At 44.5% G+C, this 121,896-nt stretch overlaps 4 protein-coding genes and 1 long non-coding RNA gene across 6 annotated transcripts; 4 read left to right on the top strand and 1 right to left on the bottom strand.

The window, feature by feature from the left end:
• The first annotated feature begins 10,423 nt into the window (after nucleotides 1–10,423).
• On the top strand, nucleotides 10,424–35,910 carry LMAN1 (lectin, mannose binding 1). Of its 2 annotated transcripts, none has more exons than XM_054724021.1 (14): nucleotides 10,424–10,661; nucleotides 14,007–14,161; nucleotides 14,245–14,352; nucleotides 15,509–15,570; nucleotides 17,059–17,158; nucleotides 19,779–19,902; nucleotides 21,474–21,532; nucleotides 21,965–22,097; nucleotides 23,456–23,649; nucleotides 23,781–23,851; nucleotides 30,505–30,658; nucleotides 32,676–32,797; nucleotides 33,084–33,146; nucleotides 35,847–35,910. In XM_054724021.1, exons 1-13 carry the CDS (start codon nucleotides 10,424–10,426, stop codon nucleotides 33,118–33,120), a joined length of 1,557 nt encoding a protein of 518 aa, XP_054579996.1. In that variant the 3' UTR covers nucleotides 33,121–33,146; nucleotides 35,847–35,910. The 2 variants fall into 2 exon arrangements, with proteins under 2 accessions (XP_054579996.1, XP_054579995.1); XM_054724020.1 differs by lacking the exon at nucleotides 35,847–35,910 and adding an exon at nucleotides 33,931–33,994.
• Nucleotides 35,911–39,654: 3,744 nt separating this feature from the next.
• On the top strand, nucleotides 39,655–62,980 carry CPLX4 (complexin 4). Its single transcript, XM_008149592.3, has 3 exons — nucleotides 39,655–39,821; nucleotides 46,427–46,514; nucleotides 62,753–62,980. Exons 1-3 carry the CDS (start codon nucleotides 39,655–39,657, stop codon nucleotides 62,978–62,980), a joined length of 483 nt encoding a protein of 160 aa, XP_008147814.2.
• Nucleotides 62,981–72,977: 9,997 nt separating this feature from the next.
• RAX (retina and anterior neural fold homeobox) lies at nucleotides 72,978–77,290 on the top strand. Its single transcript, XM_054724350.1, has 3 exons — nucleotides 72,978–73,254; nucleotides 73,563–73,813; nucleotides 76,465–77,290. The coding sequence occupies exons 1-3, from the start codon at nucleotides 72,978–72,980 to the stop codon at nucleotides 76,957–76,959; spliced, it is 1,023 nt and encodes a 340-aa protein (XP_054580325.1). The 3' UTR covers nucleotides 76,960–77,290.
• Nucleotides 77,291–80,545: 3,255 nt separating this feature from the next.
• Nucleotides 80,546–90,050, top strand: LOC129150960 (uncharacterized). Its single transcript, XR_008557753.1, has 4 exons — nucleotides 80,546–80,697; nucleotides 86,086–86,171; nucleotides 89,042–89,192; nucleotides 89,680–90,050. It is a non-coding gene; the product is annotated as an uncharacterized LOC129150960 (long non-coding RNA).
• A 3,456-nt stretch (nucleotides 90,051–93,506) lies between these two features.
• Nucleotides 93,507–104,539, bottom strand: GRP (gastrin releasing peptide). Its single transcript, XM_008149594.3, is given in 4 exon segments — nucleotides 93,507–93,794; nucleotides 99,193–99,283; nucleotides 99,285–99,442; nucleotides 104,307–104,539. Coding segments are annotated over 4 exon segments (432 nt in total). The 5' UTR covers nucleotides 104,446–104,539; the 3' UTR covers nucleotides 93,507–93,750.
• Between the last annotated feature and the right edge of the window lie 17,357 nt (nucleotides 104,540–121,896).

Below are 121,896 nucleotides of genomic sequence, written 5' to 3'. Positions count from 1 at the left end.
AGGCTGTCCCTCTGGAGAAAGAAAGCTGTGGAATAATTAGGTCATAGGAAGCACTGAAACCAGAGGATTCAGCTGGAGACCAGGTTAAAATCATAAATAAGATAGGCATAGCTTGAGTTCAAGATAAGCTAATTTTAGATCCATAGGCTTGGTCTAGCAGAACAGTGACAATTATATCCTTCTCTAAATGTTTTGCCTCCCCTGACTTTTGAAGCACTTATTTTCTATTGCTGAATCATTCAATAGCCATATAATTGTTATTTCCATTTCTCTGGCTCAAAAGAGTCTGGGAGGCAGTTACCATTCCCAGTTCATTAACCGACTGGCCTTAGCATTAACAGCCCCTACATCGGGGGTTGCCTTGGAGACAAAGCTTCCTGTGGGTAATCCAAGATTATCTAGCTCTTTATCCTCCATGTGACCCTTAATTACTTGCTAAATTAGAATGGTTTTCTGAAAATCACAAGCGGAGGTTAATATGTTCTTCCAGAACTGGTCAAGCTAAGATGACACTGAATTTGCAGGGAATTCAAGTTCCATGATCCCTGAAGGCGTCTCTTTGAGTAAGAAGATGAACTCTCCCCCTGGGAGGCACGCCCCCCCCCCGCCCCCCCTCCATAAAGCCCCTGTCACTCACTGTTCCTCCGCCTGCTTTTCTAGTTGGGGTTTAATCTTCTCAGGACAATTCTCTATGTCAATATTGTGCAGATTCATCCTGGTTAGGATCCTGCCTCCATTTGTCCTTGATAACTAACTACTTTAAATTGAAGGGCATATTTTTAAATCATAATTGCAGGGGTTTGCTCTTGGCATTTACACAATTACAAGGCTTCGTGTACCAATGTTGGACCAGCAAGGGAACTGAAAAAAACTATTTTTAAAAACCAGAAAGTAAACACTTTGTGGGGGAAAGTTTGAGCACCAGAGTGTCCGGCCTAGCATTTTATGGCCTCGGAGGGAGATGAGTAGAAAGGAGGGATTCTTAGAATGTACCTAATGAGATGCCTCTTTCGATGGTCTTTGCAAATAAGTAAAAGGTGAGTAAATGCAGGTATCAATTGAGAATTACCATAAGAGCTTACATTCAGCATGACCAGATTTTAATCCATCTAGACTATAATGAAATTATTGAATGTAGTTAAGGGGGGGAAATGTCTTAAAATTTTAAATGTTGTAATTCTCAACATTAAAGTATCAAACTAGAAACAGTACAGAGCCTGGAATCTCATAGGCATGCACCCAAAAAGTGTTTAGGAAACTGAACTGAATTGAATGTAGTAGAAATAAACTTCACTGGTGACTCAACACTCCAATTATTTACGGTACCCAGATTTCTGAAGGAGTCATTGGCAAATTGCTAAAATCTTTTTCAATCAGAATGCTTGACTGGTTGCACAGAAAACTTTGTGTATTCATGATTATATTCCTTGGCTGCATGCAACCTTTAAAACTATTTAAGCATCTATTGTGTATAAGGCATTGTGCAGCCCTCATTTTGTTCAACTGTAGTAGTCAGAGTAAGAATTAGCAGAAAAGTCATATGAAAATCATTTTATTACATTGGCTCACAGCTTAATCTTGGTATGTGTGAGACATCAGGAAATTGACTTTGACTATGGTACACTTAGATTAGCTGTCAGAATGAACTTATTTTAAAGAGAAGTTTGGTAAACCTTGGAGTGGTTACCAATGGAAACAGATCTTTGGCAGAGTTTTAAATGTACTTTTGTTCAGCTTTTCCGAAAGTGTGTTCCACAAACAGAAGTCCTGCAATATATTAATATGTTGTATAAAAGGGATTCTGTGATCAAATAACCTTGGGAAATGTGTGGGCTTCCACACTAGAGAACTTCCATGAGCTTTTAACACTTGAAAGGGTGCAAGTGAAAAGTCAAGTCTCAAACTTATTTGCTTATAGCAGTGGTCGGCAAACTGCGGCTCACTGGATAGGGGCTTAATCACAAGGAACAACAACAGCCTGTAATTATTGGAATTGAGAGTCTAGGTCAGTGGTTGGCAAACTCATTAGTCAACAGAGCGGCAAACCTCGGCTCTCGAGCCGCATGTGGCTCGCCAGCCACAGTTTGCCGAACACTGGCTTATAGAATTCTTCTCATAGTACCGCATAGCAGCTCTTGGGACCTATGAGTTTTAAGGAGCACAGTTTGAGAAACACCTTTGGATTTATCTTACCCTGCTTTGGCTAATAGGTGCAAATGCAACTAATAAAAAAATTTGACAAATCAAACATTCCATTATCACATCTTCACCTATAAAAAGGTACCCTAATTAAAAACCATCCTGAGATGAATTTAAGCAAATCGCTTTGTAGCCCTGCCCTAGCAGTTACACACTAGCCTTGCAAAGACAGTAATGACTCCATGAACCCAGGATAGAGATGATCCAGAGAGACAAGTGTCAGTTCTCCATAGAGACTTGCTTCAACTCCATGTTCATCCTCCTTAGAAACCTTACCTCTTGTTTTCCTGTTGATTAAAAAAAATGATTATTTTAACTGGGGAGTAATCTTGAATTGAAAACTCATGTTATCATGTCCTCCTAACTTAGATAGATCACTCTTGCATTTTTGCATCCTTAATAAATAATCTATAAAACATAAAACATTACCATGTTCTTGCTTACATATGTGTAGGAGACACTGTTGGTTGCCTTTTGATCTTTCAATTCAATCTTCTTTCTAAACTGCTTTGGTCAGATATTCCCCCTCCTCACACACAGCCCATGTGACTTAGGGAAGCAGCCTCTATCCCCAACTTCTGGGACAAGTCATGATTTGTCTGACTGAGCCAGTGATTCTCAAAAAAGTGCAGTCCCTGGACAAGCAGCATTAACATTACTTGGAATATATCAACAATACAAATTCTTGAGCACTATCCTTAACCTACTAAACTAGAAATGCTGGGGATGGGCTCTGCAGGTGATTTTTTTATCACGCTATTTTGAGAACCACTGTTCTTAAACAAACCTGGTAATTCTTTGCTCCTTACCAGTAATTGATTCAGTGCCTGGCCTTTCCCAGGCTGCTCTTAGTGTTCCAAAGATGCACATGTAACCTAAGTTGACCTAATCAGAATGAAGGGCAGAAATTGTATTCCAAGGTTGGAAGAGAGATTTTCTCTTCTCTCTCTCCCTCTCTCTCATGGAACATGAGGAAGAAACTGCCATCTTAAAACCCTGAGAGTAGCCTGAAGACCAAGTCAATGCAAGGTGGAGCCAGGGACATCTCAAAGATGCAGAGCAGAGCCTGTTTGTACCCTCCTGCACCCAGTCCTACCTCTAACTTACAGTTCTGTGAGATAACAGGTTTCCTTACTGTCTCAGCCACTTTGCATTAAGTTTGTTGTTGTTTTTATCTTGCAGCCTAAAACATCCCACTTATTAAAATATGTATAATAATTTTCTAATTTTTAAGATTAAATCTGAACTCCCCAAGGAGGTTGTATTCCTCCTGCCTTGCCTCTAGTATAGTGGAGCATTCAATTATGTTTGATGAGTGAATGCGAATGGACACATGCATGTATGAAAAATGATCATACACTGAAGGAGCAAGCAGATATCATGTTCATTACTCTTAACAAATACGACAGGTTCAAAGTCATTATGAGGTTCCAATAATAATTAATCCACAAATGCAAACATGAATTGTTGTGCAACTTTAGTTTTAACACTATTTTTGTTTAAACTAAGTGAAATCCTTTCCCGCTAGCTTATGCAAAAATTTGGGTCAATTACAAGGTTACTGAAGTGTCTCACAGACGATAGATTTTACCTCTGACTTGTGTGCCAGTCCTGGCTGGTGTGGCTCATTGGTTGAACCATCGTCCCGTGCACCAAAGGTTCACAGGTTCAATTCTGGTCAGGGCACGTACCTAGGTTTTGGATTCGATTTCTGGTTGGAGTGTATACAGGAGACAAACATATTTTCAGGTGAGGATTTTTTTAAAAAAGAATGTGGCTATTGGTGAGGGAAGTTTTTGAGAGTACCCATTTCTCTCTATATTAGCCAATATTTCACATTAAAATAATTTTAAATTTTTATTAGTCTAATGACTAAGAAATGGTATCTCATTATTTTTATTCAAATTTCTCTGATTTAATTCACTTTACTTGAAATAAACATCTAACATTTATTTCTTGGCAATTCAGATTTCCTTTTGGAGAAATGGTCTGTTCTAATCTTTGTCTGTTTTGTTTTGTTAATTATGTTGTATAATTTTTTCCTCTTGATTTCCAGTTCTTTTTTTGTATTCTAGATTCTAATCCCCTGCCAGATTTATGTACTGAAGTTATACTCTTCCTGTATGTAATATTGTTTCCATTTTGTTTAGTGTGTCTTTTGTTGAATAGAAGTTTTTGTGAATTTACAGTAGGTAAATTTATCAATCTTTCCTCCTTATAAGTTGAGCTTTTTGTGTATATTTGAAAGAAATATTTCCTACACATAAATATATTCACTTATATTTTCTTCTAAAAGATTTATAATTTTGCTTTTTAAGATATTGATCTTCAATTCACCTAAAATTTCATTTTATGTAAGGTGGAAGGTAAGAATTCATTTTATTTTTTTATTTCAAATGAATTGCTAATTTTCCCAGCACCATTTATTGAATAGTCCAGCATATTTTTAATACTTTGTAATAAAAACGTCAATGTTTCTATACATGCGTGTGTCTATGGGCTTTATTCTGATCCATTGGTCTCTATAGCCCTGTGCCATTAAAAAAATGATCATAATTAGATAGTAGAGTTAATAGAACAATCTGTCTAACAGAAAAAAATCCTGCCTTCTCGGTCGTGTTTTTCAAAATAGTCTTGACTGGTTTTGGTCTATAGCTCTTCCACATGAATTGTAGGATCAGCTAGTCAAATTTCATTTTCCTCACTTATTAGAATTGCTTTTAATTATAAACTGATAGTCCTGGCCAGTTTTTCTCAGTGGTTAGAGCATCAGCCCATGGACCAAAGGGTCATGGGTTTGATTCCTGGTCAAGGGCATGTACTGTATTTCGGTTGTGGGCTCAATCCCTAGCTGGGCACATGCAGAAGGCAACCAATCTATTTTCTCTCTCTCTCTCTCTCTCTCTCTCTCTCTCTCTCTCTCTCTCTCCCCTCTCTCCCCTCCAACCTCTCTAAAAAAAAAATCAATATATATATCCTCGGGTGGGGATAAAAATAATAGAGAGAGAATTAAGATTTTTATCATTTGTCTTCTCAAACATGAACCTAGTATATATTTGTTTATTTAGGTCTTCCATTCTCTCTAAATAATGTTTTTCTTGAAGGTTTCACACTTTTTTGTTGTTGTTAATCCTCACCTGAGGATATTTTTCCATTGATTGGCTATTGCATTAGTTAAGACCATCAATACAATAATAAATAATCTATATCCTATATAATAAAAGAGAAACATGAAAATTGACCATACCTCCACTACAATCACCAGCCAATCAGGAGTGAGTATGCAAATTAATCTGACAAAGATGGAAGGTTAATTTGCATACACAGGTGCCAGGCAGAGAGCAGAGCAGGAGAGCCGGCAGAGAGAGGAGCGGCTTGGAGAACTTGGCTCCCCAAGCTGCCAGACAGAGAGCAGAGAGGGAGAGATGGAGGTTTGGAGGACTTGGCAGAGCGGGAGGCCATGAGATGGAGACAGTAGTAAGGGAAAACCCAGAGTGCGGGGAGCACCAGGAATTCTGGGAGTAGTAGTTCTGTTGGCAGCCCCAGGACTGGAAGCGGAATCCCAGAGAGCAGGGAGCACCAGGAATGCTGGGAATCATAGTTCTGGTGGCAGACGGATCTTCTAGAACAGTGGGCAGCAAACTGCAGCTCACGAGCCACATGCGGCTCTTTGGCCCCTTGAGTTTTTAGCAAAGGCCAGCTTAGGTGTACCCTAATTAAGTTAATAACAATGTACCTACCTATATAGTTTAAGTTTAAAAAAATTGGCTCTCAAAAGAAATTTCAATCATTGTACTGTTGATATTTGGCTCTGTTGACTAATGAGTTTGCCGATCACTGTCCTAGACACTAGAGCAAAGTGAGCCTGGAGCAAGTTACTGTTGCAGTGGGGGATGGAGGGAAAGCAAAGGTGAGAGACATAAATAAAGTCAGAGTGTCTAGGAAAAATTAAAGGGAAAATATCCTAAAACTTCCAGGAAATCTCCACCAATGAAGAAAAAAAAATGCCTCTATTATTCTGTGAGCAACAAACCAAACTGGGTTGGGGTCTCAGACAATTCACTCATATGATTGCAAAGATAGACAGAAACTCCTGGATTGGAGAGGGCTCCCCTGAGGGGTCCCAGATTGGAGAGGGTGCAGGTCGGGCTGAGGGATCCACCCTCCCCCTGCCCCCCCCCCCCCCGCCCCGTGCATGAGTCTTCGTGCACTGGGCCCTTAGTATATGTATATAAAAGGCTAATATGCAAAATGTCCCCTCGGGAGTTCGACTGGGAGACCGGGAGTTCAATCGCACACTATGATGTGTGCTGACCACCAGGGGGCAGCGTGGAACATGGCAGGCGAACAGCGGCAGGGGCAGGGTGCTGAGGGAGCAAGGGAAGGAGGAGGCAGGGAGGCGGGGAACCTAATAGGCCCTGATCGCCAGCCAGGCCTAGGGACCCTACCCGTGCACGACTTTCATGCACTGGGCCTCTAGTATTAAATAATAAAGGTAATAATAAGAATCTTTTTATTATTTGTAACTGTCATAAAAATAGTTTTTAAAAGTTTACCATTAAGAATAGTATTTACAATTTAAAAAAAGAATAGTATTTGCTGTAGGTTTTTGAAAAATCAGTTTTATCAGGTTAAGGAATTATTTTTTTTCCTAAGTTACTAAAACTTCTTTGTCATTAATGAGGATTATTTGATGGAATTCTTTTCTGCATCTATTGAGATATTATCATCACTTAATGTAGTATATTACATTAGTAAATTTCCTAATATTGAAGCATCCTTGAATTCTTGAATGATATAGATGATTTAATAAATTATTTATTCTCATACTTTAAAATGTATAGCAAAACTTCACTCAGCATAACAAATAGGACGAAAAACACTTTGATTTAGTGGAGAGGTTAAAGCAGTATTGTTTTTCATGAAATATTAATTTATACATTGGTCCGCACTGTCAGAAATTTTAATGGAGTTTTATTTATTTCAGTTACATATTGTAACAATGATAACAAGTGGAATTACAATGTTGTTTTAATGAGCAAGCCAACTAATCTGTAATTATCGGCATGTATTATTTCTCCTGAATAATTAATAAGCTAAAATTGTTTGCTTTTTGAATTAGATTTAATGTGCTGCTATGAATTTGCTTAGCAACCTTAAATTATGGCAAATTTCAGCCAACTCTGATTTGAGTGGAATATCCCATGTTTCAAGTTATTGAGTTTGAAATGATGCTCAGCTTTACCATTTGCTTGCTGTTTTGTGGGGGGAGAGGAAGAAACCCCTAATTCTGACCTAAATTGTTTGAAGTATTTGTTTGTTTGTCTGGTGGGAGATTTGCATTGCTGGAGGTTCACTATTGACAACGCTCTTTCCAATGTCATCTTGCCATGGGTGTCACAACTTGGAACACTGTGAAACAGATAGAAAAATCCTTTACTTTCGGAGCTAGTCAGTAGCTGACAAAAAGTTTTTATTATTATCTCACATGTCATTGAAATTTATTTGAGCTTCGTACTGAATATGCTCCAACACCCCAAATGGTGCAAAAGACTTTGTCTCTAGAGAATGGATTTTGAAAAGCCCCTTGAAATCTCTGGTTCAATTTTTCATTAATGTAGTGGAGGTGTGCGATTGTTCCTTGTGTACATGCCTTCTTTTTTTAGATCTAGCTTTGAGTCCTGGTTTAAATGTTTTGCTTAGCTTCCTTCTAATGGATCCGTTGTCATTCTACATTGGGAAATCGATATCTACAAATATTTATTCTGAGGTCAAAATGGTGCAGATACCATAGTTCAAATAAGAACATTTTTCTTCCCTCTTCAAACATTTCTTTCTCTTCTCTTTTGCTTTCTATTCTCCTGCCTACTTTTACTGCCCTCTCCTTTTCCACTTAACTGTTCCTTGAATTTGTCAAATGAATGAAAGACAATGTTCTATACCAATGGAGGTGTAAAGGGGCATGCTATTGCTGACCTTTTCAGATACAAAGAAAAGTTAAACAGCTTTTATTTATAATAAGCAACATATCCTCTTTCAAGTGTGAGCCCTAATTTTACATGTACTAAGTAATATATATATATATATATATATATATAGTAAAGGTTAAAACGGGGTCAATTAGGCTATGTAAACTTAGCAGGACCAAGAATAGTATCTTCACATACACTGACTGTATGACAAATACTATTTGATAGCTTAACCCACACATAACATGTTAATACATAGGAAACAGATATCAATACATACTGTGCAAATATAGCATCATTCTCCCTTCTCTTTTCTAACCTAAATTTCATCCAAAGCAATTCTTACCTGCATGTTTTATTCATTGACTAAAGGGTAAACATGAAAAATTAAATTGGAAATGTAATTGTAATTGACAAATTCTTTAACACTAAATACCATAATATATGCAATACAATTAAAACATACCAAATTAATTGTATTCGCTCTGATCTGTCCAGATCTGTGTGATGACCTTCAGGCTATTTATAAAATATCTGCCACTTATCAAAAAGAAGTTAGGCAGTTTGTGTTAATATAAAGTAAACTAATACTTCAGTGTTCACTGTCCAAATATGACTGCACTGGCTGTGTGTGGTTTTTTTTTTAAAATATATTTTATTGATTTTTTACAGAGAGGAAGGGAGAGGGATAGAGAGCTAGAAACATCGATGAGAGAGAAACATCCACCAGCTGCCTCTTGCACACCCCCTACCGGGGATGTGCCTGCAACCAATGTACATGCCCTTGACCGGAATCGAACCTGGGACCTTTCAGTCCGCAGACCGATGCTCTATCCACTGAGCCAAACCGGTTTCGGCTGGCTGTGTTTTCTTAAGAAGAAAATATGAGATGGACTGTGTGTTGGGATGTATGCAACCACAATGTGACTGACTTAATGGGAGCTGAGTTAGTCTTGTCTTTGCTATCAGTGGAAGAGTGAATAAATGTCACTAGAATAGCTCCTGTTTATTGGGAGCTTACTGGGTACCCGGCACTGAATTCCTTCTGAAATGGAATGGCATGGGTACTGTTATTAATTTCCCTTATCTAGATGTGAAAACCAAGTATTAGAGAGGTTAAACACCTCATGCAAGATCACACACTGGGAAAACCAGGATTCACCCCCAGCCAGTTGAATCCAAAGCCTTTGTGCTTCACCACTGATTTGCAATTGCTCTAAACTTGAAGAAGAGCTTTTAAGATGTTCAACATGTTATTTTAGGGAAGATAGACATGTGGTTTTGGGGGAAAGGACTGTTTCTAATAAATGAAACAGCTAGAGCAATGCCTGATATTAAATGAAAACCTTGGATTAACTTCCTCTGAAATGATTGAATGCATGTTTGTCACCCAGAACAGTGCCTGATATGTAGTAGCACTCAATACATGTGAGTTCTGGTATCAGGAGTGAAGGTAACAAATTCTGGCTTAAATGAACCAGGGTCTTATCTTAGAAAATAGAAGTCTGGAGATAGGTAGACCTGGCCTGCCAGAGGGGCTCAAGGAAATCCTTAAAGTAGGGGCTCCTCTGGCTTCCTGAGCCATCATTCTTGGCTCTTGGAATTAAATTTTGAGAGAGCTGAAGACTGAGTGACATATCCAGAGGAACCCCCGATTCAACATCCACAAAAAGATCCTAGGGCTCCACAGCCCTGAGGATCGCTGGTTCCCAGTTTGAAATGCCCTAACACTGGTTGGTGGAGCTCAGTGGGCTGGGATTATGCCTTCCTTGCTCCTGTAAAGACTTGTTTCTGCAAAGAACACCTAATGAAAACCAGATACTGAACAACTGGTATTACATCCAAAGGAATGCCTTTCTTCTAACACTGTAAAGGTTTATGATAGCCATGGAGGACTGATGTGGTGAGTCCCCAGGTGTTAGGGCTTCCAAACTCCACCTCTAACGTGTTAAGAGTGAGCTCCTGCAACAGTGGGCTCCCTGTGTCACGTGGGCAGCGTGTGGCTAATCTTTCCCGACCCAGGATTGGAGGAGGAGCGTGCGCACCGATCCGCCTCCAGGCCCCGCCCCATTTGGTGTGGTCCCGCCCACAGATGCTCCGGGTCCAGCGGCCGCCCGGACAGCGGAGGCCGGGGGCGGAGCTCACCCTTGCCCTCAGGGTACCTCGGGCTCCGCCAATCAGCAAGCGCCCTGTTGGCCGACCGCGGCTCCCGCGCCCCGCCCCCTGCCGCGAGCCTCTGCTTTCCAGAATCCAAGATGGCGGGATCCAGGCAAAGGGGTCCTCCGGCCAGAGTTCGGCCACTTTTCTGCGCCCTGCTACTGTCGCTTAGTCACTTCGTCCGGGGTGACGGCGTGGGAGGCCACCCCGGGTCCGCCGGTGCCGCGGGCACCCCAGCCACGCTGCCACATCGCCGTTTCGAATACAAATACAGCTTCAAGGGGCCGCACCTGGTGCAGAGCGACGGGACCGTGCCTTTCTGGGCCCACGCGGGGAGTAAGCCGGGGCCGAGGGCGGGGGGCCGGGTCCCATCCTCGCCTGGCGCCTCCTTCGCTTCGCCTCCTTTCAGCTGCCCACCTCGTGCGCGGGGGAAAGGACCCTCTAGGTAGCCCCTCCTGCAGGTCGGCTCTGGGGCCCTAGGTCCCTCCACCTGCCCCCCAGTTTCCCTCCAGGCTGCCCCACCCCCCCTTTCCGCCGGTCTTCTTCTTGATCTCGTCGGTTCTTTCCGTTTGTTCTGAGAGTCTTTTGTTACTTACACTCCTAAGCAGTCACTTAAACTCGCTTCTGGGCATCACGTTTCACCCAGACGCCTCCTCGTCCCCAGGGGAAACGTCCGGCATCCCACCCCTGGCTGTGCCACCCTGAGACCTGATCACCTGCCCCTCTGCCTCCTTTCCCGCTTCTCCTCGGCCCTCCCCCGCTTTTTTTGCTTTTCTTAAAACCTGGTGTTAGCAATGGTTAATGCCCCAGATTGTACCCGATGCCCCCTGACGGTTCCAGAGATGGTACATTTTCGTTTCTATGGTCATTTTTTACGTTTTTATGTGAGGATATTCTGGCACCCTGTTGGAACGAGACCTTAACGTTGCCACTCTCAGTGACTTGGTGTGGTCTTTGATCTTTCCTTTAATGCTCTGTATTAAATCATTATGTAACTGAATAGTCACACATGTCCCTTTATTTAGTAGACCAGGGGATATCTTTTTTATATTGTTTCAGAACTTGATTCTATCATTATTATATCTACCGCTTTTTAAAAAAAAAAAAAAGTTTTTTTGAAAAATCAAAATAATCTGCGCTCCGTGTTGTTTTATTCACTCTGTGTTTGGCACTGTTAGTGGATAAGAACTTGCTTTGCTAGACATTTACATATGTGCAAGAAACGAAATCTGTACTTTAGTGCTGATGTGTCATTGCTGACTAAGGAGTCAGCCACAGCACTTGACATGCTGCCTCTGACCATTTGAATTCTGTCTTTATATGTAGTTAAGAAGTCATTTATATAAGGTTTGTATACATCATTTTAGGCTGTCCAATATTTGGAACAAAATGTTCCATTTCTAGAAAGTGATTATTGACCAGGAAGCACACTTCTCGGAAGGCCCATTTCACTGAAATTAATGTATAATTAAAAGGTATAAATTTCAATTTAACATAATGACCAAGTTATTAAGTACTATTTGAAGTAGAGTGCAATTATTTTGTTACTCAGAAGACATTAATTATGTGCCCATTCATCAAGGATATGTTCCTGGGCATTTGTTATCAAGGTAACGTTCTTAATACACAAAGATGATGCTGATGTACCAGACACAAGTTTTGGAGTTTTTTGTTTTTCTTTATGGAATGATGATGAATTTGTCAATAGTGGTGATGAATTTGTTCACCCTTTTCACTTCTGCATCCTTCCATTGCCTGCTTGCTCTTCCCTCATGCTTAGGCCACATAACCAGCTAATTAGCAGTGTTAATTAACTACCCACATTAGTTGTCTTGGCTTTCTTTACAGAGCCTATAACCAACTAAGTTTACTGCAGAAATGTCAGATAATGTACCTGGGTGAATTAAAGTTGTATGACTGGACTGAATTTGAAATAAAGGGATTAGTAGCCCTATCCGGTTTGGCTCAGTGGATAGAGCGTCGGCCTGTGGACTGAAAGGTCCCAGGTTTGATTCTGGTGAAGGGCATGTGCCTTGGTTGCGGGCACATCCCCAGTAGGGGTGTGTGCAGGAGGCAGCTGATCGATGTTTCTCTCTCATCGATGTTTCTAGCTCTCTGTCCCTCTCCCTTCCTCTCTGTAAAAAATCAATAAAATACATATTAAAAAAAAAAGGGGGATTAGTAGATTAGCCATGACACCTCTGTCTATTGACGCTGGGAATCACTGCTATAGGTATCCTTTGCTTTTATTATCACTGTGATTTTTATAGTTTCACTGTTTTCTTTACTCCATTGATTATATTTTACCTTTTCATTTTGCTCTGAGATTTATTATTTAAAACAATTTTGAAATAAAAGAGAAACATTTTAAATTTAGTTTAAACATGGCCCTTTACTCATCCCCAAATTAGGACCAAATTTTTGGTGTTTCTTCGCCTTAACGCTAATGACCTTTTGTACTGTCAGTACACATCTGTGGGTCCATAAGGGCAAAAAATGATAACAATTTATAACCCCTTATAAAGAGCTCTCAGAGCTCTTTCACCTTCATTCTAATTTAATCCTTAGTAGGCATGGCAGGTGTTCTCTCTTTTATAGACGAAAAAAACTGATGTTCAGAAAGGTTAAGTTTCTTGAAAAAGGTTGCATAGCTAGTGTCAGACTAGAACTCTTTCTAGGATGCCTGCCTCCATCCCTTAAATGTTTGAAAGTGATGGTGACAAACAGTGGCTGGTGTTACTAAAATATCTCAACTTGTCAGTGTTTTCTACACTGACAAAGAGACAGTACAGTTATTTCCCAGCATGGATGTCAGAACTGGTTAATAACTGAGAGTGTGTGCTAGAATTGTTCAAATTTAGGCCTGATCGTTGCTTTAATAATTATTTAGTCCAGTAATAGGAAGAGCTACATTTATTGAGATATACCTCTGAGGTTGTTGGGAAAACTTGCCTATGATAAACAGCTAGTAAGTGGTAGAGCTAGGACTTGAAACTAGCTTGGAAATGGGAACCACCATTTTGGGGACCTCTTCTCTCTGAGAATTGCTGATGCTGAAGCACTATTTACTGACTTGAAATTCAGTTGACCCTCACCCTAGGAGAATGTATATATACACAAAATTTTGCATATAGCTTTTGGGGGTTTTATGGAAGTGGTTGAGCCCAGCCCCTTCATTTTACAGGTGAACATATGGTGAGCCCAAGAGGGTAAGAGAATTATTTGCTCAAAGTCATTCAGCTGAAATAAGACTAGGAATAAGTCTCTTGATTCCTAGTGATATGTTCTTTTCACACTGTTTAAGCTTTCTAACATTTGTAAACTGATAAAACACATCACAGTTTTTAAAGTATTTGAAAATAAGAATCAAATATTTGGTTTGACTTTAGCCAAAATTTCCTCCCTCCTGCCCCTTGCATTTTTAGTATATGGTTACAGCTTTAATTGTTTTTTTCCAGAGATAGTTCACTACTCAAAAGATAAGAGGAGCTGTGCTGTGTTAGAAAGCCCTAAAATTTTAAAGTTGAAACTGTCAACATGACATTTTTTCCTAACAAAATTATTGTACAGCTTACTAAGTTAAAATTAGATCTCTATAAGTATATGTAACAGTTTGGTGATGACTCATTGAGTTTTATCTAATTATAACTTAAAGTTTTTCTTCCCTGATTTTTGTTCTAGATGCCATTCCAAGTTCAGATCAAATTCGAATAGCACCATCCTTAAAAAGCCAAAGAGGGTCAGTGTGGACAAAGACAAAAGCAGCCTTTGAGAACTGGGAAATTGAGGTGACATTTCGAGTTACTGGAAGAGGTCGAATTGGAGCTGATGGCCTGGTATGATAATTTCTCTAACTTAGAAAATGTATATAAATGCATATACCACCAGCCTTTAAATGTTCCCTATTGCGTATTTACAGGCAATTTGGTATACAGAAAATCAAGGCTTGGAGGGTCCTGTATTTGGATCAGCTGATATGTGGAATGGTGTTGGAATATTCTTCGATTCTTTTGACAATGATGGAAAGGTATATTTGTTGTCAGGACTGTAACCTACTTTAATATATCTGCTAATAGTTAAGCTGTGAGAAATACAATTTACTTAATACTTTTGTAGCTTAATAGTAGAGAAATCCCCAAAGTATGATGATTAGACTTTATGTAGCTGGGAATTTATACATTTAAAGCTATGCATTTCTGATTTGTCATACTTCAACTTGAGATCATAACGGAGCCCTAACTGATAATTTTGCGATGCCCCCCTCTCTAGCACCCTGTATGTCACAGTGATTTTTATAGATAAGCATGAGTCATTTAGATGTAGGCAATGAAACCATTAGTGTTTACAGTCAACTAAACATTATTTTAAATGTTTTTCATTGATTTCAGAGAGAGGAAGGGAGAGGGAAACTGATAGAAACATCAATGACTAGAGAGAATCATCAATTGGCTGCCTCCTTTACAACCCCTAATGGAGATCGAACCCAAAACCCGGGCATGTGCTCTGACCGGGAATTGAACCATGACCTCCTGGTTCATGGGTCAGTGCTCAACCATTGAGCCACACCATCTGTGCTATAGCTTGTTTTTATGAAAATACCCATGTTCATTACTACTACTAGCTCACAAGTTTATATCTCTTCCTGTATTTTTTTTCTCTTCCTGTATTAATCACTCTTTTTGATCAACCAATTTCTCTCATCTCTCCTAAAACAGTTAAGAACAAAATATACTTACGAATTGGGAACATTAACTTGTGTTTGAGCAGCCTTAAAATTGATTATCTTCATTTCAGCTGGTTGTTTCTCTACTGGAGTCATTATTAACAATTTAAAAGAGAACTTTAATAAAGCCTTGAATGATGAAGCCATGTTAGTCCTCCTGTTTTAGCTTCCACAAGTTCCACACTTGTCCCATACCCACGGTGTGTCCTCAAATACATGTTGAGTTGATTATTCAAAGAGAAAACACGTCATCAGTCTTTATTGGGGTGTTAAGTGACACTTTTTGAATGATTGTAAGAGTTTACTAAATTTTTTTCTAAATTACGTAGAAATCTCTTCTGTTATTTAAAAATTTCAGTTCTAGCATATTAGAGATGTAAGAAGCCTTATAGCACATCCAAAATGATCTGGAATTCTTTGGCTAAGGACTTTAAAACAAACATATTCTCTTTATTTTTAGAAAAATAATCCTGCTATAGTAATTGTAGGCAACAATGGACAAATCCATTATGACCATCAAAAGTAAGTATGTGTTTTTTACATTATTCCTGATTTCAGCTTCTTTTTGTAAACCTTATAAAATATATTATTTCAGATATGAACATTTTCCAGATGAAATAAGATTGTTCTTTTTCTTGAGATTTATTATATAACTTGGTGGAAAGGTCTTATTTTAATTTGGTTCTTCGTTGTTGTTGTTGTTATTAATCCTCACTCCAGGATATTTTTTCCATTTTTAGAGAGAGTGGAAGGAAGGGAGGGAGGGGGGAGAGAGAGAGAGAGAGAAGCAGACATCGATTTGTTGTTCCACTTTTTCATGCATTCATTGTTTGATTCTTGTATGTGTTCTCACCAGGGTTCAAACCCCCAACCGTAATGTATCAGGATGATGATGTAGGCCAATGGTGGGGAACCTTTTTGCTGGCAAGGGCCTTTTGGATATTTGTAACATCATTCGAGGGCCATACAAAATTATCAACTTAAAATTAGCCTGCTATATTTGATCAAACAATTAATTTACCCCTAATGCCTTGGCAGGGCCAGACCAAATGATTTTGTGGGCCGGATGTCCCCCTCCCTTTCTGTAAGCCAACTGAAGCTACTTGGCCAGGGCTATATAATACTTTTAAAAGTTAATGAAATGTTCTTGGCTCTCAGTGATGCCATTTATCATGTTTGTTTGTTTTTATTAAAAGGGATCTTTGATCTTTCAAAATTAAGGTTTGGAACCTTGACTAAAATAACGACTAAGAAATTTATGCCACCTTCTTCCACCTTAGAATTGCTATATTTTAAGATTCTTGGGGGGGGGGGGGCCTACAAAGCTTCTAAGTATTTAGTGTATTTGTAATGTGTGGGAATTAGGTACCTACATTTTTTAATTCTACATGTTTGTTATGGGAGGAATTACCTTCTAGCTAGTCAATGAAATTGTAAGAAAAATTATTCGTCTACATTCCAGTTTACTGTTACCTACCTTAGTGATTTTTTTACTCTGGTAGATACCTGTGGAGCTGTTTATAATTTTTTAATATATATTTTTATTGATTTCAGAGAGGAAGGGAGAGGGAGAGAGAGAGATAGAAACATCAATGATGAGAGAGAATCATTGACTGCCTCCTGTACACCTCCTAATGGAGATAGATCAAACTCAGAACGCAGGCATGTGTCCTGACTGGAATCGATTCCTGATCTCCAGAGTCATAGGTTGACGCTCAACCATTGAGCCACACTGGTAGGGCCTGTGGAGGTATTTAAATAAAGGTGCCAGACCTTCTTGTGATTCTGATTCTGCACTAGGGTGAGGACTTCGTCCCAACCTAACATTGAAGAGTAGTATCTCTTTGCCCTCACTATCAGTACATGCTAACAGTGGCTCCTCATGTTATCCAGAGACTTTGTCTTAACTTAATACTATTTTAATCTTTCTAGATATGAATTATTTTAAATGAGTTTTTAAATATTGAAAAGCTTAAGTTTCTTTTTGTTTTCCTTTCCCTCGTACTTTAGTGATGGTGCTAATCAAGCTTTAGCAACTTGCCAGAGGGATTTTCGTAATAAACCTTATCCTGTCCGGGCAAAGATTATATATTACCAGAAAACATTGACAGTAAGTACCATGTGTTTAGTAATAATCAAATGAAAGTATTCTTGTATGACTTTTAATTTTGAATCTTTGATATAAATTAAATGCATTTAAATTTGGGTATTGTTCATGTACTCATCAATGTTAATATGAGAAAACAGAAGTGGCTTCAAAGCTTGATGAAAGTTGTCATGTGTTGTAAAACCCGGCCTCTAGGTTTGCATTTAGTCAGTAAATATTTAAGCATCCTATTATGTGCCACACATTATATGCATATCCACGCCTTCAGGATACAAATATAAGTAAGGCAAAGATCATTTTCTCCAAAGAGCTTGTAGTCTAATGCAGGAGACACTTGTGTGCATTACTATGCTGTGTGGTGATTGCTACAACACAGATACCCCTTAAAGCAGTGGTCGCCAACAGGTGGTCCGTGGACCACTGGTGTTCCGTGAGGTCCGAAAGGTTGGTGACCGCTGCCTTAATGGATCAAGAGTGTAGCTTAAACAAGTTCTTCAGGTCTCGTGTTGTTTATATCATAAGAAACAGTTTAAAGCAGCATGCCTCGTTGACATGCTTGGTTTAAAGAGTTTTAAGAAGGAAAATGAAATGATCAGATTTGCAATTTAGGAAGAAGACTTAGGCAGTAGTGTTCTTATTATGGTATTTGTGAAAGGAGCAAAAAATACAGTCATTTAGACTCATTGACTTAATGTGTCATGCCCTGTACTTGATACTTTACATGCAGTTTCTCATTCTTTCTAACAGCCTTATGGGGTGGGCACCGCCAGTTACATGGGGAAGTTGAATATGGGAGGTTTTAAGAAGTTTAGATGGTGTCATACCAAATAAGTAGCAGAACTGATTTGAACCCAGCAGCCTCTTAACTATAAGACTGTGCTTGTGGTCTGAGTTAAGAAGAATGCTTAGGAGGTAGAAACAGACTATAGCACTTAGTACTAGTTTGCTTGGGGTGGAAGGGTGAATGCAGTTGTGGAGTCAGAGGTAGTTCCTGAATTTGTACAACTTAGTGGTACCATTAACTAGCCAAGAGTGGCCACTTATTTCTGTTTGAGGGGGAGTAGGAAGGCCTAGTTTAGCTAAGTTCTGTCAGTGGTGGTAAAGATTAGGTCCTCCAGGGAAATTTTACAATATTCTGTCCAAAATTTTTGGCAAGATACCTGTCAGTATGAAAGGTCAAGTTCCATATAATGCTGCCCTAGCTGGTTTGGCTCAGTGGATAGAGCGTCGGCCTGCGGACTGAAGGGTCCTGGGTTCGATTCCAGTCAAGGGCACTGCCCGGGTTGCAGGTTTGGTCTCCAGTAGGGGGCGTGCAGGAGGCAACCGATCAATGATTCTCTCTCATCATTGATGTTTTTCTCTCTCTCCCTCTCCCTTCCTCTCTGAAATCAATAAAAATATATATGTATTAGAGGCCTGATGCACGAAATTCGTGCACTGGGGGGGGGGGGGGGGGGGTTTGTCCCTCAGCCCAGCCTGCACCCTCTCCAATCTGGGACCCCTCGGGAGATGTCCCCTGTGGGATCGGGCCTAAACCGGCAGTCGGACATCCCTCTCACAATCCAGGACTGCTGGCTCCTAACCACTTGCCTACCTGATTGCCCCTAACCACTTCTGCCTGCCAACCTGATTGCCCCCAAACTGCTCCCCTGCCGGCCTGATTGACACCTAACTACTCCCTGCAGGTCTGGTCGCCCCCCCCCCCCCCAACTTCCCTCCCTGGCCAGCCATCTTGTGACAACGTGCAGGTGGCCATCTTGTTTGTGACACGAGGGCGTGAGGGTCAATTTGCATATTACCTCTTTATTATATAGGATATATTTTTAAAAGTTCTATATAATGCTTCCACTCTTAACCTCAGTGACTCTTATTTGGGTGAGGCTGGTGATGGAGTTTCTGGAGCCCAAGGGTTTTGAGAAGGCTGACTACTCCTTGATTTGGGTCATGAGAAGAGTACTCATGTGTCAGGTTGATTCCTGTGCTTAGAATCCCAGGATTCCTTTAAGACATCTCATGTCATTACTTCAAAAATAGTGTCTTTTTAGTGTTTTCATTTTCCATCGTTTTTGTCAGTATGACTTCTGTCACTTCTGTTTTTCTGCTAACCAAATGACAGTCCAATTACCTTCCTAATTTAATGAGGAGCTCACTATTTGCTAATAAGGTAATCTATCTAATTTTCAGCTAGCTATGGTAAAAGTTGTAAATGCAACCTATTCTTTTGAGCTCTGTCACTGGGGTTTCAGAACAAGTCTGATCCCTCTTTTGTGTGAACCATTCAAAGAAATCATGGTTCCCTTCAAATTCTTGAAAAAAGGTGAACCATATTCTATTTTAGAAAGATTTTCATGGGAAATTATCACATTTTTCTCCGTAAGCCTTTGGCACATAGTAGGGCAAAAGCCATTTTCTTAAGTGAAATAATTACCAAAAATAAGTGAGGTTTTTTTTTTAATAGACAAGGGATTACCCTTTATAATAGTGAGAGGAAGCTGATAACTTTTTGACTATTGGTTATTAGACCAAATATAAAGATCAACTATATATTAGACATAAATTGACTACTTGAAATCCCTTTTACAATGTCTGTTGTAAAAGCTGTAGCTACTGTATGTCTCTCTAGGTAATGATCAATAATGGCTTCACACCAGATAAAAATGATTATGAATTTTGTGCCAAAGTGGAAAATATGATTATCCCTGCACAAGGACATTTTGGAATATCGGCTGCAACTGGAGGTCTTGCAGGTAAATCTTGCCATCTTTAACATTAAAAGTTTGTGAATTGAGTTTTGTTGGGAATAGTATATTTTGGAGATGTGTAGACTTGTTTACTTTTAACCTTTAAGACTAGGTGTAAGCTTCCCATAGGCAACAGGGCCAGTCTTTTGGTTTCTTGGGACTGCTTATTCTCTACTTAGAGTCTGCAGGAATACAGTTGGCTGGGGCTACATACACTGATGTAAGTTAGAGCTTCGGTGCGGGTGCCGTTTCAGAGTGAAGGAGACATTTAAAGTTGAAGCTATAAAGGTTAATTGCCAAATGTTTTAGGATCCCAAAAGGTGTCACTACACATTTACATGAATTTGGTATCCTGAGGAAATATTATTGAGGACTAAATGTTAAACAAGATATATTTACCTTTTTTTCCATGTTTGATCATAAATAGACATTAATACCATCTGGTTTATATGGTACGTTATACAATATTTTTATTATTTTCAAATATATGAATTGTTCCTTACAGCAACACAAGGAGGGAGAGAAAGATGATAGATTTTTACCTGATTTTAAATGAGTTTACCAAATCTTAAATTAAAGGACTTTCTAAAGATCACATGGCCAGTAACGGTCAGATCTAGGCAGGACTTGGTTTGTATTTCTGACTCCTCTGAGTCCAGGGCTCTATTTCATTGCATGACTGCTCCTAAAGTTACCTAACCTACACTGTACTATTACCGTTTTCTCTTTAATCTGGCTGCATATCTAGATCTCCATCATAGTGGCAGAAAGCTTCAAGATTGCTGCACAGTTGGAATTAATTGCTCTTACTTTGTGGATGTGACAAGCCAGGATTGGCATTTCAGTTCAATCTTAGGAGGTTTGATCTGTTAGGTCCCTGTTTTCAGCTTAAACAGCTTGAAATTAATTTTATTTTTTATATAAAATAAAATAGTTAATATCTTCTGTGTGTGGGAAACAAATACGCATGCTGTATAGAGGAATCATATTATCTAAATTGGGATGCTTTGAGAGTAAAAGGAGATGCTCTTAGTAATGCCAGGACAACGTGGATAAATCAGGATACTCCCTGTAAACCAGGACACCAGTGTCAGGGTTATAAATAGAAAGTAAAGCCCAAAGTGGTAAGTGCTATAAGACAGGTAGGTAGAGACAGGTACAGGAAATATATGTAGGACAGGATTTTGTCTTACTTGACCGGGACATATAGTCCATGAAGGTTTATGGGAAAATATGGTAGGATGTTGGCGCCAGGGTTAGGAGTTTGGGCTTGATTTGACCCTTCATTTGTTTGTTTATTCCCTTATTAGACATCTATTAAACATCTGTTTTATTTTAAACACTGCTAAATGTTCTGGTTTAGGATTGAAGAGAGTGAATTTCGCTTATTTCTAATATAAATTTTTCTGGTGAATTTTTGTCTAAGCTCATAGAACACCATTGCATTTACCAAATTAGAGCTAATTTTTATTTCCCTTACTGATTATTATTTTTTAAAAGCAATAACTATCTACAGATTTACAACCATAAAAATAACCTGTTATGGAACTTTTTCCAATTTTTTTTTTAATTTATAGATGACCATGATGTCCTTTCTTTTCTGACTTTCCAGTTGACTGAGCCTGGGAAAGAGCCAGTAAGTATAAACAGGTTTTCAAAAATTTATTTTCAGGTTAGATCTAGATAGGCAGTCAGATTAAAGAGAAAATTGTAACCTGAAAACTTGGGGAGACTGACTTAGGTTTGGCTCTTGTTTCTGCCAATTACTGCCATCTGACCTTCTGCGAGTTACTTCACATTTCTTCGCTGGTAAACTGAGGTGTTTGTATTGGCTATCTCGGGACCTCTGTAAGCACTAAATAAAGCAATGTACTTCTGGCAAGCTCTCGATGAATGGGATTGGCTGTTAGTATTTTTTGTTGGAATTATTAGTAGCAACAATAAATTAACATTTTCATGTTAACCTTTCAACTAGTGGTGGAGTAGTTAAAATGAGAAAAGGACATATATTGAGGTTTATTGTTTTCTTAAATTTTTTTTAATGATTTGTTCTTAAATTCCAAAAAAGCCTACACCAGATAAAGAAATTTCAGAAAAAGAAAAAGAAAAATATCAGGAGGAATTTGAGCACTTTCAACAAGAACTGGATAAAAAAAAAGAGGAATTTCAGAAAGGCCACCCTGACCTTCAAGGGCAACCTGGTGAGTTGTAGTGAAGCTGTCCTCAGGACTGCAGCATTGGTGGTGGCCTGTGTGTGCCCAAACACTTTCATTCCTCTCATCCTCTCTTATCTGGCACCTGCCAAGTCATTTCCGGAAATAATCTCTAAGCAAATTTTCAGTTTTTAAAGGTCTTGGAGATTGATGTTTTCACCAGTCACAGTGATGTAGTGCAGTGGGCAGCAAGGACTCCAGTGGTGCCATAGATAAGCAGTGACCCAGTGCAGTGTAAGCCCCATGAGGGCAGGGACGTTGTTGTTTTTACTGCTGTGTCCCCTAAACCTAAAAAGCAACCATGCTGACCTAGTAGTTGAAACTCAATAAATATTTGTTGAAGGAAATTGGCTAAAGTTGATTTCTTGCCTCTTAGTGGCACACAATTACCTTATTTATACAGAGATAATACTTGAAAACTAAACTATTGGGAGAGTAGTGTGAAATGATTGTCTAGCTCTCTTCCCCTTACTATGCAACCGAATTCTGGACTTTAAAGGTTGAAAATTTTAAAATACTTGTCTAAGCACTGTAATTAAGAACCTAAGTGTGCTACATATCAAAAATAAAACATGTCAAGGCCAAATAGAATGACTTTATTTTATTTGCTAACTTTTGCTCTCTGAATTGTTCCCCATCAGCACAATTGAACTGTTTGTAGTGTGTGATTCCTAAGTGACCAACAGTATGATTCACACTTAAGTTAAAAATAAGATATAAATTTTACTCTTTTCTCGGATTTGTTTTAAGTATCACATGTTTAGTGAGCATATCTTGAAGCTTATTGTAACATGTGGATGAAACTATTTTCAGTATGGTCAGGTATAAAAGGAAAACCAGGTCTTTTTCCCTCCATTTTTTAATCTTTTACGCACAAATTTTAAGAGTATAGTTTGATGAATTTTGACAAGATGTGAATACCCATTTCACCATCACCAGATCAGTACACAGAATATCACCCAGAAAGTTCCCTCGTGTCTTTTTCAAGTCAAATCCTCTCCATAGAGGCAACCACTATTCTGATTTTATTAACATAAATTAGTTCTGCCCATTCTTATAAATAGAATCTCACAGTACATTTGAAAGAGAAAATGATTTTTAGGTGACAAAAGTCAGACTGAATTTACAATAAATGTTCAACCACCAGACATGACAAAAAAAAATAATAATTTAATCATGATTGAAATTATCTGCATATTCACTATTGGGGACATTATACCATTATACCACTATGTTGGTGATGTTCTAATTTTAATATATATTGATACCTTGGTCACTTACCGTATTTTGAAAACTACATGTGCATAAGTGATTCTAATAATTTTAATTTGTAATTTCCATTTCAGCAGATGAAATATTTGAGAGTGTAGGAGATCGTGAGCTGAGACAAGTCTTTGAAGGACAGAATCGTATTCATCTTGAAATCAAGCAGCTAAACCGACAGTTAGATATGATTCTTGATGAACAGAGAAAATATGTCTCTTCCTTGACAGAAGAGATCTCTAAAAGAGGAGCAGGAATCCCAGGGCATCATGGACAGGTGAGCTTTGAAATATGCAGATATGCCCTAGTTAGTTGGCCTGATGGGAGAAGAGGTAGAAAAGAAAGGCTGTATGTTCCTATAGAATGTGGATTATTGAGCTGGTTGCTCATATTTTGTTTTTCCTCCAGATCTCTCAGCAAGAACTGGATACCATTGTGAACACTCAGCATGAGGTTCTGAGACACGTAAATGAAATGAAGTAAGTATCCAATAGTAATGTCTTAGTGTTAGGTGCTATTTTTATCCTAAATTTGTGACTTCTCTAAATATCCAGGCACATTATTAAGGTTCCTGCATGAGGGTAAGAATCACATTCAAGATTCATTTTATAAATACTAAAGTTAATGTAAAATACAGGAACTTTTGACACTTAGAAACTACAAACATCTAAATTTTTTAATTGTTCTAAGCTAGATAAGAAAAAAATGCTGTAGCATCTTTTAAAAAAATAAGTTTGTCCTAGTTATTTGACAAAAGGCAGACCTCGTCATACATAAAAAGAATATGGGTAGTATATAACAACCCTTTGAAAACTACTAGGGCAGTAAGCATGCATACCATTGTAGGACTGAAGTACAAGCATACCTGATGCAAGAACTTACACTGGAATGAAAGCATTTTGAAGGAAATATGCTATGTGTGACTATCTCTTTTTCATTCCTTCTTGTATCCTAAGAGACTGGACAAAGAGTTGGAGCAGAGAAGAGATACTGTGTCCTTATTACAATGAATGATAAGTTTCTACAAAGGATCCACTTATACAAATAATTAACAGCTTGCAATACCAGGAGCAGAGAAACAGCCAAAATGTCATGTTTCATAAGCTAATACTTTAGAGCACTGCCCCAACCAGTACAACCCTTGACAAACAGGAATGTCAAGATGAGTTCTTTAGGATTAGAAAATTAAACAGGATTAGGTTGAATAGAAGGTGAAACTCAAATACCTAGACATTAAAAGCAACCCAACTTTAACAGCAAATTTTTATTTCTTTCAGTTGTACTGTTTAGCATTTAAAAAAATCTTCAAGTTGTTAACTCATGATTAAAATATATATGATTCTAAATGAATAGTTAAATACTTTTAGAAATAGACTGGTTCATGTAAAAATTGTTTAAATCTTTATTTTTAGCTAATTTTAGACTTCAGAAGTTTCAAAAATAGTACACTTTCCATATATCCCCTACCCATCTTCCCCTAATGTTAACATCTTACATAAACATAGTATAATTATCAGAACCAATAAACTAACATTGGTACAGTACTATTAACTAATGAGCTTAATCAGATTTCACTAGTTTTCCACTAATGCCTTTTTTCTGTTCCAGGATCTCACAAGGCATTTAGTTATTTCTGTTTAGACTTCTGCAGTCTGAAATAACTCATTTTTGTCTTTCATGATCATACAAATTCCAAGAGCATTGATCAGTTATTTGGTTTATTGTTCCTCAATTTGGGTTTATTGTTATCTACTCATGATTGGGTGGAGGTTCTGCTTTTTTTTTTTTCAAGAATACAACATGTTCATGATATCCAAATGTCTTATTACTACTAATGTTGGCTGTGATCACTTGCCAACAAGTGATGGTTTCTTCACAGTTTCTCTTCATTAAAGTTACAGTCTTTCCCTTGGTGGTTAATAAATATTGTAGGAAAGATACTTTGAGACTATAAATATCCTGTTTCACTTTAAACTTTTGCTCATTGATTTTAGCATCATTGATGTCTTGCCTGAAACAAGAATGTGGTATTTACCAAATGCTGATTTTTCTATTTCCATCATTTCTTCTACATTTATTTATTGGAATTCTGTATGGACTAGCTATTCCTCCTCCCACATTTATTTATTTAATCAATTATTTATATCAGTATGGACTCATGAATATTTATTCTAAGGGTTATAATCCAATACTATCATTATTTATTTTGTTATTCAAATTGTCCCAGCTCTGGTCATTAGAAGCCTCTCCATGTTGGCTTTTGTATTCTTTCAACAAGCCCCCATCATTTTTTATGCATCTCTTTACTTTCTGATACCACACTCTGTTTCAGGCAAATCTTGTATTTTCTCTGCTCCAGCTCTAGAATCAACCAGTTCTCCATTGAGACCTGGTTCCTTTTATTGGAGAAAGGTATTTTTAGGAACCAAGATCTGGGCACTAGGTGTGCTCATTACTACTGGGATGCCATTGATTCTAGGCTCTCTCAGGGAATAGAGGAACATATACTAATCCACACAGGTACACATTTCTCTATTTTTATATCCATCAATCTACACTAATAAAAGAGAAACATGCAAATTGACTGTCCCTCTGCTATGCCCACCAGCCAATCAGAGTGAGTATGCAATTAACCCAACAAAGATGGCAGCGGCCAAAGAGCTGGAGTGAGCAGGAGGCTTGGGTTACCCCCGGTGATGGAGGAAGCCAAACGCCCTGGCCGGCCCTGGCCTCCGCTCAAGGCTACAAAGTTTCAATTATAGAAGATAAATTAAATCACAGATACCTGCTTCCAGCTGGCCCTGGCCTCCGCTCAAGGAGGCGCTGAAAAAAAGGAGGGACTGGGAGCTTGGGTCACCAGGGGGTGTGGCCAGCCTGAAAACAGCCTTCAGCCCCTCACCCAGGCTGGCCACACCCCCATGGGGTGAGGGTCCCTGCTGGGGGGCTTGGCCAGCCTGCAAACAACCATCAGCCCCTCACCCGGGCTGGCCAGGCACCCCAGTGGGGACCCCCACCCTGAAGGAGCTGTGGCCAGCCTGAAAACAGCCCTCAGCCCCTCACCCAGGCTGGCCACAACCCCACGGCCTGATCCCTGTAAACCGGCAGTAGGACATCCTTCAAGGGTCCCAGATTGGAGAGGGTGCAGGCTGGGCTGAGGGACACCCCCCACACACACACGAATTTTGTGCACCGGGCCACTAGTTTATATTAAAAAAACCATGGGATTATGTGAATACTTAGGAGTCTAGTTGGATTGGACTGGACTAGAATGAATAGTACAAGGTTGGTTTTAGCTTTTCTCCTTTTCCTGTTTGAACATTCTCCAACAGGTTCTTAGTATCTATGTTATATTTACTTAATTGATTTAATTTTAGTGTGCACATAAGTGGTTTCAAATTAACACATATCCGTGTGAGAAACACATTTACTGATGGATATATATAAAGTTTCTTTTGCCTCTAGCTTTACAGTATCTAGTTTAATTCTCCTCTTCCCCACTCTCTTCGTATGTTTATGATATTTGTTTATAATACAGATAGGCTTTTTGTTAGTGGTTGTATTCCTCCTACATCTGGTTGATTTTAATTGTTTATATTTTGGGTATATGAATGGTAAATGAATACTATGGTTCTAAGAGCCAAAAAGATATTCATTGACGTATCATTCCCTCTTCATCACTACTACCTCTTTCCCATTTTTCCCTTCTTTTCAGCCCTTTCACACCCACCCTTGTTGGTGACCCATCCAATTAATTTCTTGTTTGCTCTTCCTGTACTTCTTCTGCACATGTGTGTTTTCTTCTTTCTTATATGGATGGTAGCACACTCTAGATATTCTTTTCATGCTTTGCTTACCTTACTGAACATAATGCTAAGAACATCTTAAGATTCAGTTAGCGCTTAGTAAATCCTAGCCATCTGTTTGTATTGTCCATGAAAGCACTTACTTAGGGTAATTAGCAGTCCTTGTAAACTCCCACTTACTGAGACCAAATGTCATGTATACAATAAGTTAGTGTGAAAACTGAACTCAAATTTCTGAATTTGTCCTGTAGAGCTTTTTCTTCAGAATTAAGTTTCAAAAAAAAATTTAAAGAGACAGAAAATATCTGCCTTTTATGGTCAGTGTGTTTGTGTCTTTATGGATTTTCATTTTCTTAGGGAATCATAGAATTATAGTTTTAGCAGAAACATGGAGTTCAACCCCCTTCGGTATACAAAAAGAGAAAACAAAAAGGCCCTGAATGGTAAAAGATCACAATATGAAAATAGAGTCAGAATTAACTCTCATTATCTCTTCATTTTTAAATGTTATTTCTAATATATAAAGCCTTATAAAAATTTTCAACTCTATTATCCACTTTCAACAGTTATTAATAACCTGATGTTGTCAGCCTGAGCCATTCATGATAAAATGCCTAATCAACTAGTCTAAGTTTTAGTAGCTGTTGATGGCCCTCACCTGAATCCATCATTTCATCAGAGCTTGAGGAAGGGTGACACTCCCATTCTAAAATTCCCTCTCCATTTAAAAAGAAGAATATCCACCATCACTTTTTATCCTGAGCTAGTTCCGGAAAGGCAGAATAAATACTTGATTCTTTCTCCTTACCATTTTTTCAGGATAATAAGTCAGTTCACTGGCAATCTCCAAGGTTAAGTGATGAGGTAGTGAGGGGTGGGTGTTTTTTTTTTCAACTCATGGATTTTAACATGTTTTGCTGTTTTGAGCCACTAGTCTTTATAACTAACTAGAGGCCCGGTGCACAAAATTCCTGCACTGGGCGCGGGGGTGGGGAGTCCCTCAGCCTGGCCTGCACCCTCTTGCAGTCCGGGAGCCCTCGGGGGATGTCCAACTGCCGGCTTAGGCCCGCTGTGCTTGCCAGCCATGAGCCCAGCTTCTGGCTGAGCAGCGCTCCCCCTGTGGGAGCGCACTGATCACCAGGGAGCAGCTCCTGCGTTGAGTGGGATTAGGCCGAAACCGGCTCTCCAACATCCCCTGAGGGGTCCCAGATTGCGAGAAGGTGCAGGTCAGGCTGAGGGACCCCACCAGGGCACGATCGTGGCCAGGGAGGGATGCAGGAGGTTGGCCAGCCAGGGAGGGACTGTGGGAGGACTCCAGGGGTGTGTCCAGCCCATCTCGCTCAGTCCCGATCGCTCAGTCCCAATTGGCCAGACCCCAGCAGCAAGCTAACCTACCAGTCGACTCTCTGCCCCCTGGTAGTCAGTGCATGTCATAGTGAGCAGTTGAGTAGCCTTAGCATATCATTTACATATTACGCTTTGATTGGTTGTACGGACCACAGGACGACCGGACACTTAGCATATTAGGCTTTTATTGTATACGATGTTCAAATTGTCCCATCTTTGGCCACTAGTGCCCCCTTCAAGTTAGCTTCAGTGTCCTTTTAACACAGCCCCAGTGGTCTTTGGTAGCTTCCTTCCTTTCCTGTGTAAGTCTTTCCAGGTTTCCCTTGTACATTTCCGGAAAGAGAAATGGCAAAAGGCATTTTTCTTTGGAGCCCTGGGCAATGTTGATTATAGGCAGTCAAGTGCTTATTGCTACTGGATCGTCATTGCTTCTAGGCCTTTCCAGTGGACAGAGTTACAAATGTTTTTTGAGCTTTGCCATTTGTATGTGGTAGCTTGTGTCCTTTGTTAATTGGTTATATATTTTAAATGTTGAATTGAAAGTATTAAGTGCTCTTTTGGTGAGTAGACAGCATTTAGCATTTCGTGTTTACCTCATTTATTATGTACCTATTGCATTCTAGCTACCGTGCTAGACTTTTCACAACATGTTCACATATTCTTTTGGATTGCTCTTAATTATCCTCTTCTGTACCTTCAGCCTATCCCTGTGATATAATACTTAAGCTGCTTAGCAATCTTTCTTCATTCTTGATCATCACATCTCCTTCAAGAGACTCACCACTCTCCTCAAGCCCTATGACCCAGCCCACCACTGAAGCTCTCAGTGGTCGTCTTGATCTTGCATCTGAATAGTGGAATCACACTTTACATGGAGATTATATTCTGAAGTCAGTGTGTGTAAGGTGAAATGTTGTATAAAGTCAAAATTACCCTTCAAAAAGATGACACATTGAAGACTACCACACCATTGCTCAATATGCTAATCAACCAATTTTTCCTTCAGATTTGAAACAGATGCCTCTTTAGTTGAGTTCTAGTTGAGGCAGTAGATTTGATATTGGGGCTATCTTATAGAATTGCAAGGGAAATAGACAGAATTACATTTGACTTAGGGGTCCCAAGGGGTCCCTAGGTTCTATGATTTGCTAGAACTACACAGAACTCAGAAAAGCTGCTATACTCACAGTTCTGTTTTATAACAACAAAAGGATAGAATAAAATCAAAGGAAAAAGTTAAGTAGGGTAGAGTTGGAGAAACCAGGTACAAACTTTCAGTTGTTCCTGTCCCCAGTGGAGTCCCATGCACAGTGCTTGTTCCTCTCAGGAGTGACCTGTGACATGTTCAGTGAGGAAGCTCGCCCTAGCCTTGGGGTCCGGAATTTGTAGTAGATGCCAGTCACCTAGTCATGAAGCACCCATGTGACTGACCTTAACTACTCAGTCTGCAGTCCCCCAGACATCAAACTCATATAGCACCTAAGGCTCCAGGCAAATCACATCCTTAGCATCAACTATGTGGTGGGGTCCAAGGCCCCAGGTAGACAAAAACACTCTTACCATGCAGAATATTCCAGGGGCTTAGGGGTTACCTCCCAGGGGCTGGTCAAGGGCCAGTTCTGAAAACCTTTGGAGTGTGCAGGGTTAATTTTTTACTGCCCAGCATTAAACATCTAGAAAGATTTGAATTCATTATGTTATATAATATCCATTTATGATAGTGGTTTTAACACAAATTGTTTAGTGTTATATGATTTGATAACCTTTTGTAAAAGATAAAGGCATAATGTTAAGTTACAGTTTTATAAATTATTTTTCAATGTTGGAGATCATTCTGTTTTCTAAAATATTTATATTCTCTATCTGTGTTTTTATTATCTGAAATATTGAGCTTGGAAGTGTATCTAATCATTTGAAAATCTGTGATGGAAAAAAGTCATCTTTCCAGTGATTCCATTGTCTAAAGGGATTTTCTATTCCAGGAATTCCATGAGTGACACCGTCAGGCTAGTCAGCAGCATCCAGCATCCTGGGTCTGCAGGGGGCGTGTATGAGGCCACCCAGCACTTCAATGACATCAAAGAGCACCTTCACGTAGTAAAGCGGGACATAGAGTCCCTAGTGCTGCGGAACGCGGTGAGCTCTCTTCTTTCTAGCTTCATAATGACCAGCCTTCTTTAGGAAAGGAAGGACATACATTCTATTCTATTCTGCTGAAACTATTTTAACTTTTTAGTTAATATTCTTTTATAATACAGGTGGGCAAAAGTAGGTTTACCATTGTGAGTGCTCGAAACAGTTTATTCTTGTATTATCTTTTTTTTGTGTTTATTATTGTTATTAACGTACTCCCCCCCAATATTAGATAGAATTGTTCCATTTGTCTGTGATTTCTATATCATGCTTCCAGAGTGTATTGAATAGAATTTTTTAAAATTGATTGTTATTCCAATTAGTGAACTATCATAATCTCAGACTTTTTTTTAGATTATTTTCTCTAAGTTTTCTTTTAATAATAGTTCTTGTTTTCAGTAATGATATCTCTCAACAACTTTGAAAAGATAAAAGTCTCTCTTGACAAACTCTTAGTCTGTCTAGACCAGGCGTCCTCAAACTACGGCTCGCGGGCCACATGCGGGTGTTTTTGCCGTTTTGTTTTTTTACTTCAAAATAAGATATGTGCAGTATGCATAGGAATTTGTTCATAGTTTTTTTTAAACTGTAGTCTGGCCCTCCAACGGTCTGAGGGACAGTGAACTGGCCCCCTGTTCAAAAAGTTTGAGGACCCCTGGTCTAGACTATGCCAGGTAACCCGGATTTCTCTTTCGGATGTTAAGGAAGTACAGATCTAAAGCTGATAGCAGCTTTCTCTAAGCAAGATTCTTCTTTTTTTCAGCTACTTTTTCTGTCTTATTTCATTTTTAAAAACTTCTTTGTTTTTGTTTATTAGATATTTTTTATAGTGTAAGCCCCCTACATTTTTGGAGATTGGCAATAAATATTAAAAATAACTAACATTTTTTTAAAATGTGAGATGCATAAGAGACAATATTAGAAGACAGATCCCTAGTACTTTTTTTTCTTAATTATTGGCTTTAAAAGCCCTTATAAAATTCACAAATGCTGGTAGCATTTGCCTCTTCCCCTTCAGTTTTCCAAATGTGGCTTAGTAGTTTCTTATTGATTGCTACCTCTCATCCTAAGCATTATTATCTACTTCCTTAATTTTGTTGGAGATTATTTTCCCCCACTGGAGCCTTTGTTGGAAGGACCACGTTGACGCTGTGGGTATTATATATACGTACTGAAGAACTTTGTCCCATACGTGTAAGCATATTGAAAACAAATAATCTTAGAAGCCATTCTGTCTACATACCTTGAGGGAATATTTGTCTCTGATATTTAATTATCTCCTTATAATAGAAGGAATACTCATGGAAATAGGAAAAGAAACATTCTTTTTTATTTTATTGATTTTACAGGGGGTGGGGAGGGGAGAGAAACATGGGTCTATCGTTCCACTGATTTATGCACTCATCGGTTGCTTTTTGTATGTGCTCCTGACTGGGGATCGACCCTGCAACCTTGGCATATTGGGTCAATGCTCTAAACACCTGACCTACCGGGCCAGGGTGGGAAAAAACATTTTTCAAAATACTAACTAGTAATGTCAAATGCTTGAGAACTGCAATAAAACCATTAGATTTGTCAGCAATTCATTGGGAGCGTAGCCAGGTGATTGTCTGAACCAGAGCACTTTTGAGAGTGGTACTGAATGCTCTCAAGTGTTCTAGTTCAGACAATTACATGGTTTACCCTGTTGAAGGTGATGCTATTAAGAATTCCTCCATTACAGCATGCGTCATCTGGGAGTGCCTGGTCTCTGACCTTCAGGGACACTAAAATTACTATCACATGATGAAGCTGGGAGCCAGGTGGCAGTGAGTTAGTGACTGGACCGTGAAAGGTGGAGGCCATCCAGTGCCAACTACTCTTTCAAAAAGTTTGGTGGTGAAAGTTAAGGGGATGGAACATATTTATAGGATGAATACTTGAATTTACACAGTAGACCATGAGTTTTATAAAGATTTCACATTTCTTTTTCTAAAATACTAACTTGACTAATTATAATAGAGAGTTCTTTGCCTTATAGCCATCAAATGAAAGACCAAAATGCCCAGAACTACCACCATTTCCATCATGTTTATCTACGGTTCACTTCGTTATATTCGTAGTGATACAAACGGTGCTATTCATTGGTTATATCATGTATAGGTAAGTCTCTAAAATTTGACCCAACATTTTTGTGTTTAATTTGAAATACTCAATGAAGTTTTCCATGTTCATAATAGAACTTTCAATACCTATACATTAGGTTTATACAAAGCAAATATTTCTAGTCTATTTCAGTTCATATGGGAATGCATGTACAGAATGTATACTTAATGTATTTTATACTTCAAAAGCTACTGTATATTTTAATTTTAAGCAGTCCTATTTCTTTCCAAAGTAAAGTGTATAGAAATTCTTTGTGTTTTTTTTTTCTTTCTCTTTTCCTTAGGACTCAGCAAGAAGCAGCTGCCAAAAAATTCTTTTGACCACCATTTTCATATGTGTACATCATGTATGTATGTACAAAATGTTGTCTTTTTGAGGGACTGTATTTAAATTGCTTCATAGGCTAAATTATTAAATTTTGTATAAAATAACTTTAAACACTGATTTGCAGTAAGAATGGACCGCAAAGACAACCACATGTAAATTTGTGCATAGTACATAAAATCTATTTAAATTTCTCTGAATTTCTGGCCAGTAGAATATAGCCACTGAACAGAATATTGATAAATAAGGGAAGAAATAACAGAAAATGGGACAACCCCCAGATATGAAAGATACCCCCAAGTCTCGGATGTTGGAGGTTTCTTTATTTAATATAAACACACTTCTCTCCTGCCCCCCCCCCCCACCCCAAATATGAGGTCTAAGAGCTCCTCATCATGATTATTTTGTAACAGTCTTTTTTAAAGGTCAGAATTTCCTACTCTAAGACCCAGTCCCCGCAATCCTGTAATCTAATACTACTCCCTCTGAAATCAAAGAATATGTTGTCTGAGAGAATTAAGATCTAGATAATATTCTCCATAATGTTTATTGAAGTATTTTTCCCTCTGATATCAATTATATATTTCACCTTTAAAGGAAATTTTTGGGGAAATTAAGAGCTGCTCTTTGCCTAAAAAAAAAAAAAAAAAATTAGGTGAATGCATTCCTCTGATAATAGTTTTTATGGGTATTTTGCCTGGTAATGTGTTCATTTCATGATCACTCATATGCTTGAATGTCTTTATTCTAACAGTGTCAGTTCAGTACCATGAAAATGTTTGCATTTCTTCTCCCCTTCTATGCAGCTTGTAAATTCAGCTCAGGTTGCACATTCAAGAGGATATTTTAGTTCACAAAACCCACGTGACGTCCTAGTTTACATTAGTCCATACAGCCTGGTGTTGCCGACTCTGCATGCTTGTGTAAATCCAAAGAGGCTGGGCAGGAGCAGTGTTAAGATTTTTGAAGGCAAAATTTGAGAAATAGAGTTAATACTTCTGATTCCCTTCGTTTAGTGCCAGAACTGAGGATATTGTGAAGCACTTGTTGGTAAGCTTGACCTTGAAATGTCAGAATGGAAGGTGTTGGTGTAGACTTTGTACAGAATCCTGGGTATTATTGAAACAGTCTGTCAATGACATTTTAAATGCACTTTAAAAAAAAAGACTAAAACAAAATAAAATGCACTTCATTTTGTTTTCACAGCTGATGTAGACTTATTTTTGCTGGCTTCAAAATACTTTTATCTCTTTTAGCTAAAGTTTTTATCTTTCATTTGTCCAAAATAACATTGTTTTGTAAAGTAGTGCTATTTAATTCTTCCAAGCCGTCATAAGTTTATTCTGAAATGTCATTTACAGATTGAACTGACTGCTTAAAATCTATACAAAGATTCTGAAGAACTCTACATGCTATCAATACCTAACTTGGGCTACATACGCAAACAGTCCTAACATTGCTTTTTATATTAGCATTTCTCCTAGAACACTGAACGAGAATATTCTAATGATTACTGACTCACTTCAGTCACTTCAACGTAGAAAATGCTTCCCTAGTGCTTTTCCTCGTAGTGTTAACATTTTGAATTCATGTTTGAAAGACATCATCATCATCACAGAATTTACTCTTATTTCATTAAAAAAAAATTAATACCTTCAGAAAAGTGTTTAAGTTTGTAGACTATGTACTGGGAAATCCTCTTGAGATAAAAGGCTTCCAAATATTCAGTATTACAAATCCAAGGTCACACATGCCTGGACTTAGTGAGGAATACCAATCTGTGCAGTGTACATTGTCAGCCTGAAATTCCAGAGGAGTCATTCTGACCATCCTAATAGAAACAAAGACAGCTATTATGAAAGATCTACTTAGTAGTAATTTAATTTGCTAAAAATTACTTGGCAAAGCAGTTTGCACAGGTGTTGATCATATTAATTGAAATTTGTTTTATTTTCCTCAAAACAATTGACTTGAGCAAATTTCTGAAGAAAAATGTATTTGCTCTGTGGAGAAATCAGTCACTGCCAGGATTCTTTCATTTTTGTACTGTTTTTGTATAATTGAATTTGTTAACTTGTCTCACACCAGCAAGTATTTTACAGGTGCCTTGGATTAAAACAATTGATTTTTAAATTTTACTGTAAGTCATGCTTATGATGCCACTTTTTAAAAAAATGCAATTACATAATGGTTGACACCCTTACTTAATGTGCCTATTTGTGTTCTAATTGTTTAGATGTTTTATGCAGCTGGAAACTTTCCTATGAAACCACAAACAATAAACCATTTTTTTGTTACGTATTAAAGGGATATCAGTGTTTCTCACAGTGTGGTCCATGGACCTTCGGGTCCTGGAGTGCTTGTTAAGTATGCAGATCCCAGGGCTCCATTCCAAACCCAAACTCAGGGGTTGGCTTCAGAATCTGTTTTCAACAGGCACCTCGGGGTGATTCTGAGCACACTAATGTTTGAGAACCACTAAGAAGGGGAGTGGAGGAAAATGAGCATTGTTTTGTTGGCTTAAAGCTAAGCTGAGCACATAATATAACTTTTGTTGTCAGTTATTAGCAATGTGCACTGAGTCTTTTATACTCACAATTTACTTAATGCTCTTTTTACTGAAACTCTTGGGTTAGTAGCAGCTACAAACTAAACCCAGATTGTTGCCTGTAGCTCTTCATACTTTAGTTGATGACTTTTAAACTTACAAAATCATTTTCAGATCATGGTCAAGCCATGAAAACTGCCATCTTCATGTCTGCCTGCTAAAGCTTTTTGCGTTCCTGATTGCGATTTTTGTGACATTTTATCTCAGACAATTGTACTTTTTGATAACTTGGGGAAAACAGAAACTACTTGAATAAGGGATTGCCAGGTCCGCTGCATCGCAAAGACATGGTGTCTGTAAAGAACGTGACAGTTGTGAATATTCAGATGTGATATCTTTTCCTGCCGAGTGCTTTTCACAGGGAGATCATGAACAAGTGATTATATTGGGGATTATTTTATTTATATGATCTAATGTGAAATCACCACTTGCAACTTTTTAGATCTGTATGTTGCCTGTTTAATATATTTCTTTTAAAGTTTAAAAGAATTTTCTACCCACTGTTAATTTTAATTGGATAACATTTTGTCAAGTGTTGTTGTTTTTTTCTGATTATTATTGATGCTAGCTGGAATTCAAGAAATGACATTGACCTTATTCAAATAAAGAAATATTTTAGTAAATTACTTTTTCCTTCATTGTTCTCCAGTAATCGGTAGCTGTTTATTTTCCAAATAGGCCCTGATTTGTGATAGTATTTCATTTATGATGCACTGTGTGCTCAGCCCTGGGTGGCGTACCACCTGTGGAATCATCACATGGGAGCATAAGAAGAGAGGTAGAGATGGTAATGGATAAATGTTAACCCTGCTGACAATGAAAAATATAAGTTAATTAAAACAATGTATTTGATGTTTTCACTTTTAATAATCAAATACTGGTAAAAGTATAATTAATCTGGAACTCCTAGTCATTCATTACTAATGGCAGTAAAAAAATCTTAATCTTTTTAGCAAGCACCATTTAACCAAGTAATTCCAATTCTTAGAGTCATGCAGTATAAGAAGGAAAGAGTAGAGCTTTGGGTCAGACAAATTTGGGCTTGAATTTTGGCTCCACCACTCAGTAAAGAGGACCTTCAGTTTCCATAATACTCTCACCCATGATTGGTGTCATGTAAAAGAGAACCTTTATAAAGTGGTTTCAGAAAATGGTCCACTAAGGAAATGGTCCCCTCTTATGATAATACTGGATAAAATAAAAGATTTAAATAAATTAGATGGGTTTAAAAGAAATCAAAGGAAACTTAAGCCTGATTAGTGAGCTTGCAGGGGGCTGTATGGTGGAAACTAGATGCTCTGAAGGCCCTAGCTAGACACTTTTTGGGGTATTGGGACATGGCCTTGCAGGCCATAGTGAACATCTGGGGGTTATTCAAGGAGCTCGAGAAGCCTTTGGAGGGGTAACACCTAGTGGTCCCATTTATTTTCTTTTTTGGAGGGATGAATGATTCTAAATAGTCATTGTTTTGGGAAATAAAAAATTTTAAATAGGTTGCAAAAGGGAAAGCAGATCTTGAAGTATATAAAACAAGCATTTTAGGCAAAAATGCAGATGACATAGTTCTGTACAATCTGAAGGATAGTCATCTATTTTCTGGAAGGGCTCATGTCTACAGTTAAAATAGGCATAGGTTGCAACTAGCCCACATCTCTTGAATATGGAACTCCCATTTGACCAGTGATCCCACTTCTAGGAATATAACCTAAGAAAATACACTCATCAGAAAGAATATATACACCCCTATGTTTATAGCAGCGCAATTTACAATAACAGATTTGGAAACAGCCTAAGTGCCCATCAGCAGATAAGTGGATAAAAAAGCTATGGTACATCTACACATGAAATACTATGTGGCAATAAAAAAGAAAACTTACCATTTGCAACAGCATGGATGGACCTGGAGAGTATTATGCTGAGTGAAATAAGCCAGTCAGAGAAAGATTAGTACCACATGATCTCACTCATACGTGGAATCTCATGAACCAAATAAGTTGATGATCAAAAATAGACCCAGATACAAAAAACATAAATAAGACTGTTGAACCTCAGAGGGAAAGCAGAGAAGGGTGCATGGGTGGGAAGAGATCAACCAATGAGCTTGTATGCATAACCCACGGATACAGACAAGGCTGGGGGGGTAGGGTTGGGAGGAACAGGAGCAGGCTGGAAGAGGTTAATGGGGGGGAGGGGGTGGACCTATGTGATACTTTCAACAATTAAGATTTTTAAAAAAATAGCCCACATCTCCTCCTCACCCCTGCTTTGGAATGCTTTAATTAGAAAGATACTAATGTAGATTAAAGTCTTAGCCATACTCAATTCCTCCCTTGACCTGAGGAAAACCAAGACCATTGAGAATCTGCTGCATGACTAGACATTGTCAAAGGTTTTCTCCAAGTACTGTACACCACTGAGCTTAAAGAGAGCACCCAGGAAGTGGACTGAATGTAAGAGAAGGCGACCTATCACACATGGATGGCGTGACCTATATGTCCCTAGCCTCTGGATGGGAGCACTGAAAGTGTCCAGAGCATCACTTCCATGCAGGAGTGCACCATTTCAGTGCAGAAGGCTGAGAGAACCTTCTAGATGTAAAATAAGGACCCGCTGGCAGTCCCTTTAGACTTGCCACAGTTAAGTATTTATTTATGTACTAGAGGCCCAGTGCACGAATTCGTGCACGGGAAGGGTCCGGCCGGCCCGGCCCCAATTGGCACGGATCGGGGCTGGGCCTGTCAGGAGGAGGAGATGGCGAGAGGTTGGCCGGCTGCAGAGAGGGGCTGTGGCAATTGGTGGGTGGGCCCCGCCCCCAATTGGGGTTGGGGGGCTGATTGGGTGCGGGGCCTGTGATGGGGAGGGGCTGTGGGTGGTGGGCTGGCCAGCCCCACCCCCAAATGGGGTGCGGGGTGCCGATCCGGGGCCAGCGGCCTGGGGGAGGGGCCATGGATGGTTGACAGGCCGGCCCTGCCCCTGATCGGGGTTGGGGGGGCCGATCTGGGGTGGGGCTGGGCAGAGGTAAGGACTTCAGGAGGTTGGCCGGCCAGCCCACCCCCTATTGGGGTGAGAGGGGGCAACCAGGGATGGGGCTGGCCGGGGGGAGGAAGGGGGGCATTTGGCCAGTCGGCCCTGCCCTTGATTGGGGTGGGAGAGTCCGATCAGGGGCAGGCCGGCCAGGGGGAGGGGCCGTGGGAGGTTGGCCAGCCGGCCCCACCCCCTGATCGGGCTGGTTCACTAGCCACAGTGAGCGTCATAGCAACCGGTTGTTAGAGTTGTTAATGGCGTTCTGGTCGCTGGCTTTTTATATATATAGATGGGACACAGTAACCACTGAAGCAGGACAGAATCCAAGCAAACCAAAGGCAAATCCTTGCATAGCACAAAGTCCAATAATATAAAATGATGGATCAAAGGATTATTTTTGCTTAATGAAGCATTTTGGGTTTTGAGTCTCATTGGACTCACTTTTCAATAGGACATTATGCTCTGGGCTAGAATTTGGAAATTATACTACAGCCATATAATGTCAGACTAATTTAATTGAAGAACTCTGGATGTAAGCCCTGCTGTGCTTATAATATAAAATTTAGAAATGAGTGAGGAGGGAGGGTAGAAAATGGGAAGGATTTTTTCCCTCTGAAATTAGCTTAGTGTATTAATTCAGAAAGTAGTCGGTTCCATCTGGTTGTAGGCCTCCATAATCTGAACCATCTGCCTCTGCATCCAAGGTAGCTCGCCTCTAATCCAGCTTACAGCCGCAAACCACTCTTCTCCATCAGGACGCCCTTGAGGAGATGAGGCCCTGCAAAGCCCTTTGCTCTTAAAGGCGTGGCTGTCATTGACGATATTTGGAGAGTTTGTCTTTTTTCTCTTCTTCAGATTTAGTCTGAGTTTTTGGTTTTCTCTTTCTGGAGCAGAAACAATGGCTTTCTTTATGAAAACTATGATAAGTAACCAGGTAAAGAATTTAGGATTTGGTGGCAGGTCTGAAGAAAATAAAGAAGAAGGAGGGACCTCGGATGCTGCTGCAGCTCAAGGGATGACCAGAGAGGAATATGAGGAATATCAGAAGCAAATGATCGAGGATAAGTGAGTACCTGCGACTTCATTTCCCTTTAAAAACAAAACGGAGTTCCTGCAGGCCTTACCTTCACCAGCTCCCCAGTATCTTTCTCTTTGCTCTGTAGATGCCTTTCCTTGTGCTGTCTGCCTCCAACCTTGTGACAAGTGTTCTGCTAAAGTGAACAGTTTTGTAGCATCCTACCTGTCTGAATAGAAAGGAAGAAGACAAAGTGAATCTATATGACGTTTTTAAGCAGCTTAACACTTTCTGATCCAGGCACGTTTTAATCAACCTCAATTTAAATATTCTCATGAAAAAATGTGAGCCTATCTTTATCGGTTTTCTGAAATTCACCCTCCTAGCACGTAGAAAGCTTTCAAAATTTAAGACTTCAGACTTGGCACCTGGAAGAGGGCCTTAAAGAACATCTAGTACAGCCACCTTGATCTCACATGTGCAAATAAAAGCCTAGAAAGCACAACGTGACTTGCTTCTCAGACTATGAATAACTGTGTGGGCTGTATATTATGAAAATTTTAAAGACACAGAAAAAAGAACAGTATAATGAATACCCTTATATGCCTATTATATATAGTTTTTAAATCCTCACCCAAGGATACTTTCATTGATATTTTTAGAGAGGGAAAGGGAGAGAAAGTGGACAACATTGATGTGAGAGAAAAGCGTCAATCTGTTGTCTCCTGCAGGCAAACCGATTGGCATGTGCCCTGACAAGAATCGAACCTGTGACCTTTCGGTATATGGGACGATGCTCCTACCAACTGAGCCACACTGGCCAGAGCATATGATATTGTGACATATTTGCTTATAGATAGATTAGTTGGATGGATGGATGGATAGATAGATAGAACAACTTTTAAAGAAAATTACAGGAATCATCATACTTCACCCCTATTTCAGTCATATACCTCCAAAAATTAAGGACATTCTGATGGCTATATAAAATGTAATCAAAATAAAATATTCATAATATTTGAGTTGGGTATTATGGAATGTGAATATCACCAACAATTTTTCACTACTAAAGACTGACCTTTAAATAAGTGCAATTTATATGTAATTTTTTTAAGTTCAAGGTTGAATCAATTTAAGAGTCTTTTAGTAATCAAGTAAGAATTGAAACATTGATCTTGAGGTTAAATGTTCAGTATATGTTACCAAAGAAAAATATTTTTGCCACTATGGCTATTTTGCTAACGATCAGTTACATAAGAGTTGCCTAAGTCCTATTGCTAAGATGATTATAAGTGAAAAGGTTAATGACCTGGAGGAAAGTAAGTACAAAGGCCTACATTGAATGGAAACCTTGTATTGTATTATTCTGAAAGAAATCATGGCTTAGAAACTATCTAGACTGGTATTATGCTTAGCTCTGCAGTAAATGAAAGTCAGCTTTAAAAAGTAAATACAACCACAAAAGTGATGTTGATGCTAAGATAATACTTAGGCAAAATAAATAAAGCAGCATTTCTTGAATATTGTCTAGTTTTGCCTATGGCATATAAAAAAAAACAAGTATAACAAAGAAATAGAAATAGAACAATAGCACCAAATTCTCAGCTCAAGTGGGCTTATAAAAGGAAAATTGTCAGGTATTGATTCATAGATTGATTTCAGAGAGAAAGGGAGAAGAAGAGAGAGATAAAAAAATCAATGATGAGAAAGAATCACTGATTGGCTGCCTCCTTCACATCCCCCACTGGGAATGAGCCTGCAACCTGGGCATGTGCCCTGACCGAGAATTGAACTGTGTGAACTCCTGGTTCATAGGTCAATGCTCAACCACCAAGCCACACCGGTTGGGCAAAATGGTCAGGTATTTAGACTATACACCTGATCTTGTAAAATATTTAATATGTCTCAGTAATAAATCTGCTCACAGATATGGCATCTGTTTGATTAACTAATGTCCTGGTTTTCCTTAATTTTATATCTGGACAGATCAAAGACCAAAACACCCAAATGATATTCTTATTTATTGGATTGGGTTATTTGCCAACTACTCTTGTATGTGTGTGTGTGTGTGTGTGTGTGTGTGTGTGTGTGTGTGAATATTATAAATTTATGTAGTCATCTAATGTAAGAAATATTAACGAGACAATAGGACCAGCCTGCTTCTCCATGGCAAGAGGCATGACTTCAAGTCCATTGCTTGAGTTTTCAAGAGCTTCATCGCCAAAAATACAACATAAAGAAGTGAGCATCAAAATGGCTCATCACAAGTTTCATGTAGAGAGAGCTATAGACATTATAATACATGCAATCATTAAAATTAATACTAGTAAATAGAAACCTTCTAAACCTGTCCTCGTCATTTTAGAAAAGTTGTGGGGTTGACTCCACTAATTGTAAACTGAAACCTACTTAACAATACACTCTACTGCACTTTCGTTTTTATTTTACTTCTATCTTCAGATTTTTTTTCACTACTGATAAGATTAATACTGAAAGAGGTCTACACCTAAACAGAAAACAATTGGAAAAGTCTAAATAAAACAGTAATCTGCTTATCCCTCCATGTCTCTAGTTACATTAAAATGTCCCTTTATTTTAGCTATGGTATAACAATTACTACAGTAACATTTGTAACTTGAACTTTGATATGCATCACAGACCAAAATATAAAAGCTAAAATTATAAAGCACTTAGAAAAAAGCATAGAATATCTTTGCAACTTGGAAGTAGGCAAGGATTTTTTAAACAATACTCTGAAAGCAATTACTATACAAATTTTAAGTGATAAATTAGATGTCAAAATTAAAAATTTCTATGCATCAAAAGACACCATTAAGGAAATAAATAGGCAAGCCGCAAATATAGAAAATATTTGCAAAACATGTCTGATGAAGTACTGGGATCTAGAATATAAAAATAATTTCTAGCCTGGCCAGCGTGGCTCAGTGGTTGAGCATCAATCTATGAACCAGGAGGTCACAGTTCAAGTTCTGGTCAGGGCACATGCCTGCGTTGTGGGCTCAGTCCCCAATGTGGGGCATACAGGAGGCAGCCCATCAATGATTCTTTCTCATCATTGATATTTCTATCTCTCCCTTTCCCTTCCTCTATGAAATCAATAAAAATATACTTTTTAAAATGTACTTTTTAAAAAGAGAACGAATACTTCACAAAGATATATAAATGGCCAATGAGTACATGAAAAAAAACACAAAACCCAATATCATTAGTCGTCATGAAAATGAAAATGAAAATGAAAATCACAGTAAGGTACCATTACACACATACAAAATGGCTAAAATTAAAAAGACAATATGGGAGTGGGGTGGGGGGGTGGCAATGGTAAGATATATACACATATAATACCTTAATAAAAAAAATTGGAAAAAAAAAAAAGACACAGTACCAAAATTTGGCCTAAATGTGATAGAATTCTTCTGGTTGATGAGATGTATGAGAGTATAACCACTGGGGTAAAGGTCTGACAGTTTCTAATAAAACTACACTTAGTCAACCAAATTACCCTATCACTTAGTAATTCCATGCCTAGATATTACCTAGGAGAAATGAATATACATGCTCACAAAAAGATTTGTACAAAAATGTTCATAGCAGCTTCATTCACAGTAGCCCCAAACCGAAAATAGCCCAGGTGTCCATCAACAGCAGGATGAATAAACAAACGTGATATATTCATACTAGAGGCCCGGTGCACGAAATTCGTGCACGGAGGGGGGTTCTCCCTCAGCCCAGCCTGTACCCTCTCCAATATGAGACCCCTTGAGGGATGTCCGACTGCCCGTTTAGGCCCGATCCCAGTGGGATCGGGCCTAAACGGGCAGTCGGACATCCCTCTCACAATCCAGGACTGCTGGCTCCCAACTGCTTGCCTGCCTGCCTTCCTGATTGGCCCTAACCGCTTCTGCCTGCCAGCCTGATCACCCCCTAACCACTCCGCTGCCAGCCTGATTGATGCCTAACAGCTCCCCTGCCAGCCTGTTTGCCCCCAACTTCCCTCCTCTGCCGGCCTGGTCACTCCTAACTGCCCTCTCCTGGAGGGTTGATCACCTCCAACTGCCCTTTCTTGCAGGCCTGGTCCCTCTCAACTGCCCTCCCTTGCAGGCCGGGTGCCTCCCAACTGCCCTCTCCTGCTGGCCATCTTGTGGTGGCCATCTTGTGTCCACATGGGGGCAGGATCTTTGACCACATGGGGGCAGCTATATTGTGTGTTGCAGTGATGATCAATCTGCAGATTACTCTTTTATTAGATAGGATAGAGGCCTGGTACAGGGGTGGGGGCCAGCTGGTTTGCCCTGAAGGGCGTCCCAGATCAGGTGGGGTTTCCCTTGGGGTGTGGGGCGGCCTGAGCGAGGGGCCTGTGGTGGTTTGCAGGCAGGCCACGCCCCCTGGTAACCCAAGCAGAGGCCCTGGTATCTGGAATTTATTTTCCTTCTACAATTGAAACTTTGTAGCCTGGAGCGGAGCCAAGCCAAGCCTGGGGCTCCCTCCGAGGCCGCAGCCATTGTGTTGGGGTTATAATTGAAACTTTGTTGCCTTAAGCAGGTGAGCCCGGCCAGGGTGTGTGGAAAGCTTTGCTTCCCCTGTTGCCGGGGGCAACCCTGGCCTGCTCTCTCAAGCTCCATTCTGCCGCCATTTGTTTGAATTTGTTTACCTTCTATAATTGAAACTTTGTAGCTTGAGTGGAGGCTTAGGCCTGGAAATGGCAGGCGGAAAGCTTGGCCTCCTCTGTTACCTAGGAAACCTTGCTCTCTGTGGCTGTAGCCATCTTGGTTTGGGTTAATTTGCATACTCGCTCTGATTGGATGGTGGGCGTGGCTTGTGGGCGTGGCTTGTGGGTGTGTCGGAGGTATGGTCAATTTGCATATTTGTCTATTATTAGATTAGATGGTAGAATACACCTAGTAATAAAAAGGAACAAACTGATAAATGAAAAACTTGGGTAAATCTCAAAAGTTTTCTATGCTGAATGAAAGAAGCCTTACACAAAAGAATGCATAGTGTATGGTCACATTTATGTGAGGTTCTAGAGCAGGCAAAACCAATCTATGATGGCAAGGACACAGTGGGAGTAGGTGTTGCTTGGGAATGGGGATGAAGGAATGTGCTCAGGTGACGATATGTTTTTTTATATCTTTAAAGGAGTTTGTATTATACACAGAAATAGAATCAATAGAACAAAGATAGGTAGATAGATAGATGGTAAATAGATAGTAAAACTATAAACAAAGACATAACTATAATTAATGGTCATGCATGTTGCAGTGGGGGAGAGACTACTGATTTCTACAATTTTGAAATGCATCAAAAAATAAGATGGATAAATGAATGGTTAGAGGGGGATAGATATATGATAAAACATGTCTTAGTAAGATGCTCATTGTAGAATCTAGATGGTGAGTACATGGGTCTCACTGTAAAATTCCATCAACTTTTCTGTATGTTTGAAATTTCTTATGATAAAATATTGGGAGGAACAAAAAAAACCTGCTTCTGCCCATGCCACAGGATAAGTCACTTGGATAAGTCACTTACTCTGTTTCCCACTCCAAAACTAGAAGATTGAACCCAGTATTCCCTCCTGCCTATTCCAGGCCAGACATTTTGTAGGGGGCAGTCGGTTCAGGGGGTGCCCACTGAGCAGTTTACTAGTAATCTGAGTGCTTCAGACCCAGCCCTTCCAGCAGTCAGCCTTCCACGTCATGGTTAAGATAATTTCAAAACTTGTGGTTGAGAATAGAAATCAGTTTAGCCACCTGAAAATGAAACAGTTTATTTTAATGCAAATAGTGCTTCATGCAAAGATGCTTCCCCAAACCCAAGAGCAGAAATCCCATCAGGCCCCACCTGGACCTAAACCAAGACGCAGAGAGCTGTTGGGAAGCCACTAGCACTCTTTTCCATCCCTCGCCATTGCTTCTATCTCACAAGGCAGCTTTGCTCTTCCTCCTCAGCTGGGAGCTCTCTCCTCAATCTGTTGCCCAGACCAGGTGACCCATGAAAAACGGCCGATGGCCTGCCTCCTTGTTCACCTGTCACAGCTCCAGCCACCCGCGCCAGCCACTTCCTCAGTCCCACCCAAATTCCCAGAGAAGAGGTTTCCTTTACCCAGTTTAGTCCAATCCAATCCAGCTAGAGGGCAGGGCCGTGTGTGTAAATGTAGCCCCAGTAATACACTTCTGTGGGCAGGGAGGGGGGTGGTATTGTGAACTTTGCAGATATTCCCAAAGGTGTCTGCCTCTGTCGGGATCATAAGCAAGGGAGTTTATTTCAAACCAGCACAGTCACAAGTCCAGTTAGGTGGTCCCCAGAGCAGTACGCAATCAGTCTCACTTTGAAGGGCTGCCTCCTTTCCGACAGGGAAGGGAACACCCCTGGGGGTTGGGGGGTGACAAGGAAGGGAAATGGCTTTATATTACATCCCTAATACCATGTGCCTCCAAAGCACCCCCAGTTCTGGATGTTTTAGCTGCTTGGAAAGTCACTCAGGAGTTTGTTAGAAATGCAGCTCCCACACCCCATCCCCACGTCTGAGGGCAGTGGGACTGGAAGGTGTAGCCCTTTGTCTGGCTCCTCTGAGCAGGCCTCTGAACTCCTTAGCTCTACACCCTCTGATCCTTTCTTCTTTTCCTTTTAGGATGGAAAGAGATGCTTCATTTACACAAAAAAAGGCAGAGAGGGCGTGCCTCAGAGTTCACCTCAGAGAAAAGTACAGACTTCCAAAGGTGAGGCACTCTTAACATAATAAACATCCAGCCATTTCTTCTTCTTCTTTTTTTTTTTTTGCATAAAAAGACATTTTTATTTTTATTATTATTATTTTTTTAAAATATATTTTATTGATTTTTCACAGAGGGGAAGAGAGAGGGATAGAGAGTTAGAAACATCGATGAGAGAGAAACATCGATCAGCTGCCTCTTGCACACCCCCTACTGGGGATGTGCCCGCAACCAAGGTACATGCCCTTGACCGGAATCGAACCTGGGACCCTTGAGTCCGCGGGCTGACGCTCTATCCACTGAGCAAAACCGGTTTTGGCTATTTTGTTTTTTTTTAATTAAATTTAATTAATGTATTTTTTTTGCAATCTATAATGCTAACTTTATTATTTTTTTCTTTATTGATTAAAGTATTGCATATGTGTCCTTACCCCCCATTGCCCCTCCAATCCCTCCACTCATGCCCTCACCCCTCTGGTGTCTGTGTCCATTGGTTAGGCTTATATCCATGCATACAAGTCCTTTGGTTGACCTCTCCCCCTTACCCCCACCCTCCTCTACCTTCCCTCCAACCATTTCTTACATAATTAAAAATGGAGAATGTTTGATGATCAGCAAAGGATCATGGTCATGAATATATGTATACAATAGTCCTCCCTTATCTACAGGGGAGATGTTCCAAGACCCCCAGTGGGTGCCTGAAACCACGGATAGTGCAAACTCTGTACTCTATATACTAAGTTTTTCTTATACACACATGCCCATGATAAAGTTTAATTTATAAATTAGGCATAGTAAAAGATTAACAACAATAACTAATAATAAAATAGGACAATTATAACAATATTAATAAAGGTCATGTGAGTGTGGCATTTTTAAGTAAAATAAGGGTGACTTGAACACAAGCACTGTAATACCACGGCAGTCCACCTGATAACCGAGCCTGCTACCTAGTGACTAAGGACAGGGAGTATAAAGTGCGGAGACACTGGACAAAGGGACAATTCATGTACAAGGCGGGGCTGGGCAGGAGAGTGTGAGGATTCATAACACTACTCAGAAGAACATACAATTTAAAATGTCTGAATTGTTTATTTCTGGAATTTTCCATTTAATGTTTTAAGCTGAGGTTGACTGTGGTTAACTGAAACCACAGAAAGTGAAACCATGGATAAGGGGGGAACTACTGTATATATACATTATATAAATCTATACATACATATATATGAATACATAAATACAAATTATATATATGTGTGTACATCCTATATAATAAAGAGCTAATATGCTAATTAGACCAAACAGCAGAACATCCATCCAGACGACCTTCCGGATGAAGCTGGGGCTGTGAGGGCCGAGCCCCTTGCATGAATTTCGTGCATCGGGCCTCTAATATATATATATATATATATATATATATATATATATATATATATATATATATACATATAGATAGATAGATAGATAGATAGATAGATAGATACACACACACACACTAGAGGCCTGGTGCACGGGAAGGGGGGGGTGTCCCTCAGGCCAGCCTTCACCCTCTCCAATCTGGGACCCCTCGAGGGATGTCCGACTACTTGGTGGGATCGGGCCTAAACAGGCAGTCGGACATCCCTCTCACAATCCAGGACTGCTGGCTCCCAACTGCTTGCCTGCCTGCCTTCCTGATTGCCCCTAACCGCTTCTGCCTGCCAGCTTGATCACCCCCTAACCATTCCCCTGCCAGCCTGATTGATGCCTAACTGCTCCCCTTTAGGCCTGGTCACCCCTAACTGCCCTCCCCTGCAGGCCTGGTCCCCCCCAACTGCTCTCCCCTGCAGGCCTGGGTCCCACTCAACTGCCCTTCCCTGCAGGCCCGGTCACCCCCAACTTCCCTCCTCTGCTGGCCTGGTCACCCCTAACTGCCCTCCCCTGCAGGCTTGATTGCCCCCAACTGCCCTCCCTTGCAGGCCTGGTCCCTCCCAACTGCCCTACCCTGCTGGCCATCTTGTGGTGGCCATCTTGTGTCCACATGGGGGCAGGATCTTTGACCACATGGGGGCAGTTATCTTGTGTGTTGGAGTGATGGTCAATCTGCATATTACTCTTTTATTATACTCTTTTATTAGATAGGATAGAGACCTGGTGCATGGGTGGAGGCTGGCTGGTTTGCCCTGAAGGGTGTCCCGGATAAGGATGGGGGTTCCATTGGGGTGTGGGGAGGCCTGGGTGAAGGGCCTGTGGTGGTTTGCAGGCTGGCCACGCCCCCTGGCGAACCAAGCAGAGGCTCTGGTATCTGGGATTTATGTATCTTCTACAATTGAAACTTTGTAGCCTGGAGCGGAGCCAAGCCTCCTGCTCGCTCCATGGCCAGCAGCCATTTCTTTGGGGTTTGTGTATCTTCTATAATTGAAACTTTGTAGCCTGGAGAGGAGGCCTAGGCCAGCCAGGGCTGCAGAAGCTTGGCTTCCTCCATTGCCAGGGGCAACCCTTGCCTCCTGCTCTTTCCTGCTCAGTGGCTGCCGCCATTTCTATTTGGATTTGTTTACCTTCTATAATTGAAACTTAGTAGCCTTGAGTGGAGGCTTAGGCCAGCAACAGCAGGCGGAAAGCTTGGCTTCCTTTGTTATCGGGGAAACCCAAGCCCCCTTCCTGCTCTCTGTGGCTGTAGCCATCTTGGTTGGTTTTATTTGCATATTTGCTCCTGATTGGCTGGTGGGTGTGGCTTGTGGGTGTAGCAGAGTTAGGGTCAATTTGCATATTGCTTTTCATTAGGTAGGATATCCTATATAATAAAGAGGGAATATGCTAATTTATCTATTATGGTGTCCGAGTCACAACCAGTCAAAGGTGCCCGCACACAGGAGCTGGGGAGCGGGGACGGGGATGGGGACTTGCACCACCAGGATGTGAGGCTGCTGCTGGGGGCAGCCCCCCAGCAGAAGTACGCGCAGGCCTATGGTGCCGCCTGGCCCGAGGGGGGCGTCAGGATGGGGGCGGGGCCTCAGTGGAGAGCTCTCAACACTCCTGCGCTGGGGTCTGAAGGCGCGGAGAGGAAGGGAGAGCACATAGGCAGTTAGGGGGATCAGGCCAGGAGGGGAGAGCAGATAGGTAGTTAGGGGATCAGACAAGGAGGGGAGAGCAGTTAGGGCCATCAGGCCAGCAGGGGAGCAGTTAGGGGCATCAGGCAGGCAGGCAGGTGAGCGCTTAGGAATCCGTGGTTCTGGATTGTGAGAGGGATCCCAGATTGGAGAGGGTGCAGGCCAGGCTGAGGAACCCCTCCACCCCCACCCCCATGCACGAATTTCGTGCACCAGGCCACTAGTGTATATGTCTTAAGCGTAACCAAGGCATGGTATAGTGAAAAGAGCACTAAAGTAGGAGTTCATAAAGACTGGATCCCAGTCATCCTGCTTCTATAAACTTCCATTTCCACTCAACAAAATGAACCCCTACCAATAACATTTTAATGTAAATTTATCTAAAGACTCTAGAACGGCTATATATAAACTCATAATGGGGCTAATGATCACAGCTGCCATTCATTGAGCTCTAAGTGCAGGCACTGTGCCAAGTGCTCTGCATGTGGCAATTCATTTCCTCCTCTCACAGTTCTCTGAGTAGGCTCAGTCCTACATTAGGGGAAACAGAGGCCCAGAGAAAGTGCCCTCCTCCCAAAGGCCACACAGTGGAAGGGCAAAGCCCGGGGTCTAACTTCTTTAATACTCTGCCTCTCTGTCAAAGGAATGATCGGTTGCTTCTTTTGGGGAATGATGTGGCAGGGCTGGTCATCACCTGGCTCCATCCTACCTGTCTTGGCTGAGAGGACCAAGCTATTCACAGTGCATCTACTGCACATCTGTTTCTACTTCGCTGGTGGAGGGGAGGGAAGAGGATGTGTTGGCATGTGCACAGGGCTCAGACGCACTCTCCCAGGCCTGCATGGGTGACAGAGGGCCCAGCACTTAGCTCCTCTGGCTCAGACATTCCCCCTCCTGGGGATCGTCCAGCTCCTCTCAATGATTCTAGGTCCGTGCTCAACTTCACATTCTGGAGGTGCACGCTCCCTACGAGAACATCTTCCACCTGGAGAAACCATAGAGGAAGATCCTCCAAAGTACAGGTCCTCCCCCCACAACTTCCCCCACCCCCAGGATGAGAGCCACTAAACCAATTCCCCCAATGGGTCTCCTGCAGATCCCCGAAAGCTGACTTCAGAAGCGACAAGCAAGGAAACGAAGGGAGACAGGCCACACTGTCCATGCAAGATCACTGCTGAAGTCACCAAAGGGTTAAATAGACCCTCCCTGTGGGAGAGATTGATTCCTAGGACCCAGAACAGGAAAACTCCCAATGACATTGAACTCACTTGCCTTTGAAACCAATGAAGTTTGAAAAGAATGCCTTACTTTTTGTGCCCTGTATTCTGTGTAGCAAGTACTTTTTCCCATCGTGCTTGCATTGTGGACGAGTGGAGCGCTTCTAAACACTGTGCCTTCCACTCCCAGTGTCTGGTGAGTTTCCTGGTGCTCCCTGGGGTGTCTCTGCTGTTTGGCATTGTGGTTCCCCCACCCCCCCCCGGCCCCGCCCCAAGGCAGGATGCCTGACTCAGATTTACTCTGCTGAACAGAAGCTCCTGCCTCCTGCCTTGGATACATTTGATTAAGCACCACAAATCTTGTTTGGAACAAAGCAGAAATTAAACACACACACACACACACACACACACACACACACACAGAGAGAGAGAGAGAGAGAGAGAGAGAGAGAGAGAGAGAGAGAGAGAGACAGCAGGCCATGTCTCTTCCACAAAGGTGGGGCTTTTTAAGGATTTATTTTTGTCAGCTGCTCTGCTGTCCTTCTGTGGGATGTAATGAGAAATGGGTTTCAATTCTGGCTCTGCCACTCTGACACGGTGCAACTTCAGGGGGCTTCTAAAACTATCTGAGCCTATAAAATGGGTCAATGATACCTGCTTTATAAGGCTTTTGTCTGTGATAAAATAGGAATGGGCAAAAGTAGGTTTACATTTGTTTGTATAGAAAATAACACAACAATTAATAGATAATAATACAAGAATAAACTCTGTTTTTCACATACCCACAACTGTAAACCTCCTTTTGCCCAGCCCTATATATGTAAAGAGCCTAGTACAGTGCCTGACTAATGGAAAGAGCTCAATATATGATAGCTCTTATTATTACACAGAAGTTATTTCTTGATCATAACAATAGGGGACTTGGAGACCATGGGCGAGCGCACTGACATTATAAACAATACAGCAACTCGAGGGCTCTGAACCTCAAGAATCGGAGCTTTTGATTGTTTTCTTCCTGGGTGGTGAGCCAGTGGTCTTGTCCATTTCCCGATCCTCAGGGTGAGCCCCTTCAGGCTTAGCAGCAGGGTTTTGATGCTCTTCAGAGAAAAATAATTCCCACATCTCTGAGCCAAGCTAGCATCTGGGACAAGAGCCTCTCCAACAGAAACTATGGAGAGAGGAAAGAATTACAGCCATGAAATCTGCACTTTCATATCCTCCCTGGAGAGGGCCAGGCCCTGGGGAGTGATAGTGACTATAACTGCCTAGGGTACTGCTCCCCATAGCCAGCTGGGTTGGGAATGGACGAACTATGACAAAGTTGATAAATGGTTAACAGTGGAGTCCAGGATCTTTCATTGCATGATTCACCGGTGCTCATATAGCCCCTTTTCTGTACTGTTTCAAATTCATCATGCTTATGAGACCTCACTGATATTTTCATTAACCCTGAAAGAGGCCTTTGAGTTCATGTAAGAAACTAACACCACTTTTGGCACAAGGAAACTGCAGCCCCTGGGGTGGGGGTGGGAGTGGGGGAGGTTAAATAGCTTTGTAAAAACCCACAGCTATTGAGTGACAGCCAGGATTGGAACTCAGGCCTCTCAACCATGAAAAAGAGTGACTTAAGAAAGGATTTGAACACCGTCCCTTTCACCCCATGGTCTCGTCCCTTTCTCTTCTTAATATTCCCGGTGTCCCAAAAGCTTAGTGCAGTTTTCAGTTCCATGTGGCTTAAAACTGCATGAAGACTTTGGGAACAGACAACCTGCACTGGTCATTATTTCAGTGAAGTGTCACAGAATGCCATCCCCAGCAGCCGGGCACATCCCTTTTCCTTCTGTGTTGTCTGACGGCTTGACCACAGACCTGTGAGTCAACGACTAAATTCCAAATACAATCCAAATAGAGAGATGAGACTTAATCCTTCGCTGCAGAGTTTGCTGTCAGGTGGGGGCCTCCTAGGCCACCTGAGTTATGGCTGTGTTTTGTCAAAATGGGTTCTACACACAGTGCTTCAAGAATTTGCCTATGGTGTAGAAAATAGTAATAATACAACTGCTGCTTTTGGGGGGCAGGGGGATATGATCCATCATGTTCCACTTTGTCCAGTTATCCCAGATGTGGCAAACGCCCCAACCTCAACACACCACCGTGCATTGGCCTCCAGCCCCCACTTGGGTACTTCCTCTGCCTCGTGGCTGACACAGGTTACAGTCCCCCCCCCACCCACCCACCCACCCACCCCATTGAGGCTCTGGGTGCAGCAGGGCCTTCAATAGCCTCTCGGCTAGAAAGGGGCGCTGGGGGAGAGCCGCATTTTCCAGTCTCCAGTCCCCCAACCCCCAACCCCCACCAGACATCACACCTCGGGCTGCTGCTTCTTTTCTGTGCAGAATGGCCACTCCTGTCCCAGCCAGACCCTGGCTCCGCTAGGAGCCCAAGTAGTGGCAGCTGCGCTGGACAGGAACCCGGGCCCCTGGCGCCCCCTGGTGTCCCCAGTCGCAGCGGGCACAGGCAGCCCCAGGGAAATGCACCCTCGCTGTGACTGTTTTTAGTTCTTCCGAAGCAGGAACCGTGGGCTGTAGCAGGGACAGTGGTGCTGTTGGGGAACAGAAATAAATGTCTGAGGGTCGCTTTTTTTGGAAGTCCATTCTTTTGATTGCACATTTTATTCTGAAGTGGCTGTGCTAGCAAGCCTGGAAGAGCGTGGCGGGCCCTCTTAGGAGCAGCTGTCACAAAGAGGTGGCAGCACGCGTGAGGGACCTGGGTGGGGACAGGTGGGAGGGGGGCATCTGAGCAGCGGGCTCCCATGCACAGCATGCCAGGATGGAGGTTTTAGCTGTCTCCACAGCAACCAGGGTAGCCAGGGGTCTTGAAAGACTGACAGTACTAGTGGAATTGGCATATGCAGCCTTGAGAGGGGATGACTTAGGGGAAAAGATGAGTGGGGATAGCCATTTCCGAGGGCCTGAATGCCATGCTTTGATCTCATGCTGTGTCAAGTCCCTGCATGTGGAGGGGCTCTTGCTGCCACTACTACGGAACTGGGTGTAATGTTAGGTCTTCCTTTGATTCTGCAGAAGAACCCTCGAGTGCCATCTGAAAACCATGGGGACTTACAGGTTTTCATTTCCTAGGTGCACCCCTGAGGGCCAGGCTAGGCAGTGCCCAGGGGCATCATGGTGATTAGGAAAACTCCATACCATGGCAACATGTCCAGTGAATTGGAGGGAAAGGAATGAGGGGCTGACCGGCCAATGTTACCCTCCTAGCGCAGCAGGGGGTGGACAGAAGCCTGGGCCGGTGAGAACTGCGAGGGTGTAGACGGGACAACAGATGCCCAAGTCACAACATACATCTCCTTCATGGGGGCACCTTGATTCCTGTACTTAATTGATTACTTATCTCATTACTGCAATTAAAAACGGTCATCATGGCATATATACAATGGAATATTATTTGGCCATGAAAAAGAAGGAAATCCTGCCATTTGTGACAACGTGGATGGGCCTTGAGGGCATTATGCTAAGTGAAATAAGTCAGAGAAAGACAAATACTGTACGATCTCACGCATATGTGCAGTCTTAAAAATAACAAACTCATAGAGGGAGAGAACAGGTTGCCAGAAGCAAGGGTTGGGGTGGGCAAAATGGGTAAAGGGGGTCAAGAGGACAAACTTTCACTTAGAAGGGAAATAGGCCCTGGGGCTGTAATGTACAGTATGATGACTATTTTTATAAATGGTGATCAAAAGTCATCCGTAAGGCAAATGGTATTGTTATTAACAGTCAGCAATAACCTTTGAGCTAGGCGGGGACATCTGGGGAGCATGCCGGAAGCCCCTTCCTCTTCCTCTGTCTCTTCCTAGAGCAGGTGTGGGTTCCTGAGCCACCATGGTACTTGGGCTCCTTCACCCCAGTGCTGGGTGTTATTTCTCTTTTTATTGAACTTATTTTTTATCTACAGAAAAGCACATGACATAGATGTACGCTCAATGCATAATCATAAAACTCCTATAAATTGAGTTTCATCTGATCTTCCCCAAGTCCACAAATATTACTATGACCAACCGGGCCTTGAGTCTCCTTATGCTCCTGGTATTTTTCATGCCCTTTCCCTCCAACCTCTCTAACCTGTGTTTCTACACCCAGGATGGTAGAGTTGAGAACTGAACACAACTGTCTAACAACAAGAAAAAAGGTTCTGGGCAGAAGGAACAGGTCACCCAGGCCTTAATGGGCTCCTAATAACAACCTTCGCCTCCCTCGAGGTTTGCAGAATTCTTAGCCCTGGGCCATCTTATAAAGTCCATGTTGGGCAAGCCACACACTAATAATATCAACAGTCCTCCGGAAGCTGGACACACTCAACATGTCCCCCCGCTAACAAGGGACAACTGAGGTGCCTCATTCACAATTCCTCAGGGTCACGTCCGTCCATGGTTGTGTAGCCAGCAGGAGGCGGTTATGGGCCCCTTTACGCAGGCCCAGTAGAGCGCAGACCTGAGGAATATGTCTTCCCGGGAGCTGTCGGGTATAATGAGGATAACAATGTCGCATTGGGGAATTAGCACTATGTTTTCTAAGTTATTTGGCGGGTGTTTTCTGTGGAAAAGAATGTTGTCACCAGGTTGCTGCGTAGGGAAGGGAAGCTTGGGCTGCGAGAAAGAGACAAACTATACAAGGCCTCCTCTCTGAGGTTATTGCTTACTGTCAGTGACAGTCCCATGTGTCATACCCATGTCTTCTGATGACCACATTTGACGCAGTAATGACGCAAGGAGTCAGATGAGTGCAGTGATCAAATGGCAGCATATGCAGCACATCTAAGAAAACGTATCGGCCATGATCGTGCTCATGTCCACGTCCGCTCTGCTGATTTCCTCTGGTGTTCCAATCACTAGTAATTAGAGGGCCTCAGATGCTATGGCAAGCCGTGATGCTCACGTTGGAGTTGGATCTCAGTCCATTAATCCTGTATGTTCAGGTTTTCCTCTCTATTGGCCTCTCCTTTATAAAGGAGTTGGGTCTCTCCCAACGAAAACACAAAGTAAACGTGCTTTCTAGGTGTCCTCTAAAGGACTGCTGGCCACGTTCTGCCCAAACTCCTCCTTCAGACACTCGGTCATATGGTTCCATTGTCTTTTTGTTTCTCTTTGTTTTATTAGGCACTGGTCACTGCTTCCTCCCTGAAGCCCTCTCTCAGCTTCTGGACACCACCCTCTGGTTCTCACTCTCCTCAAACTATTTCTCCTCTGCCTTCTTCATCGCTAACCCTCCCCTGTCCGCCCCAAATTTTGAGGGTGCTCCCTCCATCTGCTCTTTTCCCTCTCCAGTCAAACATTTTCCCCAGATGGCTACACTTTGCTGTTGCTTCCAGCCACCACTTGTGTGTGTGTTGCTGTGCAGACTTCCAGCCCACACCTTCTCCCTAAATGTCACCTCTCTTTGGGGCTCCTCAAACCTCATCTCCAGAACAGAGTCTTTCATTATCCCTTAAACCGGGCTTCCTGTTGGCTTCACCCTGGCCAGCCCCTCATCCCCTGCACTTTTCTACTCCACCCCCCCAAAACTGGAAGTCTTAACTCTCCCCCCTTCTCCAGCAAATAACCATGTCACGCTAATTTCACCTCCTAAACAATTCTCAACTCCATCCCAAGTTCAGGCTTCATCATTCCTCACCTCTTTTATTTCAATAGCTCTTTAGTAGCTTTTTGACTTTGAGTCTTGCTCCTCTTAAAACGTCAGAGTGAGGTTTCCAAAAGGCAAATCTGATCCTGTTGAGAGAGAGAGAGAGAGAGAGAGAGAGAGAGAGACTTACCACAACTTTTTAGAATGAAGTCAAACCCCTTGGCCCCATGATGTGGCTCCTGTCTTTCCAGCCTCGTGCCACTCCCTGCCTGGACTGTACTTTTTCCCACTTTGTTCTCTATACCCTATTCCTTATGGTCCCCTTCCCTCCTGTAAGATTTTGATCTAGTGCCATTTCTTCCAGAACCTTCCATGACCTCTCTCTCCCCACTCTCCTCCTTGCTCCTGTAATACCTGAGTACATGTCTCTTATGCCTTTTCCACCCTGAATATTCTTACTAACTACACTGTGCTGCTTAACAAAAAGGGGCTCAGTGTTTCATCTTTATCTCAATGCCTTGTATGGATCCTGGCATGTGAAAGTTACACACACACACACACACACACACACACACACACACACACACACCTTTGCAAAAGGTTTGCTATGATTAATTGATGTTATTGGGAAAAAGAGGTGGCAGGGGGGGCGGGGGAGGGGGAGAAGGGAACCATACCCAAAGAACAAAATATCAAAACAGCAGAAATAATCTATCTGCCATGAGAGTTATATTAAAATAAATTTTCATGAAAAGAACAAGTCTGAATTTGTGATCATAATATTATAATACAAAATTATAATTCTGTATAAAATGCAAAGGCTCCTTGACATTATAATTAAGATGTCATATTTCTTCAACTAGAGGAAGTAGTACATTTTAAATAAAGCTACAAGATTATGTCTAAAAACAAAGGTGCCCCTTTTCCTAGCCAATTCAAAATGTGTATGTAAGTCAAGCCAAATTAATAAGAGAAAACAGTTCCACAATGAACCCTAATCCTATTAACGGAATTGTCAATCTAGGTTAGTCATTGAAAAATAATGTCATGCCCCCTGCTGAGCTCCATGATTTAGTTACACCTGGTGTTTGTCTGCTGTATTAAGGGCATCGTTCAGTTTGAATAAAGATGAAGATAGAAGACAGTCTATCAATAGAATTGTCTTTCAAAGTATCACACTGAAAGCTCCATTAGAGTTGAATTTCAAATTTGCCTCTTAAAGAAAGATATGGTTCTGTGAACCTTTCTTTGCCCTCCTCCTTTGAATTGGGGGCTGCTCAGCAGGACACCGGAACCTCCTGCGTCTGAGCAGTTGTTTGGGGGGGGGGGGGAGGGCTGATGAAGAGGCCATCAGAGGCCCAGCCAAGGCCCTCTGTTCCTTCTCCTTCCATCCTACCCCAGTTCAGTTTGCTCCTTCTACTCACACCCTTGAAAGAGCTGTGGACTGAACGTCCTAAGGGGACATGAGGAAGGGAAGAAAGAATCCTGGGACCCTGGTGCTGCACAGTGGGAATGTAATACATGTTTCTTAGCCATACCAGCTTTCTCAACTAACCCTCCCACCCACCCTTATAGATAAGAACACCAGCTGAGAGAGGGAAAGTGACTTCCCACGGTTACACAGTCTGTAAATGTCAGGGCAAGATGAGATCCCCTGGTCAGAACAAGGATGAATGTTTCAGGAGTCTGGTCCCCAAAATCCTCATGCCTACTCCCCTCTGGCCTGGCCCAGATCCCGCTTACTTTGCTCGCTTTTACTTTCTATGGAGGTGTTTGTTGACTGGCTGTATTCTTTGCTCTATATTCCCACTCACCTAAGCTCTGGCAGAACAGGAACCAGCGGTTGCTGTCACCGGGGCTAGAGGCAGTGAGGGGTGTTGATGAAGACAAGTGACTGTTGAAGTCCATGATCCTCACAGATATGTAAACATCAAATGTTTGATCAACTCACCAAAATGAAAGAATGAAAGAAATCCATTAATCTAGCTGTCTGGTATCATGTAGACCAAAATAGATAAATCCAAAACAAATCAAAGCTACCTAGCATCCATCACACTGGTAGTTGCTTACACACCAAGCTGGTTGACTAGACTCTAACAACGCTTCTAATGAATGCTCAGTGTTTTGACTATATAACCATCTATGACAGTTTGTCATTATATTTCAAGTCTGCTACAAGATGAAGGGCAGTTGATCAAGAGCCAGGGCATAGGAAGTCTGGATCCAGGGTCATGCTTATCCTTCAATGAGAAGTCATCAATCAGTCACAGAGAAGAACAAAGGCAGGATATGGGGCTATATAAGTAATGGGGCATTCAGTACTTGGTGATTAAGATTATAAATCTGGTTAAAAACCAAGAGATTAAAACTGAGTCAGCATAAAAAGAATGAGCTCTTAACTGCATTAAACAATATCCCAAATTGATAAGATTTCTAGAAATGAGAAGACCTCTGAAAGAGAACCTCTAAGAATACAGTGTAGCTTATCAGTCCCCTAATTGTATGCTAGTTCACTTCATTCACTCATTCCTTACTTTATTCATTCATTCATTCATTCATTCATGCCTTGGTTCTCAGCACCAAGCCTCCCCTCCCTGGAGCTGATTCCTATTGGCTGTAATTGCACTTATATTTGTGGGATGTAATGAGGCATTACTGCCTTTCCTATATGTGTGAGCAGTGTCAAAATATCCAACCTGAGATCTGTCAGTGGGCAGCAGAAAGTCTGGACAAGACATTCATTGTTTGTATTGCAGACACGGTCCCATTGGCAGGGCGGTTCATTAGACAGGAGAAGGCAAGGCTGCCCAGGGCCCTCTGTATAAACCCCACTTATACTCCTTAATTGCCTGCTCTGTCCCGGATCCTTCTCTTAAGGGCCTATACCCCTCCCCGATCTGTTTCGCTGTCCATGCCTTCTTTATCCCAGGCACCTTTTTAGCAGATACCTTGATAGCAAGTTGCCCTTCTTCCTCTAAAACATTAATAACCACAGACACTGTTTGTCCCAGTCTTAGACATTTACAAATCTGTTTCACAACATGTCTCATTCAGTCTGCTCAAGAATCCTCTGAGGGGGCCCTCACCAGAAATGTTTGTTGACTTGCCCAAAGTCATGCAGTAGGCAAATGACAGAACGGGGGCACGAACCAGGTCTCCTGACTCCAAACCCCATGATCTCCCCACTGGCCTAGGCCATCTCTGCAGGAAAGCAGTGTGCATCTGCTTCAGCTTTTTACAAATGGGACTCTGGCCCTTGGCCTGTTAGGTCTGAGCTGGCTCACTTGGTGAGGACCCAGGGCTTAATGAGGCCAGGAGTCCAGGCTTGGCTCCAGAGCATGTCATTTTGTCCTCTAGCCACTCACTGGCCCTGTCCTACCCTTAGTCATGAGGTGTCCACAATCCAGGAAATTGATTCCAGTACTAGAAATATCACCAGAAGCAACTGTGCTGCTGATAGGCGGTCAGTAGCACTGTCCTTCTAGAAGGATGGTGGTTGTAGAACTCTGACCACACCCAACACTGCCTTTATTTACTTATTTTTATTTGGAGAGAGAGTTGGAGAGAGAGAGAGAGAGAGAGAGAGAGAGAGAGAGAGAGAGAGATTGGTGTGAGAGAGAAACATCAATCAGTTGCCTCCAGCATTCCCCTGATTGGCGATTGAGCCTACAACCTAGGTATATGCCCTGATTGGTGTCGAACCACCACCTTTTGATGCACAGGATGACGCTCCAACCAACTGAGCCACACCAACCATGGCACCCAATATTGCCTTTAGACTGAACAACTTGGGCCACCTGCCTTGGGCTCCATGCTGTAGAGGGCTCCCTGCTGTCTTTTCTCAGGCCACACCCCTTCACATGGGGTGAGAATTCTGCAAGGCCAAAGGGATGGGCCTATCCAGAACCCATACCCCTCTTTTAGACCATACTCTATTTGCCCAGGACCAAATTCCCTGCCTAAATGCATTCTGGAGCCTGCCCAGGCCTTGGCACCTGGTCTGTCATCCTGAGAGTACCCTGAGCTGCTGGCCTGAGTATTGCTAGGGCTGAAGAGTAGGGCAGGTGTCTGGAAAGCATACACACAGGGAGAGATGGAGCCACAACCTGGAAAAAGGAAGGCCAGGTTGTGAGCTGGGACCTCCTTCAGTGCTCATCCTCTGTGTCCCATAAACATGAGGATGGGTCTGACAGGGTAGGGAAGCTGGGCGTCTAGGCAGCTTTCTCCCAGAATTAAGGGCCTAGTGACAAACGGAAAATGAATAGGCCCAGGTTTCTAGGAAAGCTGAGCCTATTGAGCAAAAATGGGCTATTCCTAGGCCAGAGGTAAGGTGCCAAGACAGCAAGGCCTTCTCATGGAGCTGACCATGAGTGCAGGAGTCACAGTGACATAGCACAAACCCCCACCCCCTCTGAGGGCCTGGTGACATCCGCAGAGAGCTTATTACCAACTAGAGGGATGGGGTATCAGAATTCCCAAGAATGCCTTTTCGAATCATTACATGTTATTTTGGGGTGCATAAGAGAAGACAGATGTCCCTCATTGACATGAGCTGAGACTCTACAGGCTGCAATCCCATGTCTCCTCTCCTCCCAGCAAAACTGCCCAGAGGGTGATTAGCAGGAAGACAATCGCTAGGGTAGGTAAATAAAAAATAAATTGACAGAGAGGATTGGCTGAGAGCCCCTGGGGATTAACTAACTAATTAATCCCCACAACAGTTTGACTAGGAACTAATTAATCCATTAAGCACTTTGAGGGCCGAGGCTTGGCTAAGTGCAGGAGAGGTTTCCCAGACCTCAGGAGGTGACGCTGGGAGTGGGCCTTCTCAGAGGCCTTGAGGAGGACCTGTGTGAGGACCATGCCTCTGGGGCACTGTCATCAGAAGGCTGCCTGTCCAGCTGTTTCTAGAGTCAGGCTCCCCGTTAGTCTGCCCAGAGAAACAAATACAGGAAGCTGCTCTGTGGAAAGGCTGTGGCCTCCAGCTTCTCAAAGGATCTGCTGAAGAAATATGAAGCCTTGGACAGTTAGAATGGGAAGGGCCCTCTGAGACCCACTTTGGAGATGGAGACTCAAGTTTACACATGGCCCTGGCTCACCATTTGGACCTGGAGACAACCAATATTTGTTTATGGTTATCACTACTAAATACCCAGGCAAGGGGGGTGGGATGCTCTCTGTAGATGCTGATTGAACTCCACCTTGGACTCAGCAGGTGTCAAAATCGTTCTAAAACCAAATCTATGTGGTCTGATTAAGACTAAGATGATTGTTTTATATTTATGTGATTTGTCATGTGCTTTGGTGACAAACTCAAGACTGGTCATAACATATCGAGGTGGGCCCTCAATTCTACTTAGATATTTCCTATCATTTGCTTTTTTGACATTCTCTTAAATCTTATCTGCCCCTGAGGCCCAGTTTAGCACCTGTTACAACCTGATCTCAGAAAATTATCTCATTGCAGCCATCTGGGGATGTCAACAGCCCTTACCTTTCCCAGAGAAACTTTTTCTCTAGATTCTTCTTTCTCATTACAAAACAAAGATATCAGGTGGCATGCTCTTAGAATTCTGGGACAGTCATGCCTAGAACCACAAGATGAAATTGTAAGGCAAACTGTGACTAGTCAGGAATGCTGAGTGGGAGCCAGACATGCTTCCAGGTGCCAAGGATGGAAGGCTGAAGTTGACAAGATTCTGCACCCATGAGGGGCCCCCGTCTAGTAGAAGGGACGGAAGGGGCAATAGTTAAGTAGAATTTGCTAGTCAAGAGTGATGACTAAAAAGGGGGAGCACTGTCAGGCCACTGTGAACCCAAACCCCACCCTCCAGAATCATATCAGCCAGGGCCACTGAGTCACAATCTGGGGCTGCTAGCTGCAGAAGCCCGAAGCCCAGTTGGTGCCTGATTCTCAAGCTTTGCATAATCAGCGCAACAGAGAGGACTTCTTAAAACACAGATTGCTGGGCCCCACTGGGAGTATCTGATTCACTAGGTCTGGGGTGGAGCCCAGAAATTTGTCTTTCTAACATGTTCTTACATGATGGTGAGGCTGCTGGGTCCAGGAAACCACTGTGCTAGAGGTTCTGATCCACCCAAGTGCACTGAAAGAGGGGTGTCACAACCAAGATCCCCAGCCTCCATGACAGCTACCAGGCCCAGGCTCTGCTGAGAGACAGCCAGGCATGCCATTCCCTTCATTCCTCAACAGACCTTTGTTTTCCTGCTACTTTTAATGTTTATTTGTTTGCTTGCTTGTTTTAGAGTGGTCTCTCTATCTCTGCATTTGTTTTTCCACGCAGAGTGAAATGGATGAGAACCAAATCCAGATGGCTGGAGATGATGTGGATTTGCCCGAAGATCTCCGAAAAATGGTAGATGAAGATCACGAGGAGGAAGAAGATAAGGATTCTATTCTGGGGCAGTTACAGAATCTTCAGAATATAGACTTGGACACCATAAAAGAAAGAGCCCAGGCCACGATCACAGAAATCAAGCAGACGGCAGAGCAGAAGTGTTCTATGATGTGAGGGGCGGGCGGGGCTGGAGGAGGGGACCAGGTCAAGGCAGAGGTGACCACTCTCCTATGGAACGACTTGAGCAGCACATATTCAATGCAGTGAGCAGGGTTAGAAAAACCATGAGGGCAAAACTCTCTACAAACACGTAGACAACAACTTAATGTTCTAATTGTTCCTGATAGAATGTTTAGTTAGCACCTAGCAGCAGAAAATGATACTTTCCTTTTAGCTATAAATGTGGCTAACATGGAATTTCAGCTGGGAATGACACAGAACACATATCTGCTTAAAGATCTTCAGGACAGCCAGAAAGAAATAAAAGCAAATGGAATTTTCTCTTTGATTTCCTTCCTTAGAGGTCAAAGTTTCACCTAGTCCAATCATTAGCATGACTCCAGAGCCCTTCAGAGAAAGATGTGGAAGGTCAAGGTGCCACCAGGAGCCCAGGCTTCAGACTCACCAGCAGACAAAGACCACACCACCCCTACTCCCAGGCTCCTTAACATTGTTGATGTTTTTCATCAAGTGTGGCACTTGGACAGTTGGAAGCCAAGGGCCAGTAGTGGGGATGTAGTAAAAGATGAGGTATGAAGGCAGAGTACAGACTTCATCAGCCCTTAGCCTTGTAGAGTATCATAGGAACCTCATGAGTGGATCATACAATATTCATGCTTCCTGACTGGCTTATTTCACTTAGCACAATGTCTTCAAGGTTCATATCTGCTGTAGCATGTATCATAAGTTCTTTTCTTTTTAAGGCTGAATAATATTTCATTGGATATACTAGTATATGCCATATTTGGTTTATCCATTCATCCCATCCATGGACACTTGGGTTGCTTTCACCTTTTGATGATTGTGAATAAAACTACTATGAACATGAGTGTACAAATATCTATTCTAGTCCATGCTTTCAATTTTTTTAGTGAAATTTTGTGGGATTCCACAAGAAGTAGAATTGCTGAATCGTCCTTAGATTTTTGTCTTCATTAGAAATAGCGGCTTGGATACAAATAATATTAAATGTAAAACTGTAATTGAAAAATAGAAATTTAAATAAAAATAAAATTAGAAATATTCAAACTTCTAAAGTAGCACTAAGTCAAAAGATATCACAATGGTAATTCGAAAATGTTCTTACCTCAATGGTGAGGGGAATACCGGGAGCTTCTCTGAGTTGTTGGCAGAGTTTTATTTATTCACTTGTGTAAAGGTCTAGCTCCATAATTTGTGAGGCCTAGTGCAAAATGAAAAGGTCATGGCTGTCTCTGCAGTCAGTGTAATCTCCTTTCAAAGGGATGCTGAGTGGGAGCCAGATGTGCTTCCAGATGCCAAGGAAAAGGTTGTTGAAGAACAATTATGAATTTTAATATTTACAGTATAGCATTAAACTAAGGACAGGATCCTTCTAAAGGTGTTGCAACACCCATGAAGCTGACCTTGCCTCTCTATTCACTTTGTAATAACTCACTGAGGTGTAATTTATGTTTTAATCACTTTTCTCTATGTGTGCTATACTGCACAACAAATATATTATATATTATATATATATATATATATATATATATATATATATATACACACACACACAAACACAATCCTCACCTGAGGGTATATTTTATTAATTTTAGAGAAGAAGGGAGAGAGAGAAACATCAATGTGAGAGAGAAACATGGATTGGTTGCCTCCCGTACGAACCCTGACCAGGGATCAAACTTGCAACCTGGGTATGTGCCCTCATTAGGAATCAAACCTGAGACCCTTCTGTGCATGGGATGACACTCCAACCAATTGAGTAACACTAGCCAGGACATAAATTTTACATACACACACACACACACACACACACACACACACTGAGTGGCCAGATTATTATGATCTCTGAACACATAATAATCTGGCCACTCAGTGTATATCCTATATAATAAAAGGCTAATATGCAAATTGTCCCCTCAACCAGGAGTTCGATCAGCAGGCAGGCCGGCCAACCGCCCATGTGCCCTTCCCCTGGCCAGGCTGGCCAGACCCGACCCATGCACGAATTCATGCACCAGGCCTCTAATATATATATACTGAGTGGCCAGGTTATTATGCCTTCAAAGATTATAATAATCTGGCCACTCAGTGTGTGTGTGTGTGTGTGTGTGTGTGTGTGTGTGTGTGTGTGTGTGTGTTTTTAAAGAAAGAGCAATTTGGGGAACTACAAAATTATGCTTGGAGTTGCTGCTAAGGTTCCAGTGCAGATGCAAGAAAAAAGGGTCCTTGCATTTTCTGTCTGTCCGATTGCATCAGCCAAGATTGAATGGGGGAATACAGTGGAGAAAAAGTTATGCTTGGAGAATGTTATAAAATTAGGTATTGTACAAATTAAATTCACATTCAGAAATCTTGTAAAATGTTTGCCTTTAAAAAATAAAAATAAAAACACGTTTACTGTGGAAAAAAATCCAAACCTTACCAAAACTAGAAATATAAGTACAACAAATCCACATGTACCCAAGTTTAGCTTCTTTGCCCTAAAGTGCTGCTATCCTTGGGACACTATACTATGTTGTTAGAACTTCGTCTGTAAACTGACAGCATCATTCTTAGATGATGTCTAATTCCTGGAGCTGTAGAATGATAGCATAAATGTACCAAGCGATGCTTGCTCATTCTCTTATGTCATTTCAGAAAACCTTTAAACATTTCCACGTTGTGCTTCTTTAAAGCTCATTCCTTTAACTTAGGATGCTAACTCGGTAGTAAGTGTGGTAAGCTCCTGACGTTTGAATGAAGACCCTTCATGGGAGCATCCTGAGAGCCTTATTGAAAGTATCTGGAGGGTAAATGGGGCTAATTAGTTGGGTCAGGACATATAAGATCAGCATTTTTAGGGATTAAGGGGTCAAAGGAGAAAGTATGTTAAAAATTGACAAACGAATGTCTATAAAACTGCTGTCAACTGTAAAAGTAAACTAAAGCTATTAGCCTGCAGTAGAATTGCAGGAGCCACTTTGGGAGTAGAACAGCATTCCCTACAATGCTGCTTCCCGCTCAGAGAGAAGAGGCGGGGCCTGAGTGCGCTGCCCTCCTCATTCCAGGAAAATGCACATCAAAGGCGGTGGAGGAGACCCCAGCCAGCGCTGATGCTAACAAGACTGGAGCAGACGCAACTGGCTTTTGAAAACGATCAAATGATTTCTGTGGCCTATTTGGGAAGGAAAGCAAAACAGTTTGACATTTTCCAAACACCTGGGAAAGAATTAATCTTGATGACTGACTATAGGAATGTGGAAAAAAAAGTCCCCTCGTGTTAATTAACGGCAGTGTGAAATCAGACAAGTTACTTAACCTGTATCCTCATCTGTAAAATAGAGGTCCTTGCAGTTATTCGTTCAATCAACCACCACTATGTGCAACATATATTCCGGATTCCAATAGAAAAGTTCCAATCTCATGCAGCTTAAATTCTAGTGAAGGTAGATGGGTAACAAACAAGTAAATCAATAATAATAAATTAGTTTTGGAGAGTGGAAGGTGCTATGAGAAAAATAAAATTACAAGAAGGATCATGTATACATTTGGGGGCAGGCATTTCAAGGAGTGAGAACAGTCTGTGCAAAGGTCCGGAGGCAGGGAGGGGCCTGGAGGATTTCAAGACGAGAAAAAAGGCCCGGGTGGCTGTAGCTCCTGAGCAAGTTGGGGCAGATAGGAGAGTGGCCAGAAGTGCTCAATGAGGCTATTTGAGAAATGGGGAAGGGGTAAGTGTTATAGAGCAGTGCACAGAGTTTGGATCTTATCCTAAGTGTAAAAAATAGTAAGCCTATGAAGGGTTTTATGCAGGGAGTGGCATGATCTGATTTATATTTTTGCAAGATTATCTGGCTGCTGAGTGGAGTGGAGAGTAGGGAGCTAAGAGTAGCAGGAAGGAGACCAGTTAGAAGGCTAATTCAGTAATCTGTCCAAGCAAGATAGGACGATGGCCTGCAATGTGGCGGAGGTGCAGAGGAGTGTCCGGATATGAGAAATATTCCAGAAATAGAACCAAGGGGGTGTATTGAATTTGGGTGATACGGGAAATAAAGCATTGTAATAACAAGGACCACCATAAGGTGCTGTGAAAATAGGAGAATGGGCTCCCTAATTTTTTTTTCCAAAAAAAAAAAAAAATAGGAGAGAAGAATCCTGAAGATGGCCAAACTCACAGTGGGGGTGGGGTGAAGGCTGTTACAAAGTGGGCATCCCTGGATTTGTCCTCTTGCACTCTTAAGAGGATTGACTGGCTTCAAGACCATCATCCCCTTGAGATAAATGTCTCTGGTGCTTCCCCTAGACACTCTGAATTCAATTAGTTTAATTAGAAAACAAGTAAAGAGGAATTATCGTAATATGGCTTTGCTCCCAGCAACTCAAAAAAAGCCCATTTCTTTGGCAAGAACCCAAGTCTCCCTCTTTTATTTACATCATCTGAGATCACAATGTAAATATTCCTTTGAAGGGGGGGGGGGCTCAAAAAGGTAGACATCTCTTACCTAATAGATCATGTTAGTTTTAATAGTAATACTTTCTGATTTTTTTTCATCCTTTAATGGAATGCTAGTAAATATTTAAAACCCATTAATTGGGGGATGAGGGAATATGCCCTGATTTGTAGTGTTTGCCAATATCTGTGGTGGGAATCTTCCCACTGTGGCAGATTTCAAGCTAATAACATGACGTCACTGAACCCAGAGCTGGAAGGAGGTGGTAACTATAGTCTCTCATGGCCAGTGGCTAGGAATATCACTGTTTGCCAAAATGCCATGCAAATCTATTGCCAAGGGATTCTTTTTCTTCCATAAAGTCTGCTTGGACTGGCAGCAGCTGCAAAAGCAAGCTCAGGACTGTGGTAATCCGGGTGGTCAATGATTGGGAGTCATGTAAAGAGTAACTTCATAACAAACATATTCCTCCAGGTTCATACGCAGACTTACTCCGAGTCCCAGCATGGGACACCCAAGTGTAGGATCCAGATAGCTGAGCATGGCATGGTAACGCCTCGGTGGCCTAATAGAGAGTTGGGGAGCCCAAGTCCTGTCACAGATGTTCTGTTTCATCTTGGGCAAATCCCTTCGCTTCTATGTCCCCCCATTTCCACATCTATAAAGGAAAGGTGAGGGCTAGAGGTGAGAGCGCCCACAAACTTCCCCCTTCTGAATCTTAGAAAGATGTCTCTGAAATAACAGAAAACTAAATCGAGATCCGTTTTATGATGTTGTTCCCCAAAATATCGTCATTGGGAAACAATGAGAATGCCAAAGAAGCAGAGACGTCTTGCTAATTACCGGCTGGTCTGCAGAGAGCGGTGGCCCCTCTTCTTACACAAAAGGAAGTCTTTCAAACAGGGCATTGCTGCCTGGAAACACAGCAGCTCCCAACTGCCCTGGTTTCCTCTTGTGATCAGATGAAATGTCTGTTCCCACACACACATCCAAGAGGGCTCTCGGTTCAGCCAGAAATGCCTACGTGGGCCCATCTCTTCACTGCTTCATGTATGTTAGCCACAGTTATATGATGGGATTATTCACTGCAGTATCCTTATATCAGCACTTGCTTCAATTTAGTCTGAAAATACTAGAGAACATTCAGATTGTCATATTGACTCATAAACTGGTGTGTAGGAGAAGTTTGTCATTTGTGCCAATGTAATGAATGTCATCAAGGATATGCATTATTAGTTGTCTATTTGTAAAAATGGTGTTTCTGATAACCACCTCAAGAATATTTTCTTTCTTTTAAGTTTTATGTTATGTGTATCATTGTGAACTCAGATTTAAGCATATTTATTTATTTTTATTGATTTGAGAGAGGAAGGGAGTGAGAGAAACATCAATGTGAGAAAGAAACATTGACCAGTTCCCTCCCGTACATACCCTGACCAGGGATTGGCTCCACAACCTAGGTATGTGCCTGGACCAGAATCGAACCCGAGACCTTGCAGTGAACAGGACAATGGTCCAACCAACTGAGTCACATCAGCCAGGGTTGTTATATATTGTTTTGTGTTTTTTAATACATATATATTTTTAATTGATTTCAGAGAGGAAGGGAAAGGGAGAGAGAGATAGAAGCATCAATGATGAGAGAGAATCATTGATCGGCTGCCTCCTGCACACCCCTACTGGGAATCGAGCCTGCAACCTGGGCATGTGCCCTTGACCAAAATCGAACCAGGGACCCTTCAGTCCACAGGGCCAGCGCTCTATCCACTGAGCCAAATCAGCTAGGGCTATATTGTTTTTAACTCTAGAATATAGCATTTGTTGAACTTCAGTGTGTGTGTGTGTGTGTGTGTGTGTGTGTGTGTGTGTGAGAGAGAGAGAGAGATGATGATGATGATATGAGTTATGCTTTGCTTTGGCTGAAACTGCAGTTTAGTTGCCTTCCTGAATGAACATGGACTAGTGGGAGGTGATGGTCCCACAAGGTGGTATGAGACAGGTGGAGTTATTCCAGGATGAAACCATATCTACTAAGGGGATGACCACACAAGACAATCTATTTGTTTTATATACTTTATGAAGCAATAGCCCTTAAAGCGACATTTTTTTTTTGCTCAAACCTGAAACATCACTTCAAGGGAAAATTCCTAGAGGCTGTGGTCAAATGGCATGAACTCACTTTGTGACCGTGCCCCCTACCCGCCCAGTGCTAAGGGAACTCTATAGACACTCATTTCTCTCAAGAGTGTTGTGGTGAAGCCATCTGCCTAGAATACTTCCAGAAACAGGCCCTCCTGCATGTACCCAAGAGAAAAGAGCCTCTTTATGCTGCCACTCCACAGAACTGCTGCTTGCATTTAGATTTTGTTTTGTTAGGACTCACCAGTCTCTATGCCCTTGCTCCCCAAAATCTTTCTCCCAACTTCTACTGTCTGTATTGTGCTTCCCGCGTTACACAGAGCCTCCCTCTCTTAAGACACCCCATACCCCAATCACTCCACTCTCCTCACTTTTGGAAATGTTTCTCTGAGCTATGCCTGGTTTAAAGGGGCTTTAGCTGTGTCTCACTCCGGCCCCTGTGGGGTGGGTGGGAGGGGGAGTTTTCTTTGATCCACCTAATGAATTAATGAATTAAACAGAGGTGGAGTTCAGAAGCCAGGCTCCTTACTTTTGCTGAAGCTGGGCTGCTTAGGAGCTGGCGTAACTGCCAGAAAATTGCTAGAAGAATTAGGGACACGGCCGAGTCCATTCATCGTCCCTAATCGAGTTCTTGGGAAATACACATGTAGATTAGCCCCTAACAATGACCCCCGGCTGATTGCTTGGAGTACCCTCCACCATGCCCACAATGGTATTGACTAGCTCTTTATGTCGCTCACAAAGGAAGCCCCAACCTCCCCTTGTCCCGCTTTGCCCTGTTTCCCCCCTAGTCCCTCACTAGTGGCTGTTGTAGTCTTTTCTGCTCCCCACCCCCCAGCCTCTGAAATAAACAGTAAATAAAAGCCAACCTCACCTGGGCCTATTAGGGAGAGCTGGGCAGTTCCAGAGGGAATTAACTTTGGAAAACAAGGCGCTAAGCCCCTTAGCGTGTGGGCAGGAGCTTAAGGAAACGCTGCCAATCTTTGTTTAACGGTGATTATAGAGATCAGTTTAATATTGGACAAGTTTACATAAAAAGCATTCTCAGTCAGAGGGGAAACCGAAAACACCAATTAATTATCCCTAAGGCCGCCTCTGGTCACCGAGGCCTCAGCATCCCAGCACCTGCTCCATGTAACGGTACATGGGACCTGGTGAGGTGCCAGCAGGCTGATTTGGGGCAGTGCCTTTGACAGCCTGGCAGCCTGAGGAGAGCCTGGGGCGGGCTCCTTCACCTGGTTGTGGTGGGATCCTCTTCAGTCCGCCTGGACTCCAGCGCCTCTGTCTAGGGATTCTGACTTCACTTATTCCTACCTCAGCTTCTTAGATGTAGGATTCAGTCTCTGGGAAGATGCCTCAGGCTAAGCTGTGCTTTGATTCTTTCCAAACATCACCCTCTTCCTTAATAATTACGAAAGAGCCACAGCTGGAAAACACTGGACAAGGCGTCAGTAGGTCTGAGTTCTAGTCCTGACCCTTCCACTTAAAAGCTGTATCCTATCACTTTGAGACTCTGTTTCCTCTTCTGTAAAATGGGCACAAATATATATACGGTCCAGCTCACCTCACAGGGCTGTGGGGATCCGATGACAGGAAGAATGTGAAAGGATTCTAAAAAGTATAGTGATCTGCAAGCACTACAAAACACATATTGATTTTCATTAATTTAGCGTTTTCTTAAAATTAAAAATAATTGAACTTGAATCAGTTTCTGGCTGCTTCAAACTCACATGCTTGCTCTTTAACTTACCTTTTTATGTTTGTATTAAAAACAAATAAAGCGATGGGTGAAATTAACTTCCCTCCATTTACCCATTTAAGGATCCTTAGCTTAGTCACAGGTCAATTTCAATGTGGAGGATCCAAAGATAGGCGTTTTTCTCTTGTTTCTTCTGTTGTCCTGTCTCCCAGGCTGGGCCTTACGCTCCTCAAGGCCAGGGGCCCTGGCCCTCCCTTTCCTTTGTGGGGCTGACAGGGCTTGCGTCCGAGCTGGACCCTCAGAAAGAATGCAGGAAACGCTTTTCTGAACGCAAAGGGAGGGGACGCCCCTGGGTGGAGATCAAGGCACCTGCAAAGATTTGTAAGACTCTCCAGGTCCTTTCCTAAAAGTCGTCGGCTTTTCAGGAAGCATTTAAGTTCCGCAAAGGCTGGTGTCCGCCTGGGGTCTGGCCTCAGCCAGCGGTCACAGCACTGGGAATGTGGACCACAAAAAAAAAAGCACCCCTCTTCCCCCTTCCCCCAGAAATCATCTTTCCACTTGGCCTCCGAGCCGCTCCGGGCCACAGAAGCCTCGAGGGGGTCTCCCAAAAGGAAAGAAATGCAAGCGGTTATGCCTGTAACTCCCAGAGAAGCTGGAGGCCTCCCCCACCCCTCAAGGTCCCTCCGCAGTCAGCCTGAGGTCGGGTCCTCTCCTCCGCCTGGGGAATTGGTGGGTGGGGAGGGTTCCCGCAGGGCACAGTCTGAGAGAGTGAGGATCTCCCGCCGGACTGAGCCCGGCAGCGCGTCCGACTCGGGGCCTTCCAGTCTCCTGCTGGGCCAAGGGCACTGGAGGTCCCGGGCCTGCGGGCGCAGAGGGCACCCCCGCCTCGGGGCCGGTGCCGGAGTGAGGGAGCCCGCGCGCCAGTCGGAGAGGAGCAGTTAACACCGATATACAAAGTGAACCCCAAGTCGGGCTTCGGACTACGGAGCCCCAAGAGGATTGCCGTGGGGGTACAAAGGGGGACAGAGAGGGGAAATTAAAACGGAAAAGAAGGGCGGACTGACTTCCATCGCCGTGCAGTCAGGAAGCCTTTCCGAGGGTCGCCCCGGGCGCTCAGCCCCGCGCAGGCAGGAGCCTAGGGAGTGAGGGAGGTGAAGGGGGAGGTGAGTCCCAGGAGGAGGGAAGCCCAAGACCAAGAGGTGAGACCAAGGGCGTCGGGCCCACTGAGGCAAGGCGGAGGGGTGTGGGGGCGCCGACCCCAGACCCGGGTCCCCAGGCCTGTCGAACCCCACCGCTTGCCCCGGGGTGTGTTTGGAGTGTCCGAGGGAAGAGAAAGATGCGAGGTGCTGCCCCCGCCTGGGGGATCCGCCCGCTCCGGGGCGGGGGTGGGGGTGACTGGGTCGGGAGCCAGAGGGGAGGAGCCGGGGTGAGTGGGCTCGCAGCCTTTAGGCCCCGAAGCCCCAGCTCCCGGGAGTCGCACCTTCGACTCCGGCAGTGACCCAGGCGGCCGCGGGCCGAGCGCTCGCCGCCCCCTCCAGCAAGCGCAGCTCCGCCGGCGTCGCCCGCCGAGCTTGACCTTGGGTCGGTAGCCATCGGGTTGGACGGCCGCACAAGGGAAGCATCGTCTTGGAGCCTCTTCTCTGTCTCCAAAGCAGACGGCGCTGCCGAGAGCGCGGGCCGCGCCCTCCTGCCTCCCGCTCTCCCCATGCACCTGCCCGGCTGCGCCCCAGCCATGGCCGACGGCAGCTTCTCGCTCGCCGGCCACCTGCTCCGCAGCCCGGGCGGGAGCACCTCGCGGCTGCACAGCATCGAAGCCATCCTGGGGTTTACCAAGGACGACGGGATCCTCGGCTCCTTCGCAGCGGAGCCGGGCGCCGGGGGCACCAAGGAGCGAGATAGGAGGCCGGGCGCGAGGGCTGCCTGCCCTAAGGCGCCCGCGGGAGGCGCCCCGCCCTGCCCGCCGCCCGCTCCTGAGTACGAAGGTGAGTGCGCGCCCGGGCTGCTGCGAGGCCCCGGGGAGCCCCGACTTAGAAACGCTGCAGGACAGAGAGCCCTGCCTTACTTTTTATCAAGGCACCTGGGTGCGGGTTTGATAGCAGGGGCTTCCGATTTGAGTTCAGAGAAAGCTTAGGGGCGCCTCGCAGCTCTCACCCGGACCTCCCCCCCCCACCCTGCACCCGCCCGGTCGTCTCGGAGCCCGCAACTGGCGGCCAGTGCCCAAGGGTAGGCGGGGTGGGTCCAGGGAGACTCCCGGGAGTGTCTCTGACCTTCCGGGGCCCCGCCGTCCCAGGCCCCCGCCCCTACTGCCCCAAGGAGCCCGGGGAGGCGCGGCCGAGCCCGGGGCTGCCCGTCGGACTCGCGGGCGACGCGAAGCTGTCGGAGGAGGAGCCGCCGAAGAAGAAGCACCGGAGGAACCGCACCACCTTCACCACATACCAGCTGCACGAGCTGGAGCGAGCGTTCGAGAAGTCCCACTACCCCGACGTGTACAGCCGCGAGGAGCTGGCGGGCAAGGTCAACCTCCCCGAGGTCCGGGTCCAGGTAAAGCGCCCAGGTCGTCCCCGGGAGGGCCCGAGCCCAAGCTGCAGCCAATGCTCCCTTGAGTCCCCGGAGCGCACGCATTTATGATGCCACTTTTCCCATCGGCCTTCCTCGGCTGGGCTGGCCAGAGCCCCAAACGAGCGTCACAGATCTTCTTCAGTGCGCCCCGCGCCGTCCTTGGGGGCATTCGGTGCCAGTTCACAGTTCCCCATCCCCTTTGCCGTCTCCGTCTTCGGAGCTAAAAGAGGGGAATTGGGAACCGCGGGCCAGGACAGCGCTTTAGTCGCAGCCAGGATGGGGTGTGTGTGGAGGGGTGAGTACTGAGTAGAGAGGGAATGTAGGCAGCAGCTGAGGGTCCCCAGATTGGGACCCCGAATGCCACCCTAGTCGCCCTCTGCGATTACCCTGTTTAAAACCAAAAACCCCGTCTTCCTGCGAGGGGCCTGGCGCCTCGCAGTTGCAACTTTCCGTGGATTTGTTTAAGGACCTGACTTTTGCTTCTCTGGTGCACATCCAACCAAGCTTCCCTCTGCTGCGGAGGCCTTTTCCTTTTGCTGTAAAGGGGTTTTTGCTTTAATTAAAGCTGAATTATCTTTAATCCCTGATCATTAAAATATTTGAAAGCCTTAAATATTTGCTAGTCATCTGTGAAAAATCTGGGAGGATTTCCAAATTGGGAGAGTTTACAGAGGCCTGAAAGGAGTCACTGGGAACAAGTTTCACTGCATGTGAAAGGCCGGGGAGCTAAATGGGGTGTGGGTGTGTGTGCGTGTGCGCACGGGTGGGCTGAATTCGATTTCCAGGAAGTGAGATACTCAGATGGCTGGGGCTTTCTGCCTTGTCTTAAAAGTAAAAGGGGACGAGCTCTTGTCATTGTCTCTTCTGCTCAATTTGAGGGTTTAAAGTAACGAGTAGATGTCACGGTTTTAAAACATAGTTTCCTAATGTGGCTCAGGATTAACTGGCAAGGACAGTTCAGTTTCTCCTAAACGGGGGCAGGGAGGCTGCAATGGTTTCATGGGAGGGGTGGGCAAATTAGCACCTGCTGTGCAGGGAGGCCGGCTGGCCGTAGGAAGAGGAAAAGCGTCAAGTGAAAGATGAAAAAGAGGAGAGCCAAGCCTTCCAGTGCCCCTTCGGGGATAGAGGCGCGGCCGCTCGGGGGCTGCCTTCCTACCGGAGGCCGCCTCTGTCCCACTTTCCTTCCTCCCTCTTTACTCGTCCTCTGGCTTGTCCTCTGGAGAACAGTGTCTGTGACTTCTCTGTGACCACAGGGCCAGCACAGCGTCCAGAGTTTGGTGGGTGCTTAGTGCAGGGCTACGATGTCATCAGATGGGGGTGGGGTGCTAGGCAGGGTCTCCAGCTGTGCTGAGGCAGCAGTATGACAGCTGACTCCCCAGGCCTTTAGCCCTCCGACTGGGGATGCAGGATCCATCTGAAGACCATAGCTGGTATTTTGGGGGATGGAGTGGGAGACATCCTGAGAAACAGGGGACCAGAGGATGGGAACCCTCACCCAAATCCCAGCCTTACACACACTTGCCCTGCTCTGCTCAGGTTCTGGTGGCTCTTTTCTCAGTTCCCCTGGAGGTGCCCCTCCCCACTCTTATGGACTTACAACTGCTTTCTGTCTATAAAGTCACATCTACCCCCCCCCATTTTCCTTCATAAATATATCACTGAAGCCACCAGTTTGTCCAAAGTTCTTTCTGGATACTCCACTAAGCTAGACCAATTCTCCCCAAGAATTGTTTGTTTCTGAGGATGCTAACTGTAGTGAAACCCTAACTGCACCCTTTCTTGTGATTTTATCAAATCAAGCATGGATGTTTCATTGTTAAGAGACCAGACTTCGCTCTGGCATGCACTTTCCATATGTAAAGAAAAAAAAAAGACTTGAACTCATCGAACCCATCTTAGGGTAATGTCAGAACTAACTCCACAAAGTAAAAGTAGATATAATAAACTATTATAATCATCAAAAGCCATTTATAAGAAATATCAGAAATTCTAAATGAATATCAATTAAATAAAAATAAAAATCTTACCAAAGCAGCAACTCAAATATACTTAGGATAAAGCTAACTCACACTTTTCTAATAGTTATCACCACCAGTTATTCGTGGAAATAATAACTGTATTTTAGCATCCAGTGGTGCCAGTTACAGTGCTTAGAGTATTTGGTTTATATACATGTTTATAACAGCGACAAAGGGTAGGTAAAGCACAGAAAGTCTGATGGGGGGCGGGGTGGGCTACTGAGAGCTGAGCCACACAGGGCGGAAGCAGAGTCTAACACGCAGTGTCAGGAGGGGCTGCCAACGAGCAGGTCACAGAAATGGGTGAGATCTGGATTCCAACGCCCCACGGTCTGATTCCAGGGTTAACTGCACTTTTTTGGAAACAGATACAACCATAGCTATCGGTGAGATAAACAGGGACAAGTGTGGCACAAGGAGACCCAGAGAAAAGAGAGGAGGAGGAAAGAGCCAAAAAGGACCAAGGAAGAGGACAGATAATGCGAGTAGGGAGTGAGGGGGCGGGGGGGGGGGAGGAGTAGGTGCGAGATGGTCGCGCCCCAGTTTTACTTGGGGGGTGGGGAGGAGTGAGCTGGCTGGGCTGCAGCTCCACGGCCGCTGTGCCGCCTTCCGCAGGTGTGGTTCCAGAACCGACGGGCCAAGTGGCGACGGCAGGAGAAGCTGGAGGTGTCGTCCATGAAGCTGCAGGACTCGCCCCTCCTCTCCTTCAGCCGCTCCCCGCCCTCGGCGGCTCTGGCGCCGCTCGGGGCGGGCTCTGGCGGCGGCGGCGGCGGGCCGGCGGGGGGCGCCCTGCCGCTGGAGTCGTGGCTCGGGCCGCCGTTGCCGGGCGGGGGCGCCACGGCGCTGCAGAGCCTGCCGGGCTTCGGGCCGCCGGCGCAGAGCCTTCCCGCCAGCTACACGCCGCCGCCGCCGCCCTTCCTGAACTCGCCGCCGCTGGGCCCCGGCCTGCAGCCTCTGGCGCCGCCGCCGCCCGCCTACCCCTGCGGGCCCGGCTTCGGGGACAAGTTCCCGCTGGACGAGGCGGACCCGCGCAACAGCAGCATCGCGGCGCTGCGCCTGAAGGCCAAGGAGCACATCCAGGCCATCGGGAAGCCGTGGCAGGCACTCTAGGGGCGCGGGGACCAAATCGGGCGCCAGACAGCCCTTCTGGAGCCGACCACGAACCGCAAGCGTGCACCCCTTCTCCCTGGGTCCCCCGACGGCCGCTCCTTCCCCGTGCAGCCTGAAGCTGCAGCCAGGCTTGGGTCTTGGGTGCGCGTCTGTTCCTGACTCAGCCCGGAGGACTGACCCTCAGGCCGACCGAGGCCCCTTAGCCACCCCAAACCCCCAGAGCCCCCCAGCCTCGCTGCTGGAGGGGGAGAAGCGAGCGGCCCGGCCATGTCCGAGGGACCCAAAGCGCCTGACCTCGGCGGTTCCCTGGCGGCGTGGCAACCCCAGATAACGACAACTGGGAGGAAGGGGGGGGAGGGGCCGGAGGGCGGGGAAATAGGGTTTGAAGACTTGTTTGTATAAATAGTTTCAAAGTATTTGAGAAAGTATTGAAAATTAAAGATTTACTTGTTTTGGTTTGACTCTAGTTAAACGCCCCCGGGACTGCGGTGGTGGGAGGAGGGTGTGGGTGTGAATGGGAGAGGGACTGTGGAGTGGGCCGGGGATGGGGGCGGGGGGCACGGAAAGTAGAAGAGTGCGAGGAATCGGGGCCCCTGTGGTACCCTCCGGGAGCAGTGTGCTTCCGCAGACGCTGTGTCCCCACCCTGGACAGTGTCCCCACCCTGGACAGTGTCCCCATTCCCAACGCGGCCGTGTCCGGGCCCAGAGCTGCTCCTTCCCTGGCGCGGCAGGGCGCGTGCGAATGCGCGGCGTTGGGGTGTTTGGAGCCTAAGGCTCAGCTGCCTATGCGCTCCCCCAACAGTCCGGCTGAGGCTGCCACTTTGAAGGAAGGACCCCCCAATGGGAAGCGTCTGCACCACCTTCCCAGGGGGAGAACTGAACCTGAACACTCTCGAAGCCCCTGGCGGCCCGGCCTCCCTCTTCCCAGTGCGCCGCGGCCAAGGCCCCTCTCAGAGCATTGTCCAGGTCACCAGGTCGGCGCCAGCCCTGGTACCCAGGGTCCATGTCCTCCATCCTCCGAATTCCCGGAGCGACTTTCCCTTTCCTGAGCCCTGCGCCTCTCTCTCGCCCCTTCCCCCAACTCGCCCCGCACCCTCTCCCCCCCTCCACCCCCCCCCCCCCCCCCGCACCCAGCGGTTCCGGTTAATCCACGCTGGGAATGTGTCCTGGAGCGCTCTGTGCCCAACGGGGAAGGCGCGTCCTCGCGGGGCATTGTGGACAGTATCTGCAGTTCTCTGGCACCGGCTCTGCGGTGGAGAAGGAACCCGGAGGTCCCCGGGGCTTCAGAAGCTCCCCGGGTTCTCACGGGTAAAGGAGGGCCCGGGACTCCCAGGCTGAGAGGCTGTCGTATCCGAAATTGACCCTGGAAGCTGGGCGGCGGGTCCCCTAACTAGGCTTACACCCCGAAAGATGCCGCCAGAGCTTAGCATCAACCGCCTACCGTCTGTCGGAGGTTAGCACGTTAGTAACCACCCAGTCCCCCGCCCCTTCCTAGTCAGAATGAAGCCCACCTCTGGGAGGTGGGAAAGATGGAATGAGATCACCTGTAAGTCTTTTGTATAAATTGTCAATGACCCGGCATGAAGCCCTCCGCGTTGTGGGCCGTTTCTCTGATCCCCGCAGCATCCCTGCGCTGCGCTGGGCTTCCTAAAACCTCCTTGGGAGGATGACTGTTCCGAGCTTGGGGTAGAGGGTGTCATTGCGGAACTCAGGCCTTGCCACGCCCGGGTTCGAGAGGCTGTGGCATACACAGGGCTATGTATCCTAGCCCTTCCTCTGGTGTCTTGCACATAGTAGGTTGGTCAGTAAGCATTTATTTAATCGGTTGTTTCCCCCCCAAGATATAAGAAGGAATACCTGTGCTTTCGCTCAAAAGATGTTCCTTGGGGGAATGGATGAAGTGGCCCAAGTGATCTCAGCTCTTGGCAAGAAACAATAGGTAAACTCGATGAATGCATAAGTAAATTTCTTTCAGGTTGGCCTGTCCTCTTTCATTCTTTAACACCTAGGAATAATTTATTCAGAGAACGCCCAAATTCACTGCCCTCTCCCTCTGCCTGCCCTCATTATTCTTATAGTCTGGGCCCATCCTCACATCAGCATTTTCTTCACTTTTCTTCGATTATTTCCACAATTGTTCATTTTGTTTCCTCTCTGCCATTTTTCTTTCTATTCTTTTTAAAAATATATATATATTTTCTTGATTTCAGAGAGGAAAGGAGAGGGAGAGAGAGCTGGAAACATCAGTGATGAGAGAGAATAATTGATTGGCTGCTTCTTGCACAACCCCTACTGGGGATCCAGCCCGTAACCTGGGCGTGTGCCCTGACCAGAAATGAAACCATGACCTCCTGGTTCATAGGTGTGGCTCGACCACTGAGCCACACTGGCTGGGCTCTATTTTTTTTAATCCACATTTTTTCCACCACCTCCTTCTCTTCCTTTACTATTTAGTCCAGTTTGAGAGTGGATATTCTGCTAAACCATCTCTTTAGGTATCAACAATTTGAGCCATTTCAACTGGATTTCAGGGACAAGTCCTTAGGAAATGATAATAAAATTGCTCAAGGTTAATGATCACTGGAAAACTATGTGCCAACAGGCTTCTAAGCGGTTTACATCTATCTGTTGACTCATCGAAGACTCACAACCACCCTACCAGGAAGATATACTTAGCCCTATTTTATAAAGGAGGAAACTGAGGCACAGAGAGGTTGCCCCAGTTAGCAGCCTTGTAATCTCTGGAGCTGTAACAACCACAAACTGGGTCCGTTCCCCGTCATAGTGCCCGCCCAGGAAACATTTGCTGAATAAGTGCTCCTTATTCAGTTCCCAAAAACAGCTCGTTAGACCACCTGGAAACTGAGATCCTGAGAGGTGGGAGCGAGCTGTGAGTGCTTTCCTGGGAATCCTGGGGAGAGCTGGACCACACCCCAGTCTCAGCGCCCCCACCCCAGGGCAACTCCAAAGTCGGAGACTCTTGCTGCCGGCTGCCCCCGAACTGGTGCAGGTGAGACTGGAAGCCAGACCTTAACTCAGACTGGAGGTGAGAATGGCTCCTGGCAAGGAGCTTTAGAGCCCCGGACAACCTGAAGCGCTTGGGGCCGCTGCTCACGCTCAGGGCTACAGAAATCGCTTTGCGGAGGCGCTGGCTTCCAAAACTAGACTGAGCTGGCTCTGATTTGGGGCGGGCACCCGGGACTCCCGGGAAAGGCCTCCCCAGTAAGCCCGCATCACTTGGGAAATGGTTGTTGAGTCTTCGCAATGAGCCTGAGGGTCCACTGAAGGGGAACCAGAACCAGTTGCGAGTGGCCTTGCAGGGTTCGGAGAGGAAAGACACAGCGACCAGATGGAGGCGGGCCTTGATCCAGGCCCACTGGGGTCCCGTCCATCATAGAGGGAGGCTTGGCGACCCTTTCCCAGAAGATGACGTCTGCTCTGGCCGCGGGAGGCAAGCAGGTGAGTCAGAAGAAGGGCTGTTTTGGGCTCCTGGGAATCCTGTTGGGCGGCGCCCAGGGCGGGGCGCTAAGAACAAGGGGGCGCGCGGGGAAGGACGCATCGAATTGGACCGCTGGCGACTGACCGGCGGAGTCAGGCGCAGCCCTGGTCCCGCACCCCGACCGTCCGCCGCGCTCGCCCGGGACCCTCCGCTGACCCTGTGGTCCCCAGCCTGTGCGGAGCCGGCCACCCGGCTCCCGGCCTCCAGCAGTCTCCCCCGCGGGGGTGGGGGAGCTTCAGGTTCGCGATTTTCCCCCGGAGGAGTCTCTTCCTGGACACCAGGGTGTCTTGTCCGTGGTGCGCACCACGGCTCCCCGCCTCTGGGGCGATTTTTTCTCTACCGCCAGGTCGCGGGGGACTGAGGGCTCCTCTCTCCCGCTCGCTTGTCTCCAGAGCCGAGGGGTCCAAGACGGCCCAGGCCCCTGGAGCTCTCTTTACTGGGTGTCCTGGGGCCCCGCGCTGCAGCTCCAGGCCCGTCCAAGCCGTGCATCCATTAGGGGTTTCCCGCTCCCGGAACCCCGTTCTGCCCCCTGCGGGTCCGCGCTCCCACCTCCGCCGCCCTGAGGATGGTCAGACCTATTGTAGGTGACGGGAGGACTCGGGGAGTCCTTGGGAGGGGCAGGCTGCCCCAGAGGTCAGCAAGTGAACTGGGCAGCCCCGCTGTGTGCAAGTGGAAGAGTTACCAAACCGGGGAAGACAACCCTGCCCGCCCCCGCCCCGCCCTAGTGAACCTAGGCTCCCGCGAGTGGAGGGAGGGAATCCCGATCCTGGCCTCTCGCCGCCGGATTCATCGGTTCATTGACAGTCTTCGCGGAGACCTTGGAGAACCCGCGTGAGGGAAGCGGGGACAGTAGGGACTCCGCTTCCGAGGAGCCGGGTCCCTCCTGCGGGCAGAGGAGGGTAGGGACGTCAAGGTGTGGACCCAGCCGCCCTAGGACTTTAGCATTTGAGGTGCTGTCAATGCCGCCACCCTACACACACACACACACACACACACACACACACACACACACACACGCACACACGCACAACTCCAGCCCCAGTCCCAGGACCAAGAAGCTGGCAGGAAAAGACTTTTAGGGAAGATAATAAGAATGAGAATTTGGCATTTCCTCTGCTCCGGAAGCCAGAGTCCGCCCCGCCCCGCCCCGCCCCGCCTGGGAGCTCAGCCTGCGTCCTAAACCGCCTGGGAAAGGGGAGGCTCTGCCGCGCCAAAGTGGGGGGGGGGGGGAGGCGCAGGACCCTTCAAAGAGCCCCATGGCGCACTCAGTGCCAATGTCGTCTTCTTAATTGGGAACTGGCTCTAATGATCTGACCTCAGTTTGTTAACTGCACAATAGTGGGCAGAGTTAATGACTCATTCGTGATTAATTTCTTAACTGCCTTAACCGCTCACTGTAAAAGCCCTTTCCTAAAACTGGATCAAATCATCTAGATCCTTGGCCAAGTCTCACAGCCTATATAATTTTATTAACCAATGTAACCCCAATAAATTCAATTAGAAATTCCTTTAGAATCCCATAAATCTCGTGACATGTAACTACTGGGCGGGACACCATCATGACAGGCAGCTAAGCTACCTGACTGGGTTATATTGCTACGGGCAGCTACTACCAGGACAAGCAGCTACTATTGCCAGAAGCAGCTATTATCAGGACAGGCAGCCACTGTTTCCAGAGGTAGCCACTATTGTGAGAGGCACCTGCTGTCACGAGTTGAATACATTATGGCGAGAGACAGCCGGTCTCTCCAGAGGCAGCTACAGAGGCCAGGCTTCGTCAGGAGAGGCATGATAGGTAATAATAATAAGGGACGAAATATAATATGGTCTCGAATGGGGAAAAGGCAGCTTGTGATGACACAATAAGATATAATTCTTGCTTCCTTCCGAAGAATGGGGTGTAGCCATTGTTTCCTGCTGCCCTCACACACTGCTGGTGGAAATGGGACCTGGTGCAGTTGCTTTGGAAAGCAAAGCTGGCCCTAGTTGGTTTGGCTCAGTGGATAGACAGTCAACCTGCGGACTGAAGGGTCCCAGGTTTGATTCTGGTCAAGGGCACATGCTCGGGTTGCAGGCTCGATCCCCAGTAGGGGGCATGCAGGAGGCAGCCAATCAATGATTCCCTCTCATCATTGATGTTTCTATCTCTCTCTCCCTTCTTATCTGAAATCAATAAAAGTATATTTTTTAAAAAGAAAGCAAATCTGGCAATTCTTCAAACTATTAAATATACTAGTATGTAGTTACTATATCACCTATCAATTCTGGCCAAGAGAAATGAAAACAGGTCCACACAGAAATTTGAACGTGAATGCTTATACCATCATTTTTCATAATAGCCAAAAGGTGAAACAATCCAAATGTCCATCAACAGTTGAAGTAATAAACAAAATGTGGTATGGACATGTGGTGGATTATTATTTGACCATAAAAAGAGACAAAGTACTGCTACATGCTACGACATGGGTGAATCTTGAAAACATTATACCATATAAATGGAAATTTATATGAAAACCCAGGTAGGAAACCCATAAAGACGGAAAGTAGATTCATGGTTGCTTTGTTCTGGAGGAGGGGCAGGGGATGGGGGACATAGAGGGTGATAGGTAAAGGATATGGGATTTCTTCTGGAGGTAATGGAAATTTCCCTAAATTGCCTATGATGATGGATGGTTACACTTATCTTTGACCCAACTAAATAAGTGTACTCTTCATGAGTGAATAGTATGATATGTGAAATCACATCTCAATAAAGCTGTTAAAAAACAAGTCTTCCCACAAACTCTTGCTGCTTCCACCCATTTCAAGTACTCCCATTGGAATAATTTTTCTAAATACCATTTTCAACGTGTTGCTCTCTTGCCAGATGAAACTTTTCCAAGTCAATAAAGATGTCATCAATTCAACTAACATACATTGCATGCCCACTATCTTAGGCAGTGATAAATACATCCACACACTTTTTCTGCCATTTCAAATTTTAACTCCTCTTTCTGCCTTCAAGGCTTATCTGCATGACTTTCCCATTGGCCTTCTCAGAAATAGAGACCCTCTGCTCTACACAAATGACCTTGACTGTGGCTTGCTCTCCCCAGTTCCTCCGCTATATTATTGCTCAAGGTGGACAACACCTTTTTTTATCCAAAATAACAGACCAGCCTAACGCACCAGCTCTCCTGGAAAAGAGGCAATGGCTTAAATTCACACTGTGAGCTTGTTCCTGCTATTTCACCTAGATGAATACTACATGCCCTCTGTCTAGGTCACTTTTTTCTTCTTTCCTTGAAGTTTTCTATCCCTAGTTCAAAGCACATCTCCTTCCAGAAGCTCTCGTGGTTTTACATACCTAGTCTTTTCTTACTTTTCCCCGATCGCTCTGTGATTCCTTCCTTAATCCCTCCCCCATCTCTTGCCCTTTTATAGAGCAAACAAACCCTCAGTAAATGTGACTGCCTGGCAGTCGACCAAAAGTCTGCTCAAGACTCAAGGGTTAGCCTGCTAAACTTTGAACTCAAACTCAAACAGCAGCTCTCCTGTCTTTCCTGTATTTTGTTTCATTTAGGGTAAGGAGCACTCCTGTCAGATTACTATCATAGAGCCATGTTTGGGTTCCTTGTCAGGAGATCACAGGATCCTCAGTTCTGTCACGGACTTGACATGTGGCCTCAGGCAAGGCGGTCTCACTCAGGCAGAAGTTCTTTGCCTGTAAGACCTAAGGGCTGGACCAGAGGACTTGTAATAAGCATCCTCTCAGCGCACAATGCTGATGCTCATTCAGTAACTTAGCTGAGGGTGCCACCTGATGGCTACCTTGAGAACTTCACCTGCTGGTTGTGCACTGGAAGTTTTCTAATAAAATGCCTCCTCCCGGAATCGCCAGAAATGAATGAGAAAGGCCTTTCCTCAGCCTAGGAACGCCCTCCTCTCTGAGTCCTCCCAAGTCCAGGGGCTTGATGATGCCCATTGAGTGGAAAGCTTCCCCTTTTCCTTTCAACTCCCCCCTCTGACTCCCCCACCTCACACACACACCAGGTCAACCCAGCCAGGGGGATTCTTACATCATTAAACACCTTCAGAGAAACCAGGGGGCCCAGAAAGCTTCTGCTTTTATGTTCTCATGCCCTTCCATCATTAAAGTTAGGCAAGAATTGCTTCTAAATTATGTACATGAATCAAACGTGATTTACTAACCTCTTAAACCTTTCATGAAAAAATACTTGCATTTTAATAGAATGAGCCCTAAAGGATGGCAATTCTTAATTCAAAGTCAATTAATTAAAATAATTATATTAAGGATAGAATTTTATATTCCTGGGCAGTAAAAATATTTTATACATGGTATCCTCTTCCTGGTATCCTTCCAAACACAGCAACTACGTAATAAGTTTAGGCCTATCATTAGACATTATATACTATTAGTGCCCTGGTGCACGGATTCTTGCACATTGAAAGAAAATTAACTAAAGGTGGCTGGCAGGGCAGGACTGGGTGAGATGGGCTGGACATGCCCTGGAGCCAACCTCCTGAGGTCCCTCCCCTGCCAGCTGCACCTGGGGCACTGTCATGGCTCGAAGGTCATCTGCAGAGTGAGCAGGGTCCCTCCAGCAGGTGGGGTCCCTCAGCCTGGCCTGCAGTAATTGGGCCAAAACCAGCTCTTGGACATCCCCTGAGGGGTTTGTATTGTGACAGGGCAGTTCTCAGGTGATGCACCCAGGAATCGGGCTCTCTCCTCTCTGGTACAGAGTGCATCACACCAGAACCACTGCTGCCAAGTCACTGCAGCTTGGCAGCTCCTGTGTTGAGCGTCTGCCCCTGGTGGTCAGTGCGCATCATAGTCACTTTGACATCCTCGGATAGTCAAAGGGTCACTTAGCCTTTTATATATATAGATAAGATTTCCACTCAGGTTAGTTTCTAATACCTGGTATTTAATACCAAGGTATAAATGACTTAAATATCCTAGCATACCAGCCAACTAGAAATATTTACATTTTAAAGGTGTATTTCTGGAGATATAATGACCAACCCAAAGAATAAATCTTGAAGAGTAGAATTTAAGTGTGTAAAAAATTGGGTAGGTAGATGCTTTGAGGTTTAGTGACCTTTATGGCCACCCTCCAATTAGCACAAGTGACCAACATGCTGGTGATACTTAAGGCTCATGGGCAGGAAAGGATATTAGGAACTGCTCTAAGTTCCTAGACATTCACTGTCCAGGAAGGGAATTATCTTTTTGGTTCTGGGGTATTTGTAGGAGACAATGTGATGTAGTAAAGTAGAACTTGCTTTTGAATTAAAAGAATGGGTCTTATTCCTGTTTTTTTTCCCATTTAAAGACCAGATGCCCCTGATCTAGTTCTTAAATTATATAAATGAAGTTACTAATCTGTATAGTGTGCATAATATCTATCTTAAGGGTTGCTTTGAAATTCTAAGGAAGATGATCTATTTGGAATTCCCAGGTGTGTCTTCTGCTCATGCTAAAGTGGTATCTGCTCCTTGTGTTATAGGGAAAATCAAAGGCACATCTTTCCATCCTCTTTTTTAAAGAGACCCATGGCATATGTTCAAGGCTAAACATGGTTTTCTGAGACTGCACCTTCTCATTTCCTATCTTCTCTTCCCAGATATTATGCAAAAGAAACAAAACCCTCAAACACCACTGTCAGTGAAACTAGAAGATAGTTGTGACTTGAAGATGAACAGAAAATGTGTAAGTGTGACCCAAAATTGCTGAGATTGTCATGGAAGCTGTGTGGAACAACAGGAGTGAGGGGACTACTCCAGGAGACTTAAGAAAAAAAAAATTGACTCCAGATGGACTTTCTTTCAGGAATAGAGGCTGTAGACAAGTCACTCTGAACAAAGAAGAATTCAGGGAATAGTATTCCTTCTTACTAAACTATTAGAGGATGAATGTCAGCCAATCAAGAGATGATTAAGGATAGTTCAGCAAGAGAACTGTGGGTGAATGCCATCTACAGAACAGAGTGGAAGCAACTGTGGGACTTTGTGTGACAACAAAAAGTAAACGTTATCTGTATCAACAATATAGAAATGATGCAACCAACCGAGAGAGAGAAAGAGAGAGAGAGAGGGAGAGGGAGAGAGAGAGAGAATGAAGGAAAAGGATAATAACTAGAGTCAATTTGCTGATTGCCATCTATGTAATAGCTCGAAGTCAAATAACTTCACTAACAAGTAAAAGAAGTGTAAGTGTACTTAATAGTACAAAGCTAAATACAAAAAAAAAAAAGGTAAGTGTACTGACTGATATTGGGGGAAACAATATTATCATTGTTCAGAGTAGGAAATGAATAGAGACTGCCTGTAGAAATAGATGTCCAAAGATACTATGTAAAGGTATACTTTTTCAAGGTAATCACTGAAACAAAACCACAAACTTTTCTAAATATCTGAAAACTATATACACATATGGGAGGGGGAGACAAATTAAAAAAAAAAATGAGGCCTAGCTGGTTTTGCTCAGTGGATAGAGCGTTAGCCTACGGACTAAACAGTCCCAGGTTCGATTCCGGCCAAGGGCACATGCCCGGGATGCGGGCTCGATCCCCAGTGGGGAACGTGCAGGAGGCAGCCAATCAATGATTCTCTCTCATCATTGATGTTTCCATCTCTCTCTCTCTCTCCTCTCCCTTCCTCTCTGAAATCAATAAAAATATATTAAAAATGAATAAATAAATAAAATAATTAATTAATTAAAAACAAAAACAAAATGCGCATCTATAATGCTAAAAAGAGAAATTCACAAAAAATATATTTTAAAAAATCTTGGTTGAGTTCTACTAGAGACTAAATCCGTAAGTCACCTCAGCAACCATGTCACTGCCATGGACTTTCTTTCCTTGATTATGTTCTGGGAACCTCGGGCCTGCCCAGCAGTGCCAGAAATGAGGCAGACTTGGAATTACTCTAGTGATGCACCCCAGCCATAACGGGAGTCTTACTGTCACCTGACCTGCTAGGATGCCTGTAACACATTTCCTTTACATTTAAAGTAGTAAATTGCTCCTTGTTTAAGTGGCAAGTGATTGGGATTGCATATTTTGGTTTTGGTGAACCCCAAGTAAAGAGAGTCAGCCCACATGGTCCAGAGAAGAGGGAATAAATCAAACATGAAGCCCAGCCTCTCAGCAAAGAGGCAAGCGGTAGGAGGGGTGGCAGGAGGCCCCTCGCCCTCCACTGCCTCATCGGGGTCGAGATTGGACACAGACATTTATTGGTGCCTTCAAATATGACAAAGAGATATCTATCATCTATCTATGTATCTATGTATCTATGTATCTGTCTATCTATCTATCTATCTATCTATCTATCTATCTATCTATCTATCTATCTCTATCTCTATCATCTCTCTGTCTCTAACATTTCACCTATCAGAATTATATAGGATCTCTTGAAGTCTTCATGCAAATTCTATCTCTCAATGTCATTATCCAGAGAACAGTGAAAATTTCTATTTGTGATGTTAAAGACTCCAGGCAATGATTGGTTGGTTCTATGAGAACTGTGCCCTCCGTCATCTCAGAAACACATAATCAGGTGGAGCAGAGCGGAGAGAGGTCAAACTGGGGCTTGACCACACAGGCCCCAGGAGCTCATCAATATTCTGTGTAGGGCCTGCTGCTTGACTTGTTTCAGGAGACAGTGGGCACTTCAGCAAACAAGTATCTTGGGAACAGATGGTCTGATCCCACACTCTGCACTAGATTCTATTCCGGTTCTGTTCACATAGTAAGAACTGCTCACCAGCAGCATGTCAGAGTGAATGGCATTGCCTAGCAATTTCGCCTCTTTTTTAACAGTCTTCCTTCCTTCATCCAGTGACCAGCAGGGAAGGGGTGAATCTTCAAAGTCGGCCAGGGAAGCAAATATTATGTGGCAAACACCCTTCTAAAACACTGCACACACACACCTAGAGAATCACAAGTGTGAGCAGGAATTTCAATATATTGTCGAACAAATCATGGAGTAGTTCCCTTACCCCTGGCATATGTAACAGTTAAACGAGGATCACCAACTCAACGCCTAGAGTGGGCAGGCAGGTCATGTAAACAAATAAAGCAGGCAGGGGCATAACTAGGGTGTGGTGGGGACTGTGGCAAAGTGGAGAATGTGGGCCGAATCTACAGGGGCACTGTCGGGCACTGGTTGTCTTCAGGGAAAGTAGACCCAAGAGCAGGTCTTCTAACTTTGCAAAAACTTGCCACCTGGATTTGTGTGTGAAATCTCTTGGTTTTTTACATGTCTGTGACTGGCTAGTTCTAATTTTTAAAAAACTTTCCAGGCAAGCAGCACCTCTACAGGTAGCATCTGACCAGCAGGCTGCCAATTCCTGACTACGAAGTAAATGGTTTTTCACGTTACTCATTCTTCTTGTTTTCCACATCCTCGGAAGTTAAGTGGGAAGAAAGGACTCTACTCAGGCTTTATTTTAAATTCAAGTTCATGTCGGTTGTCCATGTGGCTGTCTGTAGCTGAGGCATCTTGGGAAGTTGTCGGGCAGAGGAGAGCACAATTTGAAGCTCTCTATTTCCTTTTCATTTCTGTTTATTTCGGCAGTAGAGCCAGAGGAACAATTACGTTGTTACAGTAACAGCCACTTGTCTTGCAAGACTAAGAAAGGAGTAACGGATGAAAGAGGCCCAGACCAGAGAGAGGAGCAGCCTGCCAACCGAAATCACAGCATCAGTGCTTCGAGCAAGAGAAACAGGTAACTGCTTGCTCTTAAGGACTCGTGGTCTTAAAACTATCAACACGACTTTACATGAGCATCTGGGAATGGATAAAACCCCACTTGTTCACACTTAATAGCAGTGACTAATTTTTGAAATTGCTATACTGGGTGAGGTCACAAGAAATGACTTTCATGCTGGCTGCAGTCGCGGTTGGACGTCCATCCCAAATCAATTTCACACTCCTGCCTTACTCCGAGAGCCTTGATTTAGTGTAGGTTTCTGTCCTTCCTCCCACGGGACTCATTGGCAAATCCTAATTGGTGAGGTCAGCGGTCTAGTTCCCTTTCGTTAGTGATAGGTTTAGGGCAGGCCTGTGACTCGGCTGCTCATTGAGGTGTGAGGGATTTAGAGGTTTCTGGGAAAGGACTCAGAGCTATTAATAAGGCGAAGCCTAAAAAGTGATGACCTCCTTGCTTCGTTGCATGTTGTCTCATCTGGATGCGACACCTGGAACTTCGGCAGACCTCTTGTGGCCATGAGAGAAATCAGCCTCAGGACAAACCTGAACCATGGTGGCAGAGTGGCAAGATGGAAAAACCATCGTGCCTGAAGAAATACTGGAGTCACCGAATTAAGTTGAACTAAACAACCCTGAATCCCACCTCCCTCAGGATTTCTTTCTTTCTTTTTTTTTTTATTAAGGTATTAGATGTGTACATATCTTACCATTGCCCCACCCCACCCCACTCCCATATATGCCCTCACCCCCCAGAGTTTTGCGTCCATTGGTTATGCTTATATGCATGCATGCAAGTCCTTTGATTGATCTCTTATCTTCCCCACCTCTCCCTAACCTTCCTGCTGTAATTTGACAGACTGTTTGATGCTTTACTGCCTCTGTATCTATCTTTTTGTTCAAGTTTATAATGTTCTTTATTATCCATAAATGAGTGAGATCATGTGGTATTTTTCTTTCATTGACTGGCTTATTTCACTTAACATAATGTTCAGGATTTCTTGTATATGAGAGAGTAGGTATTTTAAATCTTTTACACCATTTTTACTAACAGCTAAAGGTATAGAGAGAACTAAAATTCAACAAAGGAAAACAACCCACTTCAAAAATGGGCAAATGACTTCAAAAAACATTTTTCCTGCGCTGACTGGTTTGGCTCAGTGGATAGAGCGTTGGCCTGCAGACTGAAGGGTCCCAGGTTCGATTCCCGTCAAGGTCATGTACCTTGGTTGCGGGCACATACCGATTAGGGAGTGTGCAGGAGGCAGCTAATCGATGTTTCTCTCTCATCGATGTTTCTAACTCTCTATCCCTCTCCCTTCCTCTCTGTAAAAATCAATAAAATATATATTAAAAAAACAACAACAATTTTCCTAAAAGATATACAAATGGCCAATAAGCTACACACATGAAAACATGGAGCCCCCTGAGGAGACGCTAGGAGTATTTCCAGTGCACGCGATGGCCTCCATCCTGCTCTGGGAATGGCAATCGTCCATCGTTGTGGGTTGCCCTGGAAGCGCTATTTCATTGTCTATAAAGCAGCCGGTGGCTGAGAAGATGAATAATGTAAACCCCATGTTTTACTTCCATGACTCCCTGCACATTAGAGCTGGGTAAAAATGCTCTGGAATGTTCAAATAGCCCCAATAGGACCTGAAAGGCGGGCATTGTGGGGCTGGCAATTATACCACGCTGCTTGAAGTGCCTGCTTGGCGTGTCACTGAACCTCTGATGGTAAGCAAAGACTGCCAGATTACCCTGCAGCACTTAACAAAAAAAGACTGTGCTTTTATTTATTTTTATTTTTTAAAAAATATATTTTATTGATTTTTGACAGAGAGGAATTGAGAGGGATAGAGAGTTAGAAACACCGATCAGCTGCCTCCTGCACACCTCCCACTGGGGATGTGCCCGCAACCAAGGTACATGCCCCTGACCGGAATCAAACCTGGGACCCTTCAGTCCACAGGCGGACGCTCTATCCACTGAGCCAAACCGGTTTCAGCAAGACTGTGCTTTTAAAAGAACAGATTTGAAGGTGATATTGCTTCCTTTCCTTTTGGATTCTCCCCCGCTCCCCCTCCTTACTATCCTGCTTTGCTGCAAGGATTTCTAAGTATTGTTACCACTTAAAAGCAATTTTCTGCTCTTGCTGTGTGCATACACCTGGCCCTGCTTTCCCGGAATCCCCAGCTGTGTATTAACTGTTCTCTGGAATAGCAATGGGCAGAAACCAACGAGGAAATTTTTTTGAGGGGTAAAAGGGAAAGAAGACACCTTATTTGTGGCTGACCAATCTTTTGAACACTATCTCTTCTTTTTGCTAGGGTCCCATAATTTTAGTCCCATCCTACCAAAGTAGAATATTAAAAACTACATTTCCCAGCTTTCCTCACAGCTAGACACAGGCATGTGACCCAGGTTCCACCAATCAGATATAGACATTGAAGGCTGATTTGGAAGTAAGCCAAGGCTTTTGGGATATAATGCTGTGGCAGAGATTATGACAGAGGCCTTGAAAGACAGTGCCAACTCAGGTAGTTGTGCGGAATGCGTTAGAGCAGTGGTCGGCAAACTGTGGCTCGCGAGCCACATGCGGCTCTTTGGCCCCTTGAGTGTGGCTCTTCCACAAAATATCTGTGCGATTGAAACGTACAGTGTGGTTGAAACTTTGTGGCCCATGCGCAGAAGTCGGTTTTCGGCTCTCAAAAGAAATTTCAATCGTTGTACTGTTGATATTTGGCTCTGTTGACTTATGAGTTTGCCGACCACTGCGTTAGGGGGAGAAATGTATGCAATTGCCACCTCATTAACCCAATCAGAGGTCTGGCTTTGAGCACTGAACCTGCAAGGTGAGCCTTGAGAACGTTTCCCTGGTCTCCCCTGACTACTATCCTCTCATAAAGTTGTCATTTTTCTACTTAACCCAAGATGGTCAATTCTGTTATCTGCAGCTAAAAATGGCCTGATCCGGCAGGCACACACAGATATGTGACAAGACTTCACTTGCAAACAAGGGTTCCAGAAAGCTCTTCAACTAAGAGATTCTAATCATGACCTGGGCTTGGTGCAGAGGAGCTCTGCAAGGTCGGAAGGTTTGGGGGAGCTATCCCGGTCTTGGTCAGAACTCATAGAGAAAAAATGATTTCAGCTAAACCATGGGATCACATCTACTCTCACGAGACAGCCAAACAAGTGGCAGTCTAGATGGGGCTGCTCTAGGGCATTGCCTTCCTCTCACTGCCGGAAGTGCCAACCATGCATGTCCTTTGGAGGGAGAATCCTTCTGACAGGGCTTACCTCTCCATCGTTACCCACATGGCAGCAATCAGTTGACACCGCTCAGGATTGAGTTCTTGGGGAAGAGACCCAGGTGAGTCCCAGAAGTGAAAGGTGGTAAGACGTTGAAGCACATTTCACATATTTCCCCAGGTCTGGCTCTTTTGTGAATCAGCATGGTTTTAAAAGAACACATTACATCTTATGTGGTTCTTTGACAATCAAAACAGAGCAAGATAGATATCTTTACTGTTTCAAATGCGATTTCCCTAAATGAAAGAAATCTGAGCATATGGCAAGAAGCTTGAAAATCTGTTAACATCATGTGAATGTCATGATAAAAGTGGGACTGGTGAGCGTTCTGAGCTGCCAGTCCACGTTCTCTGAAAATGGAAGGGAATCTCCTTAATTCATTTTCTCCTAAATCTGGCTGTGGGAACTACTTCTCCAAGACCAGAAATGAAATTTTGAATAAATGGTGCTACTTAAATATACTGAAAGGGGGGTTTAAAATGAGTTAATGTAGAAACTATTAAATAGTGCAAAAATATCTGGTGACTTTGGATGTTTGAATCCCAGTTTCATCTATGATGTGACCTTGAACAAGTCACTTGATCTCTCTAACCCTCTGTTTCCTTATCTATTGGATGATAATGTTTATTCTTGGCTTATCAAACTGCTCTAAGGAGAATATCAATAACCTCAGCAAAGTATCTGGTCATGGTTAGGGCTAAAGAAATGGTAACCATTAATTGGTGAATCAGGCCAGCCTCTACCTTCAACTTAGTCCATCTGATGGTAATAACAGAGGATGAGCTTCTAGCAGTAACCTCTAAAGTCTGTAAGTCACTGCAAGGATTCAGTAAGTGGCCTTCAGAAGGGAGAACTCAAAATTCAGCCTTCATCAATGAGCACACAAGTTCATTATCAAGTTTTCTATTAATCTCTGCCACACTGTCCTCTCATTAGGAATTGAAATAAGAGAACTACCTGCCCTTTGGATGGTGTGTTTAAGCTTTTATTGTGAATGGTAACAGGTCAGAGACTGGAATGTAATTGACACAGAGGCTAAATTCAAAGAGCATTACTTGGAATACTCTCTAAGGACAATAATTTCACAGAAAACAAATTCAAACCAGAAGTTGCTGCTTGAAAACCACGAATTTAGTCAAGGTTGAAAGGTACAAGAATAGTTAAGTATTTTGCACAAAGGAAATCTGGTGGATGAGCCAGTAGAATTGATGCCCATGGAATGCATTCTCAAGGGTTCTGTTTTGCTTCTTTGAGAGAGGCCATCATTGTCGGTTCAGCTGGGGGTTCCTTCCTTCACACTGAGAACCTGGAGCAGAGAGATCAGCACCATAAAAAAAAAAAAAATTAAAAAGAGTTAAGCAAATGTAGCTAGTTATACTTGACGTAACTCCATTCCCAACAAACTATCAGCTTCACGTGGAACTAGTTAGCAAGGCAAACTCCTAGGTCACCTTGACCAACTGAATTGGAACCTGGTGGGGGTGAGACCCAGCAATCTGTGCGTTCACGAGTCTCAAGTGTTCTGAGTGAGCATGTTAATGCTCCAAAACCATAGCTGTCCCGAGAGAGAAACAAACTCTCTTTTGGGAGCCACTATATTTTTGGGGTCTTTTTGTTATATCAGCTTAACTTGCACTCTGATATATTTGGACTGTTAACAATTAAATGTATTATCCCCAGGAATTGTGACTAAATAGCAGCTGGGTAGGGGGACTATTAGGGAATGTGGAATCTTAGTTCTTACTTGGCTTCTTTTGGAAATACCTCATTACACGAATCAATTTGTGAATTACACAATTATATATCATAAACCCATGAATATACGTGGTAGCAGTGTGAGCAACTTGGGAAGACAAGCCTATATGGGTTTCTGCCAATTCTCCATTTATTGTGGTTTGCTTGTTGTGGCTTCTGTTCAAATTAACTAAGACTGAAGAAGAATGAAAAGCTATCATTTAAAAACACTTCTTTGTTCCCCTATAGCAGTCTTTACGCACTGAGGTGAGAAAACACTTTTCATCCAGACTAGAGTTTATTCTGCTTTTCAAGAGCATAATTCTGGAAATTCAGGTTCTCTGACACCCAGACCAGCAATTTGTTCCTAATAACGAAACTGATTTTCTCATTAACACCAGAAATTACCTGCTCTACGGCTCAATGCTTGGCCAGGTGTTAATGAGGCCAGGGCCTGGGGTTCAACTCCCACCCAAGCCAATTAGCTTTGCTCTCCTCCATGAGCCCAGGATGCACTAGTAAGGGTCACCAACCTGCCTGAAGATGCTGCTACCCACCTGGCATTATGAGCCACAGGTCATAAAAGGGGCCAGCTGAGGATATGGGAAAGAATCCATAGAAGTCCTCCCATTGGCGGATAATACTGAATTTGAGTGGTTTGGCTCAGGGGGAGGAAGTAAAGCTGCAAGGAAAAGAAGAGTGTACCCCAGGAAGATCGAGGACCTAGAGGCAGGAGGGGAGTGAGGAGGCCAACATTCCTCTGTTCCTTCATGGAAACTGTCAGGGTGGTCAGAGGATTTTTAGTTCTTTTTAGTTGCATGTTGCTTTCCCTATATTTGGAGCTTCCTTTGGAGCAGTCCACATGTCAATAAGTAAAACTTTTCTATTCTCTCTACTGATTTGATGGGACAACGGGAGCAGTCTCTTGAAAGTGAGGGCAAACTTGCAACATTTCCTTTCTTTCTGTAACAGCTTTGGCAATTCCTCAAGTCCCTTTCCTGTCCACCAAATAAGAGAGAGAAAAACCCTGAGGCTACAAAGAACAATGAATTGGGTCTAAATCACAAGAGGAACCCAAAGGCCAACTTCAACCTTTACTGAAACTCAGGACAATCCACAACCACATGCAGAATTAGGGATTAGGCCCTGGAGTTGGCCAACCTAAACACTGTTTTATGTTACAGAAACCATAGCATCAAAGTTCCATTCATTTTTGTAAGAAGGATATAGTTAAAATAAAATTAGTTTAACCTTGAAAATGATTGGCCATAATTTCTGATAAAGTTCTGGAGCTTGCTTGTCATGATATCATATCTACCTAGTAGATTCAGTGCACATTTGCACAGATCTTTTCTGAATTAAGTCAATATCCTTGTCATCAAAACCTAGGAAATGCTCAGCATTTCTAACCACAGCTCTGGGAGAGCTGGCAATAGGACTTGATGTCTTTTTACTAAAGTGGGAGAGGAGAGCATATGTGGATAGTTATTAATTTTAAGACAAGTCCTTCAGCCTCTGAGAACTCCTGCTGCTAATTCTGGTAATGCCTCGCTAAGTTACTAAACTTCCTTCTAACATGGAGAGATATATGGATTTCTTTTTTAAAAAAATATATTTTATTGATTTTTTACAGAGAGGAAGGGAGAGAGATAGAGAGTAAGAAACATCGATGAGAGAGAAACATCCTCGATCAGCTGCCTCCTGCACACCCCCTACCAGGGATGTGCCCACAACCAAGGTACATGCCCTCGACCGGAATCGAACCTGGGACCCTTCAGTCCGCAGGCTGACGCTCTATCCACCGAGCCAAACCGGTTTCGGCAATTTCTAATAGAAACAATTCTCTTGGCATGCCCTCTTTGTGAATAAGACAATTATAAGATGTTCTCAATTTTTATGACAGCATACTTTCATTGAGGCGGAATTTCCAAAGCCAAGGGAGCCCTAAGCTGTGTGGTCTATGCACATAAAAAACTGTTGAATTCATTTTTCATATTACCAGGAAATATGTTCAAAAGAATGGTAGCAATGTTTACAATAGCTAATTATTCAACTCGAGGTGGACTGAAACAGGATGGGTTTTCTAAACTTGTAACAAGAACAAGGCATAAACAGATACAGTAGAAAAATAAGGCCTGATTATATCAAGTTGACTTTTCAGATCACGTTGAGTACTGGTAAATATTGTCCCCTTGAAGCAGTCACTCTCTGTGATGGTCCACTCAACCCAGCCCCTGCTACTGCCACTCAGAGACCTTAATGAAGCTATTCTTTGGTAATTGCCTTCAAGCTTACAGAATATTCTTCTATGATGGGAAAGCCTCCATCCTTGAGGAAAGAGTTGAATTTTCATAACAATCCCAAGTTATGCAGAGCCTGGTTCTGGGGGGAAAGCAACTCAACGTGGATATTGCTGCTTAATTCAAAAGCGAGACACTACAGATGAATGCCATGACTGTGTGTGCATTTTATGAATGAGCTATGAAGGTAAGTCCATGTCAGTGTTTGTGAAATTATTTTAGAGGGTTTCATAGTGGTGACTGGTATTACTCTTCAGACGAAAGAGAAGGCACTGCTGTTGGCCATCCATCCATGGGATGTCCCACAAAATACTTGACCAAGAAAAGGTCTGTCCACCAGAAGCTAAGAAATCAATCACTAATTGCTAGAGCCCTTAGAGCCCTCAGAGCCCTGTGATACACACACACACACACACACACACACACACACACACACACACACACACACAAGGGAAGCTGGTATCATACAGGTGTGGGCAAGAGAATCACTCCAGGCTTTATATGGAGCTGTTACTTATTTCTGTGTTGGTTGACTTAATCCAGATTTTCTTTCTGAATAAAGGCTTCCAGAGACATTCTAAGTGCTTAATGCAACAAATGAATGTTTGGTTTGAGTTGAGCCTAAAGAATCCACAGTGGACCAAAGGGCAGCGAAGCACAGCGCTCCCTCTGGAGAGTAAGCTGAGGGTTGGCAAAGCCAGCCCGAGCCTCTGGAAAGGGACCATCAGTCAAAGAGGTAGCCACCATGAAAAAGTGAAGGAGCCAGCTCCCCACGCTCTGTGACTGACAATCAGTATTGTTTCTTATCAAAAAAGAGAGGAGCAAGGCGCTCCTGCATCCTGCATCCTTCCTACGTCATATCTACATGGACAGTGCTCCAGAAGATGTCTGTCCTGGCGGCACACTGTCCAGGCAAACAGCACAGCTTCCTGTACTGGTTTCACCAGTGAACAGCTGTGTGACCATCTCAGTTTCCTCACGGAGACTCTACAATGGAGAGAATAATAGAATTTTCCCGAATCTTCCTCCTAAGATTGCTGTGGGTATTAACAGACCAAATGGAAATCAATTGCTTCTCCTAGTACTGAGAGTATAGTAAACACTCAATAAAATTAGCTATTATTAATATTTCTAGTATTCCAATTATTTTGCCTTTTATCATAAATTTCATGGAAACTTCTTAACAGTTAGTGAATCACTTCATTTTCAGCTGCTTCATCTTCTTCCTACACATTTTCTTCTCTCCTTTAAGTCATTGACTGTCCTTGTATCTAAACAATGCCAGTTTGGTAAAATTGTTGTTCTCTATCCTCCATAAAATCATATACAGGGCAAATCAGTTGCCCTTAGGGTATGTTCATCAAGTTTTGAAATATTAGGATGAAACCTGAACTCAGTAATCTTGGAACAAAAATGAAGAAGTGCCATTTTGCATAAAAGGTCACAAACAAGAATTCTCTCTTCTAAAAACATCTACGAAGAGGCCCTTTCCCGTGTCTATCAAAAATACACCATATCTGTAGACCCATGGGATTTACTCAAAGATGGCCTCACTAGCAAAATATTCTGATTGGGCCTGGCAGGTTAAAAACATCCCATCCGTGCACAGTTGCTAATACACACAATTCCTAGTAAAACCCCTAAACTGGAGTTTTGAAACCACAGCATTTTGATGTGCTAAGAGGAAAAATAATCCTATCTAATAAAGAGGGAATATGCAAATTGACCATCATGCCATCACAAAGATGGCAGCGCCCACAGCCGAGGCTGAGTTCCCATATCGAGCCTTAATGAGCAATCAGCAGGGACCTGAGGCTTAGTGGCACTGGGCTGGGGCAGGAGACCTGACGCTGCAGCCCCCCTCCTGGTGGGGCTTAACAGGGGACCTCAGGCCACGCCCCTGCCCCAATACCAGGCCGGGAAACTGAAGGTCACGCTCCCTGCCTGGCAGGGCTTGATGGGGGACCTCAGGCCATGCCCCCGCCCTGGTTCCAGGCCGGGGACCTGAGGGTGCATTGGGGGACCTGAGGCTGCGCCCCCCACCCGGAGAGGCTTGACAGGGGACCTGAGGCTGTGCTCCCCACCCTGCGAAGCTTGACGGGGGCCCTGAGGCTGCACCCTACACCCTGTGTGGCTTGATGGGGGACCTGAGGCTGTGCCCCCCACCCGGCGAGGCTTGACAAGGGTGGGCCAGTTGGGTTTGGATCTTGCCCAATGGGGGTGGGGCCGGCTGGGTCTGGGTCTTGCATGATTTTGAGGTGCCGTGGGTGGGCGGGTACTTGACTCTGGGTTCCGCAGCACACCCCAGACTCTGACAGGAGGAAGATTTTCATACACATTTTACTAATTTTCTTTCATCTCTGACACTTCTATTATAGAGAAAGGGCAAATAGCAATATTAAAATATTTTCTCTAATTAATCCCCTTTTAATGTGCACAAATTTCATGCACCGGGCCACTAATCTATTATGTTGAAAAGAAAAGGTGGCATGACAGTTGTCTACTAATTTCCTTAGCGTGTATTGGGTATTGACCTAATGCAGTGGCTGTGAAGGCTTGCATTGTAAACAATTTTATTCTTCCCCGCTGGACCTTTCCTCCCAACTCTCCCCAAACACCTCCCACCCTCACCCCACCCCCACCCCCACTTCCCCAGCAGGTTCCTTATACCTTTGAGTCTTGAACCTACATCTGAAAAGTTACTGCTATCCTTGGAATTGGAATCCGGAGTAGACTGGAGAATACCCAGGGATGCCCCGCGGAGGTGACTGGTGGCTTCCTGTCCCCTTTCCTTCCACGAGGCTTAGCAGAGTCCTCACAGCTTCTTCCCACAGGATGTGCTGCCGAAGCTGGTACTTTGGGCTCCCTCCCTCGTAAACATATGGGGACTCTCCGGTGCTCTTTTTCCCCATTAGGTGCCCTGTAAAAGACAAAAACAAACACAGAATGCCACAAATTTAACCTGGAGCGATGAATGAATGAGAAATTTAAGAGGACCCTAATTATGTTTGTGCTTCTTGCTCTTAAATGCAGGATAAATAGTATTTTATTATTAAGAGTTATTTGAGAGATGACTGGTTTTGCTTTTTGTTCAAAATGAGAAGTGAACTGGACAGAATTCAGACCTGCAACTCTGGAACCCAGGTTATGGTCCCAGCCCCTCTGCTAATGAGCTAGGTGACCTCTGCCAAGTCATCTAGCCTCCCCTGTCTTCAATTTCTCAAATATAAAATGAACAGTTTGGACTAAATGAAATATAGGGAACCTTCCATATCTAAAATTCTGTCACCAATTCTGTGTGCCCCGAGTTCCATTCCCAACTGAATGGTGGAATTGAAACATCCTCCCCCGACGATTTGAAATTGCTACTGCGAAGAAAAGTCTCGATGCTTTCCTTTGTGTGATTTTTTAAAAGGGGCGGGGGTGTTGTTTATCGCTTATCTGTAATACAAATGTACCAAAGGAATTTTTCATTTTAACTTTCTCAGAACTTAGCTGAGATTGAATCTAGGAAGCGTCACCTAGAAATTACAGTTTGTAAAGCATGTAATGAAAAACTGGTTGAAAACAAGCTCTGACCAACACTTCCCAGCCACATAAATGCAGGATTTTCTCTTGGATGACTAACGTGGTTAGCGAACATCTATCAAAGGTTCCAGGGATATACATGTGCCGTGTAACAAATTAACAAAAGTTGTGGTGCAGAAGGCCAAATCACTAAAACCGTGGAAATTCATGAATGCAGTGGGGACAACCATGTGGTCAAAGGAGGCAGGGAATTTAAGGTCTGCATTCTGAACACTTTAGCCCACTGCTTAAATATTCTCACATTATCTTATTTACTTTCTTCATTCGATTTTTCCCATCTCTCTATGATCAGCTTATATAGTATTTTCAAATAAAACTATGGTGCTTTTGATGTAAAGGTCACAAGGCAAGAGCTCTCTGTGGCTCCAGTGCTGACATTAGAAGTATTTAAAGCAAACATCATGGGAATAATGTTGGACAGGTCTAAGTCATACTAAATAGAAAGAACCCTTTCTCAGCATCTCTCTCCACCAAGAGGAGCCCTCGCTATGACGTCATTGTGTGTTTCAGTGTGCTGTTTACAGGATGTCTAACTGCAGGTCATTTTATTTGAGCCACCCTGTAGTAAGTCTGATGAAAAAGAGACTTGCTGGTGGTCACACAGGTAAGCAAAGACTCTAGGATTAAAATCAGCTCACAGTCCAGACTCTACTCTACTATACTGCTTCGAAGTCTTTGAACTTCCTAAGAATATAAGGCAGTGAGAAATCATTCTGGGGTCTGTGATAAGAATGAGGTCTGCAAAAGGCTTTCTAATATTATCTTTAAAATGGGACTCATATAGCCATATATCATGATTGATTATGTGACTCAGAAAATTAATTCTGTGAGTACTGGGGAGCCTTGAACTGAGGTTTCACTGCACAGAAGTGTGAGCACTTGTCAAGTCACTTGAGACACGTCACACGATTTCAGGACTCCCTATTGAGGACCCTGTCCCCACTGAAGGAATCCCGAGTGATCGGCTCCTCACTTGTCTGCTTGGCCAACCTGGTGCCCGGATAGCCACTAAATAACCTTGCATTTAGCCATAACAGTGATTATGTTGCACAACTTCCCAGGAAGTCGCAAGGCATTTGGCTTTATTTACATGGAGAAAATTGAATCATGATGATGGAAAAGCAGGATTAGAATCTGATGCTCCCAGTAATGACCTCGGTCCCTCTTGCCTTCCATCACATCCTATCATCCTGTTAGCATGCTGGAAAGGAGAAAGGCATTATTGCCAATGAAACAGAGGGGGACTGGAGTTGTTTTCACAAGTAAGAACTTCATTTTTGTCAGGCCTGAATAATTCTGTGGACTTTTCTAAAAACCATCTGTGATGGATTTCACACATAGGATGTCCCTCAAAAAATGTATACACACACTTTAAATAATTTTAAAGGCAGTGTTTATTAAAATGCATTTTATTTTCAAAATGGAGCTCTCAGCTGTTAACGTATGTATACATTTTTGGGAGACATCCTGTAGAACCTTGGGACCTTTCCTTGAGTTTTTAATATTTGCATATTTGGAGGGTGGGTAGTGTTCCGACTCCCACCCCCAGATCCACAGACTGGTCATTAAGAAGAGGGTACCATCTATAACATCACGGGGAAACACACATTCCCTGGGTCCTATTTCACTGGTGAGCTGGCACCTGTCCACCAAATAATCATCTCTATGGCAACATGGATGCTATGCCCACTTCCACCTCTTCTCCCATCATCTTTTGTTATCTGTTCCTATCATAACAGTGGAGATCTCAGCATGGCCAAAAGACAGGCACTTGAAAAAAAATAAAACCATGGCCGGGGGGGTGGGGGGGAAGCTTTTGTTCTTTTCAACCACTTAAAAATACCACTGAAATAGAAGGTTTGAAACATAAATTAACTTTCTTGAACTCAAAACTTGAAGATTACACAAACTCAGGAAACGATCCATTAAGACAAAGTGCTAAGTACTTCTAGGAGCTCATGTCTCTGGACAGATACTTAAACTTTATTTCAGTTTCTGGAGCAGTGTGACAATGTCAAGCCAGTCTGGAGCTGCGCACAGGTGTTCAGAATCCCTCCTCCCTGATAGAGACCACAGGCATTTCCTTAGGAGACTGGCAAGCTACATTTAAAACCGAACATCATTCCTGCTCGCCAAAGCTCACACTCCCTCCGAGAGCATGTCTACTCAAAGGCAACTTTTGCTCAACCACAATGTCATTTTAGACCCAAATGTGAGTTTCTCCTCCTTTCTCTTTCCTTTTTTCTTCCTCAACTCTGCACAGCCAGGCAAGGGGGAAAAAGGAAAAAGAGTGTGTCTGAGGGAAATAAGAAAATTTAAGGTTGCCACTGGTCTGTATGCTTTTGGGTGAGGAATGCCCAAACACCACCACAAAGGGTGATTAATGCCAGGAACCCTAACTCCCTGGAGACAGATATACTCTGAACTATGGCAATCAGGTTGGCTTGCACCAGAAATAACATGGTTCTAGCTGCTCAGCTAACTCTCTTGTCCTCCTTTAGGCCTGCAAGAGTTACCTAATAATAAAGCCTTTTAAGGACAAAAAATATGGACGAGCAAAAAGAGGTTGGAAATCTGGAAGTTTCATTTCACCTTCCCAGGCCACCAGACTGGACATTGGCTACTAGCTCTAAGGTCCCAGGAGCCCTTTTAAGCATCAATCCTAGGTTTGGCTTCCTTAAGAGCCAAGTGTCCTTTCTTGGTTGTTTTTGTTTTTGCTTTTCATCTTTGCTAATCCCAGCCTTTCCTCTCCATACCAGACTTCTGGGTTCCCATGCCCCTCAGAGATCACAAATGCTTTCATCAAGGCTGCCGGCTGCCGGCCTTGGCCAATGACTCAGCAACAATGCGAGCTACTCTGCTATAATCAGGAGCTTTCCAGTTCTCTGACAGAAGCAGCCTCAACACGGAAAGGCTGAGGAAGTGACAGTTCCAGCCTCACCGCTTTCCATGAATTCATCCTGTCTTCTCACAGAGAACCTGAGAGTTGTCTGATGTATATGAATTAGCAAGTATCTTTCCAACACACTCTCCCCTTCTCAACACAGATAACTAAGGAAATAGAAACAAACATATAAAAACACCACCATCACCATCACCACCATCACCATCACCACCACCACCATCACCTCCACCACCACCACAATCACCACCACAATCACCACCACCATCACCACCACCACCATCACCACTATCACGACCATCACTATCCCCACCATCACTAGCCCCACCATCACCACCCCACCACCACCCTTAAATCTCATTAGTGATGACCAGCCCTCACCCCACCCCCTCCCGCTCAGGAAATGTTGGGTTGCTGTAGTTGGCTTTATGGGGAGGTTTCTGAGGAAGGTGGGCGCTTTGCATTTGCCAGAGGCTGTTTGACGTGGCCGAGATCCCCAGGGTGGCATTGGGTGAGCTCAAGGTTTCAGAACCGCTACTTGCCTCCCCGTTACTTGTCGCTGGGAGCCCTGGGGCCAGGATGAGCCCATGCCTAGAGAGGCAGAAGAAAAGGAAAAGGAGCTAGGGTCGTCTAGGTCCTGAGAGGTGGAGGAAAGCAGGGCACAGGGGGCAGAGAGGCCAGGATCAGCGTGGAGAGCAGGCGCGATTACCAGAGCGCAGACTTCTGGATGGAAAGCGGGAGGGATGGGCAGAAGGGCAGAGAAAAAACAATCGCTGCAGAGGCAGGAGGAGGACCGAGAAAATTCAGAAGAGCCGCCAAGGCGAGATTCAGGCACTGCTCGCTGAACAGGCTTAAAGTCCCCCACCTGGGGCTTTGCCTGGCGCAAAGGCGCAGCCTAGATACACGCTGGGCTGGACCAGGGGTCCGAGACGCTCTCGGGGACCCGGCTTCCTAAAGTTGTTCAGGGAGAGATGGTGCTGGAGAAAGGAGGTGTTGGGTAGATGTGGAGGGAAGGTGATCTTCGCGTGGCGTTGGGTGCTTTGGAGAGCTGCACGCTGGCCCAGGTGCCCTGGGGAAGAGGGAAGACCCAGGGGCCAGCCCTTGGCTGCTGAGGGACTGACGGCTTGCCAGGACGGGGAAGGATGGGGAGTTTGGGGAGAAAGGGCTGGTGTTTGGGTAGAAAGGTCGGAGCAAACCCAGCCCCCAAAGCCGGGACCCAGAAACGCTGGGAGAGGGGAGACGGCCCCCAGCGCTGACGGGTCCTGCCCAGGGCTAGCGCGCGCCGGACACTCACCCACCGCCCAGTGGTTGCCGCGCGGGTACATCTTGGCCAGCACGGTCTCTCCGGCCGCCGGCACCGGGGCGGCGGGTGCCCGGGGCGCCTGGCAGAGGACCAGTGCCAGCAGGACGAGCGGCAGCTCGCGGGCGCGCATGGTCCCGACGGGCAGCTCCCGGAGCGCGCCGAGCGCTGGGCGCAGGGTGCGCTTTCCTAGCCGAGGAGCGACCGCAGGACGTGGACCTCGGGGAGCTCCGCCGTCGTCGTCCGCGCCGCTGCTGCAGCCTTCGCCAAGCCCCGACTTTATATGGGAGCCCGGTCGGGGGGGTCGGGGGCTCCTCCGCCGCGGACCGGAGCGCTCTGACGTCTCCCTATAGCGAGCCCGGGCGCCTAGACAACCGTCCGTGAAAACCATCCATCTTCCCGCGGGATAATGAAAAGCATGAGTGTACACCGTCCCTCTCCCTTTCCCTCGTAGTCCCGGCCGCCTTCCCTACCTGGGATTAATTCTTCTCTTCCCCGACGCCTTTGCTCCAACACAATTCAGAGAACTCCCTCCCCAGCCTTACCTGGCTGCCTCCCGCCTTAGCTGCCTTCCGATCCTGCAAGAGGGAGCGGTGGCTGGTGCATGAGCAAACAGGAAATATTGCTTTAGGTTCAACTTTGCTGGAAGGGGATTGGAACCGGGATTGCAAGGACTTCTGATTCTCAGACCTTTCCCACTCCCTGGACCACCTCCCTCCCCGCAGTCCCAGCCCACAGACCTCCAGACCCTTGTCTCCCCTCCCCCCACCCCTTCTCACCACCACCACCACCAACACCAACACCACCACCACCACCACCAGCAATACCCTCACCCCAGCTGGGTGTTCAGGGCGCCCTGAGATGGAGGATGGGGCTGGAAGAATCTGCTCTGTGAACAGAGCTAACAATAGTTGTGCTACACACTCGGCCCCTTTCACAAGCATACAGCTTCCATATAATAGATGACGCTTTCATGTTAATTTCCCAGGCTGTGTCTCCCAGAAAGCTCAAGCTTTCCCTAAAGTGCTATCCACACACCTCTCCAGAGTTGCCCAGCTTTCCTCTGTTCCTTCCGTTCCCAGGTGTGGAGAATGGTCATGGGCCCACTCCCTGGGTTCTCAATGGCATGGATACAAAGGGGATGGGAACCACCGCAATGCCACAGTTAACAGAAACTGGCAGGACGCTGTGGCCGCCTTCCAGCTTCCAGAGCTGGGGGTGTATTTGTGTTCCTGCAGGTCTCTTCCTCACCAGTTCTGGTGCATTGTCTTGCTGGTAGGTCCCTGGTATTGCATGTCAGTACTGGTGATGAAACCAATTAAACTGAAATCGTACAATTTTCTCAGAATACCTGGTGATTCAATGCATTTGTGCCATTCTTAGATGATTACATGTGCACCTTACATGACTGAATATTCTTGGCCTCGTTTTTTAAAATATGCTTTTATTGATTTCAGAGAGAGGAAGGGAGAGGAAGGGAGAGAAACATCAGTGATGAGTGAGAGTCATTGTTTGGCTGCCTCCTGCACATCCCCTACTTGGAATTGAGCCCAAAACCTCTGGCATGTACCCTGACCAGGAATTGAACCTCAACCACTGAGCCACATCAGCTGGGTCCTTGGCCTCATTAATTTGACCCAGCCATACAGGTTAGTGATTTCTCAACAGCTTATAGTAAATCCAGACTGTCCCATTTCACAGGGCACTGGGCAGGGCACTGTTTCCTTAAAAGAAGTAGGCAGGGTAGACACCTGAATGTGTCATTCATGCACAATGGCCCTTCTCCCAGATCCTCAGTCACACGTTGTTTTGTGCCTGATATTCTATGATTTGTGCTGCGTCTTTTTTGCTCAGTGATTCCCAGACATTTCAGCACGAAGGGCATTTTTTATTTTTCCCATGGAGTTCAGGTTGGATTTTTTTATATATTATTGAGTTTACTAGAGGCCCGGTGCATGAAATTTGTGTGGGTAGGGGGGAGGGGAGACCCTCAGCCCAGCCTGTGCCCTCTCGCAATCTGGGACCCCTTGCTCCTAACCGCCTGCCTGCTTGCTCCTTACCATTTGGCTCACTGCTCCTCAGTGCTGCCACGGAGGCGGGAGAGGCTCCCGCCACGGCTGCTGTGCCTGCGCTCGCCAGCTGTGAGCCGGGCTTCTGGCTGAGTGGCACTCCAGCTGTGGGAGCACAATGACCATCAGGGGGCAGCTCCTGCCTTGAGCATCTGCCCCCTGGTGGTCAGTGCACATCACAGCGACCAGTCATTCTGGTTGTTCCTCCATAAAAGTCGCTGGGCTTTTATTATATAGACTAGGAGCCCAGTGCATGAATTCATGCACCTTCAAAGGAACTGTGGACTGCGAGACTGTGGTGGGCACAGGGGTGGGTCTCAGCCCATCCTCCATGCCCCTGCCCAGCTCCTCCCACTGCAGCTCCTGGTCCCCTGTCTGCCAGCAGCCCTGCTCCTGCCACCACTGCTCCCACGAGCTGACGGCGCTGGCCCCACTCGCACCTGCTGATGGCATGGAGCGATTGTGGCCGGCGCCATCAGTGGGTACGAGCAGGGCCGGCACTGTCAGCAGGTGTGAGCAGAGGCTGCTGCCTCGATCACCCCTCATGAGCAGGGGGAGGTGGAGAAACCCTCAGGGGCATTTGGGACCGGTGCCGGGCCGCGGCAGCAGGTGTGAGCAGAGCCATCTCCAGCAGCGGATGCGAGAGGTGGCTGCCAGCCCGATCACCCGTCAGGAGCAGGGGGAGGTGGAGAAGCCCTGAGGGGCAATCAGGGCCAGCAGCCACCACTTGCATCTGCTGATGACGCTGAGCAATAGGGGCCAGCGCCGGGTGCTGGCAGCAGGTGTGAGTGGTGGCTTCAGCACCAGCAGCAGGTGCAAGCACCAGGCGGGACTGTGGAGCTTGGGAGCAAAGAATTTTCAGTAACCACCAGAGGCTCTGCCTGATGACAGTGACTGGCAACCCACCTTGGTCTGGCACCCCTGCTCACCTGCTCCACTATCGACTGCGGCCAATGCCCACCATATTTTGTGCATGTGCCCCCTGGTGGTCATTGCACGTCATAGCAACCTGTTGCTCAGTTGTTCGTTTGTTTGCTGTTCAGTCTATTTGCATATTAGGGTTTTATATATGTAGACTAAAGGCCCGGTGCATGAAATTTGTGCACGGTGGGGGGGGTCCCCTCAGCCCAGCCTGTACCCTCTCCAATCCGGGACCCCTTGGGGGATGTCCGACTGCTGATTTAGGCCCAATCCGAAGGATTGGGCCTAAATCAGCAGTCGGACATCCCCCTCACAATCCTGGACTGCTAGCTCCTAACTGCTCACCTGTCTGCCAGCCTGATTGCCTCTAACTGCCCCCTCCCTGCCGGCCTGGTCTCCCCCAACTGCACCCCGCCCCCCCCCCCCCCCCCCCCGTCGGCCTGGTCACCTCTCACTGACCCCCTGCTGGCCTGGTCACCCCATGCAGCCTGCTTGTTCAGTTGTTTGGTAGTCCCTCACTAACCCCCCCTGCCGGCCTGGTCGCCCCACACAGCCTGCTTGTTCAGACATTTGGTCGTCCCTCACTAACCCCGCTGCCGGCCTGGTCGCCCCACACAGCCTGCTTGTTCAGTTGTTTGGTCGTCCTTCACTAACCCCCCAGCCAGCCTGGTTGCAGGCAGCCATCTTGTGAGGGTGTGGCAGTCAATTTTCATATTACCTCTTTATTATATAGGATTGAGGTGACATTGATTAGAGGTTGGACTTTTTACTGTGAAATAGGCCATACTGTTTAGATTTCCCATTTTTGTTCATCAAAGACATAAGGAACCATCCTTCAGTTTTTACTTAGGTTGAAATAACCAGTATTACCACAGAGAGCTGATTTACATAATTGCAGCTTAGACCCATGAAACATTGCATTTTAGTTCATCTTTTCAGGCTTCATCAAGAGTACATGTATGTTTTCAGGGTGGCTTTTTAAAATATAGAAAATAGCTTGCACATCTCTATCATTGCCCAAAGGGGATCCCAGGTTGGGAGTCATTTTTGCTGTAACTGGTCATTTATATGCTGGTGCCTGGGGAGCTTTGAGGGCAGGTCTTGCTGCAGTGAGAGGCCCCAGGACCAGGCCAGGGCAAAGAAGCAGGCTGAGAAGGGCAATTGGGGTTTGGGGAGACAACAGGGAGCAGTGGTGTCCTGCACATGCGTGGTTCTAATTCTGCTTCTGCCACGAGGAGCTACTCTGTGACCTCAGGCCAGTCACTCAGCATCTACGAGCTACTTTTTATTTTAATGAAAAAGAATAGAGAGCTATAATGAAGGCAAGCTAATTTTTGTCTTAGATTGTGAGTTTGAAGATGGCATAATTTTATTGATCAGTGCCTAACCCAATGCCACATGTTATTTTGAGGACAATCATACAAATACTAGCTGCCACTTAGTGAGCATCTATTATGCACCAGGCATGGCACGTGGTTGTACCCACATTTGCTCGTGTAATCCTCACAGCTGCCCTATGAAGATGTAATTTGTCCCATTTTATAAAGAGAAAACTGGGGCTCTGAAAAGTTGGAAAACTTACCCGATGCCCAGATAGGAATAGGCAGAGCCCAGAGGTGCTCTCAGATCCATCTGATTCTTGGGCTCTGGGTGTGGTAAATCTGGAGAAAATAAAGTTCTTTGTAATTCTAGGAATTTTCTAGGGGTTGGTACATTTCATCACCCAGAAGGCATGAAAAGTGCATTTAAAAGAATCAGGGAGAATTTTTAGAGGCCTTTGGGTAAGATCACACTGTGGATTCCTCTGCATGTTTTCAACTATTCTCCTCCCACTCCCCACCCAACCCAGCCTCTAGATTTGTGCACTCGCTGCCAACTTCCATGTGGAAGTAGGTGGAAGTGGTTGGAACCCATATATTTGCTCTTTGGAGAATAACAGCCTCATAGTTTGGGCTATAGTAGGGATACCCAGAGTCCCAAAATATAGCTCACGATGTCTGAAACTGAAAAATATTTCTGAGATGTGTGCACTTGAATAGCCTACTGCATAATCCTCCTTGAAATCTGGATATTCCTGGCATTCCATCAATTACCTTCCACAGTCTTCCGAATTACTGGACAGATTGAAGGCTGATTATCCAACTCCAGACTCACAGTTTACTTTCTCCAGGGTGTTTCAACCTCCTCGCTGTTTATATTTGGAGGCTGGATAATTCTTTGGTGTGGGGTCTGTCCTGGGCATTGCAAAATGTTTGGCAGCATCCCCGGCCTCTCCCCAGTAGATGCTAATAGCCACCCCCTCCGTTGTGACCACTCAGATGTCTGCAGACATTGCTAATATCCTCTTGGTGTGGGGGCATCACCCCATGTAGGAACCTCTGGTCTAATCTAACTGCTCATCCTCCTTAGCTACTTCCTTGCCCACTTTTCTTTGTGTCCACCTTGAATATCTCCAGTGCTGGAGAACTCACTCCTTCTCCTCTTTAGAGAACACTCATGTTCTAAAACTCTTCCTAACTTTGAACCTAAACATGTCTCTCTAGCTTCCTATTCTGCCCTGCCTGGTCCTTCTGATTCTCCCTCAAGTGTTTACAGACCATCATGCCACCCTGAATCTTCTCTATACCAGCCATTTACTGTCTCATCAACAGTTCCTCAAATGCAATGATTGCTCCTTCCCTTCCCATGCTGACTGGCCTGAACGTCCTCCACTGTAACTGTGTCCCCTTCAAAGTGGAGAAAGTGAGAAACGGGTGCTGAGTCTGACCACAAAGGAATCACTTCCTTGGATCACCCCCAGAGGGAGCTGAACTTCAGTCAAGGGATCTGGTGAGCAAGGGGCACTATTTTCTAGAACTTTCCACAGTTATATGCCTATGTCTCTTGCCCTCCTGGGGAAATGAAAGTCACTGTACTGGCAGCCGCCTGCACCAGGTCAAACCTGCCTGGAAGGCTGGGAGGCTTCAGATGTTATCCACACCCCTCAGGTAGCATCCAGGTGAGCACCGAGGCAGCAGGAGGGCCGGGGCAGGGCAGGTGATGGGGCTGCTGGGTTCGGGGCCTGAGCAACTCTGGTTCTTTCTTCTAAGGACCTGTCCACAGAGGCTGTCCTCCTTATCTTGCCTCTTTCCTGGGATATTTACTAGTATAAGGACACAAATGAAGAAGATCATGAATGTGAAACCACAGTATGGATTCTACGTGAAGAGCTGACTGCACAAATGTAACCATGGTTATCTCCGAATCATCACCCCCACCCCCATCCCCACCCCCGCCAGCTGACGTCTCCTGGCAATGGTATCTCAACTCTAGCCAGGCCAAGCTGCAACCGACTTCAGTAGTGAGTTCCTAAGAAAAAAATGTATTCAAAAAAATCTCTGAAATACCATTAGTTTAATCTGATTTGCCTTATCAAATTAAAATACATCTATCCATCTCTCTCATGGTCCTTCACGATGGCGCCTAGCACCGTGGCACCCAGGTATTCAGACGGGTAGATTGCATTACAGCAGAAACGAGGGTGGCTGGTGGGTCAAGTACACCGCCGAGCCTCCCAGCACAGCCTCTTGGGAATGTTGGACTCCTCCATGGGTGTCCAGTCCTGCAGAGGGAGAGCTTTCCAGAAACGGTTCCTACAGATTTGTGATTTACCTTCCCTTAGGTACACTCAACTGAAAGGGGACAGGAGGAGGTTCACACTTTAGCCAGAGCACGTCAGCTGCTCAGATCATGGCCCTTCAGGAATCCGGGTGATTGGTTGCAGGGGAGAGAGAAGAAGGTTGTTGTAGATACATTTAAGTGCCTACCCAATACCCACTTCTCCTTGGAAGGTTGGCCTGATAACATAGCATCTTGTGTTTTAAGGAGATTTTGTAGCAGGAAGTGGTAGGGTACAGTTCATCTACCACCACCCCGACCTCTCCCAGAGCTATCGGATTACTGGGACGTCAAGTATAATCAAACCCAACCACGTAATAGTTTCCTCTTTCTCATTAAATTTCATCTTATTTAGTTCTGACTAAGGTTCTAAAATGTCCAGGTCCTTTGGTAATTTCAACTTTAATTTATCTTCTGTATTTGCCATTTCTCACTCGTTTTGCATTTTCTGCAAATTTAATCTAAGTCGAATTTACTTTCTCCTCCGGATTGTTAATGAGCCCATATATTAGATAATGTGGTTTCCTGTACCGAGTCCTATGGGATCCTTCTTGATTCTTATTCCCATTCCGATCTAATTTAAGATGCCACTAATTATTACTTGTACTGACCATTTGGCAACAAAACCCAAAACTACATTACCGTCAAGTCTTCCAGACCCTACGTCTTTAATTGCTCTATGAATTGCTTGGGTCAGAGGTTTCACATCAAATAAATGTTTAAACGAATTCCCCTGTGGGGTTTCAAGTCTGTAATTGTGTTCAAAAATGGCTGTGCCGGTATTAGGGAGAATAATTGAGGCCTTTGAATCTGCCTAGCTTGTTGCTCATTAGATTCTCTTTCACCATATGCGGACAGATCAATTTTCTTATTAAATTTCTTAAATTCTTACCTGGAAGGACAGGCAGACCATGAGAACACTCATTTCCTGAGTCATCATGTTGACGAATGTTCTGTTGCTTCCGGAATTTGGAACCATCCCAGATCCCAAGATTGTGGGTCTCTCCACGGTGTATACAGTGGCTTTGAGTACCCCGAAAGCCTGAAATGTCCTCCATTCCTGTTTAAGCACTGGGCTTTAATTACTCCTAACCTAGCTAGTAGCCAGTCATTAGATTATCTTTTAATCCAGTGTTTCTCAATGTTGGCCAAATTTTCCCCCACCTCTCACCTCCTCACCTCCAGCCCCAGTCCCAGGACATTTGGCGATGCCTAGAGACACTTTTTGGTTGCCAACATAAAGGCAGGGAGTGGAGAGATGGGTGGTGGTTTGGGGGAGGGGGGGTGTCAATGCTACAGACATCAAATGGGTAGAGGCCAGAATCTGGCTAATCATCTTACAATGCACAGGACTATCCAACAAAGGATTTTCTGGTCCCAAATGTTAATAGTGCCGAGGTTGAGGAATCTTGTCAAATCTAAGCTATTCTCAAAGCTACCGCCTCCTCCCCCATCAGCACCACCAAGAAGGAGGGAGTTGTTAACCTTGCTAAGGAGTGAAGAGACCTGCTCCCTGCTGGCTGGTCACTTGCCTCTCTGGACTGCAGTCCCTTCACCATCAAGTTTGGGTGGGAGTTGGGGACTGAATTAGAGACTGTATATTTCTAAACCCCATTTCAGTTTCCTTCCCTCCCTCTCTTTCTTCCTTCCTCCCTCCCTTCCTTCTTCCCTGCTTCTCTCCCTCCCCCCCCCCGCCTTCTTTCATCTTTCAACAAATATTTACTGGGTGCCAACCAGTAAAGCACTTTTATAGACACTGTAGATACAGACATTAACAAGACGATGAAATCCCTACCCATAGGGAGCTGACGTTCTAGCCGGGGAGTGAGACCGTGCTCAAGAGAAGACGGTTCAGAGATTGAGGAAAGAAGGCAGTGTTCTGTGATTTAACCATGACTACCCATTGCAGGGGCAGAAACCCATTTTTGAAGGAATGAGGCTGAATGCTTCCCCCCAGAGATGTGTTGTTGTTGTTATTTTAGTAAGACTATTTTTTATTACATATATTAAGACCTAGCTGCTTTCCATGGAGAAGAAAACTTTCTAGCATAAACAGCAAATTTAAGCTGTACTTAATTTGCACAGTGACCATCAAGACCATGCAAAAGCTTATGGAGAGAGAGACAGGGGAATTTGACACCTGGGCTTGCTACTTATGAGCTGTGTGACCTTGGGCAAATTTCTTCAGCTCTCTGAGGTTTAGATTCTAAGAAAATAATGACATCTTCTCATTAAGCTGCTGTAAGGATTTAATGAGATGTTGTGTATTGAGAGTTTAGCATATTTTCTAGTACTTTGCATAGCTCTCAATAAAGGTCTTATAATGTTCATGTGGGGGCGGGGGGACCTCTTGCATATTTTGGTTCTTTTGCACCACTACCCTCTTCTTCCTCTGGTGTTTACTGGGAGGCAGAGACTTAGCAACTACCATTAGGGTAAATGCAAGGCCTCTCTACCCCATGGTCATGGCTAACACCTGGACCAAGTTTCCCCTCACCAGCAGTGCCAAAGAGAAGTAGAGGTGGACAGCTGTTAAAGGCAAAACAGATCTTATTCAGACTACTGCAGCAAGGGAGAGAGATTTCAATATAGAACAGAGCTCAATTCTACTAAAATAAAAGGCAGGAGACTTTTAAAACACTGGGTTGTGCTAAAGGAAAGTACTAAAGAATATAAGAGGGTGGGGGCACTGTGATTAGGCCATCTGTGTTTGCTAATTAGCACTTATGAAGGGTAACAAACTTCTCATACTTTTATGACAGGAGGTAGTTTTGAAAATTGGAGCAAGGCAGCCACCAAGTTAGGCTCCTATCCTCCCACAAGGCTGGGAGAGCCTTCAGTATTTGAATTTCATTGAGGAGACTCCCAGATCCTTGAGGAGACATTTCTGAGTGATAGAAGATTTACATCCCAAAGTGGCAGAGACAGTACTTACTATTGCAAGTTTTCTCTCTAAGGAAGGGAATGTCCGGGACCTATAGTCACATGTTAGCTGAAACAAACAGTAAATTCTTTTGACAGTGTCAAGCCTTCTTATTTAGGCATTTTAATGGGGCTGAGGTCAGAGGGACACGGCCTTGGGCGGGTAGGAAACGTCCTAGAGTTGGTTGCCTCTTAGTGCGGAGGGCTGGACCGAGTCGCCCTGAGAATGGGCATGGCTTTCCTGTGGACCAAAGCCTCCCTGTCTGGGAGGAGAGCCTTGAGTATCCTGAGGGCCTAATTGAACTGATAAATACGTCACTCTTCATTGACCCCTATCAACCAAAGACTTGTCATGTGTTGTCATCTGTTAATAAATGGCTTCTAATTGAGAGAGAACACTGTTAAGATCTGTTTAAACATGCTTGCACAAAATAGAAAATAGTCTGGAAGTGGAGAGAAAACCAAGATGGCGGCATAGGTAAACACCTAAACTGCAGCCTCGCACAACAATTTCAAAACTACAACTAAAAGACAAAACGGACACCATCCAGAACCACAGGAAAGCTGGCTGACTGGAAGTTATACAACTAGAAGGAAAGAGAAAAACACAAGGAAAATCAGAGGAGCTGTAAAAGACTGAGGTATGGAGACACGGGTGGAGACACAGGCGTGCACGTGCAGAGAGGACGGAGCTGGAGAGAACGGGGCGGCTGAGTGCCTGGCTGGTGTTCTCTAGCAGGAAGGAGATAAAAGCTCCAGACTGCACTGAACCACAGTTCCAACTGCACTGAACCACAGTTCTGGGCAAGACCCTGGGGACCCAGCCTCATACTGGGGGAATCTGGGCTGTAAGGCAGAAACTCAGGGGAGCGGCAAAAGGCAGAGGTCCGGAGGCGCGCATGTGAATGCGTGCAGAGGACGGACTGTTGACTGTGCCACTGGATTGCCCTAGTGGGCAGGAGACAAAAGCTCCAGACTGCGCTGAACCCCAGTTCCGACTGCACTGAACCCCAGTTCCAGGCGAGAATCTGGGAATCCAGATTCATTGGGGGAGAGACTAGACTGTCTGGCAGCGGGCAAAACTCGAGGGTGCCTTTCTCTCAGAGGTGCTTGCAGCAAGTACCGAGTGACACTGAGGGACACTGTGACCCAGGAACCTCATAGGGTGGGGCTGACGGGAAGCCAAGGCTGTCGGCTCCACCCTGAAACTCTGCCCCATCCAAGCTGAGCACAGAGGCTTTTGCAATTTTGCAAGTCTAGTCAAATAAGGCAGTCTCCCAGCGTAGACACAGCTGATCCTCACAGCCAATTGGCCTGGAGGTCAACTCCTCCCACTGATACCAACAACAATCAAGACTTAACTACAACAAGGCTGTACACACAGTCCACAAAGGGGTGCACCAAGAGTGTCCACCTCAGGTAACTGGGGAGGCCGAGCCACTGGCCCATATAGGACACCTAGCACACAAAGCTACCCTACAAACTCAGGGAAGCAGCGAAAATGCAGAGACAAAGAAATAGATCACAAATGAAAGAAATGGAGGAAAACAAACGACTGGAGATAGAGTTCAAAACCAAGGTTATAAGGTTTTTCAAGAATTTCCTAGAAAAGGCTGATAAATTTAGCAAGACCCACAAGGATATGAGAGAGACCCTCGGGGATATGGAAAAGGACCAACTAGAAATTAAACATACACTGACTGAAATTAAAAATATTATACAGAGACCCAACAGCAAACTAGAGGAACGCAAGAATCAAGTCAAAGATTTGAAATACAAAGAAGCAAAAAACAACTGGAAAAGAAAAAAGAATCCAAAAATTTGAAGATAATGTAAGAAGCCTCTGGGACAACTTCAAGCGTACCAACATCAGAATTATGGGGGTGCCAGAAGAAGAGAGAGAGCAAGATATTGAAAACCTATTTGAAGAAATAATGACTGAAAACTTCCCCCACCTGGTGAAAGAAATAGACTTACAAGTCCAGGAAGCTCACAGAACCCCAAACAAAAGGAATCCAAAGAGGACAACACCAAGACACATCATAATTAAAATGCCAAGAGCAAAAGACAAAGAGAGAATATTAAAAGCAGCAAGAGAAAAACAGTTAATTACCTACAAGGGAGCACCCATACAATTGTCAGCTGATTTCTCAACAGAAACTATGCAGGCCAGACAAGAGTGGCAAGAAATAGTCAAAGTGATGAATAGCAAGAACCTACAACCAAGAATACTCTACCCAGCCAAGCTGACATTCAGAATTGAAGGTCAGCTAAAGAGCTTCACAGATAAGAAAAAGCTAAAGGAGTTCATCAACACCAAACCAGTATTATATGAAATGCTGAAAGGTATTCTTTAAGAAGAGGAAGAAGAAAAAGGTAAAGATAAAAATTATGAACAACAAATATATATCTATCAACTAGTGAATCTAAAAATCAAGTGAATTAAAAATCTGATGACCAGAATAAACTGGTGAATATAATAGAATCAGGGGCATAGAAAGGGAATGGACTGACAACTCTCAGGGGAAAGGGGTGTGTGGGGTGCGGGAAGAGACTGGACAAAAATCTTACACTTATCTCTCTCTGAATAAAAATCGTACACCTATGGATGAGGACAGTGCAGGGGAGGTAAGGGAAGAGGGTGGGATGGGAACCAGGTGGAGGGGAGCTATGAGGGAAAAAAGAGGAACAACTGTAATAATCTGAACAATAAAGATTTATTAAATTTTTTAAAAAAAGAAAATAGTCTGGAAGTAAATATAACAAAAATTAAAGTTCCCCTTTCCTCCAAGTCCAGCTCCCCAGAGTTGATCATTATTAATAATTTATTTAAAATTTTGTCTGAAAGTCTAGCATGTGCCTGTGAGGTAGTTGCTCTATTATTCCATTTTACAGATAAGTAAAACAAAGTCTCCTCACGTGTCCATGGTGCCCAGCTGGTAAGTAGTAGAGCTGGGATTTGAACACAGGCAGTCTATCTGCAGGGTGTATGCTGTTTTCCACAATGGCTTGTGTAAATGCTTTTATTTTTTTATGGCTATCACTTGGACCAGGTTTCTCCTCACCGGCAGTGCCAAAGAGACAGATTAAATAAGCGATACCTTCACACAAACAGAGAATATTCAGAAAAATTGTCAAACAAATTATTAATAATGATCAATTCTGGGGAGCTGGACTTGGAGGAAAGGGGACTTTAATTTGGCACTCTGCTCAGAAGCTTGCTTTATTCACTAGACAATACACCAAGGGTGCTTTCCTGTCACTATTCAGAAATCTACCTGCTTCTTGAAAGAATATTACTTCTTTGTGTGAAGGTATGGCTTATTTATTCTGTTCCTGACTGGTGAGAACAGATTAAAAAATATGTACATCATTGCCCACTTCTTGCTCTTGCAAGCCATGCTGTGATAAGCATGGTGGTACATGACCTTTGTGCACAGTCGTGAGCATCTCCGTATGGAACAGTCCTAAGAATGGACTTTCCATTCATCTGAATATGTGCACATTTGGAATTTTCTGGTTATTTACAAATTGCTTAGAGAACGCCTTTGAAATAGTACTGTGTCACTGGGACCCAGTGACGCCTCACGTGTTTCACTTCTGCCTGAAATAGTTGACCCTTCATGCACGGACTTCTCAAGTAAAGCAGCTGGTTGCTGTCAGGGCATTCGTGTTGGGTCTGAGTGCCTGGGGAGCGCCTGTTTATACTGACTTTGAAGTTACATCTTTATTAGCAGTAGAATGTCTTAACTGTTCATCCTTATTAATGAAGTAGGGGCTATAAACCTGGCTTCAGCTTGTCGGGAGGGGACCCGGATCACCTTCCACAATTCCTCAATACAAGCATAAATGTAATCACAATTCAAACTCTAACTCTCCCTTGGGGTTAAGTTTTATTCTTTATCCGAGACTTACATGCCCTAACAAAACAGGGTGAATTAACAGTAGAGTTGGTCATGAGGAAATTGTTTACTTCAGGCCAAATAACCATGACCTCTTAATCTTCCTATAGTCTAAAGAAACTAGATAAACCAATTTTAATTGACTTTAAAAATATGAATACCAAGGAATGCTCTCCTAGTTTGAAGGAACTTGCTTTACTGTTTGGTTCTCTCTCTTTTTTTTTAACCTCTGGCAAAATGGTCCAGGAATGAGCTTGGAGACAGGAAGACATAAGTGGCTTTAATGCCAATAATCTCATTGCTTGGTATGTATGGAAATGACAAGAACAGAAGGCTAAAACTGCCACTTGTTTGTCATCATTCTGCTTACAAAATGGTAGCCACCATGACTTCTGAAGGACAGGGCTGATAAGATCCAAATGTACTAGAATCAGATACTAAAGGACATGGTTTGATGCAATGGAGGGAAATAACCAGAAAAGAACAAAGAAACATACCAGCTCAGTCTCTTTCTTTCTTTTTTTAACATGTGGGGACTTACTGTCTGATTTCCCAAAAGTCTGTGATCTTTATGGAGAGTTAGATGAAGTTACATCTTTATTAGCAGTAGAATGTGTTAACCCTTTAAACAAAGAAGGAGCAAACAAGAAACCTCACACTTCACCTGCCATTTCCCCTACTTTGTCTTCCCCAGCTTAAGTGCCACATGGCAGGACTTGCCACATTCTGACCCCACTCTCCCAGGTCCTGCTTGTCCTGGCATTTCCGGAGGCAGTTCCCTCAGACTGGATGCCCTGCTTCCATCTGCCTGCGCTTCCATGCTGTCTTCCCTGCCCCTCAGGAAATAACTGAGTCTCTCACCACCCCTGACTCTGAGCTGCATGCTGTTGAGCCTTCTCTAGGTATGGCCTCAGCAGGGACTGTGTCCCCAGTACCCCTGGACCCGCACATCCTTCCAGGGGAGCAGGTGTCCCCGCTGTGTTATGCAGGCTCCCATTTTATTCTTGCTGCTCTGCCAGCAGGAATGCCCTTCCCATTGGTTCTGGTTGTACAGACCCTGCTCTTCAAGGCTCAGCTCAAAGGGCCATGCCTGCAGCTGGGCTCTGGCTGGCCTGGCCCCAGCGCCTGCTTCCAATGCGCCTTCCCAGTACACCTGTCACTGTCTTCTCATTGTTTTTCTGGTTCTTAATCACTCCACCCAGACAGTCCATGGCTTGAGGGCAGAGACTAAGTCTCAACCTGGAATATATTTCAATAGCAATTGACCTGAAATGAGGTCCCTTTATCCAAGTCAAATATCCAAGGAAATTATTAGAAACTAGAGGCCTGGTGCATGAAATTCATGCACGGGGTTGGAGAGGGGAGTCCCCTCAGCCCAGCCTGCACCCTCTCCAATCCAGGACCCCTTGGGAGATGTCTGACTGCTGGTTTAGGCCTGAGATCAGGCCTAAACTGGCAATCGGACATCCCTCTCACAATCCTGGACCGCTGGCTCCTAATCATTCACCTGCCTGCCGGCCTGATCACCCCTCACTGCCTCTGCATGCTAGCCTGATCGTTCCTAACTGCGCCTCCCCCCCACTGGCCTGGTTGCCTCTTACTGCCCCCCTCTGCCAGCCTGGTCACCTCTAACTGCCCCCCTCTGCCAGCCTGGTCACCCCCCACTGCCCCCCCTGCTGGTCTGGCCACCCCACACAGCCTGCTGATCAGTCATTTGGTTGTCCCTCACTAACCTCCGTGCCGACCTGGTCGTAGGCAGCCATCTTGTGAGGGCATGAGGGTTAATTTTCATATTACCTCTTTATTATATAAGATTGAGCCACCTGCTTCAGTGACTGAGTGTGGCCCATGCCTTGAACCCGCACATGGAAACAGAAATGCCTCTGGGCAGGTTGGGAACCTGTGTGTCCCTTTGTCCTTGGTGACTGCCCTTGGTTGTCTGTGCTGCTTTCCCTTCCTTTCTCCCTCTTGCTTCTTCTCCCCCTCTAAGGCCCTCAGTGTACTCCGAGTTCTCTTTGCTTCTTCTCTTTGCTTCTTCTCTTAAATAGAAAGCCTGTCACTCGTTTTGATGAATAAAACTTCTACACTCATTTGCATGGATGGACTCATAATAGCTGCTCTTAGTTGATGGTTTACCCACATGATTGTACAAAAAATCCACTGGCTCCTTAATCCCTACAAGGGTCCTTTTGTAAAGAAGGTGAAAACTGAAGTCCCCAATCTACAGATTAAGACGATGAGGCTCACAGAGTGGCAGAAATTGCCCAGGAGCAAATGGCAGAGTGGGATGGGTCCCAGGCCTCACCGAAATCCAGAGCCTGGGCTTCCACCCTCCTTATGGGGTTGTCTCTCTCCGTGGGACCTGCTGAGTTTTGGGCCTTACCTCAAACTGTGGGATAAAAGTATTTCTCTTTGCTACAGACATTTTAGTCATTGACCAAACCAGAAATCTTTTTTTTTTTTATGGGGAAGGAGCAGGGACACAGGAGGTCCCTGACATTGTTATTGGCTAAGTTTTCAGGGCTGCCTCCAAATCCCATGGGCTGCCAGACCCTCTTTACAGGCAGGCCCCTGCCCCACTAGGAAGCCTCTCTGTGGTTAATAACCCCTTGTCCTAGGGTTATGAGGGTACCTGCATCCTTTTTCATAGTCACTCTCAGCACCTGGGACACCCCCTCCAATGCCACCCCACACTCCCTACCCACATTCAAAGTCTCCTGGCAGCTGGTTCAGAAATCAGGTCTCTCTCTCATTGCAAACCCAAACCTTCCTTTCATCTGCACCCAAAACTCCTGGGTACCAAATGCGTGTGAGCAGGTGTGCGTGTGTGCGTGTGTGTTCACATGTGTGTGTGTGTGTCATTCGTATTTAAAGATTACTTCTGTAGTTCCTCATATACAAACACACTGCCCGCCTCATTCCCTCTCTGCCTCCTATCTTATTTCTACCTTTGCCCAGATATTTCTCAGAGGGCACGCTGCCCCCGCAGCACAATGGGCTCATCAGCCGAAAAACCTCAGCATCTTGTCTGGGTCCCCACAGCAATGCAAGGAGAGCAGAGCCCAGGAATCGAGCGGGAGTCAATAAACACCGCCTAGCAGCAAGAATGAGCACCAGGCCAGGGAAAAGCAGGTCTCTGTTTGCTCCTGTTGCATAAGCAGGAAACTTGCACACAGACAGCCCTGAAGTCCTCAGAGAAGCAGAAAAATGCCAGCAGGAAACACATATTTATCTCAACCAGCTACAACACAGTGAGTCGTCATTCTGCCCCCAGACACAGCCCAGGCCGGAATTGTGGGTCCCTGCTGTCAGGTATTTTAGAGGGCGCACCATGAACCCCCTTCCTCTGACTGGCATCTCCAGAGGGTCAATTTCTAGGTATTGATTAGCAGCCTGGCAGCTGAATAACTTCCATTCCTTTCCTGTCTATAAACACCATCTGTTTGGGGAAAAACAGTAACAGGAAAAGGAAAGTGTGCTAAGCAACTAGTGAAAGGCAAGCCATGAGCGTGTGTGTGTGTGTGTGTGTGTGTGTGTGTGTGTGTGTGTGTGTGTGTGTGTGTGTGTGAGTGAGAGAGAGAGTGAAAGGGGGTACACTTTGCTTAGGAAGAAGCTCCAGAGAGAGGCAGACGGGATTGGATTTTCCCAAGCACCTTGGATTCCACTAATGAAGCCATGGTGGGGAAAAACAATGGCATTGAATCACCTCCAATGTGACCTTGAGTACTGCCTGTATTCAATTAAGAGAATTATTTTATGTCAGGAGAATGTGGGGGATCCGGACAGGTTAAGTAAAGTGCCAATGGCCAAAATCAGACTGCCATGAGCATTGGAATAAACTTAACTTTGGCAAAATTGTGACCTAGGCAAAAGTATTTTTTAGTATTCTTACCCCCAGTATTTTAATTTACTTTTTAAACATATAGAAAAGTACTGAATAACATAATATCTACTGCATATATATACCATGATAATTGAACAAATTTTAATTATATTCTTTTTATGACTTAGCCTCAAAGTCATATAACATTATTTCCATTGTATCCCATTGGCAGGGTAGTTCCATGTCCCTTGTAAATGCTAACCAAAGGGCAGAAGAGGCTCTTACTTATT

Source organism: Eptesicus fuscus, chromosome 12 (genome assembly GCF_027574615.1).
Source record: "Eptesicus fuscus isolate TK198812 chromosome 12, DD_ASM_mEF_20220401, whole genome shotgun sequence".
Lineage (NCBI taxonomy): Eukaryota > Metazoa > Chordata > Mammalia > Chiroptera > Vespertilionidae > Eptesicus > Eptesicus fuscus.
The sequence above is the reverse complement of the archived record's forward strand: the minus strand, read 5'-3'. Positions and strand labels throughout refer to the sequence as shown.

Excerpts from the sequence above, each read along its gene's own strand:
- RAX (XM_054724350.1), top strand. The coding sequence starts at position 72,978 with ATGCACCTGCCCGGCTGCGCCCCAGCCATGGCCGACGGCAGCTTCTCG. Across the intron at positions 73,255-73,562 it reads GCCCGCTCCTGAGTACGAAG|GCCCCCGCCCCTACTGCCCC; the intron begins GTGAGTGCGCGC and ends CCGCCGTCCCAG. Across the intron at positions 73,814-76,464 it reads TCCCCGAGGTCCGGGTCCAG|GTGTGGTTCCAGAACCGACG; the intron begins GTAAAGCGCCCA and ends CGCCTTCCGCAG.
- LMAN1 (XM_054724021.1), top strand. The coding sequence starts at position 10,424 with ATGGCGGGATCCAGGCAAAGGGGTCCTCCGGCCAGAGTTCGGCCACTT. Across the intron at positions 10,662-14,006 it reads TTTCTGGGCCCACGCGGGGA|ATGCCATTCCAAGTTCAGAT; the intron begins GTAAGCCGGGGC and ends TTTTTGTTCTAG. Across the intron at positions 23,650-23,780 it reads TCCCAGGGCATCATGGACAG|ATCTCTCAGCAAGAACTGGA; the intron begins GTGAGCTTTGAA and ends TTTTTCCTCCAG.
- CPLX4 (XM_008149592.3), top strand. The coding sequence starts at position 39,655 with ATGGCTTTCTTTATGAAAACTATGATAAGTAACCAGGTAAAGAATTTA. Across the intron at positions 39,822-46,426 it reads AAGCAAATGATCGAGGATAA|GATGGAAAGAGATGCTTCAT; the intron begins GTGAGTACCTGC and ends TTTTCCTTTTAG. Across the intron at positions 46,515-62,752 it reads AAAAGTACAGACTTCCAAAG|AGTGAAATGGATGAGAACCA; the intron begins GTGAGGCACTCT and ends TTTTCCACGCAG.